Below are 142,387 nucleotides of genomic sequence, written 5' to 3'. Positions count from 1 at the left end.
GTGTTTATATGTGCTCTAAGGAATTTTCAAAAGTTACATGTAGAGGTTTTCAAAAGCATTGCCAGATTTTATGAGGAATGCATGCTATAAAAGAGCAGCGCAATCTTTATCTCAGATGTAAACGTTCAGCACATTGTTTACCCTGGGGTATTACTAGGCCTGCTTTATGGTTATTGCATGTTATCCAAACCACATAAAGTGTACAAGGACAGGTGAACAGACTGCAAGGCCAAGCAGATGCACGCAAGTCTAGACGCTACTTTTCCATCGTCAGTATGGAACAGTATTTGTCTATATCTACTATTTATCCCTCCTTCTTGAGATCCCTCCTCTCATCCCATTCATCTCCTAGCTGCTACTATTTCGCCAACACCTACTCTTCCATTAATCACACACACCTTCAAGAATGTTTCCACAGAGATTTGCTCACCATACTGTAAGGGTGTGTTCAGCAGAAAAGAGCAAGTTCTTTCTTCTGAGTATTTACACTTGCAAATCTCTCATTTACTTTGGACAGCCACTAGTGCAGCACCGAGGGCCTTATGAATGGCTGTTGCTAAGCTGCCATGTGATTTTCACGCGGTTCATGTGAGAGTAGAGAGAGTTGATGATCCACCGAAAAACTACATTTTTGTGGTGATTAATTTATTTATTTTGTTGACAGACAGTTTTGACAGGTCAGATGTTGTCGTTTTAAAGTTAAATGTGACACTATGACACTGGACTCCCATATTTACTGACAATACGTCAGATTTTCCTCCTGAGTAGCCAGTGAACATGGGAGAGCGGGCTAGAAATGATGGGATAGCATTTTGAGTGTAGGTCTATTCTGTTGCAACATCATTAAAATGATCCACGGCAGCTCATCGGGGGCGGCAGCGGCTGAAGGGAGTAGAAGTTTGCACAAGGAATCACAGCGCTGCAACACCAGGCTTAACGTCAGAGAGAGAGCAGATAACAAGGTGACAACAGGAGGCCATGATAGCAAATGTTAGCTCATAAGGTGTGGTCAGTCATGCTGCAGGATAGGAGTAAAAAGTATATACAGTGAAGGATGGGGCTGTAGTTTAATTTCTCTCTCTGGATAATTAGTACTGACAAATGTATCGAAGACAGCAGACACATCTACTGTCTCATTTACAATCACTTGCAATTAGCTTATGATGTCATCAGTGTTCCAAGCTGCTAAACATAATACTCGGCATCCCGAGTCGTTGAGGTGTTGATTCTTCCTGGGATGTATTTTTGTTCCTGTCAGTGATACTTAAGTCTGAAGGCATATTTCTTAGTCTACATTTAGTCATTTAGAACACCAGATCAATATTGTGATATAGCTACTGTATAATGTAATTTGCATACCCCACTGGTACACTCAAATACATTTAACTATCACACATAGTACACAAGTATGTCATCGGTTCACTAATTACTCATTTTGAGAACGATGGACTTTTGTTGCTAAACTTTCCTGGAATGAAACGGTTTCAGATAGATAGATAGATAGATAGATAGATAGATCAAATTTCAGTTGTTATTTGTAGGGCAGGCCAGTTTGACCTAACTACAAGCCATCACCTACAATGAAATACTGGATTTATTCTGTGCTACATTCCAAATATGCACATTGGCAACCCAAATTCTGAAGGTCTGAAATAAATTATTACTTTTTTTTACATTAGTTGCCTAATTATATTGGTTTCACTACGAGAACAATCATATTGCACAAGATGTTAGGCAAGGGTATACAGTTGCAAGTCAAATGAGCCGCCAACAATGACGTTTCTTCTGAGAAATATGAATTTTTACACTTCTGTGGAAAAAATTGCGAATCATCCCAGCAGCTCATGGCCCTACTCAGATTACTGCCTCCCCAGATTCACTGGTCGACACCACAGCCAAGATGAAATCCTCTACCTGTGCACTTATATTCTGTCCATTAAATTTCTTAAGGAAGTCTTGGAAACGGTTTGTCCGTATATCTCAACCATTATTAATTCATCATTGTCCCTGCCTACTTTAAGAAGCCAAGGCTCTTGACCCTCATTCCCTAAACTATTGTAGACCGATCTCTAAATTGCCATTCCCGTCCAAAGTTTTAAAGTACCAGTAAATTACTTTTATGAGCAGTGATGATCCCTTTGACATAGTTTCAATCTGGTTGTAGAGCTATACAAAGCACTGAGACAGCTCACAAGGCGATGAATGACTTAGTTTTAGGAAAATCCTTTGTTTTAGTTCTTCTACACCTTAGTGCAGCTTTTGACAGTAATACTACTACTATTACTACTATTATTACTAGTACTACTACTACTACACCTACTATTAATAATAATAATAATAATAATAATAAGTGATCATAGTCCCTCTCTTGCATCTTCTGTGTCTCTCTACTGTACAACTGTAATATTAAGCAAAAAGAAAAAAAAACATGAAGTCTTCTGTCAATTGCTTAACAGTACAAAGTAAGAAGCCAGTGTGAATACATCCATCTTTAAAGATGTATAGAAATGTTTAATTTGTATTTAATTTCTATCTCAGTGTGAGATAGTTAAACTGTTTGAAAATACGGTAGTACATAATGTGACCTGTGGTGCATAAAGTATTGCTTTGTCTTCAATAAATATCCACAATTGAAATTGAATCCATATGAAGGCTTTAATAGTTTTAATATTTAATGATAATCAGCTCAACATTTTACTGCCAACACATTATATTGATGATACCTAAAAAGGTCAATGCTAACTTGCTATCCCTTTATCTGATTGACCCAAATATAATTTTTAACACTTCACTGCTGACAGACACATTTAAGCATGAATACAAGACAGATGCACAATAGGTTTGCTCTTCTTTGCTAGCTCTGAGCTATATGTCAAACACTGCATCAAAAATCTGGTCAACACCATCAAACAATTCTGTATATACAATAATAGAGGGTTAGCAGGTAGTCAAGTCAACACAAGTAAGGGTGATGGGATGAAAAAACCCTCAAAGTCCATGTTGTTGGTCAGGAAGGATAACCAACCAACTCCAACTCATGGAGGTTTTAGTGTTGTCATCTTTCAGCATCCACTTTTTGCACCTGCTGAAGTTTTAACTGTTTTGTTAGCTAGGTACAACTTTAAATATATGAGCATCAGTGCAATTGAAGTGAAATTTAACTGGTTTGAATCAACCAACAACCCGCAGCATCTGCACGCTTTTCTATCCAAACTGTTGACTGAGAATCTCTCCAGACCTCTTGGCATGAGCCAGATGAGGCTGTACTACATTACATTACATTACATTACATTACATGTATAGATGGGTTCCAGTTCTGCAACATCAAGGCAGACAGAGAATGAGAATATGTCCACAAAAATATTATTAAAGTATATTATACTAGTCTAACATAATATAAGATAATACCTTAACTTAATTTTCATTATATAATATGTATAATTTATGCAGAATAGCCTGCATAACAGCCAGCATGCAGATCTGATTATGTGTTGTGGACACAAATAATGTCTCAAGAATCAGTGTCAAGATTACATTTCTCCGCCACAAAAGGTTTATGTGACAATTGCATAAGTTGTGTATGCCATTTTCACTATTTTTGTTTGTTATATGAAAAGTTATAGCAAACGGTTAAGTTTAGGCAACTAAACAAACTTAGGTTAAGGGTTGGGTGAAGGTTACATTTAGGCTACTAAGATAGTTTGGTTGATATTAGGGTGAGGTCGCCGTTCCACCACCTCAACCTCCATGCCTTTACTTTCCACCATGCTATTACAAAGTCTAACTGCTGCCTGTTTCTAGTTCCTTCACACAATCCTTTTGTTGTGAGGAAACATATTTCTCTCACTTGTCGTACACGGAGCACATTATTTGCATTTTCAGACGTCATGCTCACTTCACAAAATTTTGTGTAACCAGGCTCCAAGAGCTTAGTGTTGAAATCCATGGCTCTCCACATTTGTAGAACAGAAAAGACCATTGTCACAGTCTGCCATGAGCAGAGGATTATTGGAAAAACTTGTTGGATGAACCTCACACAGAAACATGGGATCCATGATCATGGACACGATTTAGATTATCTCATTCTATCCCAAGCAGCCACAGTCGGCCAAGTATGTAGTAGTAGTTTTATAGTCCTCCAAAGAATTATGCAATAATAACGGGGTACCATAAACAAAACCAAAACTACCACATATCAGCACTGTAATGGAGTATGAATCTAGCTAATGAGTAAATTGGTTATAATAAATAACCAAAAACTTGTATGCCTGAAGCAATATGTCAATCTAACTGTTTTTTTTTTACTTTTCAGCATCATTTATCCCATATCAGTTCATGAACACTCAACAAACAATATTGGCTTTTTATACTTTTTAACAATATGGGCTTATAATTGTAATATTTCAGAAATGTGAAAGAACAGCAATGTGACCCAGATTGTGTCATTTTTACAAAACATTTTATAAAAATGTGTGGGGGCAGTTCTTGTCAATTGTATGAAGGCCCAAAAGCTAAAACCATTACATTTTAATTTGAGGGAGGTTAAGATTTAAAAATGGTGATTTCAGTCTTGAAGATCACATAGTATTCAAAATATTGGTAAGACTAACTGCAGAAAGTGAACACATTCCCAAAACTGCTGCAAGATAATTAGAAGATAACAAAGGAAAACAAAGTTACTTTTTACCTGCTCACTGTGCTTTTTAATTAGGACCAACATTTCAGAACAACAATGGAATTCATGACAAAACTTATGGTCCTCTGTGCCGAAACACTAGACCTCATTAAAAAACACAGTGAGGAGATAAAGAGGTAACAAATACAACCTGCAAGCCAAGATCAAATTCAGAGTTGGATTCCTGTACCTTTTGTGAATGGAGGTTGTTTGACATGGAGCTTGGTCTGCCAAAAATTCATGAAATGAGCAAAGAAATACATTTTCCCACCACAAAGGACTACAGCCAGGGACCAGGGGCCAGGAGCCAGGGGCCAGGGCCCACGATGTTGGGTGTTGCTCATCCAGCGGAGGCCTCAGGTGTTGCTTTTAAAAAAAGTATTTTACTGTTGATTATTATCAGGGCTACCAGGCAAGGTAAAATGAAAAATAAATAATGTTTGATAGCTCATATTTCTGGAAAAAATAATGTTTTGTACTCAAAGTACTGCTTCCACCCCTTTACTGACCTTCCTTTTCTCTGTCTCTGTGTATGTGTGTGTGCAGATGCAGGCTTATGGGCTTTTATCCTTTTATGTCAAGTTCAGGTCACAAATAAGTTCTTTCCTACATTACCACACCTATATGAGCCTGTGGGATACATAGTCAATCCCAGTCACATGATGGTGTCAGGAGCATTCACCGCTCAGCAATGTGAGATGCTATTGGTTTAATTATTCAAATGGAAGTTTGCTCAGCAAAAGATTGCTGTCCTCTTCTGTTCCTGTTTTTTTTTTTCTTGAACAATGCCTTCTACTGTATCTTATACACTACCTGCAAATGATTTGGCTCCTGCTTTGATTTGCTCAGTAAGTACAATAGCCCTCCGTTTCACCAAGTTAATACAGTGGGACTGGGCTCTCTCCCCTCCCGCGGCTTGACCCGGGTCTTTGGAAAGCTTAGTAAACTCTTCCCCACTAAGCTTGGTGCCAGACAGCTCTGTTGTCTTTCCTCCAGCACTAAACCATTACCAGCTGACCATAGCTATGGATCTGGAAGTTATGAAGCTTGAGGGATGTCTCTGTGCTGGAAGAGACAAGCGCAATGTGCCATCCAGGATTCGCTTTGTATGACAGATGTACTGTGATACAGAAGCATTTCGCAGCCGCTCCAAATGCTCCGCTATCACAGACAATGCGGTTAGATTTTATTCATTGTAATGGATCAGCTCAAAGGACAGATGTGCAGCGGTGAACTCTACTGTTTGTATTTGAACTCTGAAACAATATTTTAATCGAAAATGTGCTCTAGTTGCATGTTCAACCTATAGATAATACCAGACTAATATGGCTCTTTGTTTCCAGTTTTTAGAGTCAACAAATGTCAATTCTATGTTGTTAAGGCCTCACTTTGTCTTTCTTTTCCATGTTAGAAAATGTATCTTCTGCAGTCTTTGTCTTTATATTACAGGTTATTCACAGTAATAATTCACTGTTACAAATGAGCTGCTAAAACCAAAAACATAGCCATAATCCTTTAAAGAACATTGGAAGAAATATAGATAGAGGAAGACACTGTGTCAGCAGTATTTCACAAAATAGCTGTTGCATCCAACACCCAAATCCCCATCACGTTTTATGCTTGTTAGACAGTTTACCAGATTGGTGAGAATGGATGATGCGGTCTCTCCTACAGAATTTCACATCACTGAAGTATGACTATGGTCTCCGAGCCACAACAGACAGCAACACGTGCAAACCAGAGCAGGATTTGTCATGCAGATCAGTGGATCCATTTGTAGATCTGGCCAGTAGTTCCTCTATAGAGAAAAGAAATGAATGTGATGTGTGTGTCTGTGGAGAGAATGATGTCACGCCTCACAGATGCCCTTTGGGAACATAAGCCAAAGAGGAAGGCAGCGCTGCTCCAGCACCTGACTTTCATGAATTACTGAGGATGTGTGTGTGTGTGTGTGTGTGTGTTGAGTGATGAAAAAGGGGTACATGAAACTGCAAGTGCATGCATGTTTTCTGTGAAAAGAAGTATGGAGCAACACATGGCTTTGTACAGCTAATATGTTTGACTTTCCCTTCACGAAGCTACCAATGTACACACACACACACACACACACACACACACACACACACACAAGTCTTGAGACTAAAATACTTATTTGATTTTGACATATTTTAGAAAACATTTACTATTTGCTTAGTATTACTTAACATAATTTATGAACATTTCAGTTTAGTTTGTTTCTATTCCACTTCTTATTTATTTCATAGACTAATATGGCCAGCAGTCCCTCGATTTACAGTAGCCCTGGTTGCCAAGGCAAATAATGAGTAGACAAAAACAAAGACCAAATTATTTTCAATAAAGCTCGTTACAGCAAAATCACTAAATAAATGTGTTCAGGATGTGTTTTTACATTGAAATACCCATGGCTTGATTCAGCCCAGATCCCGGGTCAGTATTGGCTGCAGTCAGTGCCAGGCGTGCCAATCAGGCGCCCTGGGCAAAACTATAAATGCCGGGGGGGGGGGGGTTAAGTGTTATCTCTCTCTCTCTCTCTTTCTCAAACACACACACACAACGTTACCATGCAAAATAGAAAAATAGGATCATCTACTATGAAAATTTGCACTTGCATTTGCATTCGTTCCTCTCCTTAGCACGATTGTCGTCTGCTTCTTTTTTCTTTTTTTTGTACTGCGCCCCGGATGGCTTTTGCCTTTTCATTTTCTTGCTCTCCACATACACTCCACTCCACTATACCCATCAATGATCTAGCATGTTCTGACTGTGATGATCACTCACTGATTGTCGCCTATGTCGCCTGTAGGAAGCGTCGCCGCTTGCTGCAGTTCTTTGCTTCCAGTTTTCTGTACAAAGAGGCCTGACTGAAATTCAAAATGTGAATTAGAGATGGGACGGAGGGAGGCAAGGCTTTCTCTCTAAAAGGTTAAACAAAACTAAATCGAACTGCTAATCTCATCGTATTTTCTTTGTTAAAAATGGCAGTGCATATGAATCTTGTTATAGTCATTTGGACCTTGTGGTGTCTAGTTTTTATTTTGCCTTTGTCATGTATAACAAATGGTCATTGATCAAGACACACACATACACACAAATCCAGCATTTAATCACATGAAGGCATCTGCACTCCCTGTAGTCACAACCCAGCCTTGACTACTCTCTAACACAGAACATGCACAATGACATCATCCAATACCAGCCGTGATCACAGAGTCGTTTTTCCATCAGCGAAGAACAAGGGGATGCAAAATGAGGGAGGGAGGGAGGGAGCCAGGGTTGAAAACAAGAGAGAAATGGATAGGAAGACACAAAGGGAGGAAGGCAGTGCGCTTATTGTCACAGTTGCTGATACTGGTGACGAGATGGAGACGTTTACAGCACCTGTTTTATGTATCCGTGGGGGCTGCAGCTCCAGCAGATGTTGGGGTGTCTGACCCCGATGTCTGGACTCGTCAACACAATCCCTCAGGGCTGAAACCATGTGCACTGATGTAAAGCTTTCGCAGAGAGCAGAGACTCAGAATTAGATGGTTTTCTACGCAAGCATAAGGGTCACAGGAGATCAGAGTGTGAGATGCTTAAGGGTTTTGTTGACTTTGAGAAGTGCACATCTATTCTGTGAGGACAAAGCTAAAGCCAGGGGAACACCTGCCAAGAAAAGTGTTGTTATTACAGCACAATGGAAGTACTGTGAGTTCAAATGTAGTGAAATTTGGAGTATCGAACTGTAAGGGGAAAACTGGAATGTTTTCGCAATGCCATAAGTGCATTCGGTAATCGTTATTTCAACAGAAAGACAAAAACAAGCTTATTTGTGTCGATTGCAATGAAGATCGGATTAAAATTAGATCCTTATTTGTGCAAATAAAACAGAATGATTTAGATTTATCGGTTTGGCCTGTCTCACTGTGTCATTAAAGCATGATTAACACTTCAGAAACAAGCGCATCATTTTTTCCCCTTTTTTTTTTTTTTTTCTCCATTCTGGTGCTTGTAACTCATTCACCTTTTTTCAACTAACACAACATTGTTGTAGGTCATTGACCACCAATTATTTCAGGCCTGTTCATAGTGGTGTAAGGGTCAGTAACTTCTTGTACTATTCCCATTTTTTTTCTAGTAACTGGCCAGATGTGTGACTGACCAGTTAACAAAAACAAGACTACTAGCAAATTCCAATGAGGAAAAATACTAGGAACATTGGAGTGGGTGAACTGTGCTGTTTTTCTTTGAATAACTACAGGATAAATCTCAAATATAAATCTTGCCTAACTTACAGTGGCTTTGTTTTCATCACTAAATAAGCATTTCCACCAATTTGAAGCACTGCATCGGTTATATGTCATGAATGTATATACAAGAAAGTGGATCACTGCTTGAACAGTTATAACTTGGCAATAACTGCACATCTGGGGAACACATTCTGAAAAAGAAGGAAGTGTATGAGAGATGAAAAATATAGCACTGACCGCCGTGGATAATCCTTTATGTATCTGCATCTGCTATTTACGCAATAAACCGACACGCATTACACGCGTACACAAACACACACACACACACACAGAAAAATACATAGACCCTGACATTGCTATATTCTTGTGAGGACATTCCATTGACTTACATTTATTCCCTAACTTTATAACTTTCACCACCACATGCCTAAATTTAACCCTTATCCTAATAAAACCAACAATCAGATCCCTCAGATCATCAGGCATGTGTCTCCTAAATGTACCTAGAATTAAATCTAAATCAGGAGAAGGTGCATTTAGTCACTATGGTGCTGTTCTCTGGAACAAACTACCTGATGACCTGAGATCTGCTGCAACTGTATCCTCTTTTAAAAGCAGTCTTAAAACTTTGCTTTTTTTTCTCAGGCTTTTGGTAGTTAGTGTGTGTATGCCTTTGTGTGCGTCTGCTGTAGTCCATGTGTGAGTGCTGTTGCATGACTAGGACAGGGGTTATGTGTGTATTCTATCTCCTTATCTGTTTATTGTTACTATTTTGCCTTTTAATGTGAAGCACATTGAGCTTGCCTGTGTATGAAATGTGCTATATAAATAAAATAGACTTGACTTGACTAACCTTAAACCTGCAATAAGCGATTTCAGACCCTATAACCAATCATGAAACTAACATATGCTATGTGGAGATTTCCTTGAGACATAATGATATAAAAATAAAGAGAATATAAAATGTATATGTCACAACATACACGCAGCGCGACACACCTACACACACAATTCCTTTCTCTTCTGTTTCTTCTTGAATGTTAAACTTAATACGGTTCCAGGCCTCATAAATCACTTGAGCTCATTCATATCTTGGAACACTTTCAGATTTGCTCTCCTCATCAGTAAGCTTAGGAGTCCCAAGCATTGTAATGTAATGATAAGTGAAATGTAATTTAGCTTGTAGTTGGATTTACCAGGACAACCTCACTCATCTTATGAATCAAAACCACATGAGCTAAAGCTTTATCAAAGAGAGTTTTCCTTTCCAGCCACTGATTGTCTCAAGGCATGTGTTTCATATCCTTCTATTTTGTGAAATTATAGGAGTTTCCAGTCTTTTTTAAGAGTTGTGCTCATTGGCATTCGTTTTAATGATGTTAAGTTTAAATGGTGATACAATGTATATGGAGCAACATAAATAGAAGGAATAACAAGCAGAAAGTTTCCACACATGTACTCATGACATTGTGATTAACTTTCCTGTTATACATACTGATAGCAGTGATGCCTTAAAAAACAAAAAGAAAACATTGCATTGTCTTTTGTGAACTACAACAGATTATTATATCCCAGTAGTATTTGCTGCAATCTGAGGTTTGTCAATCACTTCGACAAGCATTCAAGTTTTTTAAATAATTAAAAGTGGGCAAGATTCCCAAGAGGATAAAGGAATTTGGTTGTTGTGCTCTCTTATCCAGTGGAAAATTTACCTAATAGCCTCACTAGAAAATGTCAGCTGTGATATTCCAGCTTCCAGCATATCTGGTGCAGGTATGTGTTTTACAAGTTACATTTTGGACAGGGGCTTCCACAGGAATCTGGGCATGAAAGGCTGAAGAGTCTGTGAATTTAATGTAGAGCCACTGTATGCAGAGCAAAGTCGGGGTCACACAGCATGATTCATCAATTCCAAAGGGTAAGGTGAAAGTTGCAGGCCAAGTCCATGAAGAGTTTAGTACTGTGAAGTTCTTGATAAATACTTATCTACCACTAGTTACAATATTGTTGCTGCTCAAGTGAGACAAGGTTAGTAAATTGTGCAGAAAATCCATCATAATATGAGTGATTGTAACAAAAGACATGGGTTTCCATTTAAATAAATCACAATTTATTGAACTTTGCTTTAACTGTCACAGAATTGGGGCAATTATGTTACACACGTGAGAAAAAATGTTGACCTAATACTGATTTTGCGCTCCATACTTTTCTTACAGTGGATGTGAAATTACAAAATGACAATGGAGGTAAGGTTTAGACTGCCTGCATTAATTCAAGGGTATTTTAAAACGATTCTTAATCTGTCCAAATATATTTTGCATTCTGAAATGGGGGGACCATGAGTAAAAAGGGCTGCAGTTCTTTAACTATGCATTCACAACTACACTGAGCTATAAGCAGTTTTTTGCATAGCAGATGTGGAATTTATTGAGTTTGGCCAATGGCTACCATGATAGTGAGTGAAAGACAGTTACTGGAGCATAGCAATATAGTAGAGTGAATCTCTTCTTCTTGACAATACATTGGGTGACTGATGTGGCTATCCTGATTATTCCAGGACTGTAGTAACTTCAACCACAGCAACAAGCTGCACACTTAGCTAGGTGCTGTGGCTGTACAACATCTGTAGGTGTAACTGTTTCCATACGAACAAGTAGAGCAATTCAAAGTGAGCCCTCTTTCTGTTTTGGTTGTGGCTTTGTGTCGTAAGTCAATCCAGCACGTATAAAGCCAAATTGTAAATAGAATAAACACAGAGAGAGCAACATATAGGATAAACCAATTTTCATCGCAATGGTCTCATTTTTCTACAGCCATACTATGCTCTCAAATTTGAGAATTATATATTGAGTTAAATATTCTACACATAGGTACATAAGTAAAGAAATACAGAAAGATACATCAAACACGCTACTGTCCACATATAGTAGACCTAGGTACGGAGCTCACTGTATCATACGCGTCAACAAACTTTCACCTCATTCAGTGTTGTTTGGTCTTGATCTTTCTCCTTCCTCGGCAGCACAGGAACCTGAACACGGCCAAAGTAGAAAGCAGCAGAACAGTAATAGCAGTCAGAAACACCAGCAATACATCTAAACTGTAGTACGAGTACCACGGCATCCTATAAGCCTCCGTACGCAGGTGAGGAGCCCCTTTATGGCGCATCACATACTCCAACCAGAAGATGGCGTGTTCCATGGGTGGTATTGGCTGGTCCTTGTGCAAACGGGAGAGTCTTTGCATGTTCTGTCTGTAGCTGTCTTGGGTGAGAACTTCTTTCAGACCCTGCTCAAAGCTGTGCCCATTAACATCGGCTAGCTGTATGATCTTTGCACCTCCTCTCTCCTGCAGGCGTAGAAGGTTGTCATACTGGTCGAAGAACAAGGGTATACCAAGCACTGGGACCCCATGGTAAATGGACTCCTGGACCCCATTGGTTCCTCCGTGAGCTACAAAGACTTTGATCTGTGGGTGGCCCAAGAGGTCCTTCTGGGGCATCCAGTTCACTAACAGGGTGTTGTTGCCCAAAGTAGATGGACGTTCACCAATGTGCCTCCATATCACCTGTTCATAAAATTAACACAATCATTACGAATTTATATCTCCACTCCAGCAGATGTGCAATACATGTGCATTGATGTCACCTTAAAAATAACTGAAGACAGTAGCATAATGACAATTCTAGTTTTAATGATTTAAAGTTAAGCATTCACAGACCAAACCATTTTGAATTTCATGTTTTGAACTTTTAAAAATGTTGGATAACACAAAAATTAATCACTGAACAATTGTTACCTTCTGGGGCATCTTGGCAAAGACACTGGCAATGTCATCTGCAACTTCACTGGGCAAAGCGTTGACCAAAGTACCCAGAGTCATGATGATCACCCCATGCTCCCCAGCACTCTGAACAAACTCCTCCAGGTCTGTTGGAAGTGGTTGGGCCGGATTGCACTGGAACCCCCCCATGTAGACCACATTCGGCATTGTGGGTCGAGGGAAGTCAAACACAAAATCAGACCTGAACAGCCAAATGTCTGTTTCCTGAATAAGTGATACAATGTCACATCCGCCCTCAAAGTACTTGTCACAGATGGCATCATAACTTGGCCCCACCATGAACTTCTGCTGGAAGACTATAATGCTGTGGAAAAGCACATTCTGGACCCTCTGGATGAAATTCATCTTGTCCGTGAAGCCAGATCCTGGCACAGGGATGTAAGAGAGTGGTGAGGGGGCAATCGCGAAGTGGCCTTCCCCGCTGGTGATCCAGCGAACATTGAGCACCAAGGGTAGTTTGAGATACTTGGCGAGTATAACCCCCCCTGCTATGGCTGGGTCAGTGAGAACCATGTCATACTGGGCATCCATTAAGTTCTTGACCATATTTTCATCATCAAGGATTTGAGCGAGCATATCACAGGAGATTGAATGGGCCTCAGAGATCATACTGAGGAAGTCCTTTGTGAGTTTGAAGAATGTAAGCGCTGAAGCCTGTTCTCTTTGTGCCTGAGAAAGAAGGAATAAATGTATGAATGGATGAAAATGTGATTAAATTGGGATTTATTGCTTTATTGCTTTAGTGATTGCATGTGAGTAAATATTGAATGAATTAATGTATGACTGAGTGACCCACTGATTATTTGACAGCTGTTTCTGATCCATCAAACCATAATGACATACCTTCATGTGTTTTTGTAGGTACGCATCAAAAAAGTTGTCAAAAGCAATTTCCTGTGGGATGGTGATGGAGGTGTAGAGCGGAGATTCCTCTGTGATGTACCAACTGTTGGAGGCCCTTATCACAGTGATGCTGTGTCCCCTGGCATGGAGCTCTTCGATCAGGATCTTCATGTTGACCCAGTGGCTACCGTCTACGGGGAACACCAGGACCTTCGCTCCATCACAAGGTGGTGTGAGTAACAAGGATATCAGGCACACACTGAGGAATGTGAATATTCCACACGCACTGTGCGACGGCATGGTGCCTAAAGTGTGAGATAGACAAATTATGGCATTTTACCTGCAAGCACTCACAAGATAAAACCTATAAGAAATCTATGCATAACACATTTTTATTAGGTCTATGTTATTTTTGAATACACTAGACTCTTAAGCCCTAGCCCTAGCACTAGGAAAAAACGCCTAAAATAACATACCCAAAATTAATCAGGAATAGCTCCTCAACCATAAGGCCTATATGCATATTTCTGGTCTTCTTTGATAGGTAAGAAGCTAAGGAATATGAATCCATTCTAAGTAAACCTATATCTATCTACCATTCCAGAGTAAATGGAGATGCAATAAAGGAAAAAATAAGATATTCATCCTTGCCTAGTGTATACTCTAAATTTCAAAGGCAATATCACCATTTTAACCAAGATCCCATGGATAATGATGCAACTGAATGTCTTCTCCTACTCTTTGACTACAACTGTAACTGTACATTTGATGAAAATACACTAAAATACAACATTTACGATACAATTTATAAAGATATACTAAGGCAGTCTCCATGTTTTGGCCATGTTTACTGTTTACATGTTGACTGTTTACTGGGAGTTTTACTTCAAAACACTATTTATTTCCATATAGCCATGTTACAAATAACATAAATCTCCCAAAAACATTGAAATAGTAATAAACACAATGAATACTGATCAATATTCATATATGACTGAAGAGCTCCATGCTATACAGGCAGATTAATGGAGAATGCTGGGGTCCTCAGTGCCATATCACCTATCCTCAGTTTCGTCACAGTCTGAGGAATCGAATGGTATAAGGCTCATTGGTGTCAGTACTTCGATACAGCCACCAGATGGCGACGAAGAGCCTGAGCTCCCACCATAGAGCTCCAGTCTGTCTGGACTGAAATGGCTGGTGAAAATCTTACAGCTCAAACTTACGGTAGAAACGTGAGTAACTAAAATTTGCCGTTTTTGGCCTTGGTGAAATATTTTGGCAAGAACAAAGATTTTTGTCAGTGTGACCGTAAAATGTGAAGTTACAGTTATATTTACGAAGTTTATATTTGTACGACTTTATTGTTAAAATACTTCGTAATAAGACACAGTTTGGACAACATACAATTGGTTTACGGATTCTGAAAGCTCAAGACCCCATGTTTTCAAAACAGTATAACATTCATATCTTCTATAAATATACCATCTTTCATCGCAATTTTTCGTAACTACGCCACAGGGGTTGACCCGGTACCGGGTCCTTCGGGCTCAGTAAGCCGCATAAAGCTGTACTCCATGTTGTGCCTAACAACAGAGAACCTCTGAGCTTCTTAAATCTCTAAAACATGGCGTAGGGTCTTACTGCTTTTACAGAACATACCATTGTATTAAGAAAAGATTGTAGATTCAAGAAATCTAATTTTATAATAATAATAATAATAATATCAATTAATAAATTATCAATAAATATATAATCTTCTTTGGCCAAGTTAAAGTTCACTAGTCAACCAAAGTAGTTGCTAAGCGACACATGGTTTTCAATCAATAATAATCAATAATCAATAATGGTGATTATTCACTCTTCCTTAAATCAGAACTGATGACCGGAAACTGAAACTATCCATTTTATAAAATAATTATCATACACTTTGATAAGAAAATATAATGATCTCAACAAATATGACATGCCACAATATGACAATGTGCTTCAAATTCACTTACCCATGCTGTAGCGTGGTGACAGTTACACTACTTGACAGGAGATTGGCTGCTAGTCCATCTGAAGAATTCCTCACATATTTGAGTTCAAACTCCAGTCTTCCTGACAGCTGATCCGTCTTATCACAGGTAAATGAGTTACATGTGTCACATAAGTCTGTGATGCTGCCGTTCAGAGAGCAGAATGTTCTGCAAATCACAATCAAAGCAATTACCTTTAATTATTTCTTTCTATTCCAAATTTTGTCATATTTCACCGATGTAATGTTATAGTCATAGTTTATATTTATTACATTTATATGTATTTTTAGATGCCAGTAAACCTAGTGTGTGTAGCATGTGAATGTGAATGTGTTTGTCGAGTAACCTCTGCCATGCAAGGTTTGTGCTTACATCATAAGAACCTGTGACCTCTTTCACAAGATTATTAGCGTGGATTATGTGTTGTTAACCCATAAGTGCCCAGATATTTTCAAAGGTTTCATGCTTATCATGTTAAAAGCGTCCCCTAAAAGCAAGTTCTGCAAACTTCTTCAAACTTCCAACTTCTCTTTAGATGATTTTAAAAGCAGCTATTGCTTAACTAACAGCATAGTCAGTCAAATTTATGTTTGTAAAGGACGAGATTCCCTCAAAATGTTGAAATCCAATATTTACCATCATATCCTTAAAATAAAAAATAAAAGGAGTAGGCATCTTCCCTGACAAGGCGTTTTCACCCTCCCTACTCTGTTACAGTACCTCTTTACCATGCTCTACATCCACTTTTTTTTTTTTTACAAAAAATACTAAAAAACACTAACAATTTGTTATATTCATTTTAAATGATACTCAAGTCAACTGCAAATGTCACACCTTGGTTAAGAATCGATCACTGTCTACATGGAAGAAGTGGAACAGCGGGTGACTGTTTAGTCTGTGGCAATTCTGTTCCTGGAGACTGATTTTTCTTTGACAACATAGCAGACAGTTATATACAAGGCTCAGGATGGGGTGGAGTGGATGTCCATATGGCAGTCTGATGTTTGCAGTGCTTTACTGACAACAATAAACATTTCTCCTGTACAAACATAGATGATACCTGCTTATGATTTTTTGCAGTGGCCTGATCCACTTTGAAGAAGTTAAAGGTTTTCATATCCACAAGTGAGGCCATTACAAACCTAAACATCCCCTCTGCCTTATTGAAAGTGAAGGTAACTGTCAAAACAACCATGCACACTAAATGTCCCAGGCAGGGTGGGGACAGACTGACATGACTGTGCCATCTGCACCATCGGTTACCCGCCACCACACACACACACACACACGCACACACACACACACACACACACACACACACTCTCTTCTTAATACTCATTGACAGAGAGAAAGACAGTACAAATGTGAGATATGAATTTTCTCATTTCCCCTGCGCTCTCTACGTAATCGGCAAATAGAAATGTTTCGCTCCCAAACGGTTACATCAGATTTTGATAACTCTCCTTGGCAAATCGATTTCCCCATGAAGCTTACTAAAAATAAAGCCTTTCCATGTGTATAATATAAAGTGCTTGCAATTCAACTGGAGGAGGACGAAATCCTATGACGATTTCTTCCATGACAAATTCCATCATTTGGTGGTTTGTTGATGGTGGTAGGAAACACTGCCTCAGGAAACGCTCCAAGATCTCCCATAAAGCAAGAGTTGAATTGAGTGAAGCTGTTATGACTGAGACAACAAAAACAGTGGGTTTAAATGTTCATGCTTGTTAAAACATTGATTATTTCATAACCACTGATTAATGATGATGTGATACTTAAGTTATAGGAAAATTCTCTTTTGGTTTGCCCCCATCTAGGAAAGTGAGAATGCAGGTTGAGCTACAGAACAGCGCTCCTGGAGCTGATAGGGATTCAGTGTCTTGCTGAAGGGCATTTCTGCAGGGCGGATGTTTATCGTCATGTGGGCTTGAACCCAGGTCCTTCAGGCAAGGGCGTTTGCTTGTAAAGATGGTAGGGACGCACTGGTGGCAGGTTTGCCGGGTCCTGGAGGGAGAGCCTATTGTCCTCCATGTCTGAGATTAACCAATATTACGCAAAATACAATTAAAGGCGCACAGGATGTGGTGACTGATTTTTGGTCATTTCATGGCCAAAGGCTCGCGGCACAACGACAGTGCAGTTGGAAACAGGGTTGGCTTAGGAGGAATTTCATGATGGAGCGAACCGCCTGGAACAGATCCACCAACGCTTCTCCCAAGAGGAGGAAATAACATATTTGGTTACCGTGTTGCTCTGCTCATTGGAGAACCACCAAATATTAGACAAAGAGGCAAACAGAAGTTGGCGGCGAACCACCTGGGGGAGGGGGGCCATCCACCAGCCGGTCCCTGACATCGTGGATGCGGCTGCCTCCACAATCCCCGCTTCATGCGTCATGGCACATACTGACAGTTGGATGTCAATCATTCACACCACATCCACATGTGTTAATTGTTAGAATGAAAAATGCTGAATCTTGAAGGATTTATATCAAAGTCAAACTGGCCAACATATCATCCACAAAAAGCGTTGGTAAGATATTAGGATCTGTATCACTTGGTAAAGCCACGAAAATAGAACCGAACACAGCTGCGCCTTTGACGTGGTCTGAGAAGGTGGCAACGCAAGCATAATTCCCATAATCCTTGACACCAAAATTGCACTGCGTTGCTTGACCATTACTGACACACTACTGCTGCCTACTACTTAGGCACAGTCAAGTTTACAGCAAGTCACCGAAGTACCAAACGGGTGCAAGTGAGAAAAAAACCTGTGTGCGGCCGACAAAAATGCCACTCCACCAACATGCACCGTCACGAAAATAAATCCCACTGAGTTGCTCTTTAGAGGCCAATAGAGGCCAGGACAGGACAGGACAGCCAGGACATTACTAGGCTCTATAAGACACCTGTGATTAAATTGGTGCAGGACCAGCTATACTAATCTGTTGTCGTAAAACTTTGATTGGGGGTCGATAGTCCAACAATTTGCTGGATAAAAAAAAAAAAGAAACTGGTCTAGTCTGTGTCAAATCTCAAAGGTTTGTGACGTCCACAACTTGTTGAAGTTGCAAATGTAACTATTTTGCCGTAAGGAACACAACGTTGCTGTGAGCACCCTTAGCCAATCAAAATCAAGATTTTAGCGTTAGCGTTTGAATGTATGTGAGAGAGAGACAGAGACACAAACAGAGAAAGACTTCAGAAATCAGTTTGTGTACAAACAATAGGGAGTGACATTTCAGCGATTCCAAAATGTTGGTCAGGACAAATCACCACCCAAATCTACACCTATACCTCCAGTGGGAGGGCGGTCTCTCTAACCACTAGGCAACCTGCCAAACAAAGCCTCTCCCATTAGAATAGAAATGGTTTGTATAATAACTCAGAATGGCTTTGAATTCATTGATGTTTAGCTTGCGCTTTAGGGGGTTGAGTGGGTCTTGACTATAACAGGAAACTGCAGCCCACCAGCTTTTCATGTAGTTTGTGTCCTTATTTTCCCAGGTGCTTCCTTTATTTTGGCAGCTGAGTCTCAAATACAACAAAGAATGAGAACACCAGTACAAATTCAGCCAGTATCACATCAAAGAACTCAGTATTCCAGGCATAGAGTTCAATCATCAGTAATTCACCTGAGCGAGCTTCTACAAAATGATTAACAACAAAATGTAAACACGCAAAACAACATTAAAATACTAACCTACTCACAACCGAGCTAACAGTGTTCTGTCACGTCATACACATCTTATGTAATTGCTTAGTGCTGGACAAATAAAAGTTGCCATTGCAATATCGAATGGGTTATTTTTGTTACAGTCTGCACAAGCCATTTTCATTTTTCAGCATGGGTCTGGACAGGATAATGACTGTGTGGAAACCCTGGGATGTCTGACTCATGCAGCAGTGAGGGGTCTCTATGCACACCATGAATGAGAAAACAGCCTGAAACCACACAGCGCTTAGATTAAAAGAGCAGAAGGGCAAATGAATAAGGAGATTTTTCTCACCTGCCATTTGTGTGTGTTTTTTTTTTACCAGCTCTGGCCCCCTCCCCCCAATTCGCTCTGAAACTGAAATCCAGGAGTTTTGCGCTTCTTGTTGCGACACTGTTGTCCAAATACTGACTTTCTTTAAGAATTTATTGAATTAATTAATTGATTGATCTTCTGCTATGAGGGCTAGCAATGTCAGTGACATCTAAACATGAATTTTAAATGTATTTTGAAGCTGCAAAAGATTTTTATACACCATATTTTTAGTCATGATTCTTTACGAAAGTTACAAAAAGTATAAGTACAATTCCTTAAGAATCTATCTAATTGTACCTAATATACACAACAAGATAAATAAAATATGGATTGAGGCTTCAAGTAATGAAAATGAAACTGTTCATTTTCACAAGGGTTTTTCTCCACAGTTTTCTTGAAATGAATTCCACTTGTTTCATAATCATGCAAAAGCAGAGGGCTTTATGGGCTTCAGTTTCCATGTAAATCATTATACACAATAGACCAGTGACATCTGAGTAGAGGTAACATGACTATTATGCTACCTCTGTACTACAGTAATCTAATCTAATCACTACACACTATTGTAACATGAAATTGGACCAAATACAAAAGTATTTCAATCAAGAGAGACTAGGATGAATGCTCGAATGAAAAACTTTATCATGACATGAAACAAGATGGAAACTTTGGCGTAAGCTCCATGGAGGAACTCCTCCCAATCGTGAAGTTAGGAGTGCATCCGGGATAGACGTAGGAATTAGGATGTCCCCCTGGGGAGTTCCTCTGGAGCCTGGACATTGGTGGTGATGGGGTGGTGGAGGGATGAAGGTAAGCACCGACTGGAATGACAGAAGCATACAGCATAGATCTGAGAGAAGGGCTATAGCATAGTAGGTGATGTGTATATACTCCCGTCACTTAGACGATTGGCTCTTTGAAAAAGAGAGGGAAGTGACGGCTAACTCTGATTGGTTCTCTGGAAAAAGAGGGAAAGTGTTCACCAACTCTGATTGGGTAAAGAGAAAGCATGAAGGATTGAATGATAAGTAGTCTTCCTGATTGAAATTGCGTAATACTTCACATGGTGATCAGAGGAAATGACTGATTGGAAATTGATTATAAGCTCTTGGAAAACAGTTGTAAAATCTTATGACTATTGCTCTGTCCAGTCCAGGCAGGTACACCAAAGTGGCTGTTGGCCTTGAATATAATCTAAAGTGAAACTTTCATTATAAATAAAATTAGAGTTAGTGTATTGCATCACATAGAGTAACTAGTATTGGCAGATCGTCATTTAGCCTACATTTTGAGCCTGATACATACAGTTTACTTTAGGCTTTTACCATTGACATTTGGATTATATTTCTGCTGCTTTACACGGGTCCCATTTAAATTCATTATGATATAAGCAAATTCATTATGTTTGTAAAAAGCCAAAGCAACACTTCCAGACAGATATCCTATCATCCTCTCCACACACACACACACACACACACACACACACACACACACACACACACACACACACACACACTATTAAAGTGAGTGAAGTGTATATAGAGAAAATTGGAACAAGACGTAACAAACTACAAAACTATAAGTGAAGAATTATGAATTTTAGGGTCCTTCTCTCTCAAAGGTCAAATAAAAGCTAACAGCTATTATCACAATATCACCTTACTTGTTGAGCATGCGTTTACACGTTCCCCTGTTCACTTTTTCCACTGTCAGATTGAGAGAAAGCAGGTATACACTTGCCAAATGACTCTCTCAATAGTGACCCTGTGCTTGTGTGTGTGTGTGTGTAGCAGGATCTTTCAGCTGACAGAAGAACACGTAAAAACACACGTTACTGCAATAGACACACTGATGAAGTTTCTCTCTCCTGTGCCAACCTGCTCCAGAGAGAAACATACTGAACACGTACACTCACAATTTCAGCGGTGGATAGCTTTTTAAGTAAATACGTCTTTCAACATTCTGTTCAAACCTCTCCAAATTTGAATCAAGTCAGACGAATTAATGTCCTCATTTACACATCTGAGTAGCCCTGCCAGGACCTTGTGACTAAAACAAAAATCCTTGAAGAGTAGAAACTGGCCTTGGCTGACTTCGGTTTGGTTACTCATGTGGGAGACCCAGGTTCCTTTAATCACATGTGCTCATACACAAACACACACACACACACACAAGCAGACCTTTAATTTTTCTAGCTCCCCATACACAGCCTGAATTAAAGAACAGATACGTTTTCAGACACAAATCATGAAGTAAATCACAGGCTCCTGCTTAACCTACTGCCTTTGATTACCCCTCTCTTTCTTTCAGGTGCTTGGTTCAACTATGGCCTCGCTCGCTAACTTCAAACAGCCTAGACCAGAATGTAATCACATAAGACTGAGGAGTCCGTTTCCTTATGGAATCATGTGGGATCATCTCAACTCACCTATCATTAACATGACCGTACAGGGATATACTGACATCTGGCTGTGTCATTTTTGTATTTTTTTTCTTTCTACTTTAATCTATGATGATTCACCTACACTTGTTTAGAAAGGGCATATTCTCTAGTGACACTCATGCTTGAATGAGGATGTACAGCACAAACTTCATGATTACACACCAATAAATACCAGACCTGGGTCAAATAGTATTTGCAAACAATGTGTGTTTGTTTTAACCTGGGTTGGGTTTACTGCATCAGGACTAGTGGGAAATAAATATACAAATATTCAAAATTGACTTTCAAATTCTTTCCTGTAATAGTCTTCTCTTTTTAACTTTATTGTCCAATGTAGCAAGCCAGACAATGGGTTCATGAAGCTTTATTTATTTTAATTGTGTTTATTATCCATATTTGGAGAACTTGATTACAAAAAATGGAAACATAACAGAGAACAAAGGAGATTGCATGAGATAACATGAAATCTTCACTTTCACCACTAATGTAACAACCAAATAACTACCCAGATACCCATCTGTCTCTGTCTCTTCCTTTCTCTCCCTCACACACACAAATTGTTGCCAGCATCTTGAATTTCCTCTCCTGTACACTGTTGGAAATGTGTTATCAGTCAACTGAACGGTGACTGAAGATGGGTGGAAACAAAGCTTGCATCAACCAGTCAACACCCCACGGTGCAATCCATCAGAAAGGCACTCACATAAACATCAGCTGTAAACAGTATGGCCCTTAGGAGTATTTAAATGAAAGACCCCACACAGTAATGCAACACAGTGGTTTCCTGAATCGTTTATGGTCAAAAAAAGAGCAGAAGTTACTGATATAAAGCAATATTTCTGTTGCTTTTGGCTCAATGGCCTGGAAGTAAGTTTGACTAATGACTCTAAAACCTATATCAGTTGCAGATATCTACAATAAAAGTAAAATTTGTGAAGATGTGAGGGTAAAACAATACACCACGATATTTACATTACCTACAAATGCATATAACATCCTGCTACAGTTCCTTTTCATTGTGTATTTTCACTATTTCTTGAACTAAACTAAGCCTGGAAAGGTCCAAAGTGCTTTCCTTTCTGTGCGGTGAAAACAATCCAATCGTCTGGGAGGGATCAAACACTCCTCAAGGGTTGTGATTTCATTCAGTCTGATTGTAGACATCACTGGACATGCTTTTGGTGTGATCCCCTTATAGACCCCTCGCACGTGTATGCACAAATGCAAGTTGTACGCACGTGTGAATGCATGTGGTTATTTTTCCGTCCATATTGCTCAATCTGTCTTCCATTCTGGATATGGATAATGTCACTGTAGCATTGACAGCTCTCTGGAGAGGGCATTCACATGTGCACGTGCATGTACACGCGTACGTACGCACATACACACACACACAAATGATAATTTGGTCGTGATTTGTGATCTGACATCTGATCCCTTTGTATGTAGATCAGATGGGCTCTTTATTTTTTCTTAAGCAGTAAGTGTTAAGCGAGAGTGAGAGTAAGAGAACAGTGTTTACGTGGCTTTCTCTCTATGGTTGCTGTGGGAAATAAATCTCCGCCATCTGGCTTTAGACTTCATGTTGTATAACAGATGGAGTATATAATCATTGAATATTCTTTTTCACTGATTCAGTGCATATTCTAATTAGAAGACAGAACTGAACTGCAAGCTAAAACATGTTGATGACAAGATAGTGATATACCAGGATACATAATGTTGCCTGTACAAAAAGTTTTATGAGATTACTGAGGCTTAGACGATTACTGGAGCTAGCTCCCGTGTCTCCAGCTCAGTCTCATTGCGGCCTTGTCTTTCAGTAGCTCTCTGAAACTTTAATCTGATTCCCTGCTTTTCCTGCTGTCTTGTCTGAATCCCTCTCTCCACTAACAAGTGTTTTCCTGTGGTAAATCAATAGTGATGGATTTACACATTTGTTTAATAGGGGTCAATGTATCTCTCTTATAAATAGGGGTTACCTCCTTCCCAGAGGAAAGGACTTTGTATTATGGTTGTATGGTGTGAATATGTTGGACAACAAAAATGCACATCTGAAATATATTGTATCTAACTCAATTTTACTTATAGATTTAGACAACAATAAGCTCAGGGTAATCCTACAAAAACTTATGATTTAAAGTTGATCAGACAATAAACAATCCCCAGCAACAATTGAGCTGCAGAGAGACTGTGTGTTATTGATTTGTCTTTCTACAAAAGCCCATTCAAAGAGCAATTTTGCAAATTGTTATTTTGTTAAACCATAATCTTCACAGACAACGCTGCACTCTATGGCCAATGCTTGCTGGCTAACAAACAGCATACAGGGAGAGAGGAAAGGGCAAGTCTGGTGTGCGTAATTCCTCATGGGAATAACTTTTGCTCTTGCTGTGCAGTTCCACTTGGTTGAAACAGTTTAATCACTTAGCTGTGAAGCTTTAGAAAATAATGAAGACCGAATTTAAAACCATGCAGCTCTCCAGCTGTCGAACCTGATCAAACCATGAACTTTGCACCACACAACTGTGAGCTGTGTGGATTGTTATACCTCTACTGATTACTGTACATCCAACTGTCTGTTCCCAGTTTGATGAGGATGAGGATGATAAAGATCCTTGTGAAATACTCCTCACATCTCCCTTGTACCACCATTCCCTTTTAGTGGGTTGGTTGGTTTTAAATGTGCTGCATAAGATGTTTGAATGTGTTTCTTATGATGGGACAGACTTTGGACTGTTGAGTGTGACCCAGGCTGCGACAGAGTATGTACTCCTATCAGAGAGGGACATCTGATATCCACTTTCTATGCTTTTATCCTGCAGACAGAATTATTATATACTATATACTGTATATACTGTAAAAACACACATATACAGCCACAGACATACACACAGAGATTTATAGTCCCATATTCAACCATACAGTACACAAACCAAATACGAGATTGTCATCCCATAATGTCCCTTCAGACTTTGTATCATGGGAATCTGTAGAACACATTAACTGAGTCTCAACATCATATGTGTGTGTGTATGTATGAGTGTGTGTGTGTGTGTGTGTGTGTGTGTGTGTGTGTGTGTGTGTGTGGGCGCCAGAGGGTCAGGTCCATTTACAAAATCCAAAGTTATAGTCAAAAGTGTTTTGTATGAAATGGGCCTATGTTTAGGGATGAGGACCTCTTGCAGAACAGTTTGGGCACAGAATAGTTCAGTCACACCTAGTTCAAAGACGTCTGTAAGGTTCTAAGGCTTAACGTTTACACTACAGAGTCATTTGTAAATATCCATAAACAGTGAAAAGGTCAAGGCCGCAGTGTGATGTAAGCAGTGGAGAAATCAACTCATGACTCCCCCTCCATATGGGGAGCAATTCCCTGTCTTGTTAATTGTAGAATTCAAAAATAGCTATAATGGTTTACCCACATATTATGTTAATTTCGTGAACATGGAAGGAATGGAAGCTCACGCATATGCATCGTAATAAACGGCGATATGATATAATTGTATAGATTCTACTTTAGCTTCAGTTAGCTTCAGCTTACATGCATGATATTGGTCAGCCTGCTTACTGTGTGGGAGAAACAGGCTCCTGATCTCAGCGGAGAAACAAGATGGCGGAGAAAACTAAACTTAAATTTCTGGCTCTGTGATCCTTTGATGTGCCACGTGCCACGGCCGACCAATGGTGTAACTTCATCACTCAGTCAGTCAGTCAGTGAGTGACAGACATTCGCGTTTATAGGGCTGGCCCCGCTGTTGCGGTCCAGCCAAAAAGCTGACATTGTACCTTCTCTGTCATTCCTGAGCAAAGAACACGGAGTGACTTACTCCATCTGTAGTCTGTTGCTGCTCTCACTGCAGCTGCTCCAGACAGCCAGACAGTGCTTGGTGCGTATAAAAGTAAAAAAAAGAAATATTTTTATTATTTATATTTTTACTAAGCACACTGAGACAGAAAGCAGCTATATTTGTGTGTATGTGCACACGTTTGAATCCTGAGTCTAAAAAGAAGAGCCATTCTAAATCCGTATGAAGTACTTCATCGGTTGGGAATTATCTTTGATTCTAATCTAAATTTTGAAAATCAGGTACAAGTTAGGGTTATTCGATCATGTTTTTATCAGCTAAAAAATATTTCCGTCATTTCTTATTTTTAAACACATTTTAAACTCTTTTTAATATGAATTTTTACAAGTTTTCATTTCCAGAGCAGAGCCACTATTAAACTGGAGTCAATAACAATATCAACAGTAACATTATAGCAAGCCCATAAAAAGTCCATAACATAATGGCCTTGACACCTCAGCCTGTCGGAGTTACTCCACCATGATGAACTGCTGAGTTGCCTGGCCCAGCCTCAGTCTGAGAACCATAAACTAGACTACCTGTGCTCTGAACTCCCCCGCCCCCGAAAATCCCACTCAGACCTAGTTTCTGTGCAGCAAGCACTCTGCTGCGGCCGTAATTACATCTCCAGTCCCCGTAACCCCCTGGCCCAGACCTGTACCCTCCACCCCGTGTTGTTCATATCATAACTTGGACATTAGTCAAAGCCTTTTAACTTTCCAGCTCCCGGCTTCAGCCAGATATCTGTCTCCCCTTCCATATGAATCCCAACTCCTTCCACAGATCATTAAAACACTCCTGTAATCACAGACCCATGTCAGAGAAAATGAATACGTAATGCGAAATGTGCAAAAAGGTATCAGCATAGTCGTTCTCAAATTATTTTCCAGACAGTCCACATAACCTGGGCCCAAGAAACAGATGTTACCCTAGTCGGAATCAGCCACACACACACACACACACACACACACACACACACACACACACACACACACACACACACACACACGGAAACCAGTATAGAGTTTTTTTTATTTAACCTCTTCATTCTCTCTTACTTGTTTTCTTTTTGCTCTGAGGGAAGGGAGTCTTTAGGTAGGACATACTGTGAGATTACGCAACCATAAACATAAAACTTTGATCCAATAATATTTGCAATTAACTGAAAGTATTTATTTTATCCTGTTTTAATTCGCGGATGGGTTTTGGTTTAAGACATCACGACAATTTGGAGTCAGCTGTCCAAAGTAGATAAATTGACTTGAAATTGACTTGAGTCGTTCAGCTTTTTGGCACAAACTGTACTGTCCCGTGCGGCAAACCCTACCCATTTCACACTCCAAGTAGCACTGATACTTGCCTTGGTATTGCAAAAAATTACCAACACAAGGATCAGTGCTGGTCTGATTGTCGAGTATGATGCAAAGGGATTAGTTTCATTGTGGGAAAGCCCCTGCCTTCCTCTCCATCTTTGGTTTCAAATCTACAGTGAGTTTCAGTTTTGATAGGATCTTTATGGCACTGAGCGCTCATGTGTGGCTTTGGAAGACTTAGTGAAAATATGGAATGGGACTATGTAACCTGTGTACAGTATACGTGTGTGTTTGTGTGTGTATGGGTGCCTCTTTGTGCGTGTGCCTGATTGTGTGCGTGCCTGTGTTTACCTCAAGGACACATGGTCTAATGTGTGATCTCCATTTTTTTTGTGGTAAATCTACGGCACCAGATGTTCAGGCACCAGGGCAAAGTAACGTTAGCGCCAGTGCCAACATCATGTCTACTTCCATTCACTTATAGTCAATGAACTGCATGTTGTTTCTGATACAGCCAACTATTTTTTTCTTATTGTTGGCCCAGTGCTGCGTTAGGGTCTGTTTTTAGAAACCCACCACACAGTCTAGGAAACAGAACAAAGACTGCTTATGTAAAAGACCCAAAACTAATGGTGATAGTTTATGTGTCATATTCTTCTGTGCCAATCCATGTACAAACACACACACTGGCGTACATACACAGGCACACAGACGCACTAAGATCCTTTCTACACAACATATTTATGAGATTTGCTCAAGGTTCAGCTTAGACCAACCCAGTCGTGCAGACAGCAGCTAAAGAGAAGGGGAGTGAGCTGCTTCTCTGTCCCCAGAGGGGAAGCCCCGACCGGGGGCTGTGATCGTCACACTGGACCTCTTCCCTGACACACACCAGACTGTGGAAATATCACCTTATCTTATCCACAGCATGTTTGACTCCCTTTAGTTACCTTGAGACAACATAAGTCAGCATTACTAATAATGGAGCAGAGCAGATTTCTGTTTTTCCTATCTCCTTAACACTGTTCTTCTCTTCTTGCCGTCAGAGATCATTCATAGAAAAATGTTAAAAGTTCACTCGTCCAAAATAAATCACCATTTGCTAAGTGGTGATATCCTACATCCTACACTGTGCTGCACACACACTCTGTTAACCTCTGTCTCTTTCTTGTCACCAGCTAGTCTATATCTGGGGTATCTTTACCACACCAATATATTTTCCCCTTCAGACAGGGAGCGTGGCTCAATTTCAGCAATAGCCAAAGAGTCAGCTGCATTCCACATACTCTAACTAGTACACAGGCTTTCAACAGAACATTAACTGTTATTCAAGTAATACTTATTGAGGTTTCTGGTCATCTATTCAATTACCAAGACCGGTGTTTGTGGTCGAACAGTCTGAGGCTGCAGCCCACAATCTGAGAAAGTATGGGACCTTACTGATCAAACGTTTCTGCTTGTCTGGAATATTATTCTGTCTACTCAGTGCAAAGCAATGGCACTGTGGCACTGATACTCCATTTGAACAGGCAGCGCCAGTCATTGCACACACACACAGGATAATGCAGCCCTTTCCTCTTTCTGTATTTTGTGATTTATCCTCTGCCTCAGTTTTTCCAGCATCCCATCTACCTGACAGTTTTGTTGAGTGGCTTTGGGGTTAGGAATTTACAATTAATCCCTCTCGTCATTGTTAGGTCCACAATAACAGCATTTGATGGACAGCTCTTGAGGTGCCCCCAGAGGGCTGGTTTGAAATGTCTGACAAATGTCTGACAAACTCTTCAGAATATCCAAACCTGGCACTCCCCCAAAATCTGGAAAGCGGCATCATCTGGCAACCACACCCATGCTCAGCGTCATATCCCCTGTGATGATACCATCAACAAAAAGAGTGAGTGTCTCAATGCCCTTTTCCACCCTTATCTCATGCATCGTAATTTTCAGGAAATCGCGTAAAAAGCAGTGCACCATTTTCATAATCACCAATAAACTGTAACGACTGATACACAGATCGCACGAAGCAGTAGTGAGTGCTTGGTTAGAGTGTTGGGATAATTAGAGACTGTGCCAGTGACGCCACTTTTCCACAATCAAAAGTGTTCGAGCAACCAAACATTTAACCATAATATTCACCCGAACCATAACCAAAGTTTACACTCTTGCCTAACCCCAATTCAGTGGCACCCGTTTCCCGGTTCCTAACCTTAAAGACAGTGCAACTTGAGCCCCATTATCCAACAACAACAGGAGTGCTACATTTACCCGACATGAGTGCACCTCGTCACCGTCAATCTGACTCTAGGCAAGGTGCCAGCTGGCTACTGGCCAAGGCACTGTGCCTCCACCTCTGCTATGATGATAGCAACTTTCGTTTTTCCAGGACTTTGTTTGGAGAAAGCGAGACAGAACGTGCTATAGCTTATCATTCCCTTGGAGGGCGGATGACTGTGATGCAACGTGGATCAAAACAATGGTTGCAGGGATGGAACAAATAACTAATACCCATTGTGCTTTGAATGTTCCCTAATATTCAGTAGGCTATGTTCTGCTGACCAGACGTTCTGGACTTAACTGTTTAGCTGCTTAAATCCTATCAAGCGGTTTCCTTTCTCTTTATTTTCCATAAACTTTGAGATTATTTAGACAGCTGATTTGATCCAAGCCTCTCGTTAGGTTTACTTTCCCATCATCAACTTTGGTTTTTGAAAAGTGCTCTATGAATAAAGTTTATATTATCAGATGATTCTCTGTTCCTCCGTACTCATCCTCTCTCCTCTAACTCAATCTCTCTCTGTGCTGACCTTCATCCCTGTCCTCCTCGGGGTCACGGGGTGCCCTCATGAGAAAAGACGATACAGTTTTCTTCATAAATGTATTTACTTAACCTTTACCAGGTTGTCTCATTGAGATGCAATCTCTTTTTCAAGAGAGACCTGGTCCAAGAAATGGCAGTGGCAGCAGCAACACATACAAAAATACATACAAAATTAGATACAAATATACATAATCACATTAAAAATATAGTGGAATCATCGAGCCCATGCCTGCATCAAAAACCCCAAACAGAGAAACTCTCACTCTCAGAGTGGAGTTTAGTCTAGGACTAGACGATATATACAGTATATACTGTATATAAAAATATATAGTACTGTATATATTTTCAAGCCACTTCTGCTGTATTAAATTGCACCCAAAGGGAAGAAACACAGGAGCAATAAAGAGAGGGGATGTCATAGGCTGGATTCAAACCCACGGTGTCATAAACACACGGCACACACCCCGGCCTGCTGAGCCACCACGATGCCCCAAGAAACTACTGATCCTTATGAGAGTGAGTCCGATCCCATTGGAAGTGGCGTTGACAATACACTCAACCCTTACACACTCCACAGGCCCTGGTGGCCGCCACATGCCCCGACTCCACTGGAGATAATCTCATGCATGTGAGCTACATATTTGTGACTCATGAGGGTATGAAGGTTAATGAATTCCCAAACACAATGTGTGTAATATGGTGACCTTGTGCTCTCAATTAAAAAACAATCCTAAAATTCCCTTTTATCCCTTTTTGGATTTGATTTTGGGTACGTCACTGAAGTAGATTAACTGCTTCTTGAACCTTTGTTGGCACACATGGCTTGTAAATCTTGTTGCAGTCACAACTCAAGCTCAAAGTTGGACATTCAAAGAGATAGCTACTGTATTTTGACATTAACTGACTGTCACGTTAGCAAAAGCTCACTGAATGAGGTCCCATATTCATTTCATTTTGTTATTATTTAGATTTTATGCAGCAATTTTATCCAGGGTGGTTACCACTTTGAATGTGCTTTAATATGGCAAAATGAGAGGAATGTCAGTATGCTAAAAATAAAATTGGATATCAGTTTTTCCTCATTTATATGCAAATGTTGTAGCAAGGTGCTGCAAAATCTAATCAGATCATCTACTGTATAGGGGAAACCTGTGGTGTAAGTATGAAGTTTTGATTGTTCTTGAGGTATCTGTTCACAAGACACACAGATAGACAGACAGACGCCAACATGATAATAACCAAATGTCCTGCATACCATGTAGCATGGCTGTGGGACATACTCTACTACTTTGTCTGTTTTATGTGGTCTAGCTTGGAGTGACTTTTGATTTTGGGTACGTCACTGAAGTAGATTAACTACTTCCTGAACCTTTGATGGCATGACCGAGGTGCTGGCTGTGGGTCCTGGTAAGGCCCTAGTAGTGTGGTGTGCTGTGGCAGTGGTTCCAGGACAGTACCAGGTGGATTGACCTGGGTGCGTCTGATGGACCAGTGGGGCGGAAGTTGGAGGCCTTGGTTTAAGTGCAGTCACTCGCCAGTTGTTGTCCCCCCAGATTTCCAAGCAGATCGACGGAGCCACGCTGCCCCTGGGAGATCTTCCATCTTGGCTGTGCCAAACTTTGGACTGCTGTGTGCGATCCATCTGGGGATACGGCTTCGGAGCTCAGACCCTGAGTAGTTTTATGGACTTTTAGGGACTCTGTTGGACTCTGAGACTGTTTTTATCTATTTACTGTAATCAATTTGTTGTTTTTAACTTATCTAACTTATCTTAGGTGCTTGAACACTGCTCTCCTCTCAAAAGAACCAGCCAAAAGTAGAGAGAAACAAGAGCTCCTAGGGCTCTAAAAACTCCTAGGTGGCGTTGTCATGTATCGAACCTCGGCCATTGTGACAGAAACACAACATGTGATGTTTGGGCCTGAGTCACTATATTACAGTGCTGGATTTTGCCTTGTGCTGTGAAGCAAGGTTCCAGCATGACAAATAGGGACCATATAGGCCAAATGTAAAGACCAGAGGGAAAGACAGTAGCCCCTTTCACACATGCAGCCTGTTCCGTAAATGTAACCCTAACCCTAACCATCGACCGTATGTGTGAGCGATGCCATGTCATTAACAGCATGAGCAGCCCAACGTTAGGATGCTATTGTCAAACAGCAGGAGGGAAATATAAACCACTATACAACAGTCTGCAGCTTTACTTTTTTGACGAAAATGTCGCATTGGACAGACATGGAAAGAAGAGAAATTCTCGGAGTCTGGGCAGACAGAAAGATTAGCCCGCTGTGTTTTCAAACTGCATTGACTCCAGCTGTTAAACGTAGACCACACCTCCGGCTCAGATGTAGTCTTGTCATAAAAACGTGGGATTGATTGGCTCTGAGTTTGAGGTTTGTCAAACAAGCTCCTGTCAACAGCACTTCTGGTTTGTTTTTCTGCCCGGGTAGAACAAGTTTGCATCGTCAGTTTAGCTACAACGCTAGCTACTTCGCCAACTAAATTAAGGTAATATACACAGTCTTTGGGTGAATTAACAAGTGAGATAAAAATAGATTCAAATTTTGTATCAAGACTTAGGTTTGCCAGAATGCTCAATACACCAGATCGAGTCTCTAATATTGTCCATTGTGATCTCTGCCACTTCAAAAACAATTTAAACCCTTGTGAGTATTCGTCACACCTACAACTCACCTGGTAAAACTTCTCAATTTACGGTTCCCCCGCCATACAAGATGTTGAGAAAATGGCGGCTACTGGCATCAATGTGCACCAATGTGTTTGGATGCAGCTATAGCACAGTCTTGGAGACTGTAACAGTCGCAAATATGCCTACTATGCTTTTGGAACATTGTTTGATTGCAGTAACAGTTTAAGTCACTGGGTGGCGCTCCTTGTTTTTACTGAGACTGAGTTGCAGCAACAGGTTGAGTACTACTCCCAGTCTGTCTCCCGACAAGTAGCTTGTCTCTTCAGTAACGATTTGGTACGTGTTAAACTATATCAATCTACATGTATGTTCAGAGATTATAGTGCCGTAGAGACCAGGCATTGTATGGTTGACAAGTATAGGTGAATAAAGTGGTACATGTGTGAAATCCCAATACTGACATCGTCTGGCTCTGTCATGCTATGTAAGCTAAGACACGACCAAGCACATTACAAGACCCTCCAAGACATTAGCAGTTTAAAAGCATAGCAAATGACGGCCTTGAGCGATTTTCTAGGGGGATAGGATGTGTTTGCTCTTCTCCCAACTGGGTTTGGGAAAAGCCTCATATACCAGATAGCAGCAGGTTGTCGTAAAGAGCAGGTTGTGTTTTAACATGTGATCGTGCCCCATGTGGGGGCAGGGTGGAGCTTTAGAAGGACAAGGGTCACAATTCGTTAAATTGAGAACTTGGGTATCAAATGATCATAAATTCTATGATGACAAAGTCATCATAGAATTCAATCATGGGTTTGCCGCCACGGATCAAAAGACCCTCCCCAGGCTCTATGTCCCGCACAGAGCCGCCACATCAGCTGGTTAGACCAGTAAGGGATCAATAGACTACAATGAAGAAACTCTCTAACTGGGAAGCATCAAATCTGATGTAATGCACTCCATCATAGCTCCAAACTTAAATCCAGGGCCCTCATTTATCAAGAGTACGTAAGTACAAATATGTGTGTAAACCATGCGTACGACCATTTCTAAGCAAAGAGTCGGATTTATCAATTTGTACTTATGCTTGAGAACGTGCGTAAATTTAAGCACAGCTCTGACCATGCTTACGCACAGCACCAAGCGGTTGAAAATGAAAGACCACCAAGAACGACAGGAACAGACAATCAAATGAATAGGCATTTTCATAATTATTAATATAAAATTCCATAGGCTTCAGTAGTTGAGACTAAAAGTGCATGTTATACCATTCATATACAATTTCGACAGTGCATATTGTTCAACTATATTATCTAGTCCATTTAAGCATACTGAATTAAATCGATTAATCATCATTTTAATTATTAGTATGGGTGATGAAATTCAGGGTATAGGCAATCATAAAAGGCAACAATAAGACATTGATAGTTGTGTACGTAAAATGGCTCATCTTGCTTTGATGGATGATTTGGAGCATTATGCATTGCGCATGGAGCGTTCTCAGAGAGCGCACCAACTTTTTAACTGAAAGCGATGAGGGGCGACTCAGTAGATTTAGTTTTATTGGACCTCTGCCCCACCTTCTCCTTCAGGGAGGACCTGCAGGCTGAGAGAAATATATTCAAACGAAAATTATCTATCACAATCCGGTGTCCGGAGTGTCCAGTCCACATCGGACAGGCTGGTCTCAGTCTGTTCTCTGCCTGTTGCAGCAATGTCCCTGTTGTTGACTATGATTATTTTGGATTCAGGTCAAAACTTTTTTTTTTTTCTGCCACTGCTCTGCTGATAAAAATGTTTAATGCCGCCGCTCTCACCTGCTGACAGGCTGGATGGTTTCGCTTGTTTATCAATCTACCATCGAGTGTTCCAGAAAGTACTTTGTGGTGCCACAACCTCGGTTATTTTTAATAATTTTAATAATTCAGTGTCTGCATCTGTAAATTCTTCCTCCTGCGTTCTTTGTCTGACCTGTGTTCAGCACAGAAGAGATATCAATGACGTTTCCTGCTGCATTTAAAGGGAAGGTTGTCACCATATATGGTCAATTGGGGGCATAAATTTATGTTAATGAGTGGCTGTGCACAAGCATGATGGTGGTTTAGAACGTGTGGTATTTATCAAGGCAGGTTACTTACAGGTGTGCGTACGCACGTTTGATAAATACCGATTTTTTTGTACTTATGCACATTCTAAATTGTATTCGTAAGAGAGAATTTAGAACCTTTTCTACGCAATGTTGATAAATGAGGGCCCAGGAATTCACAATCCACTCCAATTGTCCTATTTTAGTTTGGAAGCTTTGTGTTTTTTTCTTTCTTTCTTCAGTCTTTAAGAACAGTCTTGAGCATTGCACCCCCCCTTTTTCTGGCCCTCTCCTCTGCTCTATGGCTATTGTCTGTATTGCTGGTTTTAAGTTTGATTCCCATTGGATACTATTGTAGAAGGCAAGGGGGCCATAGCACGCCAGGCCAGGCCAGACTCCGACTGCTAGGCATCATTACTCACCCGCTCTGAATGATGAAACAGAAGGGGGAACCATGAGCCTACAATAAGAGAATAATTAAAGTGCATGGCCAGGTCTGGTCCTACATTCTCAGCTTTCACCTTATTGATCTAACTATGTAGTTCAAAACCACAGAAATGATTCAAAGTTGACACCACTTGGCATTGAGAAAACCAGTGTAAAAATGGCCTCTGTGGGGAAAGTGACAAATGACTTTTAAATCAGTCACATCTTGAGCTTTTCGGAGTGTGGGTGATTAGGTAAAAAGTTGATGTTTCTTACTCCAAACACTTCAAACTAGGAGGTATTTTATGTCCCATTACACAGGATCTGATTTAACTAACAGGCGTCCATGTTGAAATGTGTCTTTAATGCTAGAAGAAAGGAGTTGCAAGGGGATATGCCACTGGAATTTAGAAGGTAAGAAGGTACCGTCCAACATGGATGGTCAAATTGGGCATCTCAGAAACTTCCTTTATGATACCTGCACACATCTAAGCTCACATTTCACTTCCACTACCTACACTGAGACCTACACTTACACTCAGAGCATCCCAGCTGTTAATTCTCAAAATCATCATCACCAATCTCAATGCTCCTCACTGTAAACAGCCTGCTCAACAGTTGGGAAACTGCACTGTATTAGCAAATAACAGACTTATCTCTGTAAGAACGACATCAAGAGCTGTAGATTGCATGTGACTATCCAATACTACTACCCTACAGTAGCAATGCCACAATTATATGTTGAAAAATCTTTACATGAAATGCCTATGATTACATTTAAAGTACCTCTACTCATTCAATGATGTTATTGCTGTGAAACTGCACAACTGTATCTATAAATACTAAGCCACCCTATCCACTTATAAACACATAAATACAAAGCCAATATTTTAGTTACAACTAGACTGAGATAGCAAAGCAGTTTTGCTTAACAGATACAGAATTTATTACGTTCTAACGAAACATTTTGGCTAACAGGCTGATACTGAAAGACAGCTCACCTACCGGACCGTAGCAGCATAGTAGAGTGGATCTATTCTTCTTGACAATACATTAGTGATGTTATCCTGATTCTCCCAGGACTGCAGTAACTTCAACTTCAGCAATAGTTGACGCTGCACACCTACTTGGGCGCTGTGGGACCAGACAGCATCTGGATTTGTTTACCTACAAACAAGTAGAGAAATTCAAAGTGAGTCCTCTTTTTGTTCTGGTTGAGTTTCTGTCTTTTTGCGCCAAATCGTTTAATTTTTCTACAGCCATTATCAAAATAAATTTGAGAATGATATATTGAAGTAAATATCCTACACTTAAGGGCTTGATTATCTAATAACCTTTAACCAGTACAATACTCTTTGTTTGCATAAATAAATAGCATCCAGCAGGGATAATATAACTTTGTGTTCTGTGTTTGAGCTCTGTCATCATACTGGCGCTGACTAAACACTGACAATAACAGCCCATTTATGAGTTTACAGAGAAACACAAACAAACACTCATACATCAGAAATCATACTCCATCCATGTCATCCTTGCTTTTGTTGTTGGTAGTGGCTACGGTCACTGGTATGTTTGGCCAGTGAGGTTATGTGAGAGTAGAGGTAAAGTGTAGCCTATATGGAGGGTTCAAGGTTTATTTATCGTGCAAACAGAGCTTTCTCATTACCACAGCTATGTTTTCACTGTTTGATGTAGTGTGCACTGTGCCACACACAAAGTAAACAGACGTGATACACACAAACACACACACGCACACACACAACTCACTGACTCCTGTTTTACTGAATGAATTTGCTCTCAGTTGGGACTTTTTATGCTCTCAGTTGGGACTTTTTTTTTTTTTTTTTCATCATAGCTGCATTTTTGTCCTCTGTCTGGGCTCATGAAGGTTTCTTTTCTTTCTGACTAAAAACACCATCTCTGTCAAGTTCTGAAACTTGAAGAGTCTAATAGTTTCACAGGAACCCTTTGTAAAGTTAGCTGAGGGCTTTTCACTGGCCAACCATGACTATCCCAGTGAGGCTTTAAAACAGGGATACATTACCTGCAATACAGCCAAACACACACACACGCACGCACACACACGCACGCACACGCAAACATGAATGTTAAATTTCATGTCTGAGCCAGCCCTCCTCTCTCATACAGAGAAACCTGGGAAGATTTATGTTTGGCAGCAGAAGAGGAGTTACTTTTGAAAGGTTGGAATGCTAATGCAGTGTCACTGAGTTCGAGTGACAGAGAAAAATAAGAGCGAAAGACAACGATGGGAACTTAAGGATTACTCTAATGAACTCCATAACAATCTATCATGTCTTCTCTGAGACACTGGGGAATTTCCCTGTCCAAGTGTATGTGCGTGTATGTGTGTGTGTGTGTGTGTGTGTGTGCATGCATGTGTGCTAGCATGTGTTTCTCAAATTAAAGTCATATTATTTGAATGGCATTCAACAGCACTATATAGTATCACCATCAATCATTATAATGGATATTTACACCCCAGTGCAACGTCGAGCATTACACACACACTGTCTCTGGCCACACATTACAAAGTGCCAAGTTCATAAATTTGCAAACTGGAAAAGAACATAAACCATGACAGAGATGAGGAACAATTACCGTCAAACTCAGCTGGGTGGTGTAGTGAGTAGGGAGACCTGCAGGTTCAAGTCACTGTAATCTTGCGCAGCTACAACTCCGTCAAACGATGGCGATCTAGAGAAATTTAGACACAATAGTTGGTTAGAAAATGGTGTTGATGCTGTGAGCTATTGTCATAATTCAAACCAGTCAAATTGGCACTGGTGCTGACTTGTTTACTGTGCTAGGAACAACAAGGAAGCTGCTACAGTTAGCAAGCAAGCAAAAAAAAACTTTACAAGAGCGAGGTTTAAACAATGTGCAGCGGCTGTTATAACCCCACAAAAGTTTCATCCATTTTTTATCTTGTGCGTTTAATTTACCCAAAGATATTACATTTAATTTACTCTGCAAAGTATGGTGTTATAGCTAAGCTAACAATGGAAAAAAAATGTTCTACCTGAGCAGAAAAATTAACCAGAAGTGCTGTTTCCGGTAGCTTGTGCAAGAATCCTATTTCAACCAGTAAATGCTGCCATTTGGCTAACATCTCTGCTTAAGTGTCCTTGAGCAAGACACTTGACTCTCTACCAGCTCCAGCAGCTGTTTCTGTATCTGACCCTGCCCTCTAGGGGGAAAGCAAAAATGAGAAATTTCTCCTATGGGGGATTAGCAGAGTATCACAAAAACAAGCTGATGCAATACACACCATCAGAGCTACATCACAGTTCCAAAGAATCCACTCCTGCTAGTTTATTTAGATTTTTTTTATTGCTCTCTGCATTGGGCATTTGCATCCCTGCTTTCTCTGCCCCTCTCTTGGGGCAATTGTCCCATTGGATCCCACTGTAGAAGGTTATGCAAGACAAGGGAACAAGATAAACATGTCAGCCATAGAAAACCAGGCCAAAGCAGACTAGGCCAGGCCAAATTCTCTGACTGCTGGGCACGTTTGACACTATTAGGCTGCTCACTGGGACTGAAAGATGAAACAGAGGGGGGGACGATAAATCATTTCACAGTCAGCCTTTCACATCCCATCAGTCCGTCCATCTGTGTGTTGCTTATTCTCTTGAACCTTGACCTTTATTTCTAAGTTAGCAATGAAGCAAGATTGTTCCACTGTATTTATCCTTCTGTGGAACTGTAAATATAATTTGGTGCAGCTGATATTTTTCATTTTCAGTTGTCTACCTCCTCCTGTCTTAAATAAAATTGTGAAGGCATTCGGTGGTCTTTCCTCCTCCTTAATCCCCCACCCCCACATTTGATACATTAGTCATGTCCACTGCTTGTTCAAGTGACAGTCGGCTACCCTACACTGAGACCCACGGCACGTGTTCAGTTCAATTCAATTCAATTCAATTGGCTACAATGCACTGAAACACTGCGACACAGTTATCGGTTAAATAATTCCACTAATGTTAGTTAAATACCACAAGGTGGGCTATATGTTACCTACCGTTAATGTTTGAAGGGCAGCAGAAGACGTTTGTAAACGGTTATTGTTTACAAACCTGTAACACAGGCGATCAGCAAATGGTATTAAGTTTCACTTTTGTTTTCCCACCGGGAGACTCTGTGGATTGAGTTCAGTGGTGCTGGTCTGGTCTGCTGTCTGTACTTTCCAAATGACAAACATGACGTGATGGCAGATGCGCACATCAGGCGCATTAGAGATCGATTTAGATCAATTTCTCTACATGACCAACTTTTGATTTTGTGCTTCTGTATTAGAACCACGGCATCTCTTAGCCACAGACGCCCTCAAGAGGCCATCTGACGAAGCGCATCATCTCGATAACCTGACTGGCTGACTGACTGCCTGCCTGACCTGAATTTGCCTCGTGATGCCCTCGGCTGCGCCGTGGGAGAAATAATAAAATGATGGCCGATGCCAATGATTGGTGTTTGCCTTTTTTGACGGCGTCTAATAGGTTACTGCCTTGTCAACACTTCCTTGATGCTTGCCTTGAATGCATTGTTGACGGCTGTTGAGTTTTAACAGAATAAACTTGAAATATGTAGGAACATGATTTCATTTTAATTTCTCATCTGTCTTTTTATTGTTTATTTCTTTTGCATTGTGTTGTTTCATAATTGAAGTTGCTCTTATTTAAAACTTGATTTGCTTTGCTGTTGCCTTGCTGCGGTGTTTGGCTGAATTACTCCTATATGCGGTTGAAATGAGGAAAATCATTGATTTTGCATTTGTGCTGAATGGTTTTATTGCATGCAAGCTCTCTTGATGTGTTATATGATGCTGTGTCCCATAGGCTAATTGTTTCATTTGGCACATGATGAGATTTATATATGGGGTTTGTCACATAATGTAGTGCAAAAACTCTATAGTATTGTCACATAATGTATCACAAAACACTCTCTGTCACAGTGTGAGTGTGTGCTCATCTGTTGGTGTGTGTGTGAGTGTGTGTGTGTGTGTGCGTGTGAGACTTGACGGATGGTTGTTTGCACAGGGCTATTCTTGTGGGAAGTACGCAGGCGCCACTGCTTCTTCGGAAGTGTGACACATCTTCAAACTATGAGACTGCTGGGAAGTGTAAGGTTTTGCAGATCAGTAAATGACGCACCTAAACATTTAACTGACTAAACATTTACCTAAACATTTACCCAAGTTTACCTGAAACTTTCTGACATTATTATTTAACAAACTTAATGTGGTTATGTGAAATTGAGTGTATTGAATGTTAGTTCACCAGGGGGCTCTGTAATTGTGCCGAAGCCAGGCCAAGAAAATGTCTTGAGACAGCTTCATCAATGCCACCCAGGACTATCCAGAATGAAAGCATTGCCCAGGAGTTATGTGTGGTGGCCAAAGCTAGACAAGGAGGTGGAGGATACTGTCAAGGCCTGTACAATATGTCAAGAGCACCGAAATGTTCCTGCACCAGCTCCTTTACACCCCTGGGACTGGCCTGACAAGCCCTGGAGTTGTATTCATGTGGATTATGCCGGACCGTTTATGGGAAAGATGTTTTTTGTGCTCATAGATGCACATTCCAAATGGATGGACGTGTATCCCCTGAACTCTGCCACTTCAGCCACAACAATTGAGTGCCTGCATACCAGTTTCAGCAACCATGGACTGCCTGAATTGTTGGTGTCTGATAATGGCACTTGTTTTGTCAGTACAGAGTTCAAAGACTTCCTGAGTAAGAATGGTATCCGCCATGTGACCTCGGCACCCTACCATGCCTCCAGCAACGGGTTAGCAGAGAGAGGGGTACAAACATTTAAAAGACTGATGAAAAAATGTCCAGAAGGCACGCTGACAGCCAAGGTAGCCAGAGTGTTATTTGGCTACCAAGTGACTCCTCAGACTACAACCGGTCTATTGCCAGCAGGGCTGCTTAGGGTACGTAGAAGAAGAAAAGTTGTCGTTCTAAGTCAGTGATTTTCAACCACTGTGCCGCGGCACACTAGTGTGCCGTGAGAGATCGTCAGGTGTGCCGTGGGAAATTAACCGATTTCATCTAATTGGTCCAAAACAACATTACTCAGTTACCGCAAATAATAAGTCATTGTTGAATGTCTGTGTCTGCGTTGTAGTGACGGGCAGAGCAATTAAATACTCTTCCACTAGATGGCAGCAGGCAGCTAACGGCCTTGGTAACCTTGTTAATCAGAGACAATAGAATTAGTGAATTAGAATCAGTGATGCATGGAGCAAGGCGGGAGTGACAGCGATGGATAAATATTTGAAAAGAAAAAGTACTACCTCTGAACTGGGCCCTGGACAAAATTCTGACCCAGATGAATGTACTAGTATGAGTGGTGGTGAGAAGAAAGCAAAAACGGTGAGCTCAAGGCAATACAGCGAAAGTTATCTTTCCTTTGGATTTACTTTTACCGGGGAACAGACGGCACCGATTCCGTTATGCTTGGTGTGTGGGGAAAAGTTGTCAAACAGTGCCATGGTCCCAAGCAAACTTAAACGCCATCTCCAAACGAAGCACCCGTCACTTCAAAACAAGAACGCGGACTATTTTGTTCGACTACGTGAACAGACTGAAAAACAGGCAACGTTACTGAGGAAAACCACAAAGGTGAATGAGAGAGCTCTCAAAGCTAGCTACCAAGTTGCTGAGCTCATAGCCAAATCAAAAAAGCCACACACTGTGGCAGAGACACTGATACTACCTGCCTGCAAAGCCATCGTGAACGAGATGCTTGGCCCTGACGCGGCTAAAGAAATAGCTAAAGTCCCTCTCTCGGAAAACACAATTGCCAGACATATTGATGACATGTCTGCAGACATCGAGAGTATAGTTTTGGAAAAGATGCGCATCAGTGGGAAATTTGCATTACAGCTTGATGAGTCTAGGGACATCAGTGGTAAATAAATTGAAGGACTACATTGTCATTATATATTGCATTAAAAGCCTCAGAGTGTAATTTTATAACCTTTTCATTGGTGGTGTGCCGCGGGAGGTTTTTTTTGTAAAAAGTGTGCCATGCCTCAAAAAAGGTTGAAAAACACTGTTCTAAGTAATACAGCTGTGTTGTAACCAGGCTGCCTACTTCTCTATCCATGAGTGAAATAAAACTGTTAATCCCTGTTAGAAAGAAGCCTCCTGTGAGTTACTACACTTAAGCTTTTGATTAATTTAGGATTATGGATACGTTTTTTATAGGAAGCTATGCTATTAGGATGAAGTTTTGACCTCATTAGTGCGGGAAGTTTGAGTTTTTTTGCTGATTCGTTTCGAGTCAGTACCTTTAAATGAATGAAACTTTGAAAAGTTTTTAGTGTTTTCAAGCTTTTTCTTAGATTGAGCTATTTGGTCTTAATAACTTCCGGGCAATGTCCTGTGTGCCTACATTTTGAGTGTGGTACTCGTTTTAGACCAGTAGAGGGCAAGATATCCTATTTTATACAACAGTTAGTTCCAGTCGAGTAATTTGATTGGACAAGAGGCATTCCATGACTGCTGATATACAGTATAACATCACTGAGACGTTTTACTGTACATATCACTCATACAGTACAGCGTTTGTTTGTGTGGAAAAATAAAATGCGGATCACGACAACGTCAGCTAAGTAGCTGCTAGCTCACTAACCAGCTGGTTAGCACTTCTAGCAAACAATACAGTGTTGTACAACGAACAAATGCTTACCAAATATTCCCAATACACGGCTACACAAAACTCTAACTTCATTCGCACCACAGTGACAGATATGGATACATTTGACCTTATTCGTTCAACATGATTTGTTCATTCTTTTTTGATCAGCACTAGACCTCATACTTTTCACAGCAGTTGTCCTCTCAATATTTTCATCATCCCAGAATGTCAACGTTTGAATAAATACACGTTAACAACAGCGACATCCTGAGGTCGTTCAGGCTACACGAGACCCTTAAACATCACATTGAGGTCAAAGGTTAAGCAATAACCGGCTCATTTACACTTGAAATTCAGTCATAATCTAGAGCTCACTGTAAGCCTTTTCCATTCTCCAGTTTCTGTGTTTCTTTCCTGCAAGTGATTAAAGGTAATTCATTGTTTACTTGAGTCAAATCACTCAATTTCCAAATAATGGAACACACTTTCCATGCAGGGTAGCAGATAATGACTTTGACAGTGTGTGTGTGTGTATATGTGTGTATGTGTGTGTGTGTGTGTGTGTGTGTGTGTGTGAGTGGGTGTGTGTGTATGCACATGCATGTATGCACAGGTCTGTATTCATGTGTGCATGAGTGTCAGCCCATCATTTCAACACTGTGCTCTGCCTCAAGAGTTGTTCATTATTCCAGAGAAGTGAGTTAGAGGGTAACACTAATACCAAAACACATTTAAAAACCAACACCCACATTTTGGCTTCCACCTCCATCAACCTGGGAAGCACAGCCAAGGCTATCAGAGGAACTTTGGAAAGGTAAATGAAAAATAATAGCAAACCATAAAATGAAATAAGACGGAGTAGAGTAAATTTATGGTCACGTAAAAGCTGGCCCAGTCTGGTTCTGATGTCCTGGTTTCACTGATGATTGGCTGGCTGCACTTCTACCCACACTAACTCCGAGGGCATTTATAACATGATTTCGTCTAGCGTTGATTAAGGGTATTAAGGTTAGAACTGACGTGGAGCAGCCAATACCAAAGGCATACCGAAGGATCAAGAGTGGAATTTTCCTCTTTGTTTTAAAAAAGAAAATCTCATCTCAAATACAGACCTGGGTAACATGTAGCCAACAGCTAATACAATAAAGCAAATTTTCCCTGGTCATATTTGGTCACAAGATACTATAATAACATATACCATAATGATTGTGATTCAGTATTTCACTGTACAAACCTCCTTTACATTCTCAACCTGATCCACGTCCCAGTAAATCATCACTTTTGGGCCAGACATGAGAGGAACAGTCTAAGAGAGCAGAGACTTATGGAGTCTGGGTGAAAGGAGAGGCTGAGCTTCCGGCAGCCCCAGGCAGAGTGAAGATCAGTCTCACAACAAGATCTGACCTATTTGTCTGGGGGGAGGAAGCACTAAATCCCCAGCTGCTGAAGTCTGGAAGTCTGACAGGGACAGAGGTTCCTACCAGCGGTGTGATGGTGGAGCTCTCCTCTCATAACCTTCAAACAGCCTTCAAACATTTCAATATATGTCTATTTATCTATCTGTCTATCTATACAACTCTCCTCGGAAAATCAATTTTATTCAAATTTTATATTTATTGGGTAATTATCGATTTTATTGAGGAGTGTGCAAAGTGCATATACTTTAATCAGAGTCATTATCGCTCAGCCAAAAAATGATAGTGTTATGTACAATGATCAGTAGGATCTTTCAGTATATTGAATTGGTTTCATAGGTCAGTATTTCTAAAAAACAAATACCATTCTTCATTTTGAGTGAGTAGTAAGAAGAAAAATAATATCCAGAAAGAAGAAAGGTGAAAAGCCTCTCATTATGTGTGACGTGATGGTCAAATTTAGTTTCAGCATGTTACAGTGTAAACCCCCTAAAACACCCTGGTGAAGCAAACACATTTCTTTTGTGATTGTTCAGAAGTTTGTATAAAATCAGTCAGTGAGAAGGGTGAAAATGTTTTGGGGTTTTAGGTTTTATGTTTGGGTTTTTAGTGTTGACTTCATTGTGGTTTTAATTGAGAATTCAAATACCCATCTTGTATAATCATAATCACAATCATAATTACAATCCTGTTTACTTCAAATGCATTATTATTAAAAGCTAATCTCAAAGAGCTATAAGAAAAAGACAAACGCAGCAGGAAAAACAAAAGAGAAGAAATCAGTAGGGGTAAACTGACCTTGAACTGGTGTTTATGCTTCATTACTGGTAGAAGTGATATGTTTCTCAGGAGGACACTGGGACAAGAAGTGGAAAACCCTGTTAGGCCATCACTTCCTGGTCTAGGCTGACCGTCTTAAGATGGGAGTTGAAGACAGCAGTGTTAAGTAAAGGTGGAACACTTACAAACACACAAATGATTTTGATTTGGGCTCTGAATATCTGTGAATAGTATAATGAAATAATTGAATGCTTTATGGTTAGCACATTGAATTCAGCACACTAATTATCTGTCTAATTACAGTTTTCCTACACAATGCTTGACTAAGTAAGATGAAGACAAAAGTACAACGTGACTAGCTGCAGTACATGCTGAAACAGGATATTTAAAAACTTGCTATTACTGTGACTCACATCCTGTAAGACTGTATCAACTTCTTTTATTTTGGAAACAATGGAAGCTGGCACATTCGGGATGTGGCATGAAAAGGGCAGGTCAGTCGCTTGGCAATGATGAACAATGAGCTACAATGTACCTTGGTATTTCAAAGAAAATAGAATACAAAGGAGTCTATACAAATTCATAAGTCCAGAACAGGCATAAAAAGCCATTAATTAATGAAAAATGTGCATAAAGGTGGGAATTCCCTTGTTGGTACATGGACTTTTAACTGTAAATTAGTCTATGAAGGCTTAAAACATTGCAAGTTCACATTTTGAACAGGTTTTAGTTGGGAATTTGAACACATTTCACTGTTCCAAATTTTTAAATCTCTGAAACTACCTCCCATGTTCTAAGAGAGTAAGTCTGACTTTTTTTTCTGGATGTTCTGGTATTCCAGTAAAAAAAGATCATTGTGCATTGTAGAAGCAATACATGTTGGAGTTAAGTCATAAGTCAGGCAGCATCACCAGGCTGCTATCATTTGTATTCAGTGGGCATTTCAGATATGCAACTCTTCAACCTGTCAGCAGCTGAAAAAGGGAAAGGAATCTAAATGTTTCTCTCAAGCCAAATGTTGCAACATAAACCAAAACCAGCCTCTGAAAGGCCCTGAATCAGAGGGTCGGACCGGTGTCAATTGCTTTAGCTTTATGGAGCCATTTAGTCTATGCGTTTTGGCAAACCTCACAACAAGTTTGCCAGTGGGGATTTAATGGTGAAAGACATTTAGGAAAGCACAGCCCAACAATCCATGCCATGGTATCCTTGAACTGTACAGGCCCATGTCCGGGGGATCTGTGCTGTTTGCCAGCTAAACCATTTTATTTCACTCACTGATGAAGTAGAATCAAAATGGAATTAAAGACTCCATAACTTTAATCTACAGGACTGAGTCTGACAGTTTCCGCTCACCTTTTAAAGGTATTAACAAGGACTCTGTTTTCTGGACACGTTAGCACTACTACCAGAACTTCTATGAGACTATTAGACGACTGCATTGTTTTCCTTGTTATTAGCACGACAACACTTTCCATTTTGCTGAATTCGAGTCGGTTGTTCTACAAGCATGTGCCTCCAATGTCCAGTTAATCCGCTTAGACAATCGCAGTAGGAAAGTGGGCAGAGTGGTAATGGAGTAAACTTGTCACTGCATTGGAAAGCAGAGGACATGTGTTCATTCGCTGGCTCGCTGTGTGTTGCTCTTGGCCAAGACCTCATGCTGTGTTGTCCCATCAGGCTGGTCCTGTCTGAAATAATTCCTGGCTCACACACGCACGTACGCACACGCACACACACACACACACACACACATACAGCTATCGCACACAACTTGGCTCCATTTTCCAGTCACATGTGTGTGAAAGGCTGCAATGTGTTGATACAAAGCCTAGTGTTTGCCCACACAGAGATACAATCAGTTACAGAGAAATAGTTTCATCCTTTGTTTGTCACAACTCTGATTTAAACAAATAACTTATAATGATTTAATGGGTAAAAGTGTAAATTACATGCATCCTCTTCTAACATACATAAGTTGGGTTTTACAAAAGGTGTCAAGTGCAGAAAAGGTGTCCAGTGCAGAGGACATGCAAAGAGATGTATCTGTGTGCCATACAGTGACCCGAGAGAGAGAAAGGCCTGAGTCATATATTCTGAAAATAGCATGTTATAATGAGAGCCAGACACTTCACTGATAACTTGGCTTCAGCCGTCTCTCCACTCTGTTGGGTCTGGCTTTCCCAGAAGAACACCCTAAGGGATAAAGGTTCACACTTGTTTTTTTAACTGCAATTCATCACAACCCAAGTTATCAGCGCCTGAAACCTTTAAGATGTGTTCCAAACATTTTCTTGCATAATTAGTTTTGGAGGAGTTTTTCTTCCAAGGCCAAAAGATCACTGTTGCTAACGTTCACTATGAGATTCATTTTACTGCCCTGGAGTAAAGTACAATTGAGTTTGCCTACACTTGCGTTTCCAGCTTTTTCTCTCATTCTTTGTCAATTTGATGTTGTTGGTTTCATAAATCATCTCACTGGCTTTACTGTTACAGGGGAATCCTATCCTGACTCACACACTATGGTAGTGGTTGATTTAGATTAGAATTTGTCACAAAAAAGTGATTTATCATGTATTTGTGCATTAATCCGCTCTAAATCAGTTTTGGTTCTTGACACTGGATGAGAAAGAAATAACCCTGATAAACTTGACATTGGATTATCTCCTGTTACGCCACTTACATCCAAGGCTTCTCTAATACTAAATCAACAAATGACCATTGGTTTTTCCCTAAATTGGTCACTCCTTATATTTGTTGTAACACCTGGCTTTCTCTGTAATTCACAGGAAAAAAAAAGAAGTTAAACCCAGGGGAATTCCCATCCTTTTCTCTTCTCATCGTTTTTACATCCTCCACTCCTCATTTCCTTTCAGCCTTCCCGCAGGATGCGTATGACTCAGACTGATGTTTGGAAGAACTCATTTTCCCCATTAACACATTTACTGTAATTTTTATGAGGCTATGGAAAACAAAAATATCTGCAAAGCGGTCAACAGAAAAGATGATTGTAAGTGATTGTCGTAGCTCATCTCTTACAGACTCACCTCTTCCACTCCTTATTTTGCTGTTGACGGTGTTGTTCCTTGTGTCCATGATACTGGACCAAATAGAGATGGCTCTGTAAGTGGAGGCTATTAAAAGCGACCTTCAACTCCTCTCTCTCTCTCCCTTTGAAGCTTCATGGTCACCAAATGTGAGCGGTATTTAAAAGTGGACCTTCCCGCATCTGTTTTTGCTTGTTTGCTCGTGTGTGTTTTGTGAGCATGTGTGTTTATATGTGTTTCTGTTATTGCTTTTGTGTGTGTGTCCTAAACTTCCATCCCTATGGTTGGATGTTTATGCATCCATGTAAGCCTTGGCCCAGTGGAGGCTTGTATTAAACAGGTCCTTTAATCTGCGCCCAGAGGAGGATCCTTTCCAGTTGCTGCTGGACTTCTGGCAAGGCGAGAGGCCAGCCAATCCCCGCTCCAACCCAAACACCCCTCCAGCTGCTTATCTCGGAGGAAAACGGGAGCTCTGTGTGTGTGTGTATGTGTGTGTTTCCATGTGTCTGCCCTTGTGTTTGGGAGGGAGAGAAAGAGTGAGATACAGAGGAAGAGAGAGAGAGAGATACTGACCGAGAGATACTGACCAGTCATGCTTGCCTCTGCGTGCATAAACACACGCATGTGTCTGCACTCAACATGTTTTAATTTAAAACCGTTTTGCACCAAAGCCTCTCTCCTGTTGCTCATCACAGAGCTAGAGGCAGCACAACCAGGCTGAGAGAGAAAAGTCACACGTGTGTCCCCCTCCTGACAAAGATAATTAACACTTCGTCTCTCTGTTAGCAGCAGTAATGAGAGCAGGGGAAACATGCCAATACTGAACAGAGTCCAGAGTAAACCTCCAGAGACACAGTGAACTGCCTGCAAAGAGGTTTACTGGAAATGACCGGATACAGTTTAAGAGCAAGTCAGACACAAGGGAGAGGAATTGCCTACTTAACGAAGAGCAATTTTAGCTTGCTGACTTGATTATTGGCTCAACAGGCAGTGGGCAGGAGTGGAGTGTGGCAGGTTAGAAGCCCTGTTTCCTATCCTCTCTCTCATTTTATTACATATATGTCAGAATATCTACTACATATTTATGAACATCAGTATTAATAGTATTTTTTTCATTCACTCCATCTCGGTCTGTTCCTGCCCCAAATCCCCTGTAGTTTCACAAATTAGGCAGACCATTAAAACCACCAGGATGAAGAGTGGTGTGGTAAGACAACTGTGTATTTCTTTTGATTGAAAAAAAAAAAACAGACAGTAAAATAAACAGGGAGATGCAAATGCAAATTCGCTCAGCCAGCCAGGCCATCATTACACAGTAAATCAATCAAGGCTGTTGTTTATTATTGTTCCACAGAGGAAATACATCCAAGACTAATAACCGCACCATGCTGGCCCACTGAAATCAAACAGTGTTTGTTGGTTTGGACAGCAGTATCAATTGCTCACTCTGTTCTTCCCTCACTGCCTCCACCCAGCCTCACCCACCCAACCCTTTGTCCCTCCTGCTGTTTTGGAGACGCTGGCCAATGTTGACGTACACTCTCACTCATCTAGTGCGGTGTCTCTGGGAGTGAATCACCCGCTTTTGGAGCAGAAACCGGTGGACTCTCTGGTACATTAAACTACCATTAAGCAAAGGGATTGCCAGGGAGTCACATAAGGTCGCATTATTGAAATGTAGACAAGCGCTCTGCTACCAAGCTATAACAAGTAAAAGGAGGGTAGCTGCCAAGGCTTCAGGTCTTAATTTCAAGTTTCCTTCTCTTTAGTGATTTCAAGTGTTGCTCAACGTAATTTCAGATGGTTGTGCCTATCAGTGTCGAAAGTTCAGAAGCAGGGAAGCCAACATCTTCGGCTCCCACTAGAGGACTGAAGACCTCTGTTGGTCACACACATACACACACACACACACACCAGCACAAGTGTTTTGCAATATTGGTGTTTTGGTGGCATCAAACCTTTACAAGTCTCTGTTGTCTTTCACTAATCTGACCTGGCTCGAGACATGCAGACATTTTGAGATGGGTCCAGCTGTGATCTCAGCTGGATTAAAACCCGAGTGTGACATGATTCCCATCCCAAATCTCTCCTGACCGGACACTTATGCCGAGAAGTTTGGAATTCTTCTGAGCCTTTGGGGAGGAGGAGGCGTTTAGGGCTGCTGAGCCTGTAAATGTAAGAATGACCAGAGGAACTCTCTCTCTCTCTCTCTCTCTCTCTCTCTCTCTCTCTCTCTCTCTCTCACTCCTCTCTCTTTCTCTCTCTCTCCTTCTCTCTCTCTCCCTCTCTCTCTCCTGTCTGTGTCGGATGAGGTCAGTGTAGACCTCACACAGAGAACAACTGCTGCTGCTGAAGTGACACACGAAAAACATAATTAATTTCATTATATGTTTGGAGAATGTCAAGGGAACGAAGGCCTTTGAACTCAAGATCAGTTGTATAATTGAAGACAGCCTTTAGAAACCTTTGTTTCCTCAATGTCAGCATATGATACATAGTTAAAATCTACCAATGCAGTATTTTCACTCTCTCTAAACGGTCAAACGATTCCGCTTGAATACACAATTTGAAACAGATTCACTTGACAGCCATGATTCCATATGTGGGTATGAAGTGACTGGCTGTGTTTGGTTTAGTAAATGCTCAATATAAAATAAAGCTAGAAACCTGATGAAAACACTGATGTTTTGCTTTTCCAACCGCAAATAATTGTTTTCAGAACCAAAAGATGTCTTTCAGAACCAAATGCACTCAGGGAAATCCTTTGTCCATCTCCAAATATCAGCCAGCTCAGTGGGTCTCCGCTCTCCTGTCTGTGAATTTTGCCCAAATCATGAGGTTCTACGGCATTGTAATCCTATACAACCGGAGAGAATAGCTCATTGTTTGGAACAATAGGCTGATTCACGAGCTCGCAGTGCACTGAGTCCAGAAATGTGGCTATAAACCCCTACGGACCACAACAACTGGACCCTATAAAGTAAACCTACCAAGAGCTGAGTACCGGCCCTCTGCACCACATAGTAGCACAGGTTTCCCACGCTGATTTCGCTCATAAAGCAACAGAACACACCTGATGACTGGTTTACGCAGGATCACGCCTTTCACCAGGCCTTTTTTATTGTAGGCCGCGTCTTCGTCCAACAAGTTAATTATTGAATGTTCTGAACTAACTGAGTTTTAAGAGGAGTGGCTTATCAAAGTTTTGCAGTGATGCCATCTTCCAACAAAAGCCATTTGGGATTTTATTAGAGCATTTATAGTGCAAATACCATGACCTTTTTCATCCATCCATCCCGCAAAAAAAAAAAATGGTGCCACAGTCCACTTAGCATTCAGGTTTATCATTATGGGAAACAGTTCTCTGTTGTGTGTTCTTTATTAGGATGTGGGATATTGAGAAATGAATCTGTTTGAGGCTAATGATTAGAGCGTGGAGACAAATTGAAAGTATGATGGTTATTTAAAATTGATTCTGAACATTCACTTAAGAACAGATGTTATTGGTCACAAAAAAAAGACAGTGAACACAGTTGAGTTGTGTGTAACGCATCATAAATTTCATATCAATTCCTCTGCATTCGCACCATCTACTTTGAAATGTGACATCCACAGGAGAAATATTTCATCTGACAAACTGCTTTTGAAAGCTTTCTGAATTGGAAAATTCTGACATCCATTCAATTGGGCCGGGGTTGATGCAGTAATGTAGTAAACTCCCACACAGCTGCAGTCCTCATCTCTCCAATCAAGAGCAAAAACAGACTTAAGATGGAAAAGTCTTTTACTCCCACAGTTTCCAGGTTCCACGTCCATCAAGATGACGGAGGCGAAGAGGAGAGAGAGAGAGAGAGAGAGAGAGATCATAGAGCGGCAGAAGAAGGGTACAGCAGATATAGATGGAGGAGATTTATGAGGAATAACCTAACTGTGCTGAACCGTGATGATCACTCCGTTCAGGAATGATAAAACGGAGATACAAATCAGATTATCAGGTGGTCTGCTGCTACTTGTCAGCACTGTGTGTAAGAGTTTCTGTCAGTATCTGTCAATCCCACCAAACGCACAGTGTGTGTGTGTGTGCATGTCTGTCTCTGCCTATATTTCTGGCTCTTTCTCTCCTGCGTACACACTCACATGCACGCTGTATGCACACTTAGATGCTTGTAACACACACACACACACACACACACACACACACTGCAACCATTTCATAATCCACTGGCACCTCCTCATGTCTCATTTATGTCATCGCTCATCTCCGTCTTCTCTGTGCTGTCACTGTGTGCGCTTGTTTATTTCACTCACACTGGAAAAGTTGCTGCGCTCCCCGTGGCACAGCAAAAATAATGACTACATCTGGATAAAGTCCCCTGCATCCACTCAATAAACAAACCAACATGGTTCCTATTATTTCTGAAAGTGATTTTTTGATGGTGAGTGATTTATCACGCCTCACCACTGTCGGATTTGAAAGCCTCCAGCAGCTTAGCTTGAAAATCCTGCCACACGTCAGGAGTTTGGCAAGTCATTTGATAATTTATTTCCCGCAGCTTTACCCGTCAATATTAATTAAGGATGTTAATATTTGAGGGGGGTTTTGTGTGTGTGTTAGGAGTCAGAAACAAATGTTGGTAAATGTAAAGGGCTATTTATCATCAAATGTTACTAGTCCAGTGAAATACTATAGCACCTATTAAATAATTAAATAAATAGTAAGAATAGTTAGTAAATTAATATTGGAATAATTTATTCTTATTACATATGATACAAAATGTATGTAAAATTGGAATATTGACAAGTACAAACTGAACTGAAGATTAATGAAGCAGAAAAGTTAGATGAGAATAAACACATTATCTCTGATATTTTAACTTATCATAACATATCCTAGTGGAGATACAGTATTATCCTTCAGTCTGAATTTGTGATTGACAGTTCAGAGCGGAAGTGGACCAGCAGCAGCACTCAGGCCATGTGGGCATGCATGACCAAATGTGCGGTGAGTCATCACTACAGTACATCATCAATGATTGACTTGCTACTTGTGTGTTAAGCAAAGTTTAACTGTGAAGGAGCTGGGAAAAGAGCGGACTGAGCTACACACACACACCCACAACAAAATATCTGTATTGCATTTATAGACAGCTGTAGTGTCAAATAATAATAATAATTAACATGTAAATATCTAGTGTTCTAGTGTCTAGTTGACGATTGTGAAACTTTTGAATGGGCACTTATATTTGTTAAGTAGTTGATTATTAAGGTTTTTTTTATTAAAAACATAGCTACTCAAGTTCAGTCAAGTTAATTAACGTTAAAATGACTAGGCATACAGGAATCCCATCCAAACTAAAATTATTTTTCTCAGTATCAGTGGATTGTGGTGATGGTCTGTATATTTGCCAAAGTAAAATAAAAAATGTCCAGACTCTATACACATTTAAATCACCTCAGTTTCTCCATTAACTGTAAGCCAGTGCCCAAATTCAGAACAACTTGTTTTTTGTTTGTTGTGGGGAATATGAAAGGCTGAAATTATGAATTCTCAAGTGAATGTTTCAGAGAATCAGACGAACGTAATGAATAGACTATATTTTTCAACCTTTCATGATCTTCCCAGTAGTAACGATCACACAGTTCCATATTGGCTTTAAGATACACAGTGTTCAGGTTTTTGAGGCCTCTCTGCCATCCAGTTCATATGGGCAGCCCACTTCAGGTCTCCTGCCTACAGCAACATTACAGCAGCCGCAGCAGGGCAGAGTGCAGTTTGCTGTTGCCAGGCCCATTTTATAATGTTAAAAACAACACAGGATCATTTGTTTGACATGACAGCCATAGACCAGCCATCGGTATACTTAAGAAAATAACTAAAACTCAAACCATGATGAACCACACACGCTTATTATGTGTACAAGCTAGTTTGCCGACATGACATCAGTGTCAGGTCACGGTTCTATATGTTGTGCCCAAAACTTCAGACCAAACTGTGAGACCTGTGCTTCTGCAACAGTACACATGCACACACACACAGGGACACACACAGGGACACACGTGCCCACACACACACAAAAATAGACAATCTAAGTTTCCCTGAGGTCTTGACTCTGGATACACTTATGAAAACCCAGAGCCGTTTACATTACAATCAAAACGTTGTTTACATTGGTCCCCCAGACAGTAAATCAGCGCTGGCCGTTTGCCACCTCCACCTTGACGTAGCACACCTTAGAGGGGACGAGTAATTGATTGCAGGTTCTAATTTGGAGAAGAGCTTAACTGAAATCCTCACATCCTGGATCTTACTCAGCAAACTGGCAGCGATGCAGGAATCAGGTTTTGGGTTAGAAATCATGTTTTGTCATTTTTGATTTGTGCAGATTCATGTAAAGATCCCACACACTCTCTGCTCTCACATTTGAATCCAGTCGGACCTTCGTCAGACTGTGACACATATTGATGCTTTCATACTTTCATAATTTCATGCCGCTTACAACCATCTAATGATGAAATTATTTGTGCAAACATTAAGCAGAGATAGTCAAAATGTAGTATAGTCAAATTAATCCCAAAGCCTTTTTCAAGTATTCTATTCTGTAGTGTTCTTTTCAGATTTTTTTGAGGATACAGGTTGCAATTAAGCAAAAACATTAAACGAAACTGATCTCAGATATGAAGGATGATGTATTGCACCATCTTTTTGTGCATCTGATAGCCTGCCAAACATTTCCCCCCGACAGGAGATAGAATTTCACGGCGCACCTGGACTCATCATCATCATCATCATCATCATAATCATCATCATCATCATCATCATCATCGTAATGGACTTTACCTCACTAGTAACACTACATTCATAATAAACATCCTCACAATTATGTCATCAGATTTATTTATCTTGACTTAATTAATTAAACAAAATAACAAGCTTAGTATGGAAGAATGGAACAATAATGTACTCTGAATGTAGATACCACACTTGTCTGGAATGTTTTCATGCATTTTGGTCTCCAAAACTATTACGTCTTCACTCAATTATGGCTCCCTACAATACCATGTCCAACTCTCCAGCTGTTCAATATTACATGCTCGCTCATTCCAAGTTCCAACCAGGCACAGTCCTCACCGGTGGGCCGGGGGACGTAAAGAATAGAGAGTGGTTTTTACGAACTATCTGGTCTGGAGGATGTATGTCAGCGCAGCAGCGGTGCCTGGGAGCTTGGTAATGTCCTGGAGGGAAACTAGACAGAGTGAAAAGCTTCAGCTGCCAGTGTGAGGGGTTTCAGCAAACAGACTCTTTCTGTAGCTCTTTCTCTCTTACACACATAAACAGACACACACCAATAGGTTGATTATGGGACTTTGTTAATTCACTATAAAACAAGTGGTGTTGTTGTGAGCGAGACTAATGGAAACCAGGCAGAAGAGAAGGAATTGTGATGCCTCATTTCTGCTCAAATTAACTGCCTAATAAAGCAGGCTATGGGATTTGACTGGATGGAGAAATTTGCATTATTGAGGTAATCCAAACTATTTCGATTTGACTGATGCACCAGTAAGTATGTGCTGGGCAGCATCAGCAGCACATGTGAGTTCAAAAGAACTGTGACCACATGAAACCCTGTCCTTTGTGTGCAGAAGAAAGGCTTTTAAAAGCATATGGAAAAGTTACTGACCCTGTGCAAGCCCAGTCATGTATTTGGGCTTTTAGCTCTTGCAAGGAAGGTGTGTGTGTTTTGCATGCATGCATGCATGCGTGTGTGTGTGTGTGTGTGTGTGTGTGTGTGTGTGTGTGTGTGTGTGTGAGTGTGTGTGTGTGCAGGGTGTGCAGGTGAGGACTGGTCCTGCCTGAACCCCACCCATAACCTTCCGCCCTCATAAAGGAACAACTTATGGTGTTGAGACATTGACGTTGAAAGAAAACTCCTCTGAACAGACAGCCAAGAGAATAAACAAAAATGCTCACTGATGGGATCAGATGCTTAAACCAATACAGCTTAGACTATGTTTATGTAACGCTGCTGTGAAATCCACATGATTAAATAACAGCTCATTGCTTTTCTATCAGCCTTTAAACTAACTTACTTCTTTTTTCACAGACATAAAGGTTCCTAAACTATTGCTCATCGTATCAATAGGACCTTGTGCTTCTTTTCAATTGATCGTACATACACTACCTTTCATAAAAAATATGAAATATGAGCAGTTTATTTGCAGTTTATTAGCAATAATGAGGAGTTTATTAGCAGTAGTGGAATTGTGTAAAATGGGTGACTGTAATTTGCTATAGATCCAATTAGGTTAAGTAATGCTAGTGACTCAACAAAATTGCCTAAGTTGCTGTTCTTTACAGAATTGGTTGATTAGCCAAAGTTCAGCAAACTGCATTCACTTATGTACAAGCAAATACGCATCAGATGTTTAATCTCATTGAATTAATCTTCATTTTAACACACCTTTAATATACTGATTGTGTAAAATGGGTCACTGTATGTCTAGCTAATCTACGGTTTTGCTCCAAGTCATGGGGCTATTAAAGGCTCATATTGCTCTGGATAATGTACTTTATGTACTGAGCCTTAGGACGGGTCAGATAAAGGCCAAAGTAGTACTTGGTCAAAAGTGAGTCTCTGTGTTGCCTTGACCCTAAACAAACCTCCAATGGAAGCTTATATGAAGCTCACCTTAAATCTATAAGCCTAGCTTCATAGAAATATTTACAAATAATGTCTTTAAAAACCAAGATAATATATCATGGATGCTTGCTTTTCATTTCTGTTGCTGGTCCAAAACGTTACAGGGCTACATTGTTGCCATCTCCATATTTGCAAATGGAAATATACTGTATCTCATGAGGGCTGATAAATTCTTACAAATCCACTGAATCCATTTCACATTTTTTATTGCTGTTGTTGGACTGTCTGACTGTGGCATTCAGCCTAATATAAATTCACTATCCTGCTCTTCCCCCTGCTGTACAATGACGGGACTTCAGCCTACCAACAGGATTGTTTTGTCCCATTCAGTATGCGCAGCAGTCATCCTTATTGCACTGGGAAGTCAGATTTTATTCATTTGTTTTCATCTTCTCTCAATTTCACTGAATTTCTATCCTCCAGGTGTATCATGTTTTCATTGGTGGGTAAATAAATTAGAGGAGCATTTTCTCATTGATTCAAAAGGACGTATTGGACAAGTTTTGAATAGCAATGGCTACTGCCCCCATTCAATTGATGCAAACATGATTAGAGTTTGTGAAAGCCAAGCAACTGTTGTAACTGCAACAAGACATGCTTTAATCTAGTATTTGTTAGCATCATCACTAATTTCACTGTAAGCTTTTTCAAAGAGGAAATCCTCTGTGTATCATTGTTGATATTTCTCAATCAAAAATGCTACACAGTTGTATGATGTAGGCCTAATGTGTCCAGAAGCACAAAGTAAAACAGTAGACCTACCTTTATTTGTAACATTGATAGTCAGATAGTGGCTTTTAACTCTCTTTTACTCCCTCGTCAGTTACTTGTTCTTTTCCTCCCTTCTTCTTTCCTGCCTGCTTTCCTTCCATCGTTATTTCCTTCCTTTCTCTCTTCTTTCTTTCTTTCTTTCTTTCTTTCTTTCTCTTCCTTCCTTCCTTCCTTCATAGTATGGTTATGTATCGTAGCCTACTACTCATAGTCAAAACATTTATGGTAACAGAGTTGGGTTGTCACATGCACAACAGCTGGTATAATACTTGCTTAAGTCTGTTGCAGTTTCTGAACTGCAGTGTCAGCCAACCCTGTAGCTTATAATTGTTGGCACAGTTTCTGAACTGCTGAGGCAGCTGTTTCAAGCAGCAGTCAGCCATCTGATTAGTCTTTGATTGTTAGGACAATGTAGTACCAATACTGCTGACTGGGCTGTTTTAAGCTAGAGGGTCAGCAGTCCCATTAGTGGCTAATTGTTTGTGCAATGAGCATTATTCATACTCCGATAGTCAGATTTTGCACTCCACCCGTTGCCTGCGGTGATCTGTTTAGCCTTTGGTCGACATCTGCAACCCACATCTGTAACAGATTCTCAGATACCCTATCTCTCAAATGTTTTGCATTTTTTATTTGTATGGTAATTTTCTGGGAAACTGAACATTGAAATCATAGTTTAGGGTTCAACAGTTAATGATGAAGCTGTGTGTAGGTCTGTTTGGCTAAAAAGGAGCATTTGCATCAGTTCATGAGCAGTTGCAAACTGTTGCTGTGCAAAATGCCTAGCAAACTGTTGGCTATGTGTATGTGTGTATGTGTGGATTGTCCTTGGCCAATGCAGATGGTAGGCTGGCAAGTCTCAGTCCAAGAAACAGTTCTCAGTTTTCTTCATGTAACTAACTACTATTGAAATTAGCAGTGTACACAAAATTCAAGTGAACAGAGTTGACAGCAGTGTGCAAACAGCAGGCCTATTTGCACACATAGTAGGCTACGTATAACACACACAAATAATAAATAAATGGGGGGTGTAGAGTAGCCTAATAAAAGTTCTAAGATGTCAGGGGTTTTTTTTCTTTAAAGACATTTTCATAGTGACTAAGTAATTTCATGCTTTTCGCCTTTTAGTAAGCTCATTGATTGGAGAGGTGATTTGAATTATAGTCGGAACAGACGCAATGTTGGTGTGGATTTGGAGAATTTTTGCTTGTGAACAGAAATGTTTGCGTATTACCAGGTCTGTCTGTCCTAGATCATGTTAGTTATGAAGCGGGCAGCAGGCACCCTCTCTGGCTCCGCCCACCACTGTCCAAACCGGAAGTTTAGCTGTTGTTGTCACACTGGAAGAAAATGGCTGCTGCTCCGACTTTTTTTCAATGAAGACACTGAAATTTCAATTTCATTTCGTTTTCTTGCATTGGAGTTACAGTCGACCGCTATGCAATCTGAAAGGCAAGCCCATCCTATTGGTTAAGATTGACGTCGCTGCAACGGTTTGTGTCTCAGATGACAAATAGCGTAGCTGATAACTTGCAGCTTGCCAAGGAACAGGCTAGCATGCTAACGTTAGCCATGTTAGCCACCATCAGGCATCAACGAGCTTGTTGCTGTGTTTAGCCACTCGCCTGCCTGTGCTTACTATCGTCTGAGTTGACTAACGGTACCCGGATTTGCATGTTGTGCACTTTTACTCTGTTGAAACCTACGAAATATCAACAAACGGTTAAACAGCTGAGATGAAAGTGTTTAGCTCGAGAGCCCAGTTAGCTGTCTGTGTCTGGCACCTGAGTGAGTGCCAGCCAAGCTCTCCTCTGTCTATCGTTACTGTCCTAACAACTTTACACCGAGGGCATGTGTGTTCATGTATCTGCTGTTTCTTTGTGCTGCTTGTGATATATTATGTGCCGTGTTTCGGTGCAGGGTGTGAATGGTCACTTTAGCAAGGCGACAGTGTGGGGCAGAAAGGACAGCATCGTCTACCGTCACTCGCCTTGCAACTGGCGGTGGACCACAATGGTAAGCTGCATTTCTGATAGGTCGTTTATCTCCACATATTCATTGCTAGCCTGGACATCCACAGTTATGTTGTTTTTTTTGCACCAAATGAAATTATTTAACCTTAAACCCTGACCAATGCATGCCATATTCATTGTCTGCCCATTAATGATTGGAGCTTGATCTGTGTTTAAATGGATTCTTATTTTCACTCTTAGCAACAAGTTTTGGAATATGCATTGGATCGAGCCGAGGTAATGGCTGTTATTTCAATATTGTGTGTGTTTTTGTTTGTGAAAGACAAAAGAAAAAGTGTGTGTGTAACCACTGATTGTATTTATTGATTGTGATGGTCATGTACTACCTATTCCATCATTCCTTAACACAGTGTATTATCTGTTATACAGTACATTGTTGAAAGTGCTCGACAACGACCAGCCAAAAGAAGAATCTCATCCGGTGGGAGGAAGAGTTTGTATCAGAAGCTCTATGAGCTGTACATAGAGGAATGTGAGAAAGAGCCAGAGTTAAAGGTGTGTATTGTTAGAGTTGAATCTCAGTTATAAACGTTAAAATTATGGACTAGCATTAGAACCTTGTTCATCCCAGTGTACTGGGGATGAGTGTTTTTTGGAAGAATATAACGTTTTGGATGCTAAACTGTGTTAAGATATATCAGAGCTTGTTCACAGCATTAAACATGCGCACAGGTTATCTGCTACCTTGAGGACAGCCTAAAGATTGCTTTAAAATTATGAACTGAAAATCAAATTTCAGCAATTGGAGCAATATCTCATTGGCACATTTTTTACATTATTTCTGTTTGTTTATGTTTGTAACTTGTTGGTTTGGAAGTTGGAAGTTCAAAATGAGGTTCTGCTGTTTTGGTAGCAATTAGGAACTGGAATAAGCAACTGAAATGCTCTAGATATATGCAAAATATAGTTATTTGCAGTGTAATGATGTCAGATTGATTGATAAACTTTGTTTTTAATCAATAGAAGCATTGCACAAGCCATTACCTGTAAAAACATCCACTGTAGGAATAATCATCCACCTCCATTTTATGGAGACTGTTTGTGCCATTCAATAATTTGCTAAAAAATGACTCAATTAGGCCTACACTTACATATTTGAATGTAATGCTAGCAAAGTAACTCAGTGCAAACATCTGTCAGTGTCTGATCAATGTGCAGTAATTGTAGGGCTTTACATTTTTCCTAACCTACTCCAAATAAAAGCACTGCTTTTTGGTCTTGGACTACCCTATTATTATAGTTTTTCAATGGTTAGGGATCATTTGATAGTTTTGGCAATTTATTGCAGAGCAGCAAAGAGACAATAATATACCTGTTTCCTGTTTTCCCTCATTGGTCGACATGGTTAAAATGTATAAGGTTTCTATTATATTGCTAATTTGGATGATTGGTTTTTTTGTGTGTCCTTCCTGAAGAATTTGAGGAGAAATGTGAATCTACTGGAGAAGCTGGTGTCTCAGGAGTCCGTATCATGTCTGGTGGTCAACCTGTACCCTGGGAATGAAGGCTACTCTCTAATGCTCAGGGGCAAGAATGGATCTGGTGAGAGAACTCAATCAGTTACCTGCCTACCTGTCTACCTGCTTTTTTAATGAAGGCGTTTTAGTGAATAAAGTGAACTTCCGGCAACTGAAACCCCTCAAATACATGGTATCCGGGACAGACTCTTTGTAAGGCAGTTTGTCAAGTATGAAAAAACACCACTTAATTTAAAGGAAAAATTGTATTTGAGTTTGATAGCAGCAACAGTAAACATCAGAATCAAAGAGCAAGTTCTTCTTTTCTGTGTGTACCAGAGTCGTCTCATCTGTTACTTATATGTTTGTGTAACTTTCTAGACTCCGAAACTATCCGTCTGCCATATGAAGAAGGAGAACTGCTGGAGTACCTGGATGCTGAGGAGTTGCCTCCTATTCTGGTGGATCTGTTGGAGAAGTCGCAGGTGTGTATGCTTATCCGCACATGCACAAATGTACATACACACACCTGCATAGTTAATTTCATAGTTTTTGGTATGTATTTCACTGGATCAGCAACAAAATTGAATTGGAAATGATGTGAATATGTGCTTACAATGATGCAAGTATTCTACAGCACACTCAAAGGCTTCAGACATGTTTCATATTTGCATGTCATGTATCTAAAAGACAACAACAGCATAACCTTCGCTCACCTTACAGTATGTTCTCATTTTCCTCCGTTGGTTGCTGTGGTTAGGACTGTGCAAGGTTTCTACTCATGGCTTACAGAGTTTTGCAATGTCATCTCCCAGAAGATTCCTTTTACTGTCTCTCCATTGGTTAATATCCGCCATGCGTGTTGTGTCCCAGGTGAATATCTTCCACTGCGGCTGTGTGATAGTAGAAGTGAGAGACTACAGGCAGTCTGGCAATACCAAAATGCCCACCTATCAGAGCAGACACATCCTGCTGCGGCCAACCATGCAGGTAAACCCCACACAGTCCATCAGTAAACAACATGCAGGTGGAAACACATCTGTGGATTACTGGCATAACTGCGTAGTAGTAGAAGTAGTATTTTCAAATAATTATCAGCATTTGGTTTAAGCTGCATGGTACCAGGAGGGCGGGGTTTACCACATCAAGAAAATTCAGATAATGTCAGGAGTTGGCAGTCACAGAAACGTTTATCACGTAATTGACCTTCAAATAACCTACTTTACTACCTACTTCAAGTAGGCTAAAAAAACATTTAAAAAAAGGATTTGCATACGATTAAACCCAGGTATGATTTTGAGTTGGAATTAGAAGATCAAAGCACTGACCTAGCCATAAAGACTAAGAAAGCCAAGTTTTTTGTATCTGTTGTTTCCCCTGCAGACTCTTATCTGTGATGTCCACGCTATGACCACTGACCACCACAAATGGACACAGGTAAAGTGGCCTGTGCATTATCTCAATTAGAAACAAAATGCCAAGTCTCATCTCATTTGACCCTTCTCTATCCAGACATGACATTTCTCTCTCTCTGCCCTTTTTCTGTCTCTTTAATTCAGCCCCACCCTGATTTCACACAGCTCATAACATTTTGTTGTATCTATCCATATACAGAATAATATTGATGTCGGTATTTATTTTTATTCAGGTGAAATGCATCTAGTGCCCACATGGGCTTGAAACGCACTCCTAAACATAAGACTCCTAAACATATGTCAATACAAATTTGTCATACGTGCAAGTATGTTGACTTTTTTTCTAGCTCTCTAATCATGTGCCACATCTTTTCTGAAACATATCTCAATTATCAAATTAACAGAAATATAAGTCAATTTAAAGTAAAGCACGTCTTTTGTTCTCATCATGTAAAGAACAATAGGATATAAAATTAATTTTCAGTTTTTCCTGGATCATGTTAACAAATTCTTTCATCCTCTGGTGTTTTATTGAACTTACCCTTTGCCTTAGCTAATGGCAGTTTACCTGACCTGAACTGCACAAGTACAAAATTGTCTTGTCAAAGTCTTGACTCCCATTAGCCTCATCACCTTCCACAGGCATTGTCTAAAGTGTCTGTTGTCTCTGCTGCAGGATGACAAATTGCAGCTGGAGAGTCAGTTGATTCTGGCCACAGCTGAGCCGCTCTGTCTGGACCCCTCCATCTCTGTCACCTGCACCGCCAACCGCCTGCTATACAACAAACAGAAAATGAACACTCGCTCTATGAAACGGTATTAGACACACACACACACTCATACACTCCAAGGTTAGGGGCAATTCACTTAAAGTGAATTGAATTTTAAAGTGAACAACCAATTCAAATATGTATAAATAGTTGTAATAGTATAAATATGTAGAAATATTTGAGAATGAATGGAATGAAAAATGAAATGACTGAATCAGAAGTGAAGTGACCCCAGCCTTGAGCTTGCCCATGCTGTGCTATGATATCCTGAGCTGAGCCATGTCTGTGTGTGTTTTAGGTGTTTTAAGAGGCACTCTCGGGCGGCTCTGAACAGGCAGCAGGAGCTGTCCCACCTGCCCATGCCTCCACAGCTACGGCTCTATGACTACCTACAGAGGAGGAAGGAAAGGAAACCTGCCCCTGTCATAGACCTCAAGATCTCCAAGATTGGAAACGTCAGTAACCAACATACAGACGATTTGACAATCATATACAGACAGTATACAAATGTGCATACATATACGGCTTAGTCATATGGGGCTGTTTGCCTTTTTGGTCGTTGTCCCACACGGTCAAATCTCTTTGTCTGCCCGTCCACCTGCCTGCCTATTGAATGATTGGCCTATTTCACAACAAGGCAACAGTAAACATGTCGCTCCTCGTGAATGATGCAGTCGTCATTCGTGGGGGGCAACATGCTTACTGTTGCCTTGTTGTGAAATTGCTATTGATTGATCTGCCTCATTTAAAATAAATACACAGTGTTAGGTCAGTGCATGCTGCGATGATGCCCTCTCACTTGTTTTTGTTCATACCTCTCTTTGTTTTCCTTTGCTGTCTTCCTCTCTCACTCCCTTCCCTGGCTGTCCTCACTCGCAGTGTGTTGACATGTGGAAACAAAGCAACTGCCAGCTAAGTGTACCGAAGGAAATTGATGTAAGTAGTTCGATACTCCTCTGTGTACACACACATTCACATATCCCACACGGCGTAAAATAAACCCCACTAAACTCACAGTCAAATAGCAATCGCGTAAGGCATAACAACCCAGATGGATTTCCTTGTGTGTTCAAGGTGGAGAAGTATGCTGTGGTTGAGAAATCGCTGCAGTTGGAGGACTCTCAGCCCACTGTGATCTGGCCTGCTGAGGTAAACCTGGCAGGCGGCAGCCACTGTACAGCAGCGTGAATGTGCTCTTAGGGTGCAGATCCATCATAGGTGTTTTCTGCAGCCAAAAATGAGCGTGGACATGCTAAGTGTTGCTATAATGTCTAATGCGCCATAGGAAACAAAATGGACTCTTTCTTACCCACTGTATCATGTGCGATAATAACACACAGCTTTTTGCATTTGTGCTCAAAAATGAATTTGTTCCATTCCTAAAAAATGAGAAAAAGATGCAAGCATAAAAAAGTGCCTTCAGTGGATCCACACCATCAGACAGATTCCTTTTTTCTTGATCCGCTGCGTTACAATTGTGCTGAATATCAAAGCTGCAGTAGATGTTGAACAGAGCTCTAAATTTCACGCATGCTTCTGCTTTTCTGAAACAAAAACATGATGCTGTTGGGGTTTGTTCTGTATGTCCTAAAAAGCCCTTTTTGTCTCATTGTCTTTCTCCGTTTTGTTCACGCAGGAGGTTGTCGATGACTACACGTTTGAGTGTGAGGTGGGGGGCCAGGCCCAGAGGACCAAGGTGTCCATCTTCCAGTCGATGGGAGACCCGCTGGTGTATGGCAAGATCTACTGTGCTAAAGAACCAAAAGCAGAGGAGGACAGCACGGACTTAAAGCTCATACACCCACCGTAAGGATTGTGTGTGTGTGTGTGTGTGTGTGTGTGTGTCTGATTCAAATGCATTATTGAATCTCAAACTAAACTCTGAGTTCACTGTATTTCTTCTCGCTTGTTCACAGATTCCTTATAGGCTCAAAGATAGATGCAGACCGGTAAGTCACTTTGTTTGCGTTTGTTCAGATTCATGGTACTTCAGTCTTAACACAAATATTAGGAATATGCTATATTGGAGATATTTTATATATATTTTGAATTTCCTTTTTTTTTTTTTTTACAGGTTTCTTACTCAGTACAAAGGAGTGTACGAGAGGGATGTGAAGTGTCAGGTGAAGATGTCCCATAACTCAGGCAGCGTGGGACAGGGGCCTCCCTCCCCCAGCAAAGATATTGAGGTGAGTCCGGCCTCACTCGGATGCAGGAAGTGAGTCCAGGTTGTGCTGCAAGACTTTTGCATAGAGACGGAAAGGAATTGACTCCTCTACCCCAAGCTACACAGCAATTTTGGTAACAGAGCTGGTACAGACTCAGCTGAGACAGGGGGCTTCAGCTCCCCATGTCTAATATCTGCGATCTCTTGTTTTTGCTTGATGAAACAAAGATTTGAAATTTTTAGATATGTGATTATTAAAGAGTCAAAACTACAGCATTTTCACTCTCCATGTTACTTATCTGTAGTTAACACCTACTGTCAAGTGTGTAGGTGTCGTCTCATTACCACCACCTTGCAGTTATTGTCCCTGTAGTATTATTCATCTCAGTTAGCTCTTGGCTTTGCTAGTCAGTACAGACTGTGGAGTATATTGTGTTAAAAGTTTAAAAATAACTGATTATAAGAAAACTAATTGGAGATGTGTTTCACCTGGCACTCTGAACTAACAGTTGCCTCTGCTGTTGTAATTTTTCTAATCAGTGTTGGTGAAGAAAATTACTTTTTAGCATTAGTGATACAGTGTATTGGTGGGTAACAGACTGGTTTTGATGTCGTCTGCAGGGTGATGGTTTTTCTGCACTGGTCCAGACGTCTGTGTTGGGGAAAGGGGTGAAGCACCGGCCCCCTCCCATCAAGCTGCCTTCAGGATCGGGCAGCAGCTCCTCAGGTATAACTGCTGCTTGTCTCTCTCAACTCTGGATCTGTACATTTTCATCTCTGCAAATCTGCAGAGAATAAATAAAGCTCAAGCAATATGCGGTGACCCTGCATAACTCCAGACAGCATTAGCATTGTGGTAGAAAACAGATACAGAAACAGAGACAGGGAAATTAGATAATTCCCCTCATGCTTGACCCAAAGGAAAAATCCACCCTAAAACCCTTTAATGCTGTTAGAGAAACAGCTGTTGGCAATGTAACTTTCATTTCTGGGCCCATTTTGTTTTGTGGTGTATTTTTCTTATTACCATGGACAAATAGCTAAATGTAGTGACATCACGTCAAGATGTTTCACCTACATGTATAATCCACAGCCAAGTAGAACAAGTTCATGGTCCTCTGGGGGTTGTTTTAAGGCATTCTGGGAAATCTGAAGTAGAAGTAGATAAGGCAGGTTGAGGGAAAGTGGGTACAACAAAAAGGTAAATTGCAACACACCACAAAATGACTCCCGGAATGCGTTGAACATCACAGATTGATATTACACTGTTTGATTGTCTGAGGGTGGATTTTTCCTTAAATGGCTAGTGATTAGACTGCTCACCAGTACTGCTTTCACACTGAACTAGTGGTGTGGGAAATAGCCCTGGTCAAGATGAGGGTTGAGACTCAGAGGGTTCAAACTCCACTTTGTGTAAAAGTTCAGGGTTTTTTCGTCTGCCAATTTGAACAGAGAATGTAAAGACATCTGCTTTTGATGACGTTACAAGGTAAAATTTCATAGCACATTCACATGTTACAAGGCTCAGTGTGAATTTCCTCCTACACCGAATGGGCCCAGATCAGCATACTGCAATATTCCTGCGGTCGTGTGTGTGAAATGCGAACAAGAAAGGTCTTAACTCCTCTCTGTTCACCAGGTAATCCATATAGCTCCCAAACCACCAGTGGTCTACTCAAGTGTCCTACGCCCCCTCCAGCCAAAAGCCAGTCTCTGAACAGGAAGCACTCCCTAGAGCTGGGCCAGGTGGGCCTGCTGTCCCCGGCCTCCCTCTCTCCCATGGGCTCCACGCAGAGTGAGTACAGCCAACTGGTTACGACTAACAGTCGTCAGGTGCCGTCGCAATGCTAAGGATGAATTGTATTGGAACGTCTTATATCAGCTCCTCTCAAGGCTCCTAAGTTTCCCAGATCTGGAACCTTTTTGACAAATTGTGGAAAATGACTTTAACAATGTCCAGGTTTTTAAAAGAAATATGAAAAAGCACAAAAAGACATGAAAGTGTGGAGAAATGTGTGGAAACTGACCAACACACGGCCGGTTGCACCACAAGCACTTTTCTCTGTGGTATTTCGTATATCCTAACTAAAACCAGCTGTCAAGCAAATTGTCAGTTTGAATCGCATTGCACTTTATTTTGCCCAAAGGCTTCACTCAAGAACACTGTTGTTTTGTCAGCTAAAGGGGTGAAATTTTGGCATGACTTATGAGCTTCATAGTCAAATTACATTTTTCAGTTGTTATAAAGGAATGTCAACATCCTACAAATTAGCAGAAGTGAGGATTTCAAAGCAGTTAAAGCCTCCCCCTGCACCCCAACTCCTATTATTTGGGATGTGTGTGTGTGTGTGTGTGAGCGATGGCTTTAGTAATGAATAAATAACATGTTCTAAGATAAAAGCTGGATTCCTGGAACACTGTTTGGAGCTACAATGAAACTGTTTTGCTACAAAGCTTCATTGGTATCTGCAAAAACAGTATTCCTCTAGCAATATATTTTCTGTCTCCTCTTTAATGCTTTTATCTCTGTTCTAACCCACGTCCCCCTCCACCCCTCCAGGATCGGGGACCCCCAAGCCATCCACCCCCACCCCCACCAACACGCCCTGCTCCACCCCGCACCCGGCCGACTCCCTCAGTGCCCCTCTCTCGGTGACCCCCACCCCTTCGGACCCTCCCATGGTGCAGACCCAGTCGCAGCCCACCCTCCTCGCCCCCTTCGCCCAGCAGCAGCTGGCTCTGAGCCAGCCTTTACCCGTCATGACCATCCCCCTGCCCACCATGGGTACGTCCATCACCACCGGCACCACCTCGTCGCAGGTCATGGCCAACCCCGCGGGCCTCAACTTCATCAATGTGGTGGGATCCGTCTGGTAAGAAAGTGAATTTTCTCTGCAGTCTTTCTCCACCATAATCCTTTAGTTCCATTTGTATCCTGTGTAGGAACGGGACGATACCCTTATCTCACAATATGATTTGATACGTGATACAGGGTTCACAATTCGATACAACCATGATATGATGTAGTCTGACTGTGCAGAACTATGTTTATTTCTGAGCCACTAGTCTTTCTAGCAATGGTATTGGCTTGCTAGAATGTAAACAACATTTTGAAAATGTCATTACAAAGTGCCAATAATATAATTTGGATAGAGAGCTTGTGAAATTGTGATGGTCAAGCCGTCTCATTTAAGAATAAAATGGAGCTAATATCACCATTCATTTTTCTGCCCCACGATACGTATTGTCACATTTTTGTATTGCGATACATTGAATTTCAACATATTGTCCCATCTCTAATTCTGTGGCCTTTTATCACAACAGTATGATGTCCTGCAGTCATATGTTAGCGTTTCTCATGATGACTGTGTGTGTGTATGTGTGTGTGTGTGTGTGTAGCAGTCCCCAGACCCTGATGAGTGGCTCCAACCCCATGCTGGGTCCAGGCCTTAACCTGAGTGGAATCCTGCCACCTGGAGGGCTGATGCCCACCATGCAGTCCACAGCACAGACCGGTAAGACATCTAAATTTGCACGTCCCCCTATCCATTGCTGAGAGTATATAAGGTTCCTGTAATGGAAAAATACAGCAGGAACCTAATTGTAATGGAAAAATACAGCAGGAACCTTGTCCCTTTCCTGACCCTGTCCTGACCAGATGTCAATTCAAAGAAGCTTTATTCGAATCAAAGAGGCTTTATCGGCATGACCATATTGAAGTACAGTATTGCCAAAATGTCCCTATATGTGACTAGGGCTGCAACTAACAATTATTTTCATTGTCGATTAATCTGTCGATTATTTTCTCGATTAATCGATTAGTTGTTTGGTCTATAAAATGTCAGAAAATGGTGAAAAATGTCGATCAGTGTTTCCCAAAGCCCAAGATGACGTCCTCAAATGTCTTGTTTTGGCCACAACCCAAAGTTATTCAGTTTACTGTCATAGAGTAAAGAAACCAGAAAATATTCACATTTAAGAAGCTGGAATCAGAGAATTTTGACATATTTTTCTTAAAAATTACTCAAACCGATTAATTGATTATCAAAATAGTTGGCGATTAATTTAATAGTTGACAACTAATCGATTAATCAATTAACTGTTGCAGCTCTATATGTGACAAGCAAAACCTTGTTCCTGTCCTGATCCGATGTTCCTACATATGATGTGCGACAGAGACTTTATTACATTTTCAGATTTTATTACATGTTTGATCTTGCCTTGACCTCACCATATAAATAGAGTTGTTTTGTACTTCTGTAATGCAATAGGCGTGGAGTATGGGTGTTAAGGAACAGCGAAATGTATAAGAGGGAACTGAGAGAAGAGGAAGTTGCTCAATCAGCCTGAAACCCTGTTGAAGGTTGATTGTGCCCACCTGCAGGTGTAACGAATAAACCCAGAAAGGACACTCTCTTGTTTCTCAAGTCTCTTTTATTTCAGAAAACTTCCACCACAGTTCCTAGGGGCCTTTAAAAGAAAATTAAAATAAGGCCTTAAAAGTTGAAAATGGCAAATGGATGAACTTGAAAATACATTCATTGTTATTAAATTATAGAGCAATAAATAACCACATGACACTTAGACACAAACATGCTACAGGGCAGCAGGGTGGTGTAGTGAGTAGGATGACCGCCCTTTAAATGGACTACGCCGGTTCAAGCCCCATGTTGGCAAGCATCCACCTTGCTGAAATGTCCTTGAGCTAGAAACTGAATCCCTACCAGCTCCAGGAGTGCTGTGCTGTAGCTGACCCTGACCTCTGACCTCCTTTTGGCGGGGAAAAGCATCACATTATGCACAGATTTCACGTAAGGGGTTCTGTGTAAGATCAGCCTTTTGCAGCCCATCTGGAGCAGATAAGGGTTCATTGTTTTGCTCAAGGACACTTCGACAGGGATGAACACACATTGGCTGCTGCAGGAATCAAGCTGCCGACTTTACACCTGAGAGACAGTCTACCCATATAACCACCAGTCAACCATGCCGACCACTTGGGGCTATAGCTAGGAAAATTAACACTCATTGGAAATGTGTTGTTGCCCATCTGCATTGTTCTGCGTCAATGATGGAATTGTGGTGTGTGTTTTAGGGAGTCCGTTTGGCCTGAACAGCAGTGCTGGGTTGAGACCACTGAACCTGTTGCAGGTATGACACTGTAACCAGTTAGGCTGTAATACTGTTGGTGGCATGCATTGAATCTGTTGTTTGGCATAGAAGCCTCTGTCCTGATCCTGCACCTGTGTTACCCCACCTGGAATAGAGACGAGCTGTGTTTGAATTCTCTGAACAGCTTCCTCTCCTCACAACTTTCCCTGCACCTCACTGCACATGTCATTTAGTGAACGCCTTTATCAAAGCTGCTTCTAGGTCCATGAGGGCATACATTTTTTTTGGATGTGTTCTCCTGATCAAACCACTTACTCTGGCAGCATTAATGCCATGAGCTGCAAAGGATCACTAGCAAAAGGCTTTGCTGGAGTGAGGTCACGGAAAAGTATCAGAGGAAGGAAAAGGGATGATCTGAACACAGGCACAGTTTGATGAATGATGAATGCTTGTACCGTCCCCTTTATAGTCCTTAGTTGTATTATTCTGATAGTGGTAATGGACTAGCTACCCCTTGTTGTTTGATTGCTCTGATAATTCTCCCCTCTTTCCTCCCTTTGGCTTTCTCTGTGCATCAATTCTTTCCTTCTGCCTCTCCTCTCTCAAACCCATCCTTCATCCTCTTTCTCTCCCTCTCCGTTACTCCCCCACTTTCCGTTTGTTGGTGTATCTGTGTATGTGTGTGTATGTGTGTGTGTGGTTGACATCTCCAGATCCCCACTGGTCCTCTCATCTTTAACTCTCTGCAGCAGCAGCAGCTGTCTCAGTTTTCCCCACAGCAGAGTCAGTCAGCCACTTCCAGTCCTCAGCAGCAGGGGGAGACGGTGAGACACACAATCACACATAAGTAAAAAAACAAAAAAAAAACAAAACAAAACACACACACATTCATTTATGTAGTGGGGGCAAGAATATTCCTACAATTTCTAGATTAAATCTGGAATTAATAACATTTGAATTTCATCTGTTCCCAGAATACAAACTTCACAGGGTCTATGTTTACAATTACCCACTTTTGTCTTAATAAAATATAGTGTGAGCGGCAGAACCCTCATGAGAGCTAAAGCTATGACCAAAACAGGGACAGATGTTGAACCAGAATCAGAACCAGAATTAGCTCTAGCCACCACTGCTACAAAATAATACAGGGGGAAACACTGCATGGGCTCTCTCTCACTCTCTCTCCGTCTCTCACTCAAAGTCACACATACACACACATTACTTTGAATCTATATCAATACCTGTGGAAGAATAGATTCAGCTTCTTTCACACTGGTAAAGGTCAGTAAAACAACTGTTTTTTGAAATGCAGCATTGCTGATGCATCATACCCCTGTACCTTGTACAGTGCCTTCAGAAAGTGTTCAGCGCCCTTGACTTTTATGCATTTCGTGGTGATGCAGTGTGAATTTAAAATGGATTCAATTTTTTGTCACTGATGTAAACACAATAACCCAGAATATCAAAGTGATTTTTTTTTTTATTTAATTTTTTTCACGAATGAATTAAAAATGAAAAGCTGATTTTTTTTTTAACATCAATTAGTATAAAACCCCTTTGCAGTGACTCTCCAAATTCAGTTGAGGTGCATCCAAATTCCTCTGAATGTCCCTGAGAAGTCTCTAGAACTTGGAGTCCACCTTTGGCCAGTTGGACATGATTTGAAATGAAATACATGTCTATTTAGGGTCCCACAGCACATGACAGAGTAGAAACTACCCTGAAGGGTATAAAACAATTTCTAATGTGTTAGAAGTTCACAAACGGACAGTACACTCCATTATTAGGAATTTTAGTGTGGGAGACTCTTTCTACAGCTACACGGTCGTCAGACCAAACCGAGCAACTGGGCAAGAAGGACCTTTGTGAGGGAGGAGACCAAGAACCCAAGGACCACTCAGAGCTGCTTGGCTGTGATAGGAGATCTTTCTGGAAGGACAACAGTCAGTTCAGCCCTTAACAAATCGAGGCCGTATGGCAGAGTGGCCAGATGGAAGCCACTCCTGGAAAAATGGCACATGATAGCACGCCTGGAATTTGCAAAAAGGCAGCGAAAGACTCTGGGAGCAGTTGAAGATTAGACTTTTCAGACATAATGCAAAGTGCTATGTCAGGCAAAAACCAGGAACAGCTCATCACCCATCTTGCACCATCCTTACCGTGAATCATGGTGGTGGCAGCATCATACTGTTGAGGGTCTTTTCCTTGAGACTTTGAGACTTGTAGGGATAGATGGAACGATGGATGGAGCCAGATACAAATTTTTGAGGAGACCCTGCTTCAGAGCGCCAAAATCCTTTTGGGACTGATTGGGATTGAGATTGGGACGACGGTTTATGTTCCAACAGGATGATGACCCCAAGCATACAGCCAAATCAACACTGGAGTGGCTTCAGAACAAGAATGTGAAAGTCCTTGAGTGGCCCAGCCAGAACCCAGACTTTAATCCCATTTAAAAAAAAAAAAAAAAAAAAATATGTGGAATGACTTGAAGATAGCGGTCACAGACGTTCCCCATCCAACTTGACCGAACTTGAGCAAATCTGCAAGGAAGAATGGGAGGAGATCCCAGAATCCAGATGTGCCAAGTTGATACTGACATATCCAAGAAGACGCTACAGGAGAAGAACACCGCAAAATGCAGAAAAGGTCAAGAGGGTTGAAGACTTTCTGAAAGCGCTGTAACTGGCTAAATAGATATTTTGTGATGACAGTAGACAGGTGAAGGTGGTGAATGTGTGTGTGATGACGATCTCACTGTCTTGTGTTGCCTTGACAGGGTGACCAGGGGTCGGATCAAAGTTTAGGAAACCAACAGACAGCGGTCATCAACCTGGGAGTCGGAGGCTTCATGTCTCCACAGGCAGCAGGTGTGACACACACACATACACACACACACACACACACTTAACCCACACACCTCTCTCTCATACATTTCTCTTCATTGTTCTCCAGTCCAGTAACCTACCTACCTGTACATACTCAAAGTGATACCATGCCACTAACTAGTACTAATGAGATGAGTTTTACTAATGTGTTCATTACTGCGGTTACTGTACAGCAAGACTCATATAGTCTGTAACTAAACAATCATTTTACTGAAGTAAGCCATTGTTCCGCTCACTGGAGCATTTAACCACTGTCAGGAGAAACTCAATTTCCCCTTCTTCTCTGCTACATTCTCTTGTTTTTTTTTTCTGTTGTTTTTCCCCCCACCCTTATTTCTTTCCCTCCTGCACTGTCTTGTCTTCCTCTCCTTCTCTTCGACCCTCTCTCTCTACTCATTCGCACCTTCCCGGTCCACTTCCCTCATGCTGTTTGCTCATACTTCACTCAAAAACACCCACACACACACGGCTGTTGTATTTCCTTCTTCCTTCCTTTCCTGTTGGTCCTCCTGCAAAACGTCCTCCTTCTGCCTTCTCTTCCTCTCTTCACTTCTCTCCCCTCTGTCCTTTTTTGTATGGCCCTTTTGACTCTGCACCACTGAAACTACATTTCCCCCTCCTATCCTCCTCCAAACTTGCCTCTCTTTGCCTGTCGACACGCACTTTCTCTCCATACCTCACTCCATACCTTCCTCTACCTCTCTGCCCTTTGCCTCCTTCCTTCTGGGGCTCCTCCCTCCCTCTCCCTCCTCACCCCTCCCTCCCCCCCCTTAGTGCTGTCCCAGTTGGGCTGTGGGCTGGACGGGTCTGGGCCCCCGCTGCCTTCTCCAAGGCTTCAGCAGCAGCACCAGCCACAGATCCAAGTAATACAGCAACTTTAACATCTATATACACACATACATCTCTGTGGGACCCAACTACTGAGACATAGTCATGGGATACTCTACATGAGACTAGATTCAGCAGCCAACTCTTCATGTCTTCCTTTATCTTGCAGGCAGGTGTATGCTGTACAGTACATTCTGTCAGAGATTTAGGCAGCTTTGCTTCATGCTCTGTATTATAATCCAAGAAAGACAGGAGGAGATTTTTCTTTCTTTTACACAAAAAGTCAAGTGTTTTCATCAGACCTGGGCTAAATGTATTTGCAGTTTGAATAACGCTTTCCAACCATTTGCATCCATTTACTAGAAGTATTTCATGTGTCCCCCAAGAAGCAAATACTATTTTAATGACTTGGAATATTTGAAACCATTTTTAATATTCATTGACTTTTATAATGGTGTACACAAGAGAATCATGAAGTTTCTCTAACCTAAATAAAAACTAGTCTATATCTTTCCTGTTTTCCTAAATTTGTTAATTTTTTCCCTTGCATATGTAGTCAAAACAGTCTTAAAAATGACTGTTTGAAGAACCTTTTTTTTTTTTTTTTTAATCATTCCTCATCACATGGCATCCAAGTAATATTCTCAGAATATATGGTTGATGCATTTTTTTTTTCCAACTTCAAATGAGTTAAAGCTATATTCATCCCAGGTCTGATTTTGTTCAAAATCTTCCTTCACCATCTGCCTTCTGGCGTTGTTTTTATGTTGTAGACACATTCCGTTCTCACTCTGCCCTCGCCATCCACTCCATCTTGTGTTGTATGTTTGGTTAATACATTTGTTTGACATAGATCGCTGCAGTCCCGATACTCCCAGCACCCCAAACACCAGAGCTTGTGGCACTTCCAGCAGCAGTAACTAACAGTGTGTCGCACTGGGAGGCATGTTCTTACACAGCATTCAGCGACAGTCCGCTTCTATCAGCACCTGCAATACTGTCATCAGATACATGTTGTCCAATTGTTGCTATGCAAACTGACAGATTAGACATGGCAGGCTCTTACACTGTAAGCATGTGATGTGTATCGTATCGTAACAGTGGATCTGACCTTCTGTTTTTGCCCAGTTGAAGTTGCTGACTTACTCAGAGCAGAAAGCACGGTTGCTAAGCTGCATGTCTGTTGTTGCCAGGGTCACAGCGTGTCTCCAGAACAGCTGTGACACCCGCAGAGCGGTTGACGTCTTAACGCCACTGGTGCTGCTTGACTGTATCCTGCCTCACTCCCCAACACAACTCCTCCCCCCCTCTCCCCCCTCAATCTTGAGCCCATGTATCTCTCTTCCTTCCTTTCCCTTCCCTCTGCAACCCATTAACCACTCTTCTGTGTTTCTCTGTACACTTGCTCCTGTATGTCGTACCAGGCTTCAATTCAGCTTCACTAACACATGCCACTCATGGACTGTCTGCAGCACAGTGCATTCTGCTGAAAGTCCAGGCGATACTTTCATGAATCCAATTTCAGTGAGGAAGTCTGCCCAACACTGGCGCCAGTGAATGATATTTTACCATGCAGCAGATGCCCACACAAGCATATTTGCACTGTCCAATAACTAGATCCACTGACGACAAGTGTTGCTCGTAGTGTCGCGCTGAAGTCCCCTCTGATGTTTTTTTTTTTCTGTCTCTTTCCCCGCTGGACAGTTGCAATTCTTGCAGCACCAAATGCAGCAGCAGCAAATGGCTATGGGAGCAGCAGCTCCTCAGGGGGGAGCGCCGCGGCAACATACCGCCAACCAACCAAGAAGTAAGAGGAAGAGGAGCACGCCACAACCCCTGCCTAAATCATGACAGACAACACAATCACACACTAAAACGCCCGTCATCATGAGGACATGAATGATCCATACTGTGCTCTTTGTCGGTCTCACTGTGGAGACCGCAGACAAAAACAAAAGACTTTTTTTCGTCCTTTTTGTTTGTCTTTTTCTAGCTGAGAAATGTAATGATTTGTATGTAATGGTTGTCAGGTTTTGGAGAACCAAAACTGTGTCCACCATAGAGGATGGGAGTTTTTTTTAGAGCAGGGAGCCCTACACTTAAAAGAACCTTATTGATATTTTTTTGAGATGAAACAGAAAAAAAGACGGTTCTCATAGGTAGGGGGCTTCTACAATAACCTATTTCCCCTTCAGGAAGACTTTCTCGTCGGAGGCCCTGTTGACCGAGAGGATCATTAACGCACATTCTCAGAGGATTCCTCGTGAGCCTGCCTGATCCTCCTGTCTCTGCTTGGTTGACCCCGGTAGAAACTGCCCTTACGCACGGATCCCGGCTGAGCTTAACTCACACCAAATCCTCCACGTAACCATTACATGTGAACAATGCAAATCTGACCTTGGAGTAGTGCCTGGGGGCAGCCCTCTACCTCTCAGTCTGTTGGAAGTCTTTATTCTATTAACAATCCTGGCACAGGGCTCAACCGAGGACTCAAGATCAACATGCAAGACGGTGTATCTGCTTTTGTACAGCACATTTTGAAAAGGCATTTCCTTTTAATTAGTTCAGGAGCCATGAGCGTATTCTTACGAGACATCAAGCGAGCGTGCGTGTGAGACATTTGTGGACACTGAGGAATAATTTTTTAAGCGGTCTTTGTCAGCAGTTTTATTGTTATTAAAAAAAAAAAAAAGAATATATATTGACAGTGGAAAATACAGCTTTTAGATAAAAGTGCTGTTTGTGGCTCTTTATTTTGTCGTCTTGACGCTCTGTGTGACTTTGTCGATGAGTTTCCGGATCTCTCTCTGCCGCGCCGTGGCTCGGCTGATGCATTCCTGCAACTTCTCTCCTGACAGGGACGTCCCGCCTGAGCCAGAGGGGAAGAGGGTTTAGTGATTTATTTATATTTTTTATTCAACCTGAAAGAGCAGTTTTAAGTATTAATTTCAAGGAGTCACTTGGTTTGGCTGCTAGTTGAACGCACATCAAGGTGAGATGCTGGGCTGTAAAAGAGTCACTCACCCGCACACTAGGAGCTCCATTCATACACCTTTTATTTATGTTTCAATTCTAATGTGGATTCTGACCATGATCCACATCAGATTGAAAAATAAAAGATGTATACACTGAGTTCATAGTGTGCAGGCTTTACTCTTCTGTAGCTAGAGAGGTAAACTACTTGACTTCAGACCGGGTCTAGGTAGACTCTGTCCCTAGCTTTCTCTCACTTTGCTCCTCATCCACGAGTCAGAGCTAAGTAAAGCTAGGTTCACTCAAAATTTGCTTTTCTAAATGTATCTGATAAATATGATTTTCTCTATAGAAGTGCCCATAACCAGCAACAGAAAGGCAGTTATGAGAATCTGTAATTTTGAAGCGTTTCAATACACTTGATGCCTTCAAATTGATACTGATGAAAGGGACAATATAGGTATTCAAAAAACAGCTCTGCTAATAAGGCTAAACTAATCGACCTTTGATTTATACATTTTGCTGTTTTGTTATCTAACTCAGAACATAATACTGAACTGCATGCAAGACTTGCAACTGAAGCTGAATTTTACTAATTTTGGGATTTGAGATAGAGCTTGACTTGGTACCCAAGCCTGATCAATTTCTTCAGCCTTGCTTTTGTGCGATTGCTAAAAAAAAAATCTGCTTTGCACTGAGTATAAGATGAAAAGGGAGAGTCATATCACTACTGGCTGCATTGCGGACCTGGTTTGTGGACACAGCAGAGCCGGTCTTCCTCATCCGTCACCACAGTGAGGTGAGCGGTCGACAGGCTCTCCTCCTCAGCTGTGGGGTCCACGATCAGTATGGAGCTGCACAGAGGAGAGGGCAGGCTGGGTCACATGGATGATGGAGGCAGATAGTTTCATCCTGGGCTAAAGGAAGTTGTGTTCAAACACTGAGCATACCTACTGGAAATGTCATGATTCACTTACTTGTCAAAGACACAAAAAGAGGCACCGACTGGATGTTTGTGAATTCGCAGCCCATTCCTCTTCTCTAAATTGACTTGTGGTCCACAGGTCTCTGTGTTGATGGTCACCTCTGGAAGTTGTGCTGTGGGCAACAGGGAAACGATGAGGGAAATGTGCCGATAAAAAGCAGCATAGAGAACAAAGATGGGCAACTCTTGGTGGTGCGGGCCATAAACACTGTAGTCAACTTCAGATGGAAAGTATGTGTGGAAGAGGAGTAAGACTAATAAACAGAAAAATATGTGCCTTCCATAGAGACTAGACATATATTTGATAACTCAATATTCCAAAGATCTAGGAGTTTTACAACATTTCTTTTGATAATGTGACTACTCACAAAAAATTGTCCACATTACTATTGAATATCACAGAAAAAGACCTTCACGATATTTGTACTCAAACCTCTAGGGACCCTGCTTTACTAGTGTGAGTAGTAATTGCTAAATTCGGAACAGATTAAAACCAAAATGTTATTCCTTGATGTCACTGAGAACCCAGAAAGATAATATGGCATATTACTAGCAAAAATGATCACATATAGGCAAGGAAATTATCTGGGAGTGGCCATTTAAAAGGTGTGGATGGATGTTGCCCGCGGGCCACAGCTGTCCATCACAGCTACATAACATTGGTTTCATGGTTGTTATAACATTTTATTTAACAGTGATAGCTTTTGGAGGGGAAAAAAGTCTAAATGGGTAACATTTAGGAATATGTCTGAAAATAATATATTATAATATTAATATTATAGCACCAGTGAACTCTATTAAAGCTGTCATGTTATTCACTTACTGTTCTTCAGGGCAGCCAGCAGGGCGATGATACAAGCGTCCAATATGTTCCCGTCGTAGTCGAGACACATGATGTCACAGTACAGCACCCAGCAGAGCTAAAACCAGAGTCAGAAGAGTCAGGACCTGTGACCCAAAAATCATGAACCACAATCTGACAGTTTATATAAAGTACAGATTTACCTTTCCTCTTTCAATACACAAGTCTTCTGTCTGGATCACATCAGAGCTACAAAGCCAAAAAAACCCAACAATATCTTAGGTTAGTGAAAGGCACTTATGATGGTCCTGTGAACTGAAAACTGAGAATAGATGCACAGTAGACTACAGCACCTCTCGATGACATCAGCGATGAACTGGCTGGCAGCCTGTGCCTGTTCCCCCGGCGGACCCGGCCGGAAGCGGGACGAACACAGAGGAGGCAGATCCACGTTCGGCACTAACAGGTGGAAAGAGTGTTACAGTGTTGCTCCAGTACGAGTGCAGTTACTGTGCTGATATTTGACTGAGGTAGAGGTAAAATTATTATTATAAATCTACTCAAGTAAAAGTAAAAAGTGGCTCTTTTAAGATGTACTCAAGAGTAAAAGTTACTGAGTTACTTTTTAGAAAAGAGCATGGTTAGATGTGATTTTTCCTATGCAATTCTAAAAGGACAAGAGGACAGAGTTCAAACTAGACTCTTTTAATTGGAAAAACTGGAAATTACAAAATAAAGTGCACAATGTAAAGCCAGATTGCTCTTCTATGCTTTGCTGATGATTCACTGTGAATGGCTCCACAATTGGCCAATTTATGTTTGTCCAGTTTCTTTTGCGTATGGAGAGCCACAAAATGTGTACTCTGTAATTGATGTGATTTAAAATGTAGTGAAGTACAATACTTAATTCAATATGTACTTCAGTAAAACTACTGACTTGAAAAATACTGAAAGTACAAGTACACTAAAAAGCTATTCAATTACAGTAATGGGAGTAGATGTATCAAAGTAGTTACTTGTATCAAAACACATACACACTCAGGCATTGAGACACAGGAGAAACCCTGTCAGACACTGAGGTCAGATCACACTAACATAAAGAGATTTACACACACTCCACTCACTGATGACTTACCGATGTAGCCTTTACTTGGTGCTTCCACTGTAGGGTTTGTCAGCTCCTTTGGATGAAGAAACAGAGTCAGACATTGATCTTCATCAAGGAAACTGTCTGCTTCATATGGTTTTTAACTACTGTGTTTATCACTTACCGCTTTGATCCCACAGATGACTGTGGTGTTTCCAACCTTCACCAAGGCAGAGCCATCTGCTGTGGATACGGAGCCTGAGGAGAGAGAGCAGTCACACAGAGAAATAATCCCATGTAGATTAAATATTAAAGAAAATGCACTCGTACATCATTCATATACACCCATCTTTTGCCATTTTTTGCCTCACCTATGTTCAGTGTTGTGGTTCTAAATTCTCCCAGTTCCCTTCCATCAGGTCGACAGTTTTCTTTCTGAACAGTAAAGATTTGTATGTTAAATCATGTTGTGCCGCTGCTGACGCTATGGATAATCAATGGGGATTAACAATCAGTCAATCAATCAGTTGGACAAATACGTTTTTTTATTATAGTTCAAGTTATCAATTATTATTAACTATTCTGCCCTACAAAGGTAAACAGCAGTATGTTTGTGTGTTTTTCAAAAGTCAAACATCATGACTAACGTTTAGATTTAATTTTAACAATAATTAGGCCCATAGGTGCTACTAAACATTCTGTACCAAGAATACTTTTGTCAGGACACGAGATTATGATAATGAAGTCATTTTTCCCAGTTTCACTCTGTCTTGGACCCTTATACAATTACTACCCTTTAAGCTTTGTAGGGCAGTGTTGGCTGAATATGGATAATGTTGTTGTTGTTGTTGTTTTGTGTCACTGACCAGAAAACTCCTGTGGTACTCCAGGGGCTCAGCAGTCCTGAAAGTGAAGAAGTAGAGGAAGAAAGACAGAGAGGAACCGACGAGTGGTTATTATCTTAGACACGTAAATAGGCATAAATCAATAACGATAAACCAAACTCATTCACCCATGACGGCTGAGAAATCACACAATCTCAGACAGCTCAGGAAGTCAGAGCGGTATAAAGAGAGTTGCTGTTCTTCTTGTTATTTACGTTATCCAGATTTTGCTCTGGCTACACTACTGTGGTCAGACCGACGTCAACATGACAGTGAAGAAACTACTACTTCTGTCATGTAAACTCTCCTGGGTCAGATATGCGTGGACCATGGTGATCCACGGGACAGGACACAACTCTTCACAGGTCTGTATGGAGTGTGTTATTAAAGCTTGTCATATGGAGAAGTCATCTTTTTTTTATACCAGCAATCAAAGATCAAAGGTAATCTAACATATCGGATAATTTCACCGCGCAGCTATATGGTGAAAATTACATAAAAAGTGTCATTTTCACTATAATATAGACAATCTTACTTGAAACCAGCCGCCATGATGTTTTGATAAACCACGTGGGTTTGGTGTACGTACTACGGTAGCCGCAGATGGACAATTATCTAACCTAATTTTAAGTGCATGTGGCTCTTGTGCTCAAGTCTCTGTCCTTCCTTGATTTATGTACTAGGTTTTGATATGTTTCTTTATCATACTTAGCTGTTCACCATTTTGTCTTATGGGTGTTTTAAATTACTTCTTTTTATACTGTGAATTAATCTTTTCACCATAATGACTTGAGAGACTTTAGTTAACATGAGTGAATCAATTCTTATTTATTTATCTTATATATTTTTCATTTGCTATTTTTGCATTATATTCTGTACTGTGACATTTGACTTGTGACTAATAAAGTGATAAAAAAAATAGGGGCTGTGGTTTCTATATGTCTGTGATTATACTATATTAACACGAGTTATTATAATTAGCCCTTTTTTTAAAAAAACAAACAAACAGAATTTTATTGGTTTTCAACAGAAACAAGAGATATACATTTTGCCATCATAAAAATAAAAATAAAATAGTGCCATCCATCCATTCTTAACAGAGAAATCTCCCAGCTGACCGCCCCCCTCCCTCACCTTGTCATTACACACAGAAGCTTTCCTCCACATTGTCCTGCATACAGACACATCATTGATTAGTGTAGCCATATATAATAGTCGTATCAACTTTAACATTTCACAATAGTACATAGTGATACAAGAAGTAGAATTAAGTTGAGTTAAAACACTAAAACAAAGCAGTATTTAAGCAACGAGATAGAAGAGAAAGACACATAATTAGCCGTTTTAATTATAAATAATCCCACCCTCTCCTCTATTACAGACTCATTGTTAAAACTTTCCTTTTTTACAGTTAACAGTAATTCAAGCTCATCTTTTACACTATTTCCACCCCCGCCCACCAGGGGGCGGTGTGGCTGTGCACGCGGACACTGGTTCCGCTCGGTGTCCTCCTGCATCAAACTGATGATGTGGTCAAGAAAACCGGTGGCACTTCCGCGTCGACGTTGTGTTCAGTTGTGATTGGAGGTGGAGTTCACTGAGCTTCCTACAGAGAAATGGAAATATAAGGTTTCTGTTACTCTGTGCTTTCACCTTTCAGAACATTTGCGTAATCTCGTTTTCCTCCTGAGACGTGTGAACAGCGGCCACAAGACGGAAACACAGAAGGGTGTAGCAAGCAACAGGGGGCTAGCTGGTTAGCTAGCAACTTTGACTGGTGGTCTGTCTGTCAGTGACTAGCAGGGCATGGAGGATGGATTTCCTCTGTGAATTAGTTCAAGGCTTGGCCGCATTAGCAGCTGCAGGTTTGATTGTGGTAAGTACAGTTCATTTTTTAGCTTGGTAAGTTATTCTGTTGCCAGTCTGTTGTAGTTTGTGCTGTGGCAAGTGTGTTGTCTCTCTAAACTCAAGGGCCTTCAATGGAAGATGATGGCAAAAGCTGTCAAAAATTTTGGCAGTATGCTTTTCTCACTTGTTGTAATCACTGGTTGTCAATATCTTGTTGTTTGAGGCCGTGGATTACTCTATTCATAGTATTCCCATGATGTACATGCATTTCCTACCACAGTGCTTTACCATACACACAGCTCATTGGCTGTGGCTGTTATTTGAATATAATCACCTGTCATTTTCCCACCAAGATGGCTGTGTGGTGATGGAGCAGAATACTATGAATCTGGGTGGATGTTTTTTCAATACAAATCTCTTGATTAAGCCTAGTCCCAGACTTAGTGGACTAAAGACAAAATTCAGTGGAGATATCTATTGAAAACGTCCTTAGTTTAGGGCTAGGCTTAATCCCTGTCTGCGAAACCAGCCCATTGTGTTTAGAACAAGTGCTTTCCGTCCTGTAATTGTACAATCGTACATTAACCCTAGGTTTATTTTTACCCCCTTTTCACACTGCACTTGTCAGCTCATGTTTATACACTGCGATTCAATTCTTAACCCTGGGAAGTCATGGCTAAACATGCTGCAAAGCAGGGTGAGTTAGTCCTGGACTAATGTCAAAGCTAGCCCGCTTCAGCGTCTCCAATATGAAACCTGAGCTCAAGCCAGCTCAGTTGACCCCAGGGTGAAAAAGGACTCTTGAAAACAGTAGGCCTACATGATGAAACAAAATTACAGCAGCATTATTCCCTTATTCCTTCCTTTTCAGCTGTTAATAGTAGCGCACGTCACAGCCAGCATGGTGGATCTGACACGTCATGAGAAGGAGAAATACTTCCTCACCGCCACCGGGGAGAAGGAGCTCTTCCCCAGCCTGCATGATCCCCACTCCAGGGAGCTGTCTGTGGTGGTCCCAGCCTATAATGAGGAGCTCCGAAGTGAGTGATGGGTGTAAACGTGGGTCTCCATCAGTGATTTCTGCATAGTAATTGGTGGAATAACATAGCTTGTTGAAGCTCCACCAACTTTTGGGCCTGTGTTCTAATGTTCAGCCTTCCTTGACTTCAGATACAGCAAACTGTTGTAAAACTGTTTTGTCTGTTAGAAAATAACTATGTAATTGCACCAGACTGGACGTTTTTATTTGATAGGATATATAATTCTGTAATTAAAGGACCCAGCACTCAATTTGCACCAAACATCTTCCTGATAACAATGAATCAAACCCTGATCCAAACCCTGAGTCATTGGTAACCCATCAGAAACCAACACAGACCCTTTTACAGAAAATTAGAGGGAAACTATTGACAAATAATAGAGCATCCTGCTTTTAGGATTTAGTTTTTAAGACAATAGATTGAATAGGATTTACTTTTAAAGACAAGATATAGAATAGGATTTACTTTTTAAGACAATATTAGCAATACTAGTGTGATTGTGACTACACAGATTGTGAGCCAATAGACAGGTTTTACAAACTGAACTATTTATGCAAAATAGTTAAGAAATCACGTTCAATCTATCTTTAACTATGAAAAATATTTTATATTGATTGGAGATGGGTAGTGTCGAAATCTGCTTTGTCAGGATTTCCTAGCAAATGGCTTTTTCAACACTTAAATGCTAATACATGCACAGTTTACTCTGTGTTGCCTGATGAATTGCCCACCAGTTTAACTTTGAGGGTTAGCATTCAGTGTAAAGACACTTTACCAACCAGTTTGGTGCATTTAAAACCCCATAGCTCCTGGCCTCTCGGGCGATGTGTCATTTTACACCTGTGCTAGATGATAGAAACTTAATATGGGTGTGAATGTGTGTCTTTTCAGTGCCTGTGATGATGGAAGAAGCTATGGATTACTTGGAGAACAGACAGGTCAGTGCCTGCAGTGCAAAGCAAATGCAAGAACTCATGAGTGAAGTGCTTTGTCTGGTCCAATATAGAGTTAACCTTCTCCAGCGAGCAAAGCAAGCTTCTGTGGCTGTACCAGTTATCCTCAAAGTGCCCACTAGGTTGCAGCATTTAACTAAAAACTGCCTTCTGTGAATCAAATCTCTCCTGTAATTTCCTCACTGCAGAAACAGAACTCTTCGTTTACCTATGAGGTCATCGTGGTTGACGATGGCAGCAAAGACAAAACAACTGAGGTTATATTTTTTAACCTTTTTTTGTGGATATTATTCCAAGAAATACATTTTTGCTTAACGCTGAATGTGTCAAAGTGGCACCATACTGATGTGAGGTACCAAGAGCAAGTTTGTATTAGTGTGTGTGTGAAGTGAACATCATTGTGTTGTCTTCCCAGGTTGCCTTGCAGTACACGAGGAAGTACGGTGCGGACAAAGTGCGCGTCCTGACGCTGGTGAAGAACAGAGGGAAAGGAGGAGCTGTGAGGATGGTGAGACCTTTGGCTGTCAAATCGACATTTGAATGTGCCACAAAAACGACGAGTCTAATATAAACGTATGCAACGCACCTCCTGTTGATTTCATGTTTGTGTTTTTCTCTCTTTTAGGGAACTCTGAGCTCCAGAGGGAAAGTCATCCTGATGGCAGATGCTGACGGAGCCACAAAGTTTGCTGACGTTGAGAAAGTGGAGGCCGGCCTTCACCACCTCGACCCTAAACCGGTGGGGGGGTTGTTTTGTGTTTGTTGTTCTGTCTGACATGTTGCCATCTAGGTATGATGTAGTAATAGAAATCGGTCTCGGACACTCTAAAGATGCCTGTCTGTGTGTTTAGGAGAACATGGCGATCTCCTGCGGTTCCAGAGCTCACCTGGAGCAGGAGTCAGTCGCTGAGGTAAACGTCTGACTGTCTGTCTCTCTTTCTGTCTGTGCTCGTCTATCAGTCAACATTACTATGTAAACTGTGTGTCTGCGTCTGTCTATGTAACCAACAACTAAGGTGTCATTTATATGCGTGGGACTGCCGATGTAAACCGCTGTTGTTCTGTCCCCGTCACAGCGATCTTTCTTCCGTACGTTCCTGATGTACGGCTTTCACTTCCTGGTGTGGTTCTTCTGTGTGAGGGGGATCGCGGACACGCAGTGCGGCTTCAAGCTGTTCACCCGCGAGGCCGCCCTCAAGACCTTCTCCTCCCTCCATGTGGAGCGCTGGTAAGGAGTGCTGAATCGATTAGTTGATTGATCGATTAGTCGACAGAATCAACTAATTGTTTTAGTCATTTATCAAGTAAAAATACCAAACTTTTGCTGGTTACAGCTTCACAAATGCTAAGATTTGCTTGCTTTTCTCCATTTCATATAAATATAAAATGGATACTTTGGGTTTTTTGGCTGCTGGTCAGACTAAATAAGCAATTTTAAGACCTCTCTTTGGGCTCTGGTAACTTGATGATGTCATTTTTTTTATCATTTATAGACTAAATCAGAAATCGATTAATCAAAAAGATAATCAATAGATTAACTGATAGTGAAAATAATCATTGGTAAGGACTTTTCCAGCACAGATGCTGTGGAAGAAAATTCAACATATGTATTAACAGCTGAACTGGGGTCACCTCAGGAATGTAAAGTTTCATGATGTATGGTCACCTCACTGTAACCCATGTGCCATAACCTACTATGCCAGAGGTCTTGTTGTCAGAGTGGCTCCTGATGTCTCCGAGATGTCTTTGGAAGCTCTAACTTAAGACATAACATGTGTTGCTTCTACTCTACTTTGGTGGCCTGTTCTAATGTCAGCACATTCTGTATGTCCTTGGAAGATACATAAAGGACTGGTTCAATCTCTTCCTCTTATAAGACCCCTTTCAATAAATATATATTCAAGTAAGACGAACCTCTGACTCCAGAACATTTCTTCAACAGACGCTTTGTGGCTTAGTGGTATGATGTGATAGCATGTACGTTTTCAGCTGCTATCATGTGCCTTAGTGCTGTACAAGTAAACCTGCTGTGTTGTGAATGCTGGAGTCACAGGATCTTCGGGAAAGTTTGATATTGTCTGATAGAAGTCCTTGTAATGGAGTGTTTCAACACCTGTTATGCACTTTTTCTATTTTCTCTCACAGGGCCTTTGATGTGGAGCTCCTCTACATCGCCCAGTGTTTCAAAATCCCCATAGCAGAGGTGGCGGTCAACTGGACTGAAATAGAAGGTAGGTTTCTCATGGAATATGGAAACATTTGTCCATCCGCAATCCAATGATCTGTAGATCTATAAATATCACTGTTGGGTTTGTCTGTGTGTCAGCCTGTGATTGGAAAATTTTCAGAGTAACATGTTATCATTACTTCTAGTTCTCATTATACTTCTAGTACTCATTATATTTATCTAGCATTTTATTAACCTTAATTTTTGCACAAGTATCTATACTATTTTTAATCTTTATCGGTTTTATTCAGATCTCTGTCTTACAAAGATTATTATTTTTTATATGTATGAAGGGTTTCATTCCAACACTTCCAACCATTTTGGAAATATTTTGCTAGTCTCACCTACCTAATCTATCTATTCTTGTTCAGTACCGCAGTTCAAGCCTTTTCTGATGGAGTTGTTGTATGACTGTTGATAGTGAATGTCAGCAAATGGGCAAATTTCCATTATTTGGACTATAAAAACTTCTCTTGGAGTTGAGCACCTGTGTGATGTGTGTTTGCTCTGCCAGGATCCAAGTTGGTCCCGGTGTGGAGCTGGCTGCAGATGGGACGGGACCTGGTCTTCATCCGCCTGCGCTACATCACCGGTGCCTGGAAGCTGGAGTCGCCACGCAAGACTGACTAGCCAATCGGACGAACCCTCGTATCATAGAGACAGCCTATGATGTGGCCACCAAACCTTTCAATTGGATCGGGATTATCAATTGTGTCAGTCATTCACTGTAATCAACAACAAAAAAACAAAACATTTCACTTAATTTCCTCTCCCAATGCTATCATTGGATGAGAAGTAACGACACAGTTGAGAGTTCCTCGTGGTCCTGCCTGTTAGTTGGACTATGGCTTGTGGTGGCCATGGTTACACGCACATTGCTGTTGCCACGGTTTCCAGGACATATTTTGTCTGACTGATCCGTGTACTAAGTTACTCACTTTTTATTTTGTGGCTAATCAGTTGTAAGCGAGAACAACTTGTAGAGAATTGTGGAGGATCTGATATCTGTTTATATCATGATTCTGGCAGGTAAAATGAACATGTGTTATTCTGTGAGATTTTCTCAAGGGACAGGAGGGATTGTAAACCAAAATAAACAAAAAAAAAACATGTGTATCATATTATGACTTTATAATCATGAGGCTATTAACCTACAGTCGCTTATGTTCTCACCTTTCCAGACAGCTTCCTCTCCCTGTCTCTCACTCTCTCTCTCTCTCCCTCTCCCTCTCTCTCTCTCTCACACACTCTCTGGTCATGTTTAACCATTAACTTCTTATGATAGCTCACTCCCGGATCTATCAAAAGCAGTAAACCAAGGTTGCTCATAGGCCAACAGATGCCTTTTCCTGTCTCTCAGAGCTGTTTTGCGGACATCTTCTGGAAAGAGTCCAGCAGCGAGCGTTCTTGTGGTCTGGATAAATGAAGTTCCTGTTGAAGTGCTGTTTTCTTATGCAAGTCTGAGGTCTGGCAGCGAGGGCTGGGGAGCGCGCTAATGCGGATGTCTCTGGGGCCTCGCGGAGCCCCGGGGAGCGCATCCTGTTTGTGTCCCGGTGTCTGTTTGCCTGTCTGTCTGTCTGGCTGCTCTCTGCCCGGGACAGTCACATCCTTATACCTGCGCTTTTCTATTCTGCTGCCTCTAGAGTCTGCTGTCCAGGAATCAAGGGGCACGGAAATTAGTGATTTTGCAAGTTGAAATTAAAGATTTACATATATTTTATTTATCCGCAACCCTGCCTCCCTCCCCCCTCTCCCTGAATCTGACGCATACACAATCACTGATTCACTGCGGGCCTGTGGGTTAAACCATGGTTTCCCAAACTTTTATGTTACACCAAGAACCCCCAAATAGATAGCCAGATAACCCCCGTTTGATAAGATTTTAACCCCCATCTGACAACAGATATGTTGTTATGACTCAGTACAGAATTAGGCTATGTCTATAGACGGAAACAGTGGCAACGCTGAAACCAAATGATCAAAATAGTCAACATTATTTTCTTGTTATGCTCATTTCTAGTGAGTGGGGAAAAAACTGAAATTGCTAAACTATTCCTCATTTTGCCCTGGAACTTCCTCAAGGACCCCTGCTGGTCCCCGGACCCCACTTGGAGCACCTATTTGTGGCCCACCGGCAGCTTATCCAGCCCGGGTGATGCGTTTTGGTGATCCACCTGGTGTTAAAAAGTGAGGTTTGAAAGGATCCCTCGAGTGGTTTCACTTCATGTCGGGAGTATTGTTACGTTCCGCAGCAGTTGCTGTAAACTGTGAAAATGTCAAACTTGTAGACTCACTGTCGCCAGCCGGGCTTGCGTCATTAACTGGACCAGTCACGGCACTCACAATAAAGGCTCGTATCCATCCGCAGTGAAAAAGACCTCAGTCTGGCTCCCAACAATAGACAGGGGAACAGCTTAGATTTTTTTTGATTTTTTTTATTGAAGCTTGATTTCAATGCAGGTTTGAACTGGGGGTGAAAGGGTGGATAGTCTGTATCCAAGGCAGATTTGCACTTTCACATTTTTTTAGGATACAGGTGCAGTGTGTGTATGTGTGTGTGTGCCTTTACGAAAAATAACTATAATAAGCAAGATTTACTAGGTACCTATAGGAATAGGCTATAGGAATGGATATCATAATATTGGAGATAATACCATAAATACCACAGCAGTGCGCACACTACAAGTCCCTTTAGGAATATTATAGTGATTTTCTATGTAGCCCTAAATACGCTTCTGAGAGCTGGAATAGTTGTATAAGCGGAATGTGATATGATTGATTTACAAACCTTTTGAACATAAAACATGCGCACCCACCCACCAACCCACCCATCCATCACACAGGCTGCTCACCTCTGCTGCAATAACAACCTCAGTCAGCTGCAGCCTGTTATTAGCTGCAGCAGGCCAACTCATTAATTCCAAGCAGTGCGTGTCATTTCCCTCATTATCATCATATTGCACGGAGACCCACCCAACCTTTAAGAAAAATAACTTTAGTCATCTTATAATAGGCTACATTTTAGGAGGATACAGTACAAATATCAGGAGCTGCTATACCACATTAGGCATATAGGCTACTGCCATAAAATACCATTAGGTATGAACTCACTTTGAGTACTACACAAGTCCCTATAGAAATATTATAGGAATATTATAGTGACACCATAAGAGATTACAAATACGCAAATTACAATTATACTGACCATTGAGTATCAGAAACATACTATAGGATTACTGTAGGATTATTATAGTGTTTTTGTTTTTGTTATGGAATCACAGTCAATCCATTCATTAGAATAGACTGGAAAAAGGGAACAGGTGTGGTTGTTTGTCTCGTGGCCTTTTGTCAGAGTCTCTCCTAGGTCTGATTTGGCCACTGCGCGAGGATTGCACATCATGCACACGCACGCGCGCACATTCATGCATGTTGCTGCTGGGTCTGAATCCCTGAAATCCTGGGAAAGTTCCAGGGGGGAAGGCGGAGGGATCTCGCATGCAGGCGCTGCGGTTCCAGCCAGGCTGACGCCGAGGTTGTGGCGCTCGGCTGGGGCTGCTGGAGGAGTGGAGGCTCCGGGCTCCTCGCAAAAGCTGCGTCAAGACAGCAACAGGCAGCCATGGTAAGACCAGCAGTTACGGTAGTGCTGCCTTCAAAATAAAAGCGTATAGTTGGTCAATTTTTGGAGGAGAAAGAATACCTAGCATTAGTAGCCTACTATGGTACTACGTACTACGGTTTGTAGGAACGGTGGAAGCCCGTGTAAATATCATATAGGCTAGTGCCAAAATGAGAGACTTCCATAGATGCTAACTTTATCGTTTTGTGACATCCGGACCCCTAACTTTCTGATATCAGTTACACATTGTTTTCAAAGCTGTTTAATATGAATTGTATTGCACCGTCCATAATGTTGTTGTGGGCATTTTGCGCTTGTTTAGGTTGAAGTTGAACCTGGCCACATATCACCCTCCGTTAAGGTAACGTTAGCTAACGTTAGCTAATCAAATAACGTTAGGCCATTGGGGTGTAAATATCTATAAATATATATAATTAAATAAATTAAAACTTATAAATAAACACAAATCGGGTTTGTAGCTACTACATATTTAAAATTTCGTATTGTAGTACGCAACATTGCAACCCTTTCCCCCTCAATAAGTGTTTTATTTTGAAAATCTAAACCGGAAGTCTTGTTTTTATTCTGGCCGGCTTGACACTGGTCCTCCTAAACACGCACCAACTCCAACACACACACACACACACACACACACATACGCATACTGACATACACACACACACACACCTTCGCCGCTCCAGTGTGCTGGTCTGACCTACAACATACAGCACAGCCTCCACACGCACGGCTGTCTGCAATGCACTTGTTATCACAGCAGAGGTGAGAAAACAAACAACTAATTTATATTTTCATATATTTTAACTAGTTCTGTTTCAGTATTGGTTATGTTGCTGTGGTTTTTGTAATTATATTTTTTGAGGAATGTTTATATTATACCTGTTTAATAACTGCTCACTTGCACTGACGGGCAACTTCGTGTGCATTATAATGTGGAAATATCACTATTAGCCTATATGACTGGGCTTAGACAAAGTCTTTGGCGACAGGTCGATTGGCAAATGTATAGGCTAAATATAGATTTGTAATCAATACTATTCGATATTATGGCAGGCAAGAAAAATGGATAATCATCACTCAGTGCCCTCTTTGTGCCATGTGGTTGTTTGACTCGTTCAGATAAAAGTTTTTAATGATGACATACTTAAGACTATGACAAGAATGCTTTTGGCTGACGGCTTTTGTTTACCTTTTGAGCATGTAGGACTGTTTTGTCAAGGTGTGTGTTTATAGGTCAGGACACAGCCCAAAATGTACAGACGCTAAGGACTCATGGTAGTAATAAAAGGAAGCTGGCGTGTTTACTTTTTGGGGGGTGTCCCGATGATAAAGCATTAGGTAATTAGCCTATCTGAGCCTGTAGACTGGGTGACGCCAGGCTCCATAAAGCAGCAGCGGCGGCGGACCGATGCCGCATTGGAAACGAGAGCTCGTGCGCTTTTGCTGTCATTGTAAACTCAGCTGTCTGTCTGTCTGCCTGTCTGTCTGTCTGTCTGCGGAAAACCAGGCAGTGTTGTTCACATTTCTATTATTATTTTTGATGAGCACGAGACAGAATGTAGCCTGGTCCACATTTCTATTCACTATCATCAGAGGAATTCCAGCCTGTTTACTACCTAGAACTTCAAGAATCCTATAATAAAAAGAGCTATAATAGAAGGATACGATACCATAGTGAAATTTAAAACATATCATGCAGTTCATCATTAAGCTCGTGCTGCCGGAGTGATGCGCGCACTAACAGGATGGGGTGTGTAGAATTCGTGACTGGGACTCATACCTGATAAATAGTTGGATAGTTACTTTCCTTTGCTTTCTTTCCCCCAGTAATCTTTTTTGGATGAATACACAAACGGAAATACAAGCAAACACGAAAGCACGCAGAGCTCTCTCTCTCGCTCTCGCTCTCGCTCTCTCTCTCTCTCTCTCTCTCTCTCTCTCTCTCCTGTCCTGTGATGTGTTCTGGCCAGACAGTATGGCTCCTGGGCGTTAGTGGTATGATCATAGAAACAGAAGCTATAGAAAGGACATGCCTCATTCTCAGTTATTCCAGAAAATGAGCCTGCATGGCCACCTTCCTCGGATCTCTCTGAAACATTAGATTTTGAGACTTTTTAATGTTGTGATTGCTGTTGTGACTCCTTAGGGAATAATCTAGTTGTTCAGTATTTAGAAAATCAATTTGATGAAGAGAGTGGGGCCCAGCAGATACAGCATCCTTACCATGAAAACCTACCTCTAGCACCTTTTTTTTTTCACCTTTTTTTTTTTTTGCTTTTGTGGTGTTTAGTCTTTAGTTTGAGTCAGGCTGTTGTCATCAGTCTAGACCAGCCTGTCACTTAAAACAAGTCTTTGGCTTAGGTTTAGTTCCTCTAACAAGTAAATCCCAAGTCCCCTTTTCTGCTTGACCTCTGGATTGTCTCCCCAGCCATGCCTCGGTTTCAGCTAAATTAGCAGTTAATGCTGTCTCTCACTTCTCTTGCCAGATGATTGAAACTTGACCTGGACTTCTGGCTGTGTGAGGAATAACCTTCCCTGCAGGAGGCTCCGGATCCCAAGCTGCCAGATCCCTTCTGTGCCAACGCAGAGAGAGGATTTAGGCTTTGCTGCTCTGTACTGGCAGCGGTCCAACTCTTCCACCAACGCTGCTGGGAAGTAACAGCGGAATAAAAAAAAAGAAAAAAAAAAAGAAAAAACAGCCTCTGTTTACACAGACTCATCACGCTACCTCTCTATCCTTACCTCTCTGCTTCTTCTCTGCCCTGGCTTCTCATTCTTCGGCTCTGTCCTCACGTGAACCCATATCCCATCAGCTCATCTTCCCACCCATCCCATCCATCTCATTATGAACTCCTCTACCTCCATTACGTCCCTCTTCTCCTTCACCAGCCCAGCAGTGAAGCGCCTGCTTGGCTGGAAGCAAGGGGATGAGGAGGAGAAATGGGCGGAGAAGGCTGTGGACTCTCTGGTGAAGAAACTGAAGAAGAAGAAGGGAGCGATGGAGGAGCTGGAGAGAGCCCTCAGCTGCCCCGGTCAGCCCAGTGAGTGTCTCTGTGGCAAACATAAAGAGGGAAGGGGGTTGAAGGGTGGCATGGTGGCCTAGTGATTAGAGAGGATGTCTCATAGCTGGAAAAGGTCACAGGTTCGATCCCAGCAGGTGCAATATGTCAAAATGTCCTTGAATGTTGATTCCTGCTCACTCATTGTAAGCCGGTCTGGATAAGAGCGTCAGTTAAATAGTTTAAATGTAGATGATAACATGATAGATACCTGTATAATCACCACTGTAACAAATTTGTGTCACCAATAGGGCTGTTATTTTTCCGATTAATTATCTAGTCTATAAAATGTCAAAAATAATGACAAATGCCCATCACAAGTTCCCAGAGTCCAATGTGATTCTTAATTGCTTACTTAGTCTCCCCAGGAGCCCAAAAAAGCCAAAGTATTTGTTATATAATGATATGAAATGGAGGAAAGCAAGCAAATCTTAGCATTTGTGAAGCTGTAACCAGCCAATCTTTGGTATTTTTACTTCGATCAAGTAATCGATTAATCATTTCAGCTCTAGTCACCAAGATGAGCTCTAGGTTACAAACAACATCAGTTTAAATGCGCAGTACAGTCTACCGCCTCTGCTGACTGGTACTGATATCCATGCCATTTAATTTTTCAATTTTAACCCTCCACAGGCAAGTGTGTGACAATCCCTCGGTCGCTGGACGGGAGGCTGCAGGTGTCCCACAGGAAGGGTCTGCCCCACGTCATCTACTGCCGGGTGTGGCGCTGGCCGGACCTGCAGTCCCACCATGAGCTCAAAGCCCTGGAGTGCTGCGAGTTCCCCTTCGGCTCCAAGCAAAAGGACATCTGCATCAACCCCTACCACTACAGGCGCGTGGAGACACCAGGTAACAAACGAGAAGGTCGAGCTGCAAAGGAAATGAATTAAAAAAAGAGACAAAATCTTCTAAATTGGTTTTTGAGAGGAAGAAATAAGCTCAATGTTGAGTTGTAATTTCACAAACAGTGAAAGCTTTCATGGGTTTCCAAGTGGAGCCAATGCTTTTTTTCATTTTCTACATAGGCTAGGAGTTGGAGAACAAGGACGACTGATCTAATACAGTGTACCCAAGCCAACTAGATTTGCAGTAATATGATCTTTTCTAACAGCATCTCTTTCTCTCTCTCTCTCTACTCTCTCTCTCCCCCTTCTCTCTCTCCTTTTTTCTTCCATCCTCCCTGCTCTCCCTCTCAGTGCTACCACCCGTGTTGGTCCCGCGCCACAGCGAGTTCAACCCTCAGCACAGTTTGCTGGCCAAGTTCAGGAACGCTTCCCTGCACAACGAGCCTCTGATGCCCCAGAATGCCACCTACCCGGACTCCTTCCCTCCTCTGCCCTGCTCCTCCTTCTCCTCCTCCCCCTCCTCCTCCCTCGCCCAGTCTCCCACCTCGCAGAGTTACCCCAACTCCCCCAACAGCGCCGCAGAGCCCGGCAGTCCCTACCACATCACAGGTAGGAAGAGAAACAAGCCAGCTGATACTGCCAGTTGTTACAGCAATAGATACTACTACTTTACCACTACTTTCTGCTTTACCTTAGAGTCTCATACTCCAGTCTGATATGAGTGTAAGTCGTTTACTTTTTCCATTTATATCCTCTTCCTCTGCTTTGTCATGTGCTTTTCCAGCGGAGACTCCTCCACCTCCGTACAGCATGATGGAGACGACGACCCCTCAAGAAGATGTGAAGCCCAGCAACTCCTCAAATACCACCAAACTCATACTTTCCGCTCCCCACAGAGGTAACTGAAGTTCACACAGAGATATACATACACTTACCAGTTTGGACACACCTGATTGAATGCATTATGTTTTTCATTATCTTAAAGCCATTTTGATCTAAAGGCTTATGTTTAAAGGCTTGAAATTTGTTTCTTAGACAAATATAAACAGTGAGGTTGATGCCTATGTATGAATTTCTTTTCAAAGCCTTTGCCTTTGATTCTTTACTTTAAAGAATCTAAAATATAAGATAGTTTTGATTTGTTTAACAAATTTGTTTTTTGGCCACTAATTCCATTTGTTTAATTTGTGTTATTTCATAGTTTTGATGTCTTTACTATTATTCAAAAATGTGGAAAATAGTAAAAAAATAAAGAAAAATGTGTTGTGTCCAAACTTTTGACTGATAGTGTAGATGTCTAAAGACACATATGCTTTGAGATGCATTTTAGCACCTCTGGAGCAGGTTCAGTGCCTTGCTTAGTAACACTTTGATAATGAACTGGGGGAGGAGGTCAAACCTGTGACCTTCCTCTCACCAACCCAAGTTCGCCCCGTCAGCCTGCCAGTGATAGGACAGTATCTTGTAAAGCAGGATTCTCTTTGATCGTTCGTCCCTTCGTTGTGTCCCTGTTCAGATTTAAGGCCGGTATGTTACGAGGAGCCGGAGTACTGGTGCTCCATAGCGTACTATGAGCTCAACAACCGGGTGGGAGAGACGTTCCACGCCTCGTCCCGCAGCGTCCTGGTGGACGGCTTCACAGACCCGTCCAACAACAAGAACCGCTTCTGCCTCGGCCTGCTGTCCAACGTCAACCGCAACTCCACCATCGAACACACACGCAGGCACATAGGCAAAGGTAGGATGGAGTACCTCTGTGGTTTATTTGTGATAATGGCACCTCTTTTGCATAATTACTTACAGTGTTTGATAAGGACCATAGCCAATAAAAATGTATTAAAACTCATGATTGATATTTACAGTTAAGTTCTGAGAATAAGTTTTTTTTTGTGTCAAAAATTATCTTGAACAAAGAGTCTAGCAAAGAAAGGCCTGGCAAAATCTATTACTATACCATATCATTTATTTATAGTGGCTGTGTGTGTGTGTGTGCGTGCACTTTGTAAGCAAGCACAACACCACAAGATTTACGGTCAGATAGCCTCCTATTGTCTGGATGCTTTGGGCTAAATGTTGGTTTTTCTCATGGTTTAAGAGCAGAGGAAGCCTGTCACAGTTGGATGGAGATCAAACATCTCCATGGGTTACAGTAAACCATGCACAGTTAGGATGTGTGTGGTTTGGAATGGTAGGGGTGATAGAAAGAGCTGAGGGTAGTGGGAAAGAGGCCAAGTTTGGTCCCCAACACACACACACACACTATCCAGACGTTCCTGGTTTATAAGCATAGACACCCGTATGGTTTTCCCCTGGCAGGATATGAAACACACTGTCTTTAACAGTTAGTAAATAATCAAGTGATTAAATGGATACTTCTTCCGATTACACGATTGCCATATCCTACCTTGGATGAAGGAGTTGTATTTATTTTCTGTTTTAATATGCAGTGTAGTAACAGATTTAAAGATTTGCACCCACCACATTAAAAGACTAGAGATATTTTTTGCAAAGCTTTGACTTAATTCACTCGGTCTCTGCTTGTCATTAGTGATCACCTGCTTATCAGTGTCTCTTTTTTGTCTCTCCCCTCTTCTCCTTTCCCTCCTCTCAGGTTTGCACCTGTACTACGTCGGCGGGGAGGTGTACGCGGAGTGTTTGAGCGACAGCAGCATCTTCGTCCAGAGCCGCAACTGTAACTTCCAGCACGGCTTCCACGCCACCACTGTGTGTAAGATCCCCAGCGGCTGCAGCCTCAAGATCTTCAACAACCAGCTGTTCGCTCAGCTCCTCTCCCAGTCCGTCAACCACGGCTTCGAGGTCGTCTACGAGCTCACCAAGATGTGCACCATCCGCATGAGCTTCGTCAAGGTAACGCCACAACACGAGGCACGCGCGGGGTTTATTTTAAAACTTCAAATGTGTGGTTTGGGGTTAGGTGACATGTAGCAACTGAAATTCTATCAGCGCCGTCTTCCCTTTGCCCCCATTTCTATTAAATACCCACATGGCTAAATACGAAGAGTTGAGTTTCCAGTGTGGGTTTTCCGCAGTAAATCAATACGCTGTTATTTTGATCTGCGGCTCTGGCCTGCAGTGATGGGAGCATGTCAAAGCCCCCCGTACACGATGATACGGCCTCCTGCTCCTCCTGTTACATACACACAGACTCCATACACACCCCCACTTAGCAGCTATTAATTAGAGTAATAAGCTGAGCTGCCAACATGCATAGCTGAGATTTTGGATGTTAAAATTGTTGTTCCCTTTCCTCAGGGTTGGGGTGCTGAATACCACCGTCAGGATGTGACCAGCACCCCCTGCTGGATCGAGGTGCACCTGCACGGGCCGTTGCAGTGGCTGGACAAGGTCCTCACACAGATGGGCTCCCCGCACAACCCGATCTCCTCAGTGTCCTAACACACACACACACAAACACACACACACTCTTCTTGTGTGCTCTCGGTCCTACACACAGGTAGTCGTAGATTCTGTATGTATCGCCACTCCCAGGTTTTCTGTCCTGCGCTCCTTCTCTTTGTCATCTCAAACACATTTAGAGCAGTTCTAAAGATGTCACAAAGTTCTGTCAGCTTTGTCATGTCGTGCCCTCTCAGCTGCAACACCCTCAAACACATGCATCATTGAATTTCATTTTGCTAATTTACAGCCGGTGTAGTTACAATGATCAAGTGTTTCTTCATTTCAGTAAAACTATGATACAGCATTTATTCTCTCTCTTTCCATTGGGACATATTAACTGCACTCCGAGACAAGGAAAAATGGGATTTACATGTAGGTACTAAAAGACTCGTGATTAAATGTTATGTTATTAGTATGTATGTGTTGTGTATTTACTAATGTTTGACTTCATGTACCGATTGCTTTTTACTTGTTCCATTAAAGTTTTTTTTTCTCAAAGAATCTACAAATTTAGAAGATTATTTTTTAACAGAGCTATCAATACCATCAGTTTTTATTTTCTCACGTTAAAGAACAAATCTTCACGGAGCGCTATCAACAAACAACCTGAGAAATGCCACCATGTTCAGCATAAATTTAATGTCATATTCACAGCCAAAGAACACACACAACAAATTAAAAACAACACAGAAACAACACACTATCCTATGGCACCTGCTTGCTACTTTTCCACACAAAGCCAAACAGGGCTAGCAAGCCATGGCTTACTATTTTTCATGCTATCAAATTTCCATTTTTGTTTTCTTTTTGTATATAGTTACAATTTGCTGACTGTATTACAGTTTCAGATAAATAGGTGTTTAAAATCCCATGTTAAAAACCTTTTGGCCTGGCCCTGGAAAGCCCCACTTGGCTCTACTGTGGAAAAGAGGCTACAGACATGCATTGAAGCATGATTGTCACAACATGTAATAACAGTCCATGTTGAAAGAAACATTAAAAACACAGCTGAGATAAATAACTCATTCACACTTGTGAGCCAATTCTTAATAGTCTAAAAATTACCACAACATAATAAAGTAAAACACACACATAAACTGGCATTATATTCACTGGATGGTTTCATTTTTGGAAGTGAGGCCCAAATGTGGGTCACAGGAGTATAAAATTGGGCTCCCAGTATTATTCTGGAGAAAACTGTGGCTTCAAGAGCTGAAGGTTTTTGACTGGACAGTTTTTATGTACTGGCTTGATATTGTTTGCCGCAACCTTCACAAGTCCCTATAAAGAAAGGTAGATTAAATAAAACATCCCAACCTTGTAGGTTAGAAGCTAGTCACAATGGCCTCAGAAGCACAGAGACAAAAAAATAAAAAATAAAATCACTGACTTTGACCGGGTTTTGACATTCAAATTGGGCCAGACAGTGTAACTCAAAAGGAAAATCACTACAAACAATAATGAAAGTAAATGTTGGCTTCGCATCAATGATATTTAGGGATTTCTAATTCCTAATCAGCCCCAGATAGAGCTTGATTAGATGGTCAGCCTCCTTTCAAGGCCCACGTCAGAGACCCACACCTTGATCATTTCACCCAGTACAGTGCACAGGACTCGCCACGCTTTTCACATAAATAGTTAAAACATTTCCCTTAATTATTATTCCTTCAGCATGGTGGTCCGACTGGGGAAAATGATGTTGACAGTGTAAGGTTACCATCCATTTAAGCATCAGTGTTTCTTCAGTGGTTGTTCTACATGAAAAGCACCAAGGTAAAGCACTGATTGGCTGGCGTTAGCAGCCCTGGAACTCCTGCTGTGATTGGCTGCGGCTCTGAGCGGCCAGGAGATGCTGCTGCTGCTGCAGGAAGCTGATGACCTCTGGACTCCTGAGCAATGACTGTGGGACACACACATATTCATATTTAAGAAAAGGCAGACACTAATATCTCTGTAGCTCTGATGCATAGTGATCTCTATGTCTGCCTTTGTCAGGGAGAGAGCGTCACATCAAACTGTCTGCCAAAATTTGTCTACTTTGGTTTACACTGCGAACTACCGCCTGCCAGTGTGTCTTTGGGTGGAAGAAGACGAGAGAATAGCTGTCAAACCACCTTAAATTATATTGAAATGAATATTAGATGCATAACAAAACGAGGAGTGGACCTTAATGAGATCCAGATTAAGTCATGTTCTGTGATTGAAACATGATCAACTGGAGACTCTAAATTGACTCTAATGTAGGCGTTACTGTGAGCTTGTTTGATGTAGTATGGTACATGACAATCGGGCCTATATGATGTAATATAATATATGGCATGTATATGATGTAGTATGGTACATGACAATCGGGCCTATATGATATGATATGTAAAGCCCTTTGAGCCATGCTTGTGATAAAGGGCTATATAAAAAAAAAAAAGACTTCTACCAGGTAGGTATGTTGTTGATGTTGAACATCAAAGAGACATCAAACAAGTTTTCTTCCATGCAAAGAGAGAAAGAAAGACCTACGATAATGAGAACAAGGATAGCCTAGTTCCATCAGTAACAGACACAAGCCTACACCATAACACCAATCAATCAGTCAATCAGAGTAGCTGTGACTTACCAGTCTCTTCTGGTTGAGCACCTGCTCTATCAGAGAGGGTCTGGCCGGCCGGTCCCCCATGGTACCAAGACGCTGTTTGTTCACAGAGACAGGCCGCTCCTCCGAGTTCTCCTGACCAACAAAAAGAGACACAAGCAAGGGATTCAGTCTGTGAGATTGGTTTGAATTAATGCAGTGATTTATCAGTGGTTCATCAAGGTTTGGAAAAGGAGATAATGGACAACAGGGCCAGGCTTACAAAAAGGTCCTACAGGAATTTAGGTCTTTGTGGAGGTAGTGTGTAGGTGTCCTGCAGGAATCCTGTAGGACGTTTTTGTAAGAATGGCATTGTAAATTGCATTCCTCGTTGTAATCACATCTCAAATCGTCTAGATTTAAAAATGGGGTGGAGGGAAAATGCCCCTGTGATTTAGTATGGAATTTCTGCAGCACATCACGGTGGGTTCAAATGAACGCATGCATCTATGAAACACATTCTTACATCAAGTTTCCCACTGGACAAGGCCTGGTCACTCTTCTTCTTCTTGTACTTGTCTTTGTACATCTTGTTGCGGTGTTTTTTGCACATCCACGGTTTCCTCTGCTTGGCCACCTGCGTCGTGGTCTCCGTGCACCCCTCGTAGGTGCACTGTTTGGGGGCGTTGTCGCCCTCGGAGGTGTCCTCGTCGTTGAGCTCTTCGGGACTGGCGGCGCTGTCCCTGGGGTCTGAGGTGTCCAGGACGTCGCTCTCCTCGTCCGGATCGTCCATGTCGTACGAGAAGACGTTGTTTTCTGATTCAAGAGGCGTGATCACATTTCTACTGTCGACCACGCCGCTCTTGTTCACATAGTACCTCTGTCCATCCTTAGTGAGCAGAAGAGTCGAGTCTTTGTCTTTATTCGCCGGTGCTGAGTTGTCATCTTCGCTCATGATTCTGGTGTGTACAAAGTGCAAAACAGCATTAACGTTAGCTTGCTAGCGTTTCTTTGCAGTCTGTTAGCTTACGTTAGCTAGCTTAGTCCGCTGATATAGCTATTCGTTGACATTTCCCCGCCTAGTTTTCTAATCAATACATTGTGGCATTTAGTGTGATAAGATGATATGACTTAAATCCACCATGCTTTGGTAGAATTAGCTTGGTATTTCCAGCCGGCTAGATTCAGGTTGTCACTGTCCTGTCCTCGCTTGCTCTACACAACAAGCAGGCTTTTCTTCTTCGCTGAATTGATTCCGTGTATTACACTGTCCTCTACTGGTTAAACAGAGAGCTCAAGATTTCAATGGTGACAATTTGTTCTTTTTAATGCCAATAGAATAATTACTTTGCAATCTGGCAGAAGACATCATGTAAGCTGTCATGAAATGTATTAACTTCAATTATTCCAGATTCAGATTTTATTTACTCTAGACCACACATCGTGGTATGGAGTACACACATAAAACAAAACAGCAGTACAATGGTAAACAACCAGAATAGATCTTTAGCACAAATTATCAGTTGGCTACATAATACATCCCTAGCTAATAGTAATTAGCTCACTGTGCTGCCACACATCCCTGGATCATTCTGCCAGGGGCACAAACACATCCAGTCTGACCCGACTGCCAGAAACCACCATCCCACCTGTACACTGAGCATCTGCCCTGTCAAGTACCCACTCAGTCAAGTGCCACTCATCAGTTTGGCAAACGATACCAAAACATGCTTAATGAAGTGTTGAAGGTGGCTGAGATGGTATATAAATTTGTATGATAGGACAATTAAATTATAAATGTATCTGCATGCAGACCCAGGGACTTTAGGGTCCTTGGTGGTCATGATGTGTCAGTAATCCAGGCATGCCTCATGCTGCAGACTGGAACCTCAAAACCTGGGTGCTGATCAGCCTATCCTATCCATAAAGTAGACTTGTCCCACTCTCACCACCAACAGCGAACATTAAGACATTATTTGTCAATATTATGAAATAGCATGGTCAAATAGTCTAGCAGTGCATCCCCTGAACTTGATATGAACATGATAAATAAGTTATAAGTTTAGATGTATAGGCTACATTAATCACACTGAAGATCTACCAATGACACAGACAATTTGTTTGTTAAACATCTTTTATTATTATTACTATTATTATTGATAGACCATTGTTGAACAGAGGTACAGGTATTGGTATTGCAACATATTCTAATACTGTGGTGCAGTTGTGAGAGCACTTTGGTAAACCACATGTACCCATGTGCTGGAGAGTGTGGGTTTCTACAGCACGACAAATTCATACTGATCAGATCAATATGGTGGCACATTACTGTATTTGTGTGATGATATTATGCTAAATACAGAAACCTACAGACAAGTGTGAGGACGGCTGGGAGATCATCTGCAAAACGCTGAAATTTTTCTGCATTTCTCTCACTCTTCCAGCTTCTCCTCTAATTTTCTCTTGCAACAGTTACTAGAATTCCCTTTGTTGGCTGCTGTTGCGAGGGAAGTGACATCATTCCCAGCGTCTGACAAGAAGCAAAGATGGCGGCCTCCTCCTCTCCTCTAGAAGTTTTTTTCTTTGCTGACTGATTATTAGATACACATGTATGTATGACCGATTGATTTGCTTACTGTTCTGATAGACCTACTACTAGTAAAGAAATATACTGTATTGTGAACTATCAAAATAAATCAAATTATGTTATTTACATAACATACAAACAAGACTTCATCACTAAACCATTTTTATAAGAATAGGCTACTGTATGTCTGTCATGCTTTCATCTGAATAAATGAAGCTGTGAATGAGGTTTCAGATAGACTTGTATAGAGCTGAAATAAATCCTCTTCCAAGTTGCAATGTTGTTGATTTTAATTGCGATGCTTTCCAACAGTAGCCTACTGCTGGTTGTCCACTATCCATAATGACTTTCCCTCAGACCTGTTTGACTGCAGCTAGAGTCCAGCTGCAGCAAACTGGTGCATTTAGACGATCCTCATAAAATACTAAATGTACGACTCACACCCAAACATTTGACCACACTTATACAAGTGGTATACCCGGGCTAGATCAATAATACATACCTTTACTGGTGGAACGTGTGGCTGAAATATGCCTTTTAGTGTTGGAAAAAATGTAAACAAGGCTTCATATTTGTTGCACATGAGCGTCACAAACCATCAAGAGTAATATGATAAAAACTGAAACTGAAAAGACTGAAACGTTGAATTTGCTACACGCACCAAAATGCTGTCATTTTGTATTTCCAAGTTGTTCATGTCATGAATTTACCAGTTGACGAAATTACGAGCAGCCAAATGCACCATTATTGAATAGCTGAATAGCAGTCTGTGTAAAATGTAAACTGTAATAATGCAGTCCAACATTACAGAAAGGCATCGCCACAAGTGCTTTCTTTTATCTTTCTTTCTTTTCTTTATCTTTTTTCTTTTTTTTTTTTTTTTACAAATGCTGTTCACACATTTTGTAAGAAATAACTCAAACTTCTCATTATATTCATCTCTCATTTTCTCACCATTTGTCATTACTCTGTTCATCAAGTCTAGCGTAGCCTACTGCAAAATTACTGCGAGATCTACATCTACACGTTTCCATTATTTTCACTCCATCAAGCTCTTTTGACAAGTCAACAAAAACATATCTTTTATGAAAAAGGGAAATACATATTTTTTTTTAAAAATGCAGTGAATAAGTAATAAATAAATAAGGTTCAATAAAACATGAACATTTGTCCATATCCTCGTATTGCCCTGTGGAGCTGGTCCACCCTGAAAACGTTTCCATGTTGAGCCCGGATCATCACCAAAGGGGAAACAACACTGTCACCCTTTCTCGCTCCTTGAGCTCTATAACATGTGCTCAGATGAGAGAATGGTAAAAAAGAAAATCGTTTCGCCTCGTCCATCTTTTCCCTCTTCCTCACGATCCTCGTTACTTGTCGCCTCTTGAGCCTTTCTACCAACCTCTCTACCCTCTAACCCCTCCCCCAGGTTTGGAAAGATGAATTCAAGGCAGCAGAAAGTTCTCTCCGTCTCTAATATCCAGTTTATTTCAACAGTTTTCCCCTGTTCATCCCCCCAAAGCTGGATGGGAGAGCATGGGGAAGCTGACATCTCCTCTTCCTCCTCCTCCCTTCAGAAGGAGGAGTTGGATGAGGACATTCCCTTTCTCCTCCTCCTCCTCCTCCTCCTCCTCCCCACTCTCCTTTTTCCTCCTCCACCTCCTCCCCTTTCCCCTCCGCCTCCTCTCTAGAAGGGAGAGCTGGGGGAGCGGACGGTGCTGGCTGAGCTGATGGAGATGTCATCGGAGTCGGACGGGAGGCCGGGGCTCGGGGAGGGGCTGGGGAGAGAGTCGGGGGTCAGAGAGGGAGGGGCCAGGGGCGGGCCAGGGAGGCAACTGGGCGGCTGCGCCCTCAGTGTTTTTGTTGTCGGTGTCGTTGCTGTCGTCACTGTCGGCGTCATCAGAAGCGAAAGCAGTGACCTCACATCCGGGTGGCGTCCTCGTCGGAGAACCTGCCCCTCCTTATCAAGAGGGGTGGCCTGAACGGAACGGGACGAGAGAGAGGAGAACGTCATGGTTAGATTCTCTGATACAGTGTCGAGGTTAGGGTTAAGAATATCAGACTCGGTGATCCAATGGGTAAAGACACACAACAAAAGTTAGGCAAGGGGGCAGGTTAGCAAGCCTGTTATTAGTAAAGCAGGGGCAGAGGAGGAGGGGAGCATCACAATAAGCAAAAGAATAAAACATTGAGATTTATGGCAACAAGCAAGGGAGCAAGGTTATTTCTCTGGAAAGGCAGCAGTCACAAAGAAATGACGTTAACGAAATTGTCACTGACTGAAAGCATCAGCAAACAAAAAAGTAGCTTGTATTGACAAGTTACTTTTTTATTTTGTGTTTATTTGTTTGGGGAGGAAACAGATTTTATGCACAATATTTTCAATAGACACATTCACAAGGGGAGTTTTCAGATGGACACGAGCAACTTGCACAGCTTCCTGACGCACACACTGCATGAACATATGCCACAGACATTGTTTATACAACAGAGAGGGCACACAAACAAGCAAGGCATTAAGAACGGAGGACAACAATGCAGGTATAAAAGCAGTGTGGTCAGTGTTAGGGGATATGAAAGGGGGAAGGAGCATAAAGCCGAGCACAGTGCCCGCTGAGCCGGTAATGACAGAGCGGGGACAACATGAAGCTGTCACACGGCGCACAAGAGCAGCCAGTCAGCAGGCGAGCACACAGGGAGGTGAACACATACAATCCAGTGAGACCATTTGTGGTTTGTTTGTTTTGATTTCTGTCTTGTTTGAGAACGTCTAACTGCGTGCGTCTCTATGGAAACCTGGCGTACCTTATCCAGTACATGGCCGGGTGCTGGTAGAAATCCAACGACCCAGATCTCTGCATAGAAAAGCTGTCATCCAGCTGAACACAAAGAGAAACCAGCACAATCAATCTACAGACCCAATACATTGTGCCACTAAAACTGATTCAGGCAGCTCTTAGTATTACTCATTTGAAACTAGAAGAATTAAATGATACAAAAAACACTGAAAGCATCTGTTGTTTGTCTGTAAAATCTCTCAAATCTCTGAAAACCAACGTCACTTTCACTTGGTGATAACTAGCAGAAATCCACAGAACTCTCTATAAACCAGTTCAACGTAGCGCTGTGTTAAAATCAATAACAGCCCGAGGTGAGAACAATCAATCAGCACCCTCAGGGCCAGACCAGTTGCATTATGGGTACTGTAGTTTCGAGTGGGAATGACTTACTGAGATGACCGACACTCCAGCAGTGGTGTCGTTGACCTTGGGACTGGTGTTGAAGTGCTTCTTGATCTTCCCTGCTACCGACAACTGGTGTTCGTTCTCACACAGACCCTCGTCCTGTAGGAAGAGAGGAGAGGAGAGGAGAGGAGGAGAGGAGAGGAGGAGAGGGGAGGAGAGGAGAGGGCAGGAGAGGGCAGGACAGAGGAGAGGAGAGGAGAGGAGAGGACAGAGGAGAGGAGAGGAGAGGAGAGGAGAGGAGAGGAGAGGAGAGGAGAGAATCAAAAAGAAATGGAGTAAATAGGAGTATTAATGAGAAATATTGCTATTACTTCAAGCCAAATAATTTCTTATGAGCATGTTGAATTGATATGAGGTCTGCTCATTGGAAGGGTGAATAGAGTTGATTTACAGTGTACTTACAGTGACCCATGGGTGCTCTAGCACCTGGAGGGCAGTGTATCTCTGATCCACCTCCACCTCCAGCATTGACCGGATCAGCTCCTACAGCAGCAAACATTGGTGGGACAGTTATTCAGTGTATACTAGACAAACTGCAAGAAATTGGCACCATCATTTGACTGGATCCAGTTCACAGTATGCACACACACACACACACACACACACACAAACAGATAATATGTCCACATAGACAAACAGATACTCACCTTGGCTGTATCTGAGACATTGTCCCAGTACGGTAGAGGAAACTCTAGCTGCCCCATCAGTATCTGATCAAAAAGCACTTCTTGATCGTCACTGCTCCTGCAGACACAACATTTGGATACACATGAATACATCTATACCAACAGACTCTACTGAGAAAGCATTAGCATTGTTCATCAGTGAAAAGATGCATTATTACCACCAACCATAAGGGGGACTCAAACACCGCTGTCTGTGAGATATACTGTACACTCAAGGTATGGCATGATTTCAAGAATGACCTTGCTCAGGGTGAGAACAGTGAGCGGTAACAGTGGTAGTGGAATTTAAGTGAGGCCTGACTTGGTTGAGTAGTACAGTAAGATGACACCGTTCACTGCAGTGGTTAAGTATGGAGGCAGATCTGACTGCTGGCTTACCCACGGAAGGGCGGGAAACCACACAATAGGATGTAGGTGATGACTCCGGCTGCCCAGATGTCCACCTTAAGGCCATACCTGCACAAAGACAGAGAAAAAAGATGAGTTAAAGGCAAAGATAAAGGATGAGTGGGAAAAAAAGGAAACATGCCTTGCACTCGGTAAAGCAATATCACTCCCTACTAAGGTGAGACTCCTTGACAACAATGCAGAAGATTTTTTTTTTCTTTTGTAACCAGCCTCACTGTTTACATTGAAGGAGCACAACAAAAGAAATACATGACAGATAAATTGAACATGAATTGAACAAATACTCTATTACACCAATTTATTTCACTGATTCACACCTACAACCACAGATGGGGAGAACTAGATAGTGATAGATAGTGATTGGACCCCACTGCTCTAAAAGGCTCCCTCCATGTCATCCCATTGATTTGTCCATACAACCTTATAGTCCTCAACCCAGGGAACCGATGCACATACCCTGTCTCTGCGATGATTTCAGGTGCTACATATGTGGGCGTCCCACAGACGGTGTAGAGGGGTCCGTCCACCACAGTGGCCAAACCAAAGTCTCCCAGCTTCAGGCTTTTGCTGCCATCTGCGTGCTCATACACCTGGGCACAAGCAGAAAGTATACATGAACGCATGCACACACACACACACACACACATTACATAATGCTGTTAAAGTAGAATAGTCAATTGCTGCAATGAAATGAGCATGAACCAGACTGGCTGGCACGATAATTTGTCTGCAGTTACATAAATAGTACTAGTGGATCTTGATGTTTGTGGGGAGGGGGTGTTTGTGTTTGTGTGTTCCACATTATTCAGTTTTCATGATTATACTGTGGCTCAGGAAAAGAATAATGCTCTTCATTATGTTTTTCAAATAAATGTAATTAAGTTAAAAGTTGAATTGAATTAGTTAAATTGAATGAATTTGAAGTCTAAGTCCTTGCAGGCAGAACAGTCACAACACTGTCCTGATTGGAAGGATTTCAGTAATTGTTCAGTGAGGGGAATCAATCAAGACCAAGTCCAATTGTGATGCGTTGACTGGAGTTAAAAAGGGTGTATTTTAAAAAATACAATGTTTCAATTTAACCACTCAAAAGCAAATTTTAATTATGTTTTCATTACACATTTTTGATCATATATGTATATAAATAGAGGAAATTTAAATCCTCAGTCTGGTGGAGGTAATATGTGTGTAATCTGTTTAAGCACACACACGCTTCCAGCCACTCGCAATCAGCTTTACTGCCAAAGGAATATATGAATGCGTGTCTGTGTGTATTTATATGTGTTTGTAATTACGTATTTATATGTGTTTGTAATTACATATTCACGCTAAATCCCTATATTGTGACATGCAACACTATACAGAAGTGAACACTGTTGTGAAACTAAAGCCCGCTGACACTGATAAAGAGTCAAAATTTTTTATTTTTTTCTGAAACAAGAGTGGGCAGTCCACTCATCCTCAACACCTCTTATTTATTTAGACAGCTGGAAGCAGAGAGGGAGAGACTGAATAGTGGAAACACAGGAGAGAAAGTTGGATGGACCCCATCCCAGGTCTGGAGTGGGACATTTCTAAAGTCACTACAGGTGATGAAGCCCAAAAACTGCCCCAAAGTCCACTACTTGTAAGGAGTACCTCAGGGCAACATGGGGAGTTAAGGAGAGAATGAAGAGCGGAGTAGGAGGAGGACGAGGAGAAGACCGCAAGATCGACAGAAGGGAGAAGGAGGGAGAAAAGAAATAAATGAGGGAGGCTGGAGAAGGAGTGAAGGAAAGATGTGAGGGCAGCAGGGATGAGTCATCCGTCTCCTCCTCCTCCTCTGTGCGAGCAAGTGATATTATTTCATCGTTCATTCAGAAAGGAGGGTGGGAGAGAGAGGGATGCGGGAGTGGAGGGAAGGAGGGAGAAATGAAGTGAGAGAGGGAGAAAGAGAGGGAGGGAGGGAAGAAAGGAGATAGGAAGTAAGCGAAGGAGGGAGAGAGGGAGGGAGGGAAGAAAAGAGGGAGGTAGGAGGCGAGAGAGGGAGAAAGAGAGGAGGGGAAGGAGGAAAGGAAGGAGAAAGGAAGCGAGAGCAAGGAAGAAAGGGAAGGAAAGGAAGTGAGAGGAGGAAGAGAGGGAGGGAAGGAGGGAAGGAGAAAGAGGAAGGAAGGAAGGAAGGAGAAAGGAAGTGAGAGAGGAGAAAGGAAGTGAGAAAGGTAGGAAGAGAGGGATGGAGGGAGGAAAGGAAGGAGAAAGGAAGAGAGAGCGGGAGGAAGAGAGGAAAGGAAAGAAAAAGGAAGTGAGAGAGGGAGGAAAGGAAGGAGAAAGGGAGTGAGAGAGGGAGGGAGGAAGGATGTGAGAGAGGGAGGAAGAGAAGGAGGAAAGGAAGGAGAAAGGAACTGAGGGAAGGAGAGAGGGAGAGAAGCAGGCAGGAGGAGAGAGAGGGAGAACGAGGGAGGAAGGGAAGGAAAGGAAGGAGAAAGGAAGTGAGAGTAGGAAGAAGAGAAGAAGAGAGGGAAGAAGGAAAGGAGAAAGGAAGGAGAAAGGAAGTAGTGAGAGAGGGAGGAAGAGAAGGAGGAAAGGAAGGAGAAAGGAAGTGAGAGAAGGAGGGAGGAAGCAAGATTATACTGCGGTAAATTTGACAAAGGTTTACAAACACACACACACACACACACACACACACACACACACACACACAGACACACTCTGCTTAACCTCACCAGCAGGTTTTCTGGTTTGATGTCTCTGTGGACGATGTTGAGGCTGTGGAGGTATTTGATGGCGTTGGCCAGATTGTAGAGCATGCCACTGGCGTCCCTCTCTGTGTATCTGTTGGTCGAGGTGATGGCATCGAACAGATCTCCGCCCTGCATGATGGGATGGAGGAGGAAGAGAGAGAGGGGGGGGGGGGGGGTCAATATTAGTAACTCTGGCACAGGAGAGGATGACTCGTTTGTTTTCACACACAGAACCCGAACAGCATCACGGACAGAACACCGCCGTAGCTTTTCACAGTCGTTCATCTTTTCTGCTGAAAACAGTTTGGAGCTAAAAAGTTGATTTAGTATTTAGGAGGTTCTCGTCTCCTCATCTGCTGTGTGTGTGTGTGTGTGTGGGGGTGGTGGTAAACTGTGTCCCCATTTCTCACCTTGGTTGAAAACATCTCCTTCCTCTTTCTTTCTCTCTTTATTTTGCCCTCTCTCATGCACGTATTCTCTCTGTCTATCTTGCTTTCTCTTATTTTTCTTTTTATCTGAATCGCTTCTTACCCCTCTCTCTCTCTCTCTCTCTCTCTCTCTCTCTCTCTCACACTTAGCACTTCCCTCCCTGAGTGGACTAAGTGGAGCAGAGGCTTAAAATAGGGCTGTATCTCTCTCTCTCCCAGCACAAAATCAGACACACTCAGACTCGGACTCGCACAGCGACAGTCATTAAAATATGAAAGCTGTCAAATGCCACAGCTCAGCTGCTAACCAGGCATTTGCACCCCTCTACCTACCTACCTACCGCATCTCTCCATCCCTCCCTCCCTCCCTCCCTCTCCCTCTCTCTCTGCTCTGACCCAGAGTTACCTTTGCCTTCGCCTTTCAACACATCCATCTTACTCTCTGTCCCTCTCTGTTCCTCTCACGCTTGCTCACTTGTTTCCATCTCATTCATTCACAGTTTCGCCGTGGCCTTCTCTCTCGGTTCCTCCTACTTCAGCCACACTCACACGTACACACTGTGCTCCCACAGATTGTCTCTCATCTATATTCTGTAGTACTCTACGCCACACAACACTAACAGATGGATCACATTCCTGGCTCCTGAATTATGCACAAACATTTCTTGACTCAGAGAGAGAATGAGGAATGTGAACACACGACCGCTCCGGGCCAAAGACCGATTCTCCATCTCATACCGTGTGTGACTGGTTTAGAATTCATTATCCGCCTCACCAGTTGAATGCTGCGGCTCCTCGTACTGGCTGCTCTGCCTCTGTCACTGTTACCCGCCTCTCTGCTCCTCTCTCTCTCAAATTGGAGATAATGATCACCATCATATGTAACCAGAAACAGGCCGACAGAAAGAGATACACAGACACACAAATGCAAAAAGAGCTCTCTCTCTCTCTGTCTAGCTCTCTGTCTCTCAGTTTTCCCAGCCTCTCCCCAGCCAGCTCAGTCAGCTTCAGTTGACGCATAAACACATAAACATACACACATATTTATACATGTACAGAATGCAAACATGATTACACACCTTGACCAGCTCCATAACCAGATAGAGCTCGCTGTACGTGTCTACCTCCTCTATGAGAAGGACAACATTGGGGTGTTTGACCCGGCGGAGGATGGCCACCTCGTTCTGGATCATGTGCTCCTGGAATAAGGATCGAAATTGCTTTAATAGCCAAGTAACAAATGTACTGAGTCACTGGAGGGATGGGGTCATTTTATACTGGAGTAATGTGTGCGTTTATAGTGTGTCTCCTTATTTGCACTTCTAGCTTATAGGACTATGTGCTGATGAGCATTACTGCAAATGTTTCTATCTGCAATTATATGAAAAGGAATAAATTGAGCTACTCTTGGAGGCAGATGGATGCTCTTCAAGAAAACGTTTTATTGATGCAATAATAATGCTTTTTATTACATCAATAAAAGCCTTTCTTGAAGAGCATCCATCAGACTCCAAGAGTAGCTGAATTTATTAGTTATTTCCAATTCATGCACCTTGGTTTAAAGACAATGTTTTTCTTCTTGTATCTGCAATTATCTGCCAGATAATACAAGACACCTCTTTGTGTGCCAGCTAACTATGAGTCACTTTTAGCGTAATAGTTTGTAGTCCTGTGAATATCCTTTACCTTGCCCCTGCATTTGCCCTTGTTGATGATCTTCAGAGCGTATTCCCGTCCCGTGGAGTGCTCCACGCATTCCCGGACTACTGCAAAGTTCCCATCGCCTAACATGCGTCCCACCTTGTAGCGGTCTGATATGTAGGACGGCACAGCTGGAACCTCATCAACTGGAACCTCAGCTACAGGGAGGAAGGGTAGTGGAGGTTAGTGTGGAGGGCGAACCAAACTTGCTCCCCTTTTTGTTTATGAAAGTTTAGCTGTGGGGGACGTTGTGTGCCAGCATCTCAAAGAGGATAATCCAGCATCAAATACATATATATATTTAAATACATACAGTCATATTCATGTGGGAAAATTAATTAATTGGACACAAATAAATGATATACAAACTTTATTCTCTGTGCTTAAATACTTCAATGATAACCCCCATATTACCCACCTTTTCAGGCTAATATGATATGAATTCATTTTATTGCCTACATAATAGTAAGTAGAATCAGACTTGAATGTGCATATGTCACATGAAATTAGGGTCTTTCCTGACAGAATAATTGAATAAAAATTTAACAGACATCCTACAGAGATTAACACTAGAAAGACCAATGGATTTTGGGGGTCTATGGCCAACAACCTGTCAACTGAGGAGGGTAAATAAAGTTGTAAACACTATTTCTTTGCACAATTTTGAAAATCTAACAACACTGGTTTAAAGCGGGCCAGGGAAAAGTCATGGAGGGACATTTGGAAAGCTGCTATTGTAAATTTCAAAACAGCCGACATGGTGGTTTGGCCTTTCTAGTGTTAATGCCATTCTGAAAATACATTTTTTTTTGTTCATATTGGTGGTTGTTTGCCTTATGGGGTCACCAACTCACATTCATAGTTTACACATCTTTTGAATTACTACTACATCACTGTTAGAGTTAGAGGGTTTTATGGAGACAGAAGGATGAAGAAGGAAAGAGAGGAGAGAAAAGATGTGAGATGGTGCTGAACAGAAAATGAGGTGCTGAGGACAGGTTGAGAAAAAGACATTTGCAGGAATCTCTTTTTTAATTTCTATTGTTCGCATGGTATTCATGCACAGTACATACAGCGGCGGGAGACCGGAGAGATGAGAGACATGTAACAAAGGTTACGAACATGATTCAGACACATGACATTTGCAAGTACATGGTCTTCGCCCACAGAGCCACCATGACGTTCGGGTGACATATTCTTATAACATTAATTTTCCCTACCTTCAGGAACAGGAACGGGCCCGTCCCCGTCTTCCACTGAGCTAGAAACTTTAGTGGAAGACAGAGAGGCAGAAGAGCCCTGGGACCCCTGGAGAGAAGGAGGGGGGTAGAGAGAGAGAGGGGGAAAGGGAAGGCAAGAGAAAAAAGGGTATACAATTATTCAGTCCACAGGTTTTTTATTACTCCCTCGTCTCTTCTCCATTTACTAATAAAACCACAGAAAAATAAAAGTGCTGAAAATGGTTCTTCGGAGTAATGCCATAGAAGAACCATTTCTGGTTCCACAAAGAACCTTTCAGACCAAGATTCTTTAATGAACCATTTCTTCACTCCTTTGCTTAGACACCTGCATTGTGTTTTTGTTTATCTGCCCTTGTATAGCTTCATTTGCAATTGCACAATATATAATATGGAGGAGTTTGGTTATTTTCCACATTCATGCCACCACCCACCATCCAATAACTAAGAATTAAGAACCTTAAGAAAAGGTTCTTGAAAGGTACTTTGCGGAACCAGAAATGTTTTTCTATGGCAACTCCGAAAAACAATTTTCCGTTCCAGTTCGCACCTTTAGTTTTCTGTGTGTTCAAATAGTTAGGGACATGCTGTCACAGATCCTCAAAACTGTGTGTGTGCCTGTGTGCGTGTCTGTCTGTTGTGTTGCACTGGTTTACACTGTGCAGGTGAGCTGTGCAGTTGCTCATGGGAAGAGGCAGAATGGAGCTACTTAGGTCAGTGAGCAGAATATAAAGTAGTTACTTATTCAGCAACCACCTGTGTGTGGCCATGTTGGACAGACTGTAGAATCTCAATATGCTTCTCAACACTTCATGTAATTCCTACCTAATTGCTCCCTCCTTTCACTCCTCGCTTCTACCTTTAATAAAACTGAAAACACAGGTTTGGTGACACTAATAAAGGTGGATGAATATTGCCTTTCATCTGGCTGGTAAGTAGGAGGTCATTAAGGAGAGGGAGACTGGCGGAGATGCGGTGTCTGCGTCTATCTAAAGACACAAACTCATTACAACCTCTACCTCCTAACCTTCTGTCTGGTTGTCATGGAAGCAACAGAGATGGGGAGTGAGGATCTAGCCGGGACTGTAAATGAGAATCCCATCCTTTCTCTGCTCCTATCCAGCGCTCTACTCTCCTCTCCTCCAGACCCGGGTAATATGTGAACATGCTTTTAAACATTTGAACTACTTGATTGAGCTTCCTTTATCTTGGCAGACAGTTTAAGAGCCTCAGTCTCATCACTCGGAAGATGCCATGAATCAAATGCTCCTCACGTTCCTCAAGTGTTCAATATTTATTGAACTACTATGCCGCCCATGTCTGCTCTCCTTCTGCACTCTCCCTTCCCCTCACTGTCTCTGTCTCCTCTTTCCTTTGCTTTTCTTTTGCCTTTTGCCTTTTATTCTTCTCTTTTATTTTTCTCTTATGATCACCTCCCCTCTCCCCAAATCCTCCACTCCTGCCTTGCAGTCAGTCCTCAACAAGGAGGTTTTACAGTAGATTGTCCTGAAGGAACAGCAGTACTACATGGTGCAAGGGGTGTGGCTGCACCCTGGCCCGCGACAGGAGGGGGGGCCCCATCACTGCCTCTATAAATCCAAAACGGGCCCTGGCATTCAGATGTGAATTATTGATGAGTGTAGTTTGTAAAGTGTCTGAGTGTCTATAATGGCCATGATTTTTTGTTACTGCATCAACATGCAATTTTTATCATACAACTTTATGCCAACTGCAAAATTACATTGAATAAATGTAATTTATTAATAAATATACAACAATTTTACAATGTCAGGGGAGAGTCTTGATTCTTTTTTTTCACTATGATGTAGCAGCGAGAATGATGGGGAACTAAGGAGAGGTGACAGTATTCTCTTGATTGATGATTGCAGACTTGGCACAAAACGTCACTTAGTGTGTGTTAGCTTGGAAGTCTTAAGAAAATGACGTTAGCGAAGATGCCTCATCACAAAAGTGACAAAAAAAAACTTTCCCAAGTTAGGTGAATTCATATGCAAGCCTTTGTCAACCCAGGACACTCAGCAAGCATTTGGTGGAAGTTCAACGTCAACCTAAACAAGTTTTGCACTTGTTTAGGTTGACGTTGATATTATGGCGGGGTAAAATTCATATTAAAACTGGTTTGGAAACTATTTTGAACTGATATCAGAAACCTATTTAGGACCTGATTTCGCAAAACAATATAATTAGCAGCTGGACTATGGACTTCTCAGCTTTCCTTTTGGCACTATACTTTTATGGGCTTTCAATGTTGGTGCAGGTTGCCATATCAACATCTAGCCTATTCTATTAAAGCATAATAGTGTAAAATTAGCAGTTAATATTCACAAAGATGAACTGCATTCAGTCTATTTTGGGACATGAGTAGGTTGGGGTAGGGTGGCCCTTAGCAGTTGTTAAACCCCGGCCTCATGTGAACCTCTTACACCAATAGTTTCCAGTCAGACTGTGAAACTGCCTGGAAAGCCTGCTGTTGTAGCAGTGAGAGGAGAGGTCACCCTTCATAATGGCTTAAATCTAAAAACTATTTACAGAGTGCTGAGCTGCCCTATATCCAAACCAAAGTAGCCGTCAGCTCTTTTACTCATCTCTTCTGCGGTGACCCGAAAACCGGCCAGGTGAATTTAGCTGTGACTCAGGCTGTGTTGGGTTTACGTAACATTGTTGTGATGGGGCACTCATCCTGGAACAAGAAAACCCACTTAATATCCATACAGCCTCTAAACCTCCTGGGCTTTGTCGACAAAACACCCTTGTTGTGGTCTTTTTTTCACATGCCGACTCGTATATTTGCCTCTCTTGTGCCCTTTATCTCTCATCTCTGCTCTGGCCTCCACTTGTTTTCTCATTTCGAACTCGTATCTCTCTCAGTCTCTCTTCCTGCCACCGAGGGAAACAAAATACTGTTGCTATGGAAACTGTTCAGAGAGTGCGGTGCTTATGAGACTTCCAGTGTGAAGACAGAGGCCTATATATGGCCATTTCCTGTCTGCCGGCTGGGAGGTGGATTCACCCTTCTATGAACATTGTGTTTCTTTCCTGTGCTCCAGAGAGAGCGAAAAAACTACTAGACAGATGGAGAGACAGACAAAGAGAGAAAGAGACAGAGAAACAGAGAGAAAGGGAGACAGAGGAAGAGACAAAGGGAAACCAAGAGTCGGAGAGATAGAGGCAGAGAGATGTGCCTAGTTGATATTGATCATTAGATTTGGCAGCAGAGGCAGGAGCTGTCTTGTTATTATTAGACCATGGCGGGATCCAGCTTTCTCCCCGTTGCACAATACAACATACACTACTGCTGCTATTCCTAACACTACATCTCTATGTTTTCACATCGACTATGACTCAAACCGCTAAAAGCACAACTGTCCCACACTCTATTGATTGAAACAAACTGTAAAAACCCACTACATTTACGGCTGGAGCCACTGCTCTTCAAACCAACAAGGGCAGCACTCAACGACCGAATACTGCTCCGTTCATAAATGTGAATTAAACAGGATGTCCGTTATTGGAGCATCATCTCAGTAGCAGAAGATGTGGAACAGTACAAAAGAAACAAATAGGATGAGTGGAGTGCTGGTATAAAGGACGAATGTAAACTGTAGTGATAGGTCAGAATTTGTGAAAGAAGAATTTAAGCATTAAAATTTCACCATGCTTTTACATAACCAACTTAACTATAATGCTTGTCTTAATGCCACTAAGCCTACAATATTTGAATCCCTCGGTTGTGAGTGCAAAACCTCCTCTAGACCCGTGGGTTTATATTGCAATGCAAAAGTCAGCAAAAGCAGGATTTACTGGCATTTGCTTTAGTAGAAACATCCAAAAAAAACCGATTTGAATGTAATAGAATACTTGTTTTGTCCCAAGTTCCTGCTCTTCCTCTCCTAAGATCAGAGGGAATAAGAGATAATATTTTTTCACTGCTCTTTCGCTGTCTAGACAGACAGTGAACATAATCTATGTGACTCTCATCTGAAGAGATCAACACTGCTGGGGATTCTCTCTCTTTCTGCCCTGCCCGGCAGATACAGGGAAGTCATTTTAATCGCGATCCTTATCGACTGCAATCCCGGGGAATCACAGAAACGTGATTAAATGCTTCAGGGAAAATTAAAAATGGGAGGGAGACTTGGGCTGTCCCCAAAAAACCCAATCCAGAGCAGAAGCAGTGGGACGGGGAGATGAGCGCACCTCTGGGACCGGGTTTGTGTTGGAAGCGCTGCTCTGTTCTGTGGTCTTGAATATAGAACTACATAAAAAAAAAAAATTAAAATACCACTGATAAACTTGTATATGAAGAAGACAATGATGCTACATAATCAGCCTCCATATACTGGGCATGATCTCAAAGATTTGTTAAAGTAGGTGGGTGTCATGATGAACAAAGCTGTTTATCCACACATAGTAGAGATGAGGTGAAATAAGGACACATCCGACACACGATGACACAGTGAATGGGAACGGGGGAAAAAACGACAACACAAAATGAAAATGAAATGACAACGAATTTAATGATGACATCAACAAATGCAAAGTGATACATTTAGCAAAGGAAATACAAACAAAACGAATGAGCCGAGAAGAGTTGGCAGCATTACATGAGAAAACCAAGGAGGCAAAATGTGTAGACGCCATGCAGACGGGAACAATAGTCCACACAACAATGAAAATATTCTTCCGCACACTGAAAGACTTCAGGCCCTTTTCGTATTTACATATTTTTAATGTATGTAAACGGCAGCAAAAACAACACATTGGAGCCCTGTGCAAACCTGATGAAGCCTGGTGGCGAAACGTGGGGGCGGATTTTGTTGCTGCTTTTTAAATACATTAAAGATATGTAAATATGGTCTGAAGCCTTTGAGTGTGCGGTTCAATACTTTTATTGTGATGTAAAGTAAACAAAACTTTCAAGTATGGGGGTTATTTGAGGGAATGAAATGTTCAGAAAACGCAAACCTATGGGAATTGTGGACAATATATATATATATATATATATATATATATATATATATATTTGAAATGTGAAACGGTGAAGTGCGTTTGTTATTCTACATAGATGCTTTTAAATATTTTTCACCTGAAAAAGTTTGGCCTTGGCTGTTTTCAATATTTCTTTTTTTTGTTTTGTTTTGCTTTAAACAGGAGCCGCTGCCAGTTTCCATTATGCATGCACCATACTGTGAATAAAAAGAATATATTTTCACATTGTTGCAGTACAGCTCATTATTTGTTTGGTAGGCAAGTCGATTCAGAAGTCTGTGGCTCTGATTAGCTTCCACTGGAATGCCAACTGTTTCCTCATGTGCTGCAGCCAGTCTTACTGGCAGGTAGTTATGAGAACAAAAACTGGACAAACCTCCTATTGACATAAACACAACATGAAATGAGAAGTATACATCCAGATAACAAATACATGCTTTAGTAACGACAAACACACATGGATGAAATGAGACAATATTCACCCAGGTAATAATACGCTCTTTCTCTCACACATACACACAACATGCACGCGCGCACACACACACATACACACACATACGTAATACAACTGTGAATCACCCAACATAAAATAAGAACAATGAGAACGAGAGGTGGAGCATGCAATTCAATGGACTATGGATGGACATGAATGACTCAATGGTGAGAGGAGGATGTAGGTGAGATACTACTATTGACAATTAGCACTCTCTCTCTCTCTCTCTCTCTCACACACACACACACACACACACACACACACACTAGCTACCTGGCTGTATCACAGCTGCAGTTACCACTATTGGCATCAAAGTGCTTCTGTTTGCCCTGTGATCAATCTGTTGTGTAGTGGCTGTTCAGTGTATGCTTTTTTTTTTCTTGTCTGTTTTCTCACATCTAATGGAGTGAAAAGAATGGGAAGAGCAGTGACCTCGCCAGCTCATTCAATTCTTCTGTCTGTGCTTCAGGAATGAAAGATAATAAAATTGACTGTGTGTGTGTGTGTGTGTGTGTCTGTGTGTGTGTCTCTGTGTGGGTAAAATGAGAACAGAGAATAAAAAAATAAGATAGCAAGAAAGCAAGATGATTGTGAAAAGACAAAGTACTGCCAGTGAGGCAAGCGGTACTAAAAGGACTTTTAACAAGTGAGGAGGAGGAGGAGGAGAGGGGGGGATGGGAGGAGAGTGGATGAGTTCATGTATATATAGAGCATTCTTTTATGCTTCTGTTGATAATTCATGAAAATGGGTCACTCTAGTGTGCAGCAAATGTTTGAAACCCGTAACACGCACGAGTGTGCATATTCGAGTCAAGCTATTGCCTGTGCGCAAATGGTCATTTCATGTATAGAAGAGTTTTTTTTTTAAGCAGACATGAACGTATGTAAGTGAATATTTCTGTTATTTCTATGAATATGTGTGTGCGTCCATGTACGTGTGTAAGAGAAAGAAAAAGCCGCGGTGTTGGCTATGCGTGGCTAACGTGGGGCGATGCTACGTCTGTAATTTCTGCTGGAGGAAATAGGCTGTGATGGTCTGGATTGTGCGAGCAACCTACTTCAGGCAGTGAAGTGCCTCCACGTATTTTAATGCGGGGTCCAACGAGGTGAGCCAGCGAGATTTGTACTAGTACAAGGTTAGAGAGTCTGTGCAGCTCTGAGGCTGCTCAATATATATTTAGGTGAAATTTAAAAAGGAGTGTACAATAAATTCACCTGTGAGTCACAAATGTTTTTCAGTTACAGGTTAGGTTAGAGTAAATTATGCATTTAGTTGTGAAGGTGAGAAAGCCAATAGTGTGTCCTTGTAAGTATAATAAGGGGATTTGTGTGCGTTTGTGTGAGTGAATTGGTGAATTGTGTAGTGTAAAGCACAGTAGTGTCAGAAGATTGGAGTCCACTTTAGAGAGAAGCTTGGGATTCATCTACAAGACAAGTGATGGAATATAATTTCTCGCCGTGAAGTTTAATACCCTACTATATGGGGGGGGGGGGGGGGGGGGGTGCTGTAAGTGAGACTCAGTGCAAGAGAAATTAAAAACTGGCAGGGAGGGAAGGGACAGAGGCAGAAGCACTAAGAGGGAAGATAGAAAAGTGGAGAAGAGAATGACAGAGTAATATAGCTGAGTCTAAAGCTGCAGAGTGGAGGGGAGAGATAATGGGGTATGAGGCTTCCTCCCTTACTTCCAGCCAAGCCGTTGCGGGCTTAGTATAGGGTGTCAGGCAGCACAAAGCCCAGAATAATCTCTCGTCGAGAAATACGCTCTCTTGATTCATGTGCTATAAAATCTGAATTAAACTGCCATACCAGGGGGAGTCAGAGTTGCACTACAAAGCTAATTTGTGAAGGCTAATGCTCGGTGAGAAAAGCGAGCGGAAGGGAAACGGCGGCGTGGTTTCAATCTGGAGAGGACGGGGGCTAATATTTCTGTAGCGCTGCTCTCTTCTCGTTACTCCTGGTTACCCCTGCTTCACCCCTCTTACCCCAACTTGTTAGGATCTCATTCTGCAACTGTAGAAATTATCTGGGAGGAAAGAACAGAGCAGCAGCTACTGAACACTGTAATTGCCTGCATTAAATGCCCCACATTTATTCATTCAGAGAGAGAGAGAGAGAGAGAGAGAGAGAGAGAGAAAGAGAGAGAGAGAGAGAGACAGAGAGCTTATGTATGTATACACTTGCCCGCCTCTTTCCCTTTTCCATTCAACGACTGCAATCCATGATGACCCAGTTCCATAACAGATGGTTGTGGAAACTCTGCAGCACCTTGCTCTGTTCTCGCTGTAGATACGACCCAATCTGACCTGTTCGTGTGTCCCTGGCTGATCTCACCCTGCATGACCCTCACATATCACATCAATATAACCTCATCAGTGTTCGTCTCATAACCCTGCGGGCCAGTACTCTCTCCACCATCCATTAATCCTGCCTGGCACATCAACTGCAGTACGAGACTGAAGCTACAGAGCCCAAACAAAGAATTCCTTATGCTATGCTGATTTTTAGTTTATATGCATGCAGCCAGACACACACTCATACGTGCCTGTGACACACACACACACACACACACAACCATACACACTCAGAAGCCAGTGCACAAACCATTAAATCTGCTTTATGTCCCATTAAAATCTATCGATTCCCGCCTAACTCAGCCCAATTTTGTACATCACACAGCACGCTCTTGCCTTTTCTCTCCTAAAAACAATACAGATCTGTTGCCTGCAACAATAAATAGCAAAATAATAAATATTACACATTATATCTTAGCTGCATGCCTACCATCAGGCATAAAATCAGTACGTATGAATCTGTTATATGCTGTGGATTGCAGCTTCAGCGTGAGTGAGCATATTTGAGAGTAATACAAAGCCATGTGCAAGTGATGAAAGGTTCAAATGTACTGCTGTGTTTGCATGTGAAAGAGTGAGAGGCTGAGGGAAACAGAGAACAGAGACAGGAAGGGAAAGAGAAGTGGTGCGTGAATGTGTATGTGTGTGTGTGTGTCAGAGTGTTTGTTTACAAGTCAGAAGAGACTGAATCAGCAGCAAGCTTAGAGCTACAAATTAAAGAGCTGCTGTGAGGAGGCAGGGTCTGGTTAGGATTGAGGCTGATATTAAAAGCTCACCATCATTACTGTCAAGGACTGGATTAACAAACACTTTGATCTGCCACGCACACACACACACAAGACACACACATACACACTCACACAAAACACCCTTTACATGAACTCGGCGTCTCTGATGTGGTATTCACGTTTTTTCCCTTGAGTTGCATGCTCCTAAAGAAACCTCTCAGTACAGTAGCATTGTCTCTACAGTAACTCTGAGCTACACAGTGAACGTACAGTGAGTCTGCATCAAAATACACCTTAGCTGAGTAGTGCACTAATGATGACGAGTCGGGTGTCATTTGAAACACAGATCATGAGTTTCATTTGGGATTTGGGCTTATGCTTCCATGAGGATTTCTTTTGAATCACAGAATACTTGACGAAAAGAAAAATGGCCGCTACTGATCAGATACTGATTTGCTAGTATAAAATATGTTCCTGAATAGTTTCCCCAAAAAAAACATGTAATTTGACTCGATAAAAGAGTAAAAAATTTGATCTTACAACAGTCAATATTGAATGGGTCTTTTTTTTTTTGCTGGGGGCCAATAAAATGCAATGCAACGCACCGCTTGGTAGCTCACAGATGATGCAAACAATTTGTAGTTTTTGCGAAACAGACACAGATTGGAAATTTGGAATAGGCCGCTCACAAGTCCACTCATCAGTCTCATCTTTAGAGTCAGTATCGGCCAATACTGAGTGGTGACTGATCATCTCTAAATGTCAGTGATCGCATCATTCGCTGTTCAGCTACCAAAGGCAGACAGAGTTCTCCATAAACAACAGAGAGCTACGGGTTGACATGTAGGGGGAAAACGACAGAATCAGTATGGAAGGAAGAATTGTTCTTTAAACCTGGGGTAAGACTTGTAACATTAAGGGATCCCAACATGAACCTGCCATTACCAAGAATCCCGGAGCAGCACTGTGTCAGGTCAAGGGTCAGACCCCCCCCACCCCCCCCACCCCTCCACCCCCCACCCTGACCCTTTCTGAGACACTAAAGATGGAGGGATGTTGTTGTTTCTCCATATTCTAGGGACTCTAAGATGTAGTCGGCCTATGCTCAGTCACGGCCTTGTCCTTTTCCTGAGAACATAGAAGGAATGTGTTATAGATTAAGTGTCACTAAATGTTAGGGCTGAGTGTGTGTGTGTGTGTGTGTGTGTGTGTGTGTGTGTGTGTGTGTGTGTGTGTGTGTATTTGTGTCTTACCCTGCGTCGGCTGAGGCTGCCCGGGCTGGTCGGGGAGGGGCTGGGAGATTTTCCCGAATGAGGAGTGGACAGCTGACTGGCCGGTGTCCCATTCACTGGAGGGAGAGAGAGAGAGAGAGAGAGAGAGAGGGAACAGGATGCAGAAGATTGAGAGGACGGGTGAGAGGGGCGAGAGTGGGAGAGAAATATTGAAATAGATTAGCCTTTAACGCGAATGGGTATTTTCTAGAACAGTTATATTTCTGAGTGTCTAACAGCGGCCCACACTTCCGCCCTCAGCATCCATCCATCCACATGAATGAGGCAGAGGAGGTGGAGGTGGAGGAGGAGTAGGAGGAGAAGAGAGGTAAAAGAAGAGAGAAAAAGGTTTGGAATCCATATTGCTGCTTCTTATTTTAGCCAAAAAAAACAAAATTCGTGATGGTCCAAATCCCCCTGACACCAGGCAGTTATATACCTGGGCCCTTACAACATATGTGTACTGAACTATTACAGCATGTTCCCAGCTTAAAGTCTAATGGCTCGAAGTCAATACATCACATCAAGCTGTCCTCATTTTCAACCAGTTCCTCCACTCAACACACTACTGACCCCAAGCTGATCTACTTTTCCAGCTGCAGCACAAACCCAGCGGCATAACCTCATTAAACAAGAACATCTGATTAATCAACGCTGCACCCGGATCCTGTGTGTGGTCAAGTGAAAGGCAGACTCAGATGAACTCCTGATGGCATCATTAACCTGCAGAGAATCAGGAACAAACAGCCTGGCTGCATTAAGCTTCCTCCTTATTGAAAACACTGATTACTCTGCTATATGAGCAACCATACTGGACTGGTTCATCCCAGATTATGACTCCAGTCTGCCCTTATGAAGGCCTATTAACCTACAGCAGTGATTTACAGCTAATAGGACTGCAGTAATCAGTAATGACAACTGGAGCCTTTTTCAGCAGTCCCCACCAGGCCCCACTGAGGTCCTCAGACCGCCACAACACTTTACACCTCACATAATGTGTTGCGCTCATTCCTCGGCAGAGTTTCAGTGACTGAGTCCAGCTGGAGCGGTGTGATCAGCTCTCAGTAGCAGCCCCTAGTGCCTGCATCAGGCCGATCCTCATCGGCTCCAGCTGGAGCCCCAGGACCTCCAAAATCCACTTGGCCCGGCTGTGATAGCCTGACAACTTTCTATATGACAAGTTTCAACTCTCTGAATGACCACTGCTGTAGGCTGGTGAAAAGGCTTTAGAATAATTGAGATATATCCGATAAACTAGTAATTTTTTGCATTTAGTTAACAAATCCTAAAGAGCAATGACTTCTAGAAAAATGTAACCCATAAACATCACCAGACCCCTGATGTCTTATTGCCATTTCCCAGCCATTTTTTATTATGACAATGGCTTGCTTACTGATTACAGCTATACATCCAATCAGTCATCTATACCTGATAACATTTTTAGAGTAGACTCCATCCTGACCATGTTGATATCACCACCCAAAGTATAAATAATTATAGGCCTACTAATAATAATTAATTAATGTTTATTCCCCTGTTGAGATCAAAGAACTTCCTACATTATTCAAGACAAGGACAAAAAAAACACATATTAACAGACTAAAATAGCTTGACACGCCGTTGCACACAAACAACTATTTTTACATTTTCCATCGGAAATGAAAGATTAGAAATTGCTATGGTTTCGATTTACGATAAAAATCCAAGCAATATTCCTGGATCTGACACCGGGCATCTTCATTGATGAAATTCAGCATCACCGTTACGCACACGGACAGACCCTCCTCCGAGTTACACAACGATAAACATTAACATTAAGCCATTTCACAGCCTAGTACTACAAAATCACCCGTATGTCACATCGCAAAATCAAGCCATACAGTGTACAAAATCACACCGACGTCGACCGGCGAATCACACATAACCCGGGAACATAAAGTCGTCCGAATGGGAACAACTTAGTTTAAAATTGTCCAGCTTTCAAATTATTTGGAGAAATGCCGTTTACGAGCTGAATAAAAAGGTCGATCTTGATTCCTACCTTCCACTTCCAGCATGATGAAAACACAGTGATAATCCAAAGCGGGGTAGAAGAAGAAGAAGAAGAAGAAGAACAGCACCTCTGTATGAGCTCCGTCCAATTTTAATAGTAAAGTCTACTGAATGGGAGAGACGGAGCAGCGCTGTAGTACATGCGGCTCATAGGCGGAGAAGCTGCTTGCGCAAACTCTGACGCGCACCGGGGACAGAGAGAGGGAGAGAGAGAGAGAGAGAGAGAGAGAGAGAGAGAGAGAGAGAGAGAGAGAGAGAGACGAGGTAAAAAAAAAAAAAAAGATCTTTTGTTTTGATGCTTTGGCAATATTGTTCTTTACTTTCAAGCCAATAAATCATGTTGAAATGAAATGACTTGAACTGAGAGAGATAAGGAGAGAAAGAGAGAGACTGGAGGAGAGAGTGAGATAGATAGAGAGACAGAGAGAGCAAGAGAAAGAGAGAGAGAGAGAGCAGTGAGGCAGACTGGGATGGGTCAGGGGGGGAAAGCAGATATAGCCTAGTCGGCAGCCTATCCTACATACAGCATGGATTTTGGAGGCTCTAATGTATGTCATCCAAACACAATCTTCAGGGAGGGATGCTGCTGTTATTAAAGGAACAATCCACCCTAAAACACTTTAACGCTGTTCCTTGACAGCTATTGGTGATGTGCTTTGCATTTCTCGTCGCATCACGATATTTGCAGCGAGGCTACAATGGAATTTGATAGCAGAAAATTGTTCAAACACCTAAAACATCAACAGTAGGCTAAATGTCAGGTTTTGGTGTCAGTCCCTCAGAATCAAAGAGCAAGGCCTTCTTTCTAGACTCACCATTTCACACGACTTACATTCAACAATCATACAAGGAGAAATCCATCGTAGAAGAGGCAGAGATACCAATGTTTCTACCAACAGAGGCTTCAATAGACCAGAATGCACTGCAGCAACAAGACATGTTGCCTTCTGAGTAAGGGGCGCGACTCAAATTTTTCCCGACTGGAAAAACTCGCTCTCTTGATCTTACTATTACTACTTCTATTGCTCTCTCCACCTACACCTATAACCCACAGCTGAATGGAACAAGTTCACGCCCGTTCTCTGGGGGGGGGCTGTCAAAAGCCATTCTGGGAAATGTAGGAAATCACTAACTGAAGTAGAAGTATAGTATAAAGACGAGGCAGGTTGAGGCAAAGTGGAGGCAACAAAAAAGGTAAATTACACTTTACACTTCATCGCAAAATAAGATGTATTGAGCTGGAATGTGCTGAACATTACAAACTGTTGATATATAACAGTGTAGGCCACTTTGAGTCCTAATAAGGGGCTGTTTCATAAACAGAAAGCTGGCAGGAAGCATGTCATTATCTCGCCATTATCGCAAATATCAACACTGCCTCGGCCACATATCTGGATGCAGCCTGATCTCTGTTATTTGTGTCTGTGTTAAAGTAGAGCACACTGTGTTTATCTGCTTTCAGACTGTACATTTCTCCAATTTTTGAGTAGGATTTATGGAGTGAGAAAAGTCGAGAAGGTTCCCGAAACCGCGGGGTCACAGTTCAGAAAGTGTCACCGCCAGCAGCTGATGCTCCGGGGAGACGGGGGATTTGTAGGTGGGTTTGAGACTACACACTTCACCACACCAGTCTCCCCGGTCGTACGGAGTTGCTTGTGACAGAAAGAGAAAGATGAGACACATAGGTGACAAAGCGCTGCTTGCTGGCACCATCTGCAGTTCTGCGTTAATTTTAGTTGACATGATGCATCGGAGGAGAGCAGAGAGACAGATGGTGAGAGAGAGAGAAAGAGGGAGGGAAAAAAATATAGGAGTGCAAATTGTTTTCTCACATTATTTTGGGTCGTTGTGTACAGACACCCACTCAGGGCCGTGAGATCATCACATAATGAAGCCCAACAGATGACAATGTCAGGCTGACACCCTCAAACCTGCCCACATACACACACACTGATGAGACTGAGACTGGCAGACTAGCGGCTCAGCAGGCCCTACACCTCGCCTCACAGTGAAGGTGTGGAGACGTCACACACCTTCACTAGGCACTTTGAAGACTTGGACGTGTCAGTCAATACCTTCACTGGAAAAACTATTACAGCACTTCCACTTCAAACATGTTTCCTTTCCTATGTTTCCTTGCTGCCTTGAAACGGCAAGATGACTGAAATAGTATTTAATGGTTGGGTCAAAGTTCATTAGTTGTTCTAATGATTTAAAAGTGTTTATTAGTTATAGGATAAGTTCACCAATTTTGAACCTATATATAATTTGTCTCTAACATACTTGTAGTACTTGGACCCACAGAGAGTATTGGCTTCAGACTCAGCTGCTCCCCCTGCTAGACTCCACAGGGGAGTTGAGAGTAAACGGAAAAGTTATAAAGTAAATAAATTAAAATTAGCTCTGATTTCATGACAAAGTTCCGCCATTACTTACATTTTTACTAACCAGGAAATCACAGAACTATTTTTCTCTGCCGCAGCACAGACTGCTGTGAGGTGAAAAGTGCATTACTGGCGGCGTGATCTAGTTTGGCGGACGTTCAGGTCAGATTGTAAACAATTGCACATGGAGCCGGGTAGAGTTTGGTAGAAGACTATCCACTGAGTGGAAAAGCTGCGGTGCTGCTGCTTTCTGGGCTGCGGATATAAAGACGTTGGTTGGTCACTATATTGTTTTCACAGACTGGCTATTTTGGAGATATTTTGACAAACCGTGTTTGAACTCATTGTTAACAGCAAGAGGCCAAGTAATGGAGCTCGCCGCTTCAACCAACAGCTGACTTGGGAGCCAAAATTGTCTGCGGGTCCAAGTACTACAAGTATGTAAGAGACAAATTATATATGAGTCCAATATTGACAAACTTATGCTTTAATATTCATTAATTCATGAACTGCATTCTAGTGTAATTACCTCCCCCAAGGAGGTAATGTTTTCACCTGCGTCTGTGTGTTTGTCCATCCGTCCATCTGTTAGCAGGATATCTCAAAAAGTTGGAGACAGATTTGCAGAAGTAGGTAGTAAGAAATGGTGGAGGTCTGTTGTCTAGTCTCTTTCACTAGTACAGAGGTTTTTGGTGTCAGTTGTTCATGCGTTACAAAACTATGGCATATTCTGAGCATGGAATTATAAGGTTATATCTGACTTTTTTTTTTTTTTTATCAAAATTGTGTTATCTACATATTCATGATGAGTGCTACTTTATGCTTGCATTATGTTATTTTTTTTAGAACCATTGGGGTTAAATGTTTAAAAAGATGGAAAGTACATAACAGCTTTGCCAGATGCGATGTCAAATCTTTGATGCTCAAAATCTCAACACTGCACTCCACCCAGATAAAACCTTATAATTCCCAGCTCACACTGTGCTGAGAGGTAAGCAGCTGAATCTGCACCACTTGCCACATCTAACAGAGAATGGCTACTCCACATTATGGAATTTCTAAAATCTAGAGAGTATTGGGGGTAGGAATTGGGAATTGAACTTATTTACATTTTAATCAGATATAGACTGTTACTTTATTCAAACAAGAAGAAGGAAGGTTTTCTGGTTTAACTCAAAAACAATCTGTGCTAGGAAGCATGCTAATAAGCTAACAGTGTTTCTTATTAAACTGTTATATGATCAGTTTAGTGAATACGTGGTAAAATGTTCTTTCAGCTCATAATTTTAAGTCGCACATCATAAACTGATGATTACAAGTTATGAAGCTGATAACTAGCAATTGTAAGGTGAAATTGCCAAACAGATGTAGTTAAAGATGAGTTGCTTTCACTGAATTGCACTATGGGTTTTTACAGTGTAACATCACATCTAAGAACGCAGCAGAACTGGGTCCTCTGTTTGTGTGTGAGTGTGTGTGTGTGTGTGTGTGTGTGTGTGTGTGTGTGTCTGTCTGTCTACCCACTCTGTCTGTCCCTCTCACACAGATCCACATTCCTCAGTGGTGTCGAGGTCTCAGCTGCAAACACACAGTGAAGAACAGCCAGCCAGACACACGACGCACACACACGCACACACACACACACACACACACACACACACACACACAGGACACCAGGTGGTGTTTGACAGCACATGTGTTGTATTGCACATTCTCTCTATCTCTCTCTCAGACATAATCCTTGCTTCACGTCTTGTCTGAACAGTTCGTCTGGTCCAGATTATTATATGTGATAAAGAATATTATTAACGCCTGTGTTAGCTTGAAAATGAATGTGGAACTTCACACTTGCTGTCTGAAAACCTAAAGATCTGTAGCAAGGTTTAAAATTAATGGAGTTCTTTTCCACTGTGCAGTATGGATGAAAAATAATTAAATTCTTCTTGTGCTGGTTCCTAAATATCAATAAATAGAACTGCAGGAGCTTTCTGTGTCTGTACTTTTCATTTCATTGTCAAGATTACAAATAAAAAGGTCTGCATGTTTTGACTGTAACGGTAATAAAAGAACCGATGGACGCAACAATGAGATTATCCTCTGAATAATTAATCATCTTGCATTCAAAGGATTATTCTGCAAAAATAATAGGCGTAACACTCCACATTAGATTCAGGTAATTAGCTGGCACACTTACCTAGAGGGACCTGCAGCGAGTGAACAGACAGAGGCTTAAGGAACCTTTTTCTGTTATGGGGATTGAACTTGTGACCTTTCCATTACAGGGCGGTCTCGCCAAGCACCAGGCCACCCTGCCACCACAACGCCTCAGGCAATGGCAAGTAATGCAACGACCTCAGTAGCTGAATGGTGTCATGAGTTTGTTTCATGGCAGGAGACCAGAGAGAGAGGTAACGCAAGTTCAAAAAGTTTCACTTACTTACACATCAGTAGGCTACACTTCAATACACTAAGCAAACCCAGCTACGCCTGTTTTGAGTGATATAACATGTGAGAGTCAGCTGGAGTGTCAAGGTTTATATCTAATATCTTTGTTTTTGAGACACGTTAATATTTACTTTCCTGGTCAGCAACTGATAGCGTACTGTGAATTGAAAGTGTCTTCTACCTGGCTAAGACAAACCTAAAATTATCACAGTGAGTTGCCATAGCTCGTTGTCAACTTTGATCTATTGTTCTGTCAAATAAAACTCGTCAATCATTTTTCTTTTGTGTCTCATATTGTTGTATGTAGATGTGTGCATGTGTGAGACATGCTGTTCTAGCTGACACCTTTTCTCTACATGCTGCAATTCACTCATTTGTATCTTTTCATTTTCATTATCAGTGATGAGACTGGACCCACATATGGCCTCCTTGCTAACAGGTCACATGGAGAAAGGTCCAAGCTCTAAGAAACCCCTGTCAGTCCTATCAGGAAACATCTTCAGGAGTGCTTCCATTGGTGACACTGTCGGTTGAGTCACAGAATCACAGCAAAATCATAAAAAATAAAATGGCAGCTGTTATTTAGCTACAAGCTAGGTACAAGCTATTACCTCTGGTCACCTCTGGTTAGCAACTTCATCACAAAGTCATAACATCATAGTCAAACAAGTCATAACAACATGAGGTGATATCTATGACAACAGCATGCACGCATATGCACACAGTACCTGCTGTTTTGATTGGTTTGACTATTTAGCATAATTCTGGGCTAAACTGTCGTCAGGGGGAAGAGGGCGTGATGCGCTTCGAATGTGAAAAAAAAAACAAACACGCCCGAGATCGTCTGACTTTCAAGATTAGAGTAAGAAAGCAACGGAATACCAATCAGGGCCAAACGGAGAATTCATTAATAATTTGTCATTTCTTCTCGTCATTCGAATCTTAACACTTGTGGTGCAAAGGGACGAGGTGTTACGGAGAGTCACTGTGCTGCGGTGAATACAGAGTGGCATGAAAAAAAAAAAAACACACAGACAACAGTTATATCTTGAAACCTTGGAAGGTAATGAGTAGCGGGAGAGCCGGAGGCAGAGCGTTTGTGAGAAGCGGCCGTCTGACTCAGGGCTCCAGCGAGGACCGAGCGTCAATCAGCTCTGTGCTCTACAGACGGGAAGCCGCTGCCATATATGGCCGTCACATGCTATTGTATCTCCAGCCACATGCTCTTACTGTTCCATGTTTCCATGGCAACCAAGAGAGTCTGTCTTTTTTTTCTCTGTCTGTCTCTCTCTCTCGTTTTCTCCTTTTCTCTCTCTCTCTCTCTCTCTCTCTCTCTCTCTCTCACACACACACACACACACACACCTTTATTCCTGAATTGCCTCAGCCAGTCAGATCAGATAGCATATGACTCACTCCCATAACCTTTTCCTTAAACTTTACAAGTCACCTGCATCCAAAACCGTCTCTGTTCACCCTAGCTGTTTATCTCCTTCTAGCCCTTTTCCCTCTGTCTCTCCTTTTTCCTCCGGCATATAAAAGGACAAAACAACACAAATCGGATGCATTTTGTCATCTCATTTTGTCAAAATTTGTCTGGTTTCATTCCAAAAATGATATACAGTATATCCATTTTGGGAGAAAAATGTTACCTGAAATTCATTAGTCAGTGTCTCAGAAACATAGATGACTCCATTCTCAAACATGGTGTTGTGTGTGTGTGTGTGTGTGTGTGTGTGCATTTACGTGCGTGCGTTAACGGCAGGTGGAATGGCTTCTTTCATGGGAGTTTCTGTGCGTTGCATCATCCTATCGAATCATCCCCAAACCCAATAAGACTCTGTGCACTCACTCACATCACAAAATAATAACAGTAAGAGTGGACACACAGGGGGCGCCCCGGTGGCTCACCGAGTGGAGCGCGTACCATGTAAGGCTCAGTCCTTCCCGCAGCGACCCGGGTTCGAATCCGGCCCGCGGTCATTTGCTGCATGTCCTCCCCTCTCTCTATCCCATACCTTCCTATCTCTGTCAAATAAAATGCCTAAAATAAATCTTAAAAAAAGAGTGAAAACACAAATGCGGTGTTGCATAACCAGATATTTTACTCATAGGCAGAGTTCATGCTGGTAGCGTGACTGGTAAATGTAGGAGCTGACACCGGTTAACTCTCCAAACTGAAGGAATGTTGTGCCACCCATGGACTGGTGCAGCCGGGATGCATAAATCGGCTGTCAAAATGAATAAACCATCATACTCGAGTAAATCCTTCTTGCTTTGCCGTTGCTTGTTTGCCTCCAGAGCGGTTTTTGACTTTCTGCCGGGACAGTCATAATCATATAATCATCACTGTCAGACACAAACAATACAGTATGTACCGGCGCAGACTGTCAACATTTCATTACGATTCATTAGTATGTCAGGTGAAGAATGGCTTGTGTGGAGCTGCAGGATTGAGTCACCAGCCCCTTCCCTCCCCTTTCCCTCTCATCTTCAACTCCCTCTCCCCCCTCTTTTTTACCTCTCTCATCCCTATCTGCCTTTTTTCTCTGCTCTCCCCTGTGAACTCATTCTCATTTGAATTCATATTATGCATGCAACGAGACACAACTGACACACACACACACACACACACACTGCCAGACACTCCGCAGACCTATGATTTCGTTTCAGTGTTTGTTTGTACTGTTTTCATTTGCTGCAACACTGATTAAGTAATGGGCTAGAAAATACTAAGCAAACACATGAAAAAGTATTAGGATAAACACAACTCCCAACTGTGTCCAACAGGTCGAAGACAGTCTACACACTATCCACGCAAATACACACATATACAAAGACACACACACACACACACACTCAAATACCGTAAAGGACGCTCACACACAGCATATATGATAGCTGTATGGGCTCCATAAGAGGAAGAGGAGAAAAGATGAAGAAAGAACCTCATGCTAAGGTCTTACCAGACACAGGGGACTTGCTGCGTCGTGATTGGCCTACGGCCCTGGGGGAGCCCCGGCCCAGAGAGCCCGACATCTTCCCATAGGTCACTGACTTCATCACACGACACTCTGACAGCACAGAGAGAAGAAAGGAGACGGAGAGATTCAGCAGTCATTTAGAAACCACTAATTCATCCGCACATTTACTTCAAAGTGCCAAAGACGTCTGCTACTTACTTAATCAACTTCAGCTATTCTTAAAAGTCATGCCATTCATACAAGAAGCACAAGCATCAGCGTTGCTTCAGTCTCCAACACTTTAGAAATAGTATAATTACGAGTCTTCATTTGTGACAAATCCAGGACTTACAGTGTTTAAAGTTTGATTCAGAAGTGGTAGCAACTGAGCTGCTATAGTTGACTAATGATTGGGAGCCAAAACTCCAATATTGTCGTGTTTGCAAGCACATAAATTATCCACTCAAGTAGTGAATATGACATTTGTGACATGGTGACATGACATTGTGTTTTGTAACACACACACATACCAAAACTAAAAGCTTTAATACAATAAACTGAGAGCTTTAAAACACGTCAGTACTCTTAACGGATTGAAATCTCATTTTATGGACTTCTGACCAACCATTGTTGTTATGTTTTGACTGATTTTGACCTTTAGTCGTACAAGAAAACACTAAACCGCTAATGTATCGACGCAGCCGTAATTGGGTTTACCTTCAAGTCCCCTGCAAAAATGAGCTCTGACCTTCACTGAGCTTAGTTTCCAAACGCAATTATTGCGGCGTTTCAAGGATGACAGTCATGACTCACGGAGGTCTGGTATTTTAGAGGCGCACACTCCTAACAAGTGAGCCATGCGATGGTACGCATACACCTTCCCTCCCTCACCCCCCCAAAAAACTTTGCTCCTCTTCTGTTCATTAACCCAGCCCCATTATAGCTCATTACCATTCCAGACCAGCGGGAAGGGGGAATTAGGCACCGAGGCTGCCATGTCTGCGTGTGTTTGCCCGCACGTGTGTGTGTGCGTTTTTGTGTGTATCTTTGTGCGTTCTTTGTTTGCGCGGCAGCCGCTGTGGCCCGGTGATTAATGCACAATGCAGAGAGTTAACGTGATGACAGTGTGTCAGAGTCGAGGCAGAAGTGATAATTATAGTGATGCTGAGAGGAGGGGAGAGTTGTCTGCCGCTCTGACTCCGACTGTCTTTCTGCCTCGCGGTCTGCCTCGCTCGTCTCTCGGCCTCCCTGTCTGTCTATTTCTGTCTCTTGCTCTCTGTCCTCCGTCTCTTGCTCTCTGTCTCTCTGGGCGTGTGAAGAGGTGTCAAATTGTGCTACCTCCCTACTGGGACGCAGGGAGAGAATTAAAGTGTGTGTGTGTGTGTGTGAGAGAGAGAAATGTATGAAGTGAGTGAGAGAGAAGATGCAGACGAGAACTGACAAAATAAGAGTTCAAAGAAAAGAAAGGTGGGAGTGGAGGGAGATGAGACTATCATCAACAGCTAATGAAAACACTCATTCTGCAAACATGGGCGTTGAGTGGCTTGCTGCGTGTAGGAGGATGCTTTGTGGTCTTTCTCAAGGCAGAAGGGTTGTCATCAGAAGCCTGAGGGACACTAGTTAATGGAACCAGATAGAGCCTATAGTTCTCAAATGAGAGGAGAGTGGGGGGGGGGGAGTGGGAGAGAAGAAGAGAAAGAGAGGCAAGAGGGGGAAAGAGGTGGAGGTTGGCGACCCAGGTGGGATGGATATTATTGAATAGATGAAGGGATTACAGGGGAAACAAATGGTTTTAATAGACCTCTGAACAAAAAACAGTGCTCACTGATTCATAGGAGGGAGAGAGATGAGAAGATGAGAATACAGATGAGCGTTAAATGGCAGCACACTGATGCAGAGGGGGAGTTAAGAGAGCGACAAGACAGATGGGTGAAGTGAGGACAGAAGCGCCGCTAACCTATTCTCAATAGACAGCAGAGGGCAGACAGGCGGAGAAAGAGAAAAGAAGAAGAATAGTACAATAGGTTAGGAGATGGCTTAAAGTGCAGCGGTCCCGTTCTTCCAAGAGGAGAGAGGAGAGGAGGAGGAGCGGGGAAAGACAATGGAGCGTAATGAACTGGACAGCCTACACAGTCCTCTGCCACCTGAACCATGGGGATGTGTCATACACAGAAGAAAGAAAGGGGCACGGTGCAACTGAAAAGTGCACAAGAAATGATACAGGAGAGAAAAAAAAGGGACTGCCAAAGAAAGAAAGAAAGGGCTATGGTGCAACTGAAAAGGAATGATACAGGGGAAAGAAAAAGGACTGACAAAGTAAAAAAGAAATAAAAAGAAAGAAAGAAATCAACAAGGATGAAAAAAGCATATACTGAGCAGTGAACAGACAATAGGGCCGGGCAATAAGGACAAAATTAATTTAATGATCATATAAGTAATTATTTTGATCACGATGTATAACAATATCTTCTAAATATGCAAAATCACATGTACAATAAAATAATCAAATTGATGTTCATCACATTGAACTGCATGGTAATATAAGGATAAGGATAAGGATGCACTTTATTGATCCCCTAGGGGAAATTCGATAATAAAGTATAACATAATAAAGTATGTTAAACATATAAGTATGATCATGATACAGTAGAGTATATTATATACTGTACATTATGTTTGTTTCAGATCCCATTTTGTGATAGATTTTATATGATGTTAGATGTTATATGGACTAACAAACTTCGCCTGTGTTTCAACTGGCATGAGGTTGAGTAGATAATGACTTTTGCGTGAACTATTCCTTTAATTTGTATTTGCTTTTTATCATTCATTTAGACAACATAATTGTAGGCTATATCACAATAACTTGATACCATTGTTTCATCCGGATATGATTCTACTGAAAGAAAACTGATAATACTGAATTACTGCCCAGCTCTAACACACAGCACACAAAACTAGAACAGTCCTAGACAGAAACAGCCAGAAAACACAGCTAGGGGCAGGAAGGAAAGGAAAGGACAAAACAAAACGGGGGAGCAGACCGAACAGTCAAATGTGAAATGTCAGCGTGGAAATGTCAGAGGAAGCAAGTCGCCTCACCGCTCTCGTCCAACATGAAGTCATCTTGGTAGCGGAACTTCTCCGGTCCACACGCCACAAAAATGTCCTCATCGCCAAAGAAGTCCTGCAGACACGCCACCTGGGAACAAACACACATGCGGACGAGTTAGTTCCGATTTTTATTTTTATCCTTTATTTATCCAGGGAAAGTCGACTGAGCACACTGGAGCTTTTTCAGCTCTTTTCGACGCTGCCCTGCTTCACACTCACACAGTTGCACACATTCACACTGGGAGCTGAACACTGTGTACAACCACAGTTTTCTACTGTTGCCACTGAGCAGGCCCACTGGAGCAGTTGGGGGTTCAGTGCCTTGCTCAAGGGAACAGCGGCAGTGATTGTTTACTGAGGGGAGAGCATTACTCCTTCACTTTTCCCATCTACATTTTCCCGTCCGGTCTAGAGATTGAAACTGCCTGCTTCTCTTAAGTCTCTTAACGCTAGGCTACTGCTGCCACCATATACATACACAGTACATACATACACACACACACACACACACACACACACATATACACTCACACACATGCAATCCTCTTATGTGGGCACACAGTAGGCTATACTGCCTTCATTTCAATGTTACTGCAATAGTTTACTCTTTTAATCAATGCTCTTCATAAGCTGCATTCTTTTTTCTATTTGTAACTTTTCATTTTATCTATTCATGTTGAATTTTATCAGATTTTTATCTTTTATCTCTTATACTATATATATAAAGTCTGATGTGTTGGATTTCTGTTTCTGGAGTGCTGGAGTCTATCATCTATCTATCTATCTATCTATCTATCATATACATATACAAAGATAATATGGATGTACAATTACATATAACTATAACAATGCACACACTTGTACACACTTAGAGACACGCTGATATACTCACACACACTAAACTGACTTCCCTTTCCTGTGCTCAGGCAACAAGGCACATGCACTGAGCCCCAGGAGACGGAGCAGAAACGTGAGGGAGGTCAGTGTGTGTGTGTGTGTGTGTGTGTGTGTGTGTGTGTTTATTTGCTTGCATGCGTGTTCATTTGCATATGTCTGTGTCTGTGTGTGTGCGCGCCTGGGAAGCCATTCAGCTGCTGTGCTGCTGCGATGTTTGTGTGTTTAATCAGTGTATCAGCGACTAATGAGACCTTGCTGACTCACTGATTTGCTGATGCTCTCCAGCACACGTGCACTGGACCCCAGATAGGAAGAGAGGGAGGGAGGGGGGAGAGAGAGAGAGAGAGAGAGAGAGGGAGAGAGAGGGAGAGAGAGGAGGAAGGAGGTCAGTGTCCCTCTAGACTAGACCAGCGCCTCGTCAAGGTAATGAATCGCAAACAGGAAGAAAGGAAGAGCAGAGACGGAGAGAGAGAGAGAGAGAGAGGGAGACAGGAAGATAACAGGGAGAGAAAGAAATGTGTGAGAAAGAGAAAAAGGGAGAGAGTGAGAGACAGGGAGGGAGTCAGAGAGAAATTGGGATTACTGAGATTACTACTGAATAAGTAAGGAGCTGGCAGAGAAAACGTCTGACTCACAGAAAAACAGCCACTGTCTGAATGAGTCATTTTCATTCGTATGACAGACTCCATACTGTGAAGCTAATACCAAACCCACAGAACATGTTGACACACTCAGGCAAAAAAACACAGAACATTGGGTCACTTATCGTCGCTGTCAGGTGAAAACCTTGCATCTCTAAAATGTCAAGAAATGTCAAGAAAAACAGCTGTGTTTTAGCTTAATCACGACGCATTTTTGACTTTATCCTGTGGATTTTCTTTTGGCTTCATAAGCCCAAAGAGGTCAGAGAATTTTCTCAACCCTCTGAGGAGCATGTAATCCTTCAACTGAAGTGAAAACCACCAAAAATCACCGAAAATCACCAAACTTGGCGTTGGTGACAGCAGCGTTATGCAACAAAACAAAAACTTAACATTATGAGGGTTACAAAAGAAAAACCTTTGGGTGGAGGAGTCTGATTAATCCTAATGAAAAAGCCTGGAGGGTTCCTAATTAGCACAGTTACTCACATATGTTCTCCAACATAGGCTTGCAGAGTCTTTATCTTGCTGCATAATACAGATATTATTCACTCCCTGAACCTGTAAGCTCATCCTCAGGGTACGCGGAAGAAATCTCAGTCGTATCACCTACAGGGCGTTCATTATGACAAATTACAAAATGCCTGCTGTTCATTAATTTCAATTTGATTTAGTCTAGAGCTAATTTGATATCTGATCTAAACTCCCCATGATTTACTCAAACAACTTTAATTACACCCACAAGCCAGCCATCACACTTCAAACCCAAGTCATCAATATTCCAAATGATATCTCTCGATAGTCAACGGTATAATCAGAGAGGGATTTATGAGAAGACAATAGTGCATTCATCCACACAGCAAAACTCCCACCACAAACCTATTAGGGGCCATTACAAGTTAGGCTGCATATGGAGTATTGTGTCTAGCACTGCCTGGAGTTATCACACACACACAAATCTACTGCTGTACTGTGTTTTCATGGCAATTAACAGCCAAGAATCCATTCAGATTCCCATTAGCCACCGATCAACATCCCGAAACAGTGTCACAGCTAATGTAGCAGCATTATCAACAAAATACCCAATAAACAGCTAAGAGGCCACTGTGCGTGTGTGTGTGTGTGTGTGTGTAGAGAGAGAGAGAGAGAGAGAGAGAGAGATGGGAGTCATCCTACTTTACCCCCCATGGACTCCAAATGAGCAAACGGGGAGAAAAATCTCATCTCAGACAGTGGAGGATGGATTGTTGTCATTTAACTTTTCAAATCAAGACTTGGCATCTGTGTGTGTGTGTGTGTGTGTGTGTGTGTGTGAGAGAGAGAGAGAGAGGCAGTGATATTATTCTAGTTTCATAACAAAGTGTATATTGCTTTGTTCCCTGATAGTATCCCCTGATAGTGTGGTGAAGATTATTTCGGAGGCGAACAGCTCACTTCCCTAACAAGACGGCTGTGATCCTGATGCTGATACTGAGGAAGCCTCTCTGGAGCATCGGCGCTGAGAGATCGTCTCGGCCACTTCTTCCTCTAATTGTACTGTTTCCCATTATCGGCGGAACATTGCGGCTTCAGATTATTTTCATCTTTTCATCCATTTATTATTGCTTGGTATTTGGTGCTTATTTGTTCGACACACACCCAGTGAGCACAGTAATCCCAAGTACAAAGTACTGGAAGACTGTTATTTTTGAGTGTTACTAGCTATGATACACTCTTAAAAATGCATCAATATTATTGTTTATCGTCTTTCAGTCTTTCATATTGTGATGATATGGTGATTTTGAGATATCGTGACACAATTCTGTATAAACTGATGATAACAAGCAAATTTATTTAAAAATTCTGGCAAAATGAGATATGACATCTTAAGGAATATTATTTGAAACCATTTGGTTCAACGGGATGAACATTAATTTGATTATTTAACATATGATTAACATATTATGATACATCCTTATCCTTATCAATCCTTATGGTTATCGTGATATTGATTTCAATCATTGATTGGTGTTACTTCTCTGCGCAATATCAACAACTTATGTTGTTTCACTGTGCATTGTTACCAACATGATTTGAGTTGAAAAGTAGCAAAAATGTGTTATGCCAAACTAGGCTCACGGATTTGCTGATAATGGCCGTATCCTTTTTGATCTTTCATATCAGACATGCCAATTGATCAAGGATGATGTCACTTAACGGAAAGCGGAGGCACTTCTTGGATCAACAGTGTTAAAAGACAATGAGCCTGCTTGTCTTGTGAATATACATTCAGGAATTGAAACGTTTAATCCCAAAACGAGCTATCCACCGTTTGAAAACTGTGACACCTACTCTTACAAACTGACGCGTACAAAATTATATAATATGGTACTTTTTGAAGAATAAAAGGCTTTCCTGTCTTGAGTCCTTGGCTGAAACACTTAAACAGACTGAGTCATCTATATTCTAGAAATATTGAATGATTTTTTGATTTAAAGCAAAACAGATAAATAGCATTTTAGAATTTAACGTGGGGCTCCAAAACACCTGTGTTCTCCTCCAACTGATTTTTATTATACAATTTTGGATGTTTCTTCATAAGCCAGTCATCCTCTTGAAAGCCTTGTTCCTGTCAAAGTGGATTTTGGTCAGGCCGGAGCGTCAGGATGTGTGTGTTTGACGCTCTGAGTCAGGATGACCAAATCCTGAGGCCACGACTGAACTAAGCAGAGAGCTGCTGCTGCTGCTGGAGTCAGCTAAGGAGAGATTTCTGGAACGAGGCCCTTTGAAGCCGCTCAGCCCTAGATAGATACTGTAGCACACCAGAAACGTCTGGTAAACAGGGAGGGGAAAACACACAAGAGGAATAAGGGAGGAGGCTGGAGGGAAAGAGGGGCAGTCTTCATGTAGGGCAGCCTCTGAGGAACCTTTGAAGTCGTTAGCTGAGTGTAAACTAATGTAGAGTAACATACACACACACACACACACACACGCTGGCAAGGGTGTGAAGAGTATGGTTGCCATGGCGATATGGCCCTCTAGGCGTCCGTGCATGGCTGGCGCCGCTGACTGCTACCCCCCTCTTGTGGCACGAGGTGCACCCTCAGAGGGAGAGCTCCATCATCCATATTTTATCTACCACAAGCATGATACTCTACAGAACTGTGTCATATACGCACGCACACACACACACACACACACACACACACACACACACACACGTGCACACAGCCTGGTTAATATTCAAATAATTCATATCCGCTCATACAGTCTCCATTTAAAAAGCGGATCTTGGGCCTTGTCTGAAAAGTTGAGAAAAGGCATATGGACGGATGAATGATGGAGAGGAGACGAGGCAGATAGAGGTGAAACAAAAAAGACATGAAAAAAATAAAATAAAAATAAAACAGTCAAGAGATGAAACCAACTAGCCGAATCCCCAGAGTTAGAGAGCGAGCGAACAGAGAGAGAGGGAAAAGAGCAATAGAGGAGGAGATCTATTCCTGACTGCTGCTCACAGCCCTTCTTCCCAGTGACAAAACAAGCTGCTTTGATGTCTCTGGTGCTTCGTACGCACAGAGAACCAGCGCAGTTACACAACATCTACTGCTGCTGAAACAAGGACAGAGAGAAACAAAGAGAGAGACAGAGAGAGAGAGAAGAAGAAGAACAGACAGAAGTAAGACGTGTAGAAATTGGCAATTTCATAGCCTCTCTCAGCCTCAGAACGTCTCTAATATCTGTACTGATGAAAGTGAGAAAACCAGAAATGGGCTTTTAGACTCATAGAACTAGTTTGATTTTAGTTTTGGTTTTGTTCGGTTTTCAGACTGATGGTCATGGTTTTCTGAATACTATACCTCTGAAAAATATCTGATCCACCACAAGACAGAGGGTTACTGACTCTGTCATGAAGAAACTGTTTATTAACTATAGTGATGTCATTCATATCAGAACGGCAAGAGGACCGTGTTTGACGTTCAAGCATAGCCAGAAGTTAGGGCAGCGGGAAAACAAAGACATATACAGAAAGATTTATATAATCAAACACATATTTTACTGTAACTCTTTCAAATGTGACAATGGTGAGAATCTCAACACTACCATCATCTCTTCTGGGAAATGTCTTATACAACAACTGATTTCCCAATTTGCATATTTCTCCGTAAACCCATTTATGTTCTCACTGCGCCATCTAGTGTTTATTCATCAAATAGTAACTAGGCTGTCTGTTTCTCTCTCTCCCACCTGCAGTCTTCTTCTCTTTCTTTGTTTCTGTCCTTTTTCTCTGAGACAAAGTACAGTCAAGTTTAAGGAACCTGGTGGTGTTGGTCAGGTATTGGTGCTGTGACACAAATAATTGGCAAGACAAAACTGCACTGGTGGATCACAACCTGAGACTGACTGATCAATTTCACCACATGGTGGC

The 142,387-nt window shown here is 41.8% G+C and overlaps 7 protein-coding genes across 9 annotated transcripts; 3 read left to right on the top strand and 4 right to left on the bottom strand.

The window, feature by feature from the left end:
* Nucleotides 1-11,907: 11,907 nt before the first annotated feature.
* On the bottom strand, nucleotides 11,908-13,911 carry ugt5d1 (UDP glucuronosyltransferase 5 family, polypeptide D1). Its single transcript, XM_071513785.1, has 3 exons — nucleotides 13,612-13,911; nucleotides 12,724-13,437; nucleotides 11,908-12,492 (listed from the first exon to the last, which is right to left on the bottom strand). Exons 1-3 carry the CDS (start codon nucleotides 13,909-13,911, stop codon nucleotides 11,908-11,910), a joined length of 1,599 nt encoding a protein of 532 aa, XP_071369886.1.
* Nucleotides 13,912-58,972: 45,061 nt separating this feature from the next.
* Nucleotides 58,973-76,801, top strand: supt20 (SPT20 homolog, SAGA complex component). 2 transcript variants are annotated; one of them, XM_071513776.1, is made up of 24 exons: nucleotides 58,973-59,078; nucleotides 59,547-59,642; nucleotides 59,840-59,875; nucleotides 60,029-60,154; nucleotides 61,075-61,201; nucleotides 61,498-61,601; nucleotides 61,990-62,106; nucleotides 62,500-62,553; nucleotides 63,208-63,347; nucleotides 63,600-63,756; nucleotides 64,181-64,237; nucleotides 64,376-64,450; nucleotides 64,938-65,107; nucleotides 65,218-65,250; nucleotides 65,376-65,490; nucleotides 66,090-66,195; nucleotides 67,108-67,263; nucleotides 68,029-68,341; nucleotides 68,868-68,983; nucleotides 70,561-70,616; nucleotides 71,291-71,401; nucleotides 73,357-73,447; nucleotides 74,240-74,328; nucleotides 75,998-76,801. In XM_071513776.1, exons 2-24 carry the CDS (start codon nucleotides 59,640-59,642, stop codon nucleotides 76,142-76,144), a joined length of 2,499 nt encoding a protein of 832 aa, XP_071369877.1. In that variant the 5' UTR covers nucleotides 58,973-59,078; nucleotides 59,547-59,639; the 3' UTR covers nucleotides 76,145-76,801. The 2 variants fall into 2 exon arrangements, with proteins under 2 accessions (XP_071369877.1, XP_071369878.1); XM_071513777.1 differs by lacking the exon at nucleotides 74,240-74,328.
* Nucleotides 76,802-76,945: 144 nt separating this feature from the next.
* On the bottom strand, nucleotides 76,946-81,589 carry exosc8 (exosome component 8). Its single transcript, XM_071513778.1, has 11 exons — nucleotides 81,560-81,589; nucleotides 81,007-81,043; nucleotides 80,512-80,575; nucleotides 80,325-80,398; nucleotides 80,189-80,234; nucleotides 79,407-79,512; nucleotides 79,257-79,302; nucleotides 79,075-79,171; nucleotides 78,244-78,364; nucleotides 78,014-78,120; nucleotides 76,946-77,162 (listed from the first exon to the last, which is right to left on the bottom strand). Exons 1-11 carry the CDS (start codon nucleotides 81,574-81,576, stop codon nucleotides 77,044-77,046), a joined length of 834 nt encoding a protein of 277 aa, XP_071369879.1. The 5' UTR covers nucleotides 81,577-81,589; the 3' UTR covers nucleotides 76,946-77,043.
* A 979-nt stretch (nucleotides 81,590-82,568) lies between these two features.
* alg5 (ALG5 dolichyl-phosphate beta-glucosyltransferase) lies at nucleotides 82,569-88,195 on the top strand. Of its 2 annotated transcripts, XM_071513787.1 has the most exons (10): nucleotides 82,571-82,900; nucleotides 83,744-83,912; nucleotides 84,804-84,850; nucleotides 85,054-85,122; nucleotides 85,281-85,373; nucleotides 85,491-85,604; nucleotides 85,717-85,776; nucleotides 85,942-86,093; nucleotides 87,011-87,096; nucleotides 87,607-88,195. In XM_071513787.1, exons 1-10 carry the CDS (start codon nucleotides 82,838-82,840, stop codon nucleotides 87,720-87,722), a joined length of 969 nt encoding a protein of 322 aa, XP_071369888.1. In that variant the 5' UTR covers nucleotides 82,571-82,837; the 3' UTR covers nucleotides 87,723-88,195. The 2 variants fall into 2 exon arrangements, with proteins under 2 accessions (XP_071369890.1, XP_071369888.1); XM_071513789.1 differs by lacking the exon at nucleotides 85,054-85,122 and having other exon boundaries at nucleotides 82,569-82,900; nucleotides 85,293-85,373.
* Nucleotides 88,196-91,423: 3,228 nt separating this feature from the next.
* On the top strand, nucleotides 91,424-98,523 carry smad9 (SMAD family member 9). Its single transcript, XM_071513775.1, has 8 exons — nucleotides 91,424-91,488; nucleotides 93,213-93,767; nucleotides 94,419-94,634; nucleotides 94,982-95,239; nucleotides 95,415-95,528; nucleotides 96,147-96,368; nucleotides 97,242-97,498; nucleotides 97,904-98,523. The coding sequence occupies exons 2-8, from the start codon at nucleotides 93,572-93,574 to the stop codon at nucleotides 98,045-98,047; spliced, it is 1,407 nt and encodes a 468-aa protein (XP_071369876.1). The 5' UTR covers nucleotides 91,424-91,488; nucleotides 93,213-93,571; the 3' UTR covers nucleotides 98,048-98,523.
* Nucleotides 98,524-98,669: 146 nt separating this feature from the next.
* On the bottom strand, nucleotides 98,670-101,833 carry rfxap (regulatory factor X-associated protein). The gene is made up of 3 exons (XM_071513790.1): nucleotides 101,143-101,833; nucleotides 100,662-100,772; nucleotides 98,670-99,950 (listed from the first exon to the last, which is right to left on the bottom strand). Exons 1-3 carry the CDS (start codon nucleotides 101,569-101,571, stop codon nucleotides 99,846-99,848), a joined length of 645 nt encoding a protein of 214 aa, XP_071369891.1. The 5' UTR covers nucleotides 101,572-101,833; the 3' UTR covers nucleotides 98,670-99,845.
* A 3,290-nt stretch (nucleotides 101,834-105,123) lies between these two features.
* LOC139639647 (serine/threonine-protein kinase DCLK1-like) lies at nucleotides 105,124-136,529 on the bottom strand (the record flags this gene model as incomplete). The annotated part of the gene is made up of 14 exons (XM_071513791.1): nucleotides 105,124-105,181; nucleotides 106,009-106,082; nucleotides 106,434-106,547; nucleotides 106,851-106,931; nucleotides 107,096-107,192; nucleotides 107,513-107,590; nucleotides 107,999-108,132; nucleotides 110,245-110,391; nucleotides 111,770-111,889; nucleotides 112,377-112,549; nucleotides 113,612-113,699; nucleotides 123,466-123,560; nucleotides 133,331-133,438; nucleotides 136,430-136,529. Coding segments are annotated over 14 exons (1,467 nt in total), but the record flags the coding sequence as incomplete, so codon positions are not given.
* Nucleotides 136,530-142,387: the final 5,858 nt, after the last annotated feature.

The sequence above is a fragment of the Centroberyx affinis genome, unplaced genomic scaffold (assembly GCF_046629955.1).
Source record: "Centroberyx affinis isolate AG114_WGS23_722 - 3 ecotype Tasmania unplaced genomic scaffold, CSIRO-AGI_Caff_v1 ptg007515l_1, whole genome shotgun sequence".
In the NCBI taxonomy this organism is placed as follows: Eukaryota; Metazoa; Chordata; class Actinopteri; order Beryciformes; family Berycidae; genus Centroberyx; species Centroberyx affinis.
Note: the sequence above shows the minus strand (reverse complement) of the source record. Positions and strands in the feature narration are given on the sequence as shown.

Excerpts from the sequence above, each read along its gene's own strand:
- ugt5d1 (XM_071513785.1), bottom strand. The coding sequence starts at position 13,911 with ATGCCGTCGCACAGTGCGTGTGGAATATTCACATTCCTCAGTGTGTGC. Across the intron at positions 13,438-13,611 it reads ACCTACAAAAACACATGAAG|GCACAAAGAGAACAGGCTTC; the intron begins GTATGTCATTAT and ends CTTCTTTCTCAG. Across the intron at positions 12,493-12,723 it reads TTGCCAAGATGCCCCAGAAG|GTGATATGGAGGCACATTGG; the intron begins GTAACAATTGTT and ends TTTTATGAACAG.
- supt20 (XM_071513776.1), top strand. Across the intron at positions 61,202-61,497 it reads CAGGGGCAAGAATGGATCTG|ACTCCGAAACTATCCGTCTG; the intron begins GTGAGAGAACTC and ends GTAACTTTCTAG. Across the intron at positions 74,329-75,997 it reads AGCACCAGCCACAGATCCAA|TTGCAATTCTTGCAGCACCA; the intron begins GTAATACAGCAA and ends CCCGCTGGACAG.
- exosc8 (XM_071513778.1), bottom strand. Across the intron at positions 79,513-80,188 it reads ACCAAGTAAAGGCTACATCG|TGCCGAACGTGGATCTGCCT; the intron begins GTAAGTCATCAG and ends TCCACCTGTTAG. Across the intron at positions 78,121-78,243 it reads TCTTTTTGTGTCTTTGACAA|CTCCATACTGATCGTGGACC; the intron begins GTAAGTGAATCA and ends TCCTCTGTGCAG.
- alg5 (XM_071513787.1), top strand. The coding sequence starts at position 82,838 with ATGGATTTCCTCTGTGAATTAGTTCAAGGCTTGGCCGCATTAGCAGCT. Across the intron at positions 85,123-85,280 it reads GCAAAGACAAAACAACTGAG|GTTGCCTTGCAGTACACGAG; the intron begins GTTATATTTTTT and ends TTGTCTTCCCAG. Across the intron at positions 85,605-85,716 it reads ACCACCTCGACCCTAAACCG|GAGAACATGGCGATCTCCTG; the intron begins GTGGGGGGGTTG and ends CTGTGTGTTTAG.
- smad9 (XM_071513775.1), top strand. The coding sequence starts at position 93,572 with ATGAACTCCTCTACCTCCATTACGTCCCTCTTCTCCTTCACCAGCCCA. Across the intron at positions 95,529-96,146 it reads ACTTTCCGCTCCCCACAGAG|ATTTAAGGCCGGTATGTTAC; the intron begins GTAACTGAAGTT and ends GTCCCTGTTCAG. Across the intron at positions 96,369-97,241 it reads ACGCAGGCACATAGGCAAAG|GTTTGCACCTGTACTACGTC; the intron begins GTAGGATGGAGT and ends CCCTCCTCTCAG.
- rfxap (XM_071513790.1), bottom strand. The coding sequence starts at position 101,571 with ATGAGCGAAGATGACAACTCAGCACCGGCGAATAAAGACAAAGACTCG. Across the intron at positions 100,773-101,142 it reads TGTCCAGTGGGAAACTTGAT|GAGAACTCGGAGGAGCGGCC; the intron begins GTAAGAATGTGT and ends TTTGTTGGTCAG. Across the intron at positions 99,951-100,661 it reads TGCTCAACCAGAAGAGACTG|TCATTGCTCAGGAGTCCAGA; the intron begins GTAAGTCACAGC and ends TGTGTCCCACAG.